A 126799-nucleotide genomic window follows, 5' to 3' on the forward strand; every position below is an offset into this window, starting at 1 on the left:
CATCAGCTCCTAGTAGCTGGGTGGAGGCTGGGCCCTGGAGGCTGGGCCCTGGAGGCTGGGTGCTCTCAGGGCCGGCACTATCTGTTGGCCGGGGAGGTTTGCAGGAAAGACAACTCAGGCTCAGAGAGAAGGTAGCTCTGGCTCTGGAGGGGTTTGAGTGGAAGCCCAGTCTGGATGGGGGACCCCATCTGTGGGGAGTTGCTGGCCTGGACGCCGGGGGCTGGACCCTCTGAGTCCCATCCCTGGCTCTTGTGTGGGCCTCCCATCCCCCCCCAGGAAGGAAGTGCTAACTGAGCTAGCTGGGCAGCGCAGGAAAGGGAACTTCCTGGCTTCCTCCCTCCCCCAGCGCTGGAGAACTAGCCCCCCCCCAAGCTGGTGTCCCCCCTGCCCGCCCACTTTCTCACAATGGGCTGTATCTCCTCCTCAGGTTCATTTTGCCCTTCCAGAAGGGGGCGGGGCTTCAGCTGCAGCCCCTCCCACAGAGCAGCTTAGCACCGCCACCACAGTTCCTGTAACTGGCAGCCACGTGATCGCGGATCAATCTGCCTGGCGGAGGATGTTTATCGCCGGCTTCCGCGGAGCCCAGTGGCCTCGGAAGAGGTGGGCAGGCAGGTGCGGTGCGGGGGGGGGGGGGGGGGCCCAAGCATCCGCAGCCTCTGCATGGCCGCCAGTCCTGCCGGGCGCCAGCGAGGCAGCTGTAGAGGGCACTGGGAGGGCGCGGGGCCTCCCCGGGGCCTGCCAACACCCCGGGGGGGGGTGGGCTGCCTGAGACTCGGGCAGAGGTGAATCCTCTTTTCCTCCGTGAAGGAGGCCCTTCCGCAGGCCCGCTCGGCTCGCCACACCGCCCGGTTTCTTCCCACAGCGATGTCTGGGCAGAGTCCACCGACCCACGGGGAAGGGCGTCCGGCCGGGGCATCGTGGCCCCGCCTGCAGTGGGTGTGGGCCCAGGGCTCCCTGCAGCCAGGAGGGTGTCCTCAATCAACCCTCTCACTCCTGGGCAGGGCAGCAAGAGATGACAAAGAACAGAAAGTATACGATACATGTGAAGATCAGCGGCAATAAATGGTCAGTGTGAATCCTACAACGCGGGGATGTATCTACACGTAAGAAAATTACTCAGGCAGGTGCATGACCAAGCCTGTCATCCTAGTGACTCAGGAGGCTGGGGCCAGGGATTGCTGGTGGTGGCCAGCCTAGACAGAAGAGCTCCAGACTCCACCTCGATCATTGGCTGGCATGGCGGCATCTGCCAGCCACCCGCTGCAGGAATAGCCCAAGCAGGACGACAGCAGCCAAGGCCAAAGGGGCCCGAGGGGCAACTCAAGCGGTAGCGCGTCTGCTCAGCAAGCACGAGGCCCTGAGTACTGACCAAAAAAATTATACCGTTGAGCCTGGTTGTACATGCCGGGGCTCCCAGCGACTTGAGGGGCTGCGGCAGAAGACCGCTCGAACCCAGTCATTCAAGCCAGCCTGGGCAACATACATCTCTACGTGCCCATCTGCATCGTATTGCAAATGCACACTTCACTGGATGTTATGTGTTTTATCTGGCAACTCTCCTTCTCCCAACTCAGACCTTCCTCGCGGGCCTTTTCATCCTCATCCCTGCCGCAGAGCCTGGCTGCCCGGGCCCCTCTGCCAGGAACAACTTCCCCGCCGGCCCCCTCTGGCCCTGACGGTGCCAGGGCAGGGCAGACCAGTGGGGAGCCCCCGGCGGGCACAGGCTCTGTGTGGTGACACGCTCCTTCCTTGTCCTCACTGCCGTTCTGCAGGAACTTGCTTTTATTTTTTACTGTAAAGAAGATGAGCAGAGTGGCTACAGTGACATCAATCAGGTAGTGAGTGCAGTCCTTTTGGAACAGTGACACCCCTCCCCCCTTCCCTCCCAGCCCCCCTCCCCCAAGTTACAGCGTCTGATGAGTATCGCTGTTGAGTGAGTTCACCCTGTGTCCCACTTTTTGTGCTTCCCCTTCCCCTCCCAAAAATCAGATACACTTACATACAAGACAAAAGGCACAGAAATAAAAAAAATTTTTTTTTTAAATCGCAAACAGGGGGCTGGGGATATGGCCTAGTGGCCAGAGTGCTTGCCTTGTATATATGAGGCCCTGGGTTCGATTCCCCCGCACCACATAAATAAAAAACGGACAGAAGTGGTGCTGTGGTTCAGGTGGCAGAGTGCTAGCCTTGAGCAAAAAGAAGCCAGGGACAGTGCTCAGGCCCTGAGTCCAAGGCCCAGGACTGACAAAAAAAAAAAAAAAAGAATGAAAAAATCGCAAACAGTACAATAAAAAAACCTCTTGTTTCCATTCCTGGGAGTTCATTTCAATAAACATCATTTTATATGATCATATGCAGCACATAGCTATTGAGCCTCTGTGATGCTCTCCTAAGAACGTTTAGAGTCCTGTTTAACATATCATGTTCAAATGTACGTGTTTGTCTTTTTCTATCCATTGTTTACTTGTAGATGTATAGGCACATTCTAATTAGTACAAATGAGGGAAAGCATGCAACTTATGTTGCTTTGGCTCTGGCTTACTCTGCTTAGTAGACGTTTCTCCAAGTCCTTCCCCTTCCGTATGCATGGGGCAAAGTCATTCCTTCTGGTGGAAGCGTGGAGTTCCGTGGTGTATCTGCGGTTGATTCCATGTCTTCCCTAGGTAAACAGTGCTGCGGTTGGCATGGTTGTGCTGGTGACTTCGGTGTGGCCTGGCTTACGGTCAGTTGGATAAATGTCCAGGGGTGGGATTGCTGGGCCAGGAACTTGTGTCCCACCCTGGCAGGACCCCCAGACCGCCCGGGACCTCGCCCGCCCCGCTGGCCCGGCACGGTGGCCCTGCTCGGGAGGCTGCCGTTGTGACCCGAGGACGGGCTGCCCTGCTCTCCTTGAACCTCGGGTCCCCCTTGAAGGTGAGGACGCTGCTGACTCCCGGGGACAGCAGCCGAAGCCGCCTCAGCCTGAGTTTCTTGGGGGACAGCCCCGAGTCCTGGGGAGGAACCTGCCACTTGAGGTTGTGCCGGACCCTCGCGCGGGCTGCCCGCCGGTGGCTTCCGTCGCCGGGCCTGGCTGCCGGGGAAGCCCGTGGCCCGGGCACTGGGCTCCTCCGGCAGCCGCCCCAGAGCCTGGCGGGTTTGCAGGTGTCTTCAAGGCCAGTAGGGTCCTAGGAATGGGGCCAGGCCGAGGAACCCCAACCTTGGGCTCAGAGAGGCTGAAGGCAGGCCCCAGGGAAGTGGGGGAACGGGTGGGACTCTGCCCAGAGGGCCGCGCAGAGACCCCATTCTTCCTACCTTCCTTGCTCTCTACACCCTCATCCCATGTCAGAGCCCCACTTCCACTGCCCTGGGCGCTGGAGTGGGAAGGGGGAGCAGAGCTGCAGAGCTGCAGAGCCGCTGGGGCACAGAGATGGGGGCGTCCTGCTGCTCCGCCCCTGGGGGCGGGGAACAGGACAGGAGGTGCAGCGGGGAAGCGTGAAGAAGGCTGCCTGTCCCAGAGAGAGAGAGAAGATGGTGGTGGGGCACCCCACCCTGGTGGGAGGAGGGCAGAGCAGGAATCTGCCGGTCCGGGGGCCGGAGCCCCCTCCCCGAGGAGGGGGGTCAGAGCCCAGGCTGGGCCCAGGGTGGGGTGGGCAGACACCGGTGCGGCCCGGGAGCGCCCCGCCTGCCTCCGCCTCCCCCCGCCTGCCGTGGCACGGCGCGCGCCTGTGTTTAGCCGGGGCGGCTTCGTGTGCGAAGCTGTCGGCGGCAGTCTGCAAACATCCCCCGCCGCCGCCTGCCAAGCGCCACCCGCCGCCAGCTTGCCTCGCAGGCGGCTCCCGCAAGCTGCCCGGCCTGGCACGGGGCTGCTCGCCGGCTCCCCCGGGAGCTGGCAGCCTCCCCTGGGCTCCCTCCCCGCCGTGTCCCCATTCTGTCAGGGACGCTAATCCACCAGCCCTCCCGGAGACCCCGGCCCCCCCACCTAGAATTGGGAGGAAATGGGGGCCCCAGGGACACCTTAGAAGCAATGCAAACCTTTGGAATCGTTGGGGACCCCGGGCGGGGCTGCGAGGGGACAGGCTTTGAGGAGGTGACCCCCAGGGGAGAGCCGGTTCCCATGGAGCGCTGCTGCCTCCTCAGCCTGTGCCGCTGCCTCCTGCACTCCCGGCCTGGCTGCCCCCTTGGGGTCACCCCCACTGGCCCCTGGGGGCCAATCAGAGCCACAAGTACCCGCGATTCCCCCCCTCCCCCAAGGTGTGTCTTTCCTCGCCTACCAGCTTCCACCGCCCGCCCCCCCCAGCCGGCCTCCCCACCCCGCCGGTTCGCCTGTGTGTAGACCACCACGGGTCTCAGTGGTGGCCCCAGAGATATGAGAGGCTGGCACCGTCATGCCCGCACTCAGCCCTGCAGCTACAGCCTCTGGGGGACCCCAGCCCCACCACAGTCAGGGCTTCACAACCCCCCCCTACCCCAGGCCTGTATGCCCACGTGGCCCCACGGCAGGGCTCCCCCACCCCCCAGACCGGGGCTACTGAGCCTCAGCTTTCCCAGCAAGCACCTGAGGGTTTTCCCATTGTATCTGGAGGCTGCCAGCAGGGGGCGCTGCAGACACCCCCCCCCCACCCCCACCCCCACCCCCGGACCTGGGGCTCACCGTCCAGCAGGCCTGTGGTGCTGCTTGGGAGTTGGAGACTCTGAGCGAGTGTGGGCAGCTCTGGGGGGCCGTGTTCTCACTTGTACCCCAAAACTCACACCACACACACACACACACACACCCCGATGGGACCTTGAGACACACTCAGACACAAAGCCGTCTCTCCAGGGCTAGAGTCTTGGGTCTAGTGTCGTCTCGGACCTGCCCACTTGTGCCTCAGTTTCTCCATCACCAGAAGAGGAGGGCTGATCCTAGGCCTTCCCCTACCCCTGAGGAGTGAGGCTCCACTGAAAGGTGGCGGGGCCTCGGGGCTGCTCATGCCCAGCAAGCCCAGGTCGGATGGCGCCTGTGGCGACCGCGGGTGGGGCGCTCGGGCCCGGCCGCCGCGGCCCCTGGCGTGGTCTCCCGGGACGCCCGGTTTGCGAGGTCCCAGGGCTCGGGCCCTGCCATGGCCTGTGCTCTAGCTGGCCGTGGAGACCAGGGGATGAGCTGCGAGCGTGGGCGGCCGCCGCCTCCGGTCCCGGGGCCAAGGGTGAAGGGCTGCCAGCCGCCAAGGTCACCTGGTAGCCACCGCCCCATTTCACAGGCACCCACCATCCTCCCCCCAGTGAACATCCCCACGGGGACGGAAACCAGGGCTGCCTGGCTGGGGCCCGCAGGGCGTCCGCTTGCGGGGGTCAGCGCTGGGACTCGCCGGGCCTGGAAAGCCTCCCCTCCCCAGGGTGGCCCAGGTGCCCCCCTCACCCCCCCCGCTCCCTGGAAAGCCTCCCCCCCCCCGCTCCCTGGAGAGCCTCCCCTCCCCAGGGTGGCCCAGGTGCCCCCCTCCCCCCACCCCTGCTCCCTGGAAAGCCTCCCCTCCCCAGGGTGGCCCAGGTGCCCCCTCCCCCCACCCCTGCTCCCTGGAAAGCCTCCCCTCCCCAGGGTGGCCCAGGTGCCCCCTCCCCCCCTCCACTCCCTGGAGAGCCTCCCCTCCCCAGGGTGGCCCAGGTGCCCCCCTCCCCCCCTCCACTCCCTGGAAAGCCTCCCCTCCCCAGGGTGGCCCAGGTGCCCCCCTCCCCTCCCCCCGCTCCCTGGAAAGCCTCCCCTCCCCAGGGTGGCCCAGGTGCCCCCCTCCCCACCGCTCCCTGGAAAGCCTCCCCTCCCCAGGGTGGCCCAGGTGCCCCCCTCCCCCCCTGGAAAGCCTCCCCTCCCCAGGGTGGCCCAGGTGCCCCCCTCCCCCCCCCGCTCCCTGGAAAGCCTCCCCTCCCCAGGGTGGCCCAGGTGCCCCCCTCCCCCCCCTCCCTGGAAAGCCTCCCCTCCCCAGGGTGGCCCAGGTGCCCCCCTCCCCCCCTGGAAAGCCTCCCCTCCCCAGGGTGGCCCAGGTGCCCCCCTCCCCCCACCCCGCTCCCTGGAAAGCCTCCCCTCCCCAGGGTGGCCCAGGTGCCCCCCTCCCCCCCCACTCCCTTGAGGAGTACTGCACGAGAAAAGACGAATTCGCTTTTTTTCGAATCAGGGCTGAAACCTACAGAATAATGACATTTTCTTTTTCCGAGGGAGGAGAAAATGAGGAATCATGGACTAACGAAAGGAATTTGGCCAAACATAACCTCCTAACAAGAATCAACGTTAAAATTATGGTTATTAGCCACATCTCCTTTCAGGAGTAGTTAAAGACGCTGCGGAAGGTGAGGCGATTAATTTTTAAGTTTATATTACACATTATAACACAGCGGGCCATTAGCGAGACGGTGACATTAACCGTAATGTGCTTGGCAGCGAGACCCGCGGCCACTCGCGAGACGGGCTTCTGGCTGCCCGGGCCTGGCCCGCCCGGGCCGGAGCGGAGGGCGGGGGGCGGGTGGAGGAGGAGGCTAGCGCCCGCCCCAGGCGAGAGGACAGCGGGCCACCACAGGGACGCGCTGCAGACCCCTTCCTGTGTCTACACGGCAACAACTGACCAGCCCCAGGACAGGGGGAGGCTGAGGATGGGTGGAGGTCAGAGGTCGGGGTTCTCTGGAGCCGGGGTCAGGTGCCTCTGCCAAGCCCGGGCTGCCCGGAGTTGGGAGCTGGACACGGGCAGCGAATCCTCCCGGCCCCGCTGCCAGACCTGCGCATTCCCTGACCTTCCGCCCCGTGCCTCACCGGGTGCTTCCTCCAGGAAGCTTGTAGGAGAGGTGCTGTGGACGCCCCCCTGCCCTCCCCCCGCCAGAAGACCAGGGGGCGCAGGGGGCGGGGCCTCTGTCTGTGTCCCCCCAGGCTGGCTGGCTCCCCGCGTCTGGCTGTACAGCTGTCTCAGGTCACAGAGCCTTCAAGGCCCGCCCTTCTCCATCCATCTCGACTCACCTCGGCCAATCGTGTCTCTCATGCTCCTAGTCCCAAACACGGCACAGGGGCGAGGACGGGGACCAGGATTTGGGGGACTGCCCCCACCTGGCTCCCACCCTGCACGGGCAGGTTGGAGACAGGCGCAGGAGAGATGTGCGTTGCCCCAAAGTTGACCCCTACCTGTTAAACCTCAAATTTGACCCCTTTAAAGCCTGTGAGACTCTCCTCTCCAACTAGCCAGCAAAAAGAAAAGCGAGAACCAGAAATGGAGCTGTGGCTCAAGGGGGAGGGAGCCAGCCTGAGCAGCGTAGCTAAACAGGAGGGTGAGGCCCTGAGTTCAAGCCCCAGTACCCGTGCGCACGCACGACCACCCTTGTAACGTCTGGGGGGACCGCCCAGCCCCCCGCCACTTCCCGCCATCTCCTTGCGTCCTGCGCCGACGCCCAGCGTTTTCCAGGCACGGGTGGGTGTTTGAGCTCCAAGACCCCGACTGCCACTCGCACCCAGCCTTCCCAGCCTTGTTCCGGGCACGTTCCTGGGAGGGGAGGGGAGTTCAAGGTCCCTCGGGTCACAGAGCAGAGCCCCCCCCCTTCCCCCGGGCCAGGACCTGTTCACAGAGGCCTCCAGGCCGTGCCTGTGTGTCTGGAGTGGTTAGGACCCAGCTCCAGTACTGAAGACTTCGCTTGGCGGTGTCTCCCGCCCGTCCGCCCCAGAGATGAGCGGCCCGGTGGTCCCTAAGCAGGAAGTGCGAGGGGGGGGCTGCCACGCCTTCCGGGGGGGGGGGCCCTGAGCGGCGCGGGCCTGTGTGCTCGCACCTGTAACTTCAAATTAAAACCCGGCGGCGGCTCCGGCGGCAGCTCCATAAAGATCATGTTATACGACAGCCATTACGCGCCGAGTTTACTGTATATACATTTCCAAACGGCCTGGCAAACAGCAGCCTACTTACGGGCGGAGAGGAACGGCTTCATTTGGGGTAACAAATGATCCTTGATTTGATTTTAAATGCAATGACAGCCAAATTTATTTCTTATTTAATCACTTGCCTGAGCCGTGGAGAGCAGGGGGTATTAAACGCCACAGCGCAGGGAAGGCTCCGGAGCCGGCGGCACGCGGCACGCCAATAGATTACGTTTATAGGGCAGGGCAGGAGCGCGGAGCGGCGCGCGGAGCCAGGACGGGTATTTGTGTCACATAGCTTAGATCATTATTTCTTCCCGCTTTCAATCTTTCAGTCATAAAAATAGAGGCGATGTGATTCTCTCTGCATTACAGACAAGCCACCTTGATTATTAAACAATCTTATTAATCTGAAGCACCCCAAAGCGTGTGAGCGGGTGAATCAGGCTGGGGGCGGCGGGCGGCTCAGAAAGTGGCTTCCGGCTCGAGGTCTCCGCACAGGGAGGGGGGCCGGGCGTCCGGGTGCCCCGGCCCCGTTGACGGCCATGTGTACTCGGCAGGAGTGGCGCTGGCGGGCTGTTTGCCCTTCGGAAGCAGTTGGTTCGGGTAATCGCTCCACAGTCTCCTGGTTTGTGCTCTGTTTAATTAGGAATTACTACGCCAGCACTGCTGTCTGCGCCAGCTGGGATCACGGTGGGTCCCTCCGGGCCAGGCTGCACAGAACCCCGGGAGGGGCCTGGGCGGCGCAGGGTGTATTAGGGGGTACACCATGGGCAGGCCTGCGAAAGGGGTGCCCTCAGAGGGGAGGGGGATCCCGCCACAGTCAGAGGAGGTGACCGTGGCAGCTCTGCCTAGCTTCTACTCCCTGGGGGTCAGGATGCGCTTGCTTGGAGGGCATGGGGGGGGGGGGTGATTGGCGGGTGCTGCGTCTCGCTGGGACTTCCTTTCAGTTCAACTAGAACTGCTTAGCGCTGGTCACGGTCGCTCGCCCTGCCTTTCCTCAGGCTCTAGGTGATGGGCTCTTTCCTTGGCCAGACGGCCCCCTCCCCCAGCACCCTGCCCTCCCCAGACTCTGAAGACCCAGGGGCTGCCTGGTGGACGGATCCTGTTTGAGGGTCCTGGGGGGGGGGTCTGCTCTTGGTTGGGGTACACCAGCTCTTGAGGGGTGGGAGGCTGCCCCCAGCACCAAGGCACAAGGCTGAGGGGCTGTGAGGGTCTCTCAGCGCTGAAGGGAGCTTGATGGCTCTGGGGGCTAAGCGGAGGGCTGACGCGAGTGCAGCCACTTGCCACCCCCCCCATGGCCATTGTGAGCCGTGGCCTCACGCCCATCCAGTCCCGACCTGCCCCCCACTGACGGGCCCCACCCCCCTGCAGTCTCTGGTCCCCCCTAGGGGTGGGGTTGTGACTCTGGCCAGCCACGCCTCCCTGGCTTTGCTGGAGGTGGGGTCTGGTTCTCTGAAGAAGGCAATCAGGGCGACTGGCCGGGTGGGGCAGGTGGAAGCATCTGGAACGCAGGCTGTTGTTGTCACCGCCCAGGGCTGGGGCCAGCTCTGTGCAGCTGTGCCGAGGCCTGCGGCTGGGGACACCGAGGACCCAGCGCCCAGCTCTGCCTGCATGTTCAGTGCCGCATCGGGGGCTTAGCACCCCCAGGACACCCTGGGTGGGGAGGCACAGCCCCGGTCCAAGTTCCCCTAACCAGGGCCAAGGGCCCCAGTGGGCTGCTCCGGGGAGCCCTCGGCTCACAGTCCCGGCCAGCTGGGCTTCGACTCCCCCTCCCCCTCAGCCCTGAGGCACTGTTACACAGGCCTGCTGGGCACCCACGGGCTCTGTGCTGGGCCCCTGTGTGCCGGTGAGGAGCAGGCAATGTCTGCAGTGTGACCGGGAGAGATGCGGTTCCTGGAAGCAGGCGGGAAGGGACGTGAAGGAATGGGAAGGGTAAGGACAGGAGAGGGAGGAGGGGCGGGGAGGAGGGGCGGGAGGGGGGGTGGGGACAGGACACGGTCTAGCTGAGCACGGGGGGGGGGGGGGGGGGGGAACACGGTGTTCCTGCCATCCCCAGCAGGGACCCGCTCTGAGCTCAGTCCGCATGCCCAGGCCCGCCCACCAAGCTGGAGGCCAGCAATGAGGGCCCGGCCACTGGGCTCTAGGCCACGGCCATCCTGAGCCTTCTGGGGCCCGGGGGGCGGGGGCTGGGTCAGCTGGCCGAGGGGGCCTCTGGCCCCGCGGAGGATGAGGTGGTCCGGGTGAGTGTCAGTCCCCCTGCTCTGCCCCAGGCCTCCCATCTCAGCGGGGGGCAGGGGGATCCAGGCTGGGGGGGGGGGTGACAGGGCCTGTAGACCTCAGGCAGCGACAGGGCCAGTGCAGACAGATGGCCTGCCCCCGCCCCGGTGGGACACCCAGGCACGCACTGCACCCCCACAGGAGCCCTCCTCCCCCCCCCCGCCCTGTGGGAGGGCTGAGGTGGCCCCCAGGGAGCCAGGCCAGGGCACCTCAGCACAAAGGATGCTGGGAAAGGAGGGGAGGGGGGACACCCTGCACCGCAGAGAGGCTTTGAGCCCAGGAGGAGGCAGGCTGAGCACCCGCGAGCTTAGGATGGGGCTTCACCAAGCGCTACCGACAGGCCCTGGAAAGCCACTCTAACGCCGTGTCCTGGGCAGCCAGACTTCCGCCAGCTCCTTCCACAGGCGGTGCCTCCACAGGCCCTCTGAAGGGGGGGGTACAGGGGGCCCTGCCGGGGACAGCATGGGGCCCTGGCAGCATCTGGCTGAGAAGAGGTGGCCTTCCTGGGGTTGCCCCAGGGGTAGGGACTCTGACCAGGGCCCCAGCTGGGTCTGGTGCTGCAGGTGCCCTGGCTCCCCGTTCCCTCTTTCTGGTGGCAGGCTCTGTGCCTCCCCCCCACCCCCCGCCACTCAGCCCTCCCCTCCAGGAGGCTCCCACGACGCGGCTGGCTGGCACCCCACAGGGCTGGCCTCTGGCCTGGGAAGGGGTTAGCCCCATGGCCTCCTCCCTAGTTCACCGCCAGCCTCACGTGAGAACCGCAGCAGACATGGCTTGCCAGGGGCGGTGGGCAAAGCCCTGGCCGCACCGCAGAGCCGTCGAGACCGGGGAGGGCCGGGCTGAGGCAGTGTCCCCGCCAAGAGGTGATGAAAGACACCGTGGTGTCCCGGGACGGAAAAGAACACGGGCGAAGTCCCAGCCAATCCGAATGAACATGGGCTTAAGTCCGTCTGCTGGGCACGGCGGTGGCATGTGCTCAAATCCAGCTGCGTGCCAGGCAGGGGTGGGAGGAGCTCAAGTTCGAGGCCAGCCTGGGCTACGTAGATGAGACCCTGTCTCAGCAAACACAAGCGCCGGGACCCAGCTCGGGAGGAGAGCACTGGCCCCGAGCTTGAAGGCCCTGAGTTCCGTCCGGGTCATTCAAAGGGCCCCAGGGGCGTGGCCGGGCCATACTCTTTGGACACGGCCTTGGGGAGCCACGCCCCTGTAGGCAGGACCTGGCCCAGGTCCCTGAAGCCCCAGTTCCCAGGCTGCTTTGCAGGCTGGTGAGCGGCGTCCCGCTGGGATCCTGGCGGACGCCGGGCACAGCCCCTGGGCGGTGGCCTGGCTTGTGCCTGAGCCCCGGCTGCAGGCAGGCACCTGCTACCGAAGCAGGGGACTAACACCCACCCGACACAGGGGGACTTGGGAGGGGGCTGAGCAAGGGAGAGGGGGAGGGAGGGGGGCCCACACCCAGGGCCGGGATCTCAGAGTAAGAATGGCCGGAAAAACCACATCTTAACCCATCATCGTGTGCATAGTTTTGTTATGAAAAACACCAGAAAGCCATTCGTGTAAATCATGAAATATTCAGCAAGGAAGTCGCTTAAATGCTTTGTCTTCCCAGAAGCCGCGCGGGCACTTCCTGCGCCTGGGCGCCGGGCGGCAGATCCGAACCCCTCACCGCTGCCCCGGCGGAACTGGACGCCTCGGCCCAGCGCCCCCGCCCCCCCTCCCCCCCGTGAGGGCCGCAGGCACAGCCGGGAGGCCGTGGCCGCCGCTCCCCTCCCGCTTCTACTGCCCATCACGGAAACTCCAGTGAGACAAGACGGAAAACTCTAGGTGGGGGAGTGAAGGGTACACCAAGGAGAAAGGGGCAGAGGAATCCTGGACGCGCCGAGGGCAGGGGTCTCGACCCCTGGACCACCCGCAGAACGGCTGTGAGCTGGCGGAGCCCCCTGTAGGAAACGGTACCGCTCTCGTGTGAGTCACTGGGGGATACTGGGTCGGGCACGGTCATGTACACCTGCCATCCCAGCTCTGTGGGAGGCAGAGGCAGAAGGATCACCACGGAAGTGTGGCCCCAGGCAAAACCGAGACCTATCAAAATACAAACTAAAGCAGAACCCGGCTGGGCTGGAGGCGTGCCTGCCGGGCGAGCCCGAGGCTCGGAGTTCAAACTCCGGTACTGCCGAAAAGGAAAGACGTTCACCCATGTGCGCGGCCCGCGTCTCCACCCGTGGGATGGGTGACGGGTGGCCTGTGGCCCCTGCCTCGCGTCTTCTGGAGGAGGAGAGGCCTGTGACGGGAGGAAAGAGCCCTGGGCGGGAGGGCTGGAGGGCGGGAGGGCGGGAGGGCAGGATTCCACTCACTGCGAGCCCGGCACCGGGAATCCTCGGAGGCTGCTGACGCGGGCGGGGGCGGGAGGCGGTGTGGATGGGCATGCAGCAATCGAGCTCTGCGGATGGACGGATGGGCAGATGGACAGATGGACGGTGGCACCGGCTGCGCGGTGTGACAGGGTGAGCTAGTGCAGCACTGTGTGTGTGGTAAGTTTCCCTGGACCTTGGACGCAGGGCCTGAGTACTGCCCCTGGCTCCTTTTCACTCTACCACTTGAGCCACAGCACCACATTTGGCTTTTTCTGTGTATGTGGTGAGGAGGAATCAAACCCAGGGCTTCATGCCCACATGCCCAGCCCCTAGAGTGGTAAGTTTTATGCTGTGCGTATGTTATTACCATAAAAAAGTTGAATCAGGCACTAGTAGCTCACGCCTGTATTCCTAGCTACTCAGGAGGCCTCGATCTGAGGATCACGGTTTGAAGCCAGCCCAGGCAGGAAAGGCTGTGAGATTTTTTTTTTCCACCCGGGGCTTGAACTCAGGGCCTGGGCAGTCTCTGCACCACTTTGTGCTCGTGGCTAACACTCTATCACTTGAACCACAGTACCACTTCCAGCTTTTTCGGAGTAGTTTATGGAAATAAATGTCTCATAGACTTTCCTGCCCAGGCCGGTTTGGAATTATAATCCTCAGATCTCAGTCTCCTAAGCAGATAGGATTACAGATGTGAACCCCTGGCACCTGGTTTATGAAACTCTTATCTCCAATAAACTACTCAGAAAAAGCCACTGTGGTTCAAGTGGTAGACAGCTAGCCTTGAGCAATAAATGAGTTCTGGGAGAGTGCCCAGGCCCTGAGTTCAAGCTCCTCATCTGACAAAAAAAGAGCTGGGTGCTGGGTGGCTCACACCTGGTAATCCTAGCTACTCAGGAGGCTGAGATCTGAGGATCCTGGTTCAAAGCCATCCCAGGAAAGTCCATGAGACTCTCATTTCCAAGTAACCACCAAAAAGTGGAGCTGTGGCTCAAAGTGCTAGAGCACTAGCCTCGAGCTGAAGAGCTTAGGGACAGCGCCCCAGTCCTGAGTACAGACTCCACAACCAAAAAAAAAAAAAAGTTGAGGGTGGTGAGACATTGGTGAGAGGTTTGCCCAGGTCTAGGAGTCCAGGGCGCCCTGGCAAGGAAGGCTGAGGCCAGGTAGGGTTCAGGTGAGGAGCATTTCAGCACCCTGGAGAGAGACGTGGCAGCCCCTGGGTTGCTGAGGATGGTCAGACCAGGTCCGGGAGCAGAGGCCCTGGTTTCCTGGGCTCCGCCTTGGGTGGGGGCCTGCTGTGATTTCCCGGGGCTCTGCTTCTCCAGCCAGACGCTTGCTTGTCCCTGGAGAGAGCGACAGGAGGGACCGCTCCTGCCAGCAGCAAGGGGAGCACGGGAAGGCCCTGCCGGCGAAGCCCGAGAGGCCTGGGTCCCAGCCTGGCCTGCACTCTGCACCCTGAGGAGACCTCTGCCCTTCTCCAGACCCTCTGGCCCCATCCACAGCCCGGAGCTTCCTGGGACCTGGGGAGGGAGGAGCCCAGGTGAGGTCAGCAAGGCAGCTCTGGTCCTCTGCTCTGTTCACCTGCCCGAGGCACTCGGAAGCCAGGTTCTCACTCAGGGCAGGGGACCTGCTCCCGAGCTTGTCGCCCACTTGTGACAGCACCACAGGTGTTTATGCCTGGCAACCAGGACGCTAAAGATCGTTCAAGTCTGTGACCACCTTGCCCCTAAGCCCTTCTCCCACAATGCCACTGTAACGGACTGCACAAATGCTATCTCAGTGTAGTGCAGAGAGCCTTTCAGAAACAAGCCTTAGGAGGCCTTGGCCATGCACATGGTGTGCTCTGTGATGCAATCCCAGGGAGGACTGAAGACTCCCCAGCACAGCAAAGCTTGGTCCTTATTCAGTTGCCACCCAGAGGCTACTGAAACCACACAAGTGTGTAGTTCAACGAGCTCAGCCCGGAGGTAGACCAGATGCCAGGACACTGAGGAGGCCGACTATATCCTGGCGGCAGGCAGGGAGCACCATGAGTCCCTGCAAGGGACTCATATGTGTCCACAAACTTTCCATATTGTTCTGTGAGGTGTGAGTATTCCTTAATGGCACACAACTGTGATCCCGGTGACTAACACAGCAAGAGGCAACGGCACACAACTCTGATCCCAGCTACTCACACATCCAGAGGAAACACACACAACTGTAATCCCAGCTATTCAAGAAGGAGAGATCGGGCGGATTGAGGTTCAAGTCCAACCCAGGCAAAAGATTAGTGAGACCTCTATCTCAATTACTGAGCCAGGCATGGTGGTTTGTACCTGCCATCTCAGCTACACAGCAGGTTATAGGCAGAGGTTCAGGGTCTAAGTCCAGCCTCAGGCGAAAGCACGAGACTCATGGCTGGGAATGTGGCTCAGTGGTAGAGTGCTTGCCTAGCATGCATGAAGCCCCGGGTTTGATTCCTCAGCACCACATACACAGAAAAAGCTGGAAGTGGCACTGTGGCTCAAGTGGTAGCATGTTAGCCTTGAGCAAAAGCAGCTTAGGGACAATGCCCAGGCCCTGTGTTCAAGCCCCAGGGAAGGAAGGAACGGAGGGAGGGAGGGAGGGAGGGAGGGAGGGAGGGGGATCTGCTTCTCACAATGACGGAAAGAGCGTGGTGAAATCGCTTTCCGCTTCAGTGTGTAGTCAGCGCGTTGCCATGCTTCACTGGGCACTGAGACCAGCCTGTGGTGGCCTCTGGGGACAGAAATGGCCCCAAGAAGCTGCCTCAGGAAAGTTGCCGAGGCTCTAGTCCCATGACCAGTTCTGGGAGCCATCCTTTCTGCCACATCAAAATAGACGTCTAAGCCTTTGGCCCGGGGTTCAGGTCCTCGGTGTTTTCAAGGCCAGGCACCAGGAGGGGCGCAGGAACACCGGCTCTGGCTCTGAGGGGCTGGCGTCCCGTCCTGGCTTGCTACTCCTACATTACCCCCAGAAATGGAGATCCAGAAAGCCCAAGTATTTTGCCAATCATCACACAGCAAGCCAAAGGCAGCATCGGGATTTGAACTCAGTGTCAGTCAGAGGCCACCCTCGCGGTTGGTGGACAGGGTGGTCACAGGGTAGACACGGGGACTGCGGAGGGCCTTGGAAGCCTTGGCCTCACGCCGAGGGGTGGGATGGTGGCCACTCCCTCTGCCAGCCGCTGCTCCCACCAGCGACAGCGGATGGGGACAGGGCTCGGGGTGACCGGCGTCCCCCACCCCTCCCGTGGCAGGGACCAGCCCGGCCGTGGGGTTCAGGGCCCGCGATCCTGGCTGACCAGAACGGCCATGGCCACCTCGTTATCTTAGAAGCTGGAAGATGACTATTCATGAGAGCAAAGTTAAAAATGCAATAATGAGTCTGTCCTTTTAAAAGGCAGATTGCGGCGCGGGAATATTCATGAGCTGTGACTTCACGGGAAGTGGCGGCAGGGAGATTACCATTCGGTTAAGTCAGCAGCGGCGGAATTTAGGGAAATGCGCTGTCAGTCTGAGGAAATGCGTGATTAATACTTTCCTGTTTGCGAGGCCCCTGAACGGGCGCATTTTTAATGTAATAATTAATTAACCTTGGGATCGCTCACTCTTCACAGCCTCCCAACTCGGAGGCTCCCGGAAGGCGGCGCGGCCTCTCCCTGCGGGCTCCCCTCGGTCCCCGGCCCCCCGACACTGGGCTCCCCCTGGGTGTGGAGGCCCAGACCTGCAGGGAGGCTTGCCTGGGGAGGGCGGGGAGGGCAGCGCTGGCCCTGGGCAGAGCTGGGGTGCCGGGGGGGCGGGGGGCGGGTCAGATGAGTCCGTTCCGGGGGGTTCTCCTAAAGTCCGTCCACCTGCAGCCTCCGGTGTGGACTCATTTGGAAGTTAGGTCTTAAGATGGGCACCCTGGGCTGAGTTAGGGTGGCCCTGAGTCCAACGTGGGGTGTCCTCGAAGAGGAGGGCCGTGTGATGGGGAGACCGAGCAGGAAGGGCAGCGTCCAGCTCCAGACGGGGGGAAAAGACAGTGCTGCTGTGTGGAGCCCGGGAGCTGCAGCAGCAACGCCAGCTTCCCGGGCCGTCTGTGTGGTCTGCGTGTCTGTCCCCCGTGGGAGGAGCCGGGGCTGTCTGTGTGTCTGTCCCCCGTGGGAGGAGCCGGGGCTGTGTGTCTGTCCACTGTGGGAGGAGCCAGGGCTGTCTGTGTGTCTGTCCACTGTGGGAGGAGCCAGGGCTGTCTGTGTGTCTGTCCCCCGTGGGAGGAGCCGGGGCTGTCTGTGTGTCTGTCCACTGTGGAAGGAGCCAGGGCTGTCTGTGTGTCTGTCCACTGTGGGAGGAGCCGGGCCGTCTGTGGTGTCCCGCGGAGGCAGCTGTGGGTGCCGGGGGGGTCACCCGAGGCCAGTTCCCTCCTTTCTCTAGGCCTTGGGTCCCCCCACCCCCGAGTTGGAGGGGGGACGGCTTCTCAGACTGGATTCCCAGCAGTCTCAGATGGGGGGGGGAGCTGCAGGGCCCCTCTCCCCTGCCCCGCTGCCTCCAGGCCTCTCTGGGGCAGTGTTGCTCTTCCATGCGCCCCACCTGCAGCCAGGCTGCTCCCAGCCCCCTCCAGCTCTGCGCCCATAGACTGTGGACTAGAAGTGCTTGTGCCAGGCCCCAAGGTCACACACTTGTGCCCACACACACACACTCAGACTCATCACACACACCCATGTGGACATGCATTCCCACCGACACACACACACACACGAGTGCACACATAGGCACCTGCACACACACACCCACCCCTGCAAGCACACACACGTGCACACACCCAACACAGCACCCTCCCATTGGCTCTGGGAAGGACAGCGGCTCACCTCCGCCCTCCAGTGTCTTCTTTGAGACACTGCAGCAACGTGAACCGTTTCCAGGTTGGTAGAGGCAGCTCTGGCAGGTCTCTGTGGGGGTCCGGGGTGGATTCCGCAGCCCTTCGCAGGATCAACACCCCAGCCACTCTGAGACGCAGTGAGGAGCTGGAGGGCTGGGGCGACCCACCGGACATGTCCTCTTCCTGAGGCCCCTGGGCCTGGGACATCCCACAGGGCTCTAGGGAGTGCCATGAACCGCCACTGCCTGCGTGGAGACGGGGCTGGGGCGTGAGGGTCACCCCAAGACCCACTGCATTGTGGTCTCAGGGCCCCGTCTGGCCCTCCTAGTGGCAGGGGCTTCCAAGAGCTGAAGGAGGCAGCAGCTTCTCAGCTTTCTTGGCTTCTGGCCTGGCTCCTGGCTCTGCCCAGGCCGCTCCCCGCAGTGGCTCCCAAAACCAAGTCCGGCTGTGGCTAAGCGCCTCCTGGCCTGGGTCTTCTTTGGCCCCTGACTTCTGGTTGCTGTTTGCCACCTTTAGGTTCCAGAGCTGGATTTTCTTCCCACCCATACTGATCTTTGCTCCCATCCCTCTCCTCCCCTCCTCCTGCATCCTGTCGACCAGGACCCCACCTCCTGTCCTGCTCCTTTCAGTACTCTAGTAGTTGACCCCTGTCCTCCCGTCTTTCCAGGCATCCATTTCCAGACTGTATCCTGGTCATAACCATGACCACATTGTCAGCAAGTAACAAGGGCTCTGGCTCCTGGGAGGCCATTAGTAAATACTAGGCTGGAAAAACAGAATGTAGACATGATTACGATCGTCATACTGGAAAGAACGAGGAAGTGTGTGCAGAGAAATACCGAGAGGAGAGGCTGGAGAGGCGAGACGCTGGGGAGCCTCTGCTGAGGGGGCCAGTCTCCCAGCACAGCCATGGTGACTCCTTCATCCTTACTCTGAAGGAATGAAGTGTGGAGTGCAAGTCAACCAAGGTCCCTGGGCTGATCCAAAGCACATCCTTCACCTTGGCCACCCCAGCTATCCAGGAGGCTGCAAATTGAAGTTTGAAGCCAGCCTAGGCAGGAAAGTCCATGAGCGTCTTATCTCCAATTAGCCTAGAGCAAAAACCCCAAGGGACAATATCTAGGTCCTGGTTCAAGGATTAGTACCAACATACATGCAGACAGACACAAGCACACACACTCCGATGATACTAAAGCACTAAGAGGAAGACTTTGTTCAGGCCCATGACACTGGATCAGGGACCGCTGTCATGAGATCTTGCTGTGGGGGAGAGATTAGGCTCAGACTAAGTGTAGATTGTAGCCAATGAGGAGGGGGGAACATAAGGGGGCGGCGGGGGGGGGGGAGTTCCGGCTAGGTCTAGTAGGATCAGGCCAGGTGTCCACATTTCACCTGGAGGCAGCAGAGGATGAATAACCTGACCAGACACGTAAGAGGTTCTTTGCCAAAACCAGATTTCATAAGGAAGTGCACAGACGGACCTAGGAGCAGGTCCAGAAGCCTGACTGAAGTTGTCTGCTGGATCCCCGTGGTTCACGCCTATAGTTCTAGCTACTTGAGAGGCAGAGATGGAGAGGATCACAGTTTAAGGCCAGCTATAGAAAACATTTGTGACAGACCATCTCAAACCAAGAGCCGGGCGTGATAATGCACATTTGTCATCCCAGCGTGGTGGGAAGTGTAACTAGGGGATAGAGGTCTAAGTTACCCTGGGGCCAAAAGCAAGACCCTGTCTCAGAATGGCAGAGCAGAGAGTTCTAAAAGCACAGCTCAAGTGGTAGAGTGTCAGTATAGCAAACCCAAAGCCCTAGCTTAAATTTCAGTATTAAGGAAAAAAAGTTTAGGGCTGGGAAAGTGGCCTAGTGGTAGAGTGCTTGCCTCATATACATGAAGCCCTGGGTTTGATTCTTCAACACCACATATATAAAAAGCCAGAAAGGGCTCAAGTGGTAGAGTGCTAGCCTTGAGCAAAAAGAAGCCATGGACACTGCTCAGGCCCTGAGTTCAAGTCCCAGGACTGGCAACAGACAAACAAATAACAGTTTAGCTGGGTGCCGGTAGCTCACGCCTGTACACCTAGCTACTCAGGAGGCTGAGATACAAAGATGGTGGTTCAAAGCCAGCCCGGGTAGGGAAGTCCATGAGACTCTTATTTCCAATTAACCACCAGGAAACCAGAAGTGGTGCTGTGGCTCAAGAGGTAGATCACTCGCCTTGAGCTGAAGAGCTCAAGGACAACGCCCAGGCGTTGGCCCCATGACGGACAACAAACAACAAAAAGTTCATCCAAGTGCAGTATCTTTGTTATACCCTACAGAAAATGTGTGGCTGGGTCCGTGCCATTGGGGCAGCTTTTCTTCCTTCCAGGAGCCCTTCAACCTGCAGCCCAGTGGCTCTCCTGAGGACAGGCCAGGGAGTCTTGCTGGAGCCAGACTGCACGTCTAACAAGTCCCCAGGTGCTGCAGGCTGCTGCCCTGAGGACCCCGCTTTGAGAACCCCTACTCTAGGGCTGCGCAGCCCCAGAGAAACATCATAGCAGCCACACACACCCACACCCCCCCCACACACACCCCTGGAGGTTTCACACACACACACACACACACACACACACACACACACACACACACACCCCTGGAGGTTTCCGAGCAGCCGGTGGTAACAGGACAGATGAACCGGGAAACTCGTCTGCATGTTTCACATAACGCAATCCGTCTAAAATCTTACTGCCACACGCGGGCTACGTTTCCCATCCTCTTAGGGGTGGGTGTGCGCTGCTCTGGGAGTCCATCTCGATTTGGGGCCGGGGACCAGCGGCCGCCGGAGCAGGGGGAGGCCTGAGAACTACAACTCCCGGCATGCTCCAGGCGCGCGCGTTAGGTAGCGAGTCCCACGGGAGCCGGCGGTCTGCCCGCGAACCACAGCTCCCGGCATGCCACGGCGCGCCCCGCGCACTTCCGGCGCGGCGGGGACCGCGCGCCCCCGGCTGCGGCGGCGGCGGTAGCGGCGGCGGCGGCGGCGGCGGCGGCGGCAGCCTAGCGGTCGCTGAGGCCGCGGCGAGTGACGGGCGGCCGGGCCGACGGGAGCCGGGGCGGGGCGGCGGCGGCGGCGGCCAGCCCAGGAGCGCGCGCCGGCCCGGCCCCGCCCCCGCCCCGCCCGCCCGCCCGCCCGCCCCGGTGACCTTCACGGGCTCGGCGGCCGGCGCAGGCCCCGGCGGCGGCGGCGGCGGCGGCGGCGGCGCGATGTTCGTGCAGGAGGAGAAGATCTTCGCGGGCCCCGTGCTGCGGCTGCGCGTGTGCGCGGCCGACGGCTCCGAGTGGCTGGAGGAGGCGACCGAGGACACCGCGGTGGAGGCGCTCAAGGAGCGCTGCCTCAAGCACGTAAGGGGCCGCGGCGACCCCGGGGCCCCACCCCGCGGCCCGCCGTCCCGCCCCGCCGCGGCTTCCCTCCGCCCGGGGCGCGGGCGGCGCCTCGCCCCCCTCTCTGGACGCCCGCCCGCCCGGTCCCGGGCCCCCGCACGCCTCGGGGACCCGGCGCCTGAGCCCGGCCGGTCGGCCTGCGCCGGCCACCGAGCCCCGCGCGGCCCCCTCCGCCCTCCCTTTTCATTTCTGCTGCTCCTTGGGAAAGGAGAGGCCGCGCCCGGCGTGCTCGCCTGCCGTCGGGGCGGGTGAGGCTTTTGTGTTGCAAGCCGAGGATTAAGGTCGGTGCCTTCACCGGGAGGCCTCTGGCCCCTTCCCTCCCCGCCAGCCAGCTGCTCCGACCCGTCTCCTGTGGCTGGAGTCACTTAAAATAGTGACGCTGTACCTGCGCCAAGCAAGCTCTTCTGGTCGGGGGAGGAGAAGGCTAATTTGTTGGGAAGCCCCAGGACCGGGGTGTCCGCGGAGAGTAACCCTTGAAGTGCGCTCAAGTGAAGTGCACCCTGTCCGCCCTTGTGTGTTCCTTAGATCGCTAACACTTAGAACTAGTTCTTGAGGCCATAGCCTCCCTACCTTGGACTCCACTTAGGTGAGACAGGCCTGCCTCTCTGGCCCTCATGGCCTAGGGAAGCACTGTACTTGCTTGACATGGTGAAGTGTTACTGTCCCATTGAGATAAAGGCAGTCACCACTTTTTAGTAGGGACTTGTGCAAAATGCAGTCTTATCTTCACATGTGTGCTAGGTAGTTTGTGTTAAAATTGTGTCTGTTATCTGAGGGTAAACTTCCAGTGATTGCTTGTAAAGTGTGTGTGTCTGTGTGTGTGTGCATCAGGGCTTAGTTTCAAGACCTTGAGCTTTTTGCTCAGCTCTCATGGTCTCGGGTCTCGGAAGCCTGGTGGGAGCTCTACCTCCAGTCTGGATTTTGCCAGTTAGTTGGAGATGGAGTCTTGAGGGCTTTAATATGCAGACTACTCGGGTTGTCTTTGAATCACGATTCCCCAGGAGCCAGCTCCTTGCATCATTAGCATTCCTGGTGTGAGTCCCCTACCTTCAAAGAGCATGTTCACACCCCTGGAGCAGAGGCTGTGGACTCAGTCTCTGTCAGAGGCAGACAGCATGACAAGACTGCAGTTCCAGTCCCCTTCTGCAACACACTGGGCAGGAGTAATTTCTAGGTCTTAGCCTTGGTGGTTCACTTCAAAGAGGTTCTTGTGCTCAGGGGCAGGAGGTGCATTTTGTGTGTGTGTGTGTGTGTGCGCGCGCGCGCGCGCACGCGTTTGTACACGCTGCTACTGAGCCTTGAACTCAACGCCTAGGCACTGTCCCTTTGCTTTATTCCCTCAAATCTAGTGCTCTACCTCTTGAGCCACACCACCTCTTTTTGAGTGGTTAATTGGAGATGAGTCTCACAGACTTTTCTGCCCAGGCTGGCTTTGAACCATGATTCTCTCAGCCTGCTGAGTAGCCAGGATGACAGGCGTGAGCCACTGGTGTTCTGCTCCTGTCAGGTGCATCTTGACCCTTGGCTTGTTTTTCTTTTGCATCCAGGACTGCTAGCATAAGTTAAAAGGCTGGGGGTGCTATGGGAGCTTGGTCAGAGTCAGGCATTTTTGCTCGTGTATGGTCATTTAAAAGATCTCTCCACCCAGGATGGGCTCCTCAGGCTCAGAGTGCCTCCCCAACAAGCTAGAACATTAATGAAGCAAGTGAAACTATGTCAACCCCAGGTGACAGAGGACGACATTCTGTGTTTTTGTGGTATTTAGTTTAGCTTGGTAGTGGCATGGATTTCTATAAGTGTTATGGTGGTGGTTTATGACGGAACAGGAAACAAGTCGGATGCTTACACATAATTTCAAGAGCTCTTGGGGTTATTTAAGTAGCCAATTTCAATATCCAATTTATCCACCACATGATTATTATTTCAGTTGGTATAGATAATGCTATTTGGATTTTTAGGGGGTCCTGTCTTCCTTTAAATTGTGATTTTATCCCACTGTATAGTCTTTTCAGATGTGAAGTATCTGAGCCATAGGGGAATTTCACACCATTGCGCCTAAAGGGAGACCCATCAGAACCTATCCCTCCTCTGTGTCCCATCCCTTGTTCTGCAGGCGCAGTCAGATGCATTCGCTGGCTCACACCTGTCATCCTAGCTACTCAGGAGGCTGAGATCTGAGATTGTGGTTCAAAGCCAGCCCAGGCAGGAAAGTCTATGAGACTCTTACCTCCAATCAACCACCTGAAAACTGGAAGCCGCTCTTTGGCTCAAAGTAGTAGATAGAGTGTTAGCCTTGAGCAAAAGAGCTCAAGGACGACACACAAGCCCCACAACGGACAAAAAAGAAAAATGAAAGAGTCCTTTCAGCTTGTGTACTTGACTGTCTCCCTGGAAAGCCAGTGTCCTGTGTGTCACATTGCTATGGGCAGCGAGGCCTCGTGCCTGTCTTAGCTTGAGTTCCTCTGTCCCAGCCTCCTGTGCATGCTGTGCTGGTGTTCCTCTGTTCCCCCCTCCGCCCTGGCGGGGTGCTGGTGTTCCTCTGTCCCCCCCTCCGCCCTGGCGGGGTGCTGGTGTTCCTCTGTCCCCCCCTCCGCCCTGGCGGGGTGCTGTCCTCCCCTCCGCCCTGGTGGGGTGCTGGTGTTCCTCTGTCCCCACCCCCCGCCCTGGCAGGGTGTTGGTGTTCCTCTGTCCCCCCCTCCGCCCTGGCGGGGTGCTGTCCTCCCCTCCGCCCTGGTGGGGTGCTGGTGTTCCTCTGTCCTCCCCTCTGCCCTGGCGGGGTGCTGGTGTTCCTCTGTTCCCCCTCCACCCTGGCGGGGTGCTGTGGATCGTTCCCCTCCCCCCCCCCCATTCCTGGGAACATACCAGCTGTGTTAAAGAGGAGTAGATTCTCATAACTCTTAGGACATGAGTTGATGGTTTTATGTGTTCCCCAAAGTGGTTCACACAGTGGTCCTGGCTCCCGCTGCTCAAGACTGGGGAAGGGGCACAGCAGCCTGTGTCTAATGGGGATTTGAGTTAGACTTGTATGAACCGAACCAGGCCTTCAGCCTTTTTTGCTTTTTGTTGTTTTTCAGGTAGGGTTTTGTGTTTTTTCCCATGCCTGGCCTCCGGTCATGATTCTCCTACCTGTGCTTCATGTAGCTGATATTACAAGTGTGTACCACCACTCCTGCCTTTTTTTTCTTTTTTCTTTTGGTCGTGGTGCTTGAACTCTGGCCCTGGGGCTCTGTCCCTGAGCTTTTTTGCTCAAGACTAGTACTGTACTACCACTTGGGCCACAGCTCCACTTCTGGCTTTTCTGGTGTTGATTAGAGACAAGAGTCTCAGACTTGCCTGCATGGGCTGGCTTCAAATCACCATCCTCATAGCTCAGACTCCTGAGTCGCTAGGATTGCAGGCATGAGGCGCCAGCCCACAGCGGTTATTATTTTTTGAAACGGTTTCACTGCCTAGCCGTGGCTGGCCTGCCTGGGCCCTCACCATGTAGTACAGGCTGGCCTGCAATTCCCGCTTCCCAAGTGCTGAGATTACAGCATGGCAAGATAGAGTTTCTCTGGGTGGGAGGTGCTAGAACAGAGCACAGAACTACACACATGTCTGCTGAAGTTTCGTAGGCCCTGTGGGAGCTTCAGATCCCATCGTCATCAAGTGACAGCGGCACCTGATGCGAGGAGAGCCTGCAGCTCCTCTGGACATGCAGGGACGTGGGACAACGGGGGACAGGGGACATGGGGGGGGGTGCCGGGAACTCCGCGCCTCAGTGCTGGCTGGCAGCTCCTCTGGGACATGGGGCACTGGGGGACAGGGGACAGGTGGGGGTGCTGGGAACTCCGCGCCTCAGTGCTGGCGGGCAGCTCCTCTGGGACATGGGGCACCGAGGGACAGGGGACATGGGGGGGGGTGCTGGGAACTCCGCGCCTCAGTGCTGGCGGGCAGCTCCTCTGGGACATGGGGCACCGAGGGACAGGGGACATGGGGGGGGGGGTGCCGGGACTCCGCGCCTCAGTGCTGGCCTGTACACCTCAGCCTGCCGCAGAGGCAGAATTGACGTCATGGAGCGTGGTGTAGAACCAGGGTTTGGGGAACCGAGGTGAGGATTGTTTTTGGAAAATGGCTTCATAGGTGGGATTCTGTTTGTCTGGAATTAGTCCCAGTGGGAAGAAGGTAACCAACTGTTGGCTGGATTCCCCCTGTGCACCCCTTGCTGGTTTTGTCTGTATGTTGACTCCTGAGGTGAATGGAAAACTCTGGTTACTCTCCAAGATGCTGGTGCTGAGAGGGAAGTGTGTGCTTTAGTTGTTTGTTTTTTCCTGGCTAGCACTTGTGCTTGCCGAGCTGTGTTAAGCCCCCACAGTGGAGCTTCGTGGGGGTCAGCACAGCTGCCTAGCAGTCTCAGGCCCCATGCCCCATGTCCTGGGTTGTACGTTCTGGCCTGGTGCCCAGCCTCCAGCCTGGCTGTGCCTGCCCCACCGCAGCGTGGAAGTGCCAGTTAGCTATCTGCCAGGCTTCTTGGGCTTCCCTTCGCCTTTCACACCCTCTGCCATCTACACCAGGGAGTCCCAGAGTAGATGTCGCCTGTGCCTCTGATCTAAATAGCCCTGGCTACGGAAGCATCTGTGAGCCCCCACACATCCCCACGCCTGGCTCCTGACTTGTGGGGAGAAGCCTCAGCTGGTTGGACAGCACTGTCGTCTGGAGTGATGTGTGGTTCATAGGGTGTGAGGGGCTGCGTGGTGCTGATAGACAGTGGTGAGGTGAGGTGAGCAGTTTTTGCGCCTGATCTCACAGGAGTAGGGGTGTGCCCGTCTTCACCATGCGGTGCCAGCACAGGTTGGATGGTGGTCTTGCTTGGTCTTCATGTAGTTGGTCATCAGAGAGGCGGTAGGCACCGTCTAAAGCAAGCAGGTCTTCTGTAGTCCAAAGACAGGCATCTGGACTCTGGGTGACGGTGCATCGTTTTGTTGATCCTGGCTGAAAGCATGAGCAGTGTGTGCCAGGACCTAGCAGTTTATTCTGAGATCACTGATGTTGATTCCTGGATCGGAAGGGATCTCACAGGTGTCTGCCCAGGGTCTCTCTTGAGTTTGAAGTCAGTATCGATTGAGGTGGCAGCTCAAGTCACCTGTAGTCTAGGGTGGCTGTGGGGTGCATGTGTGGCCGTTTTCTCCAAGGCTGCAGGTGGGCTGTTGATAGCTTTCCAGGGCTTTAGGGATTCACACAATTGTGTGTCCTTGGGTCTGTAGTGTGAGCATACAGACCTAGTGAGCGTGAGGCCAGTCACGGGCTCTTGTGCAGATGGTGGGGCTCAGTGGCAGGTTCCGGTCCCTCATCTCTTGAAATGATTACCACTTTTCTTGCTTTACTGTCCCTCACTCCCTTTCAAGTGTTTATGCAAGAAAGCAAAAGCATACAGTGTCTGCAAGAAAGAACAAGTGTACAATAAACTATATGCAAGAAAGAAAAAGTGCACAACAGTGTCTGCAAGAAAGAACAAGAAGGGCTGGGAATGTGGCCTAGTGGTAGAGTGCTCGCCTTGTATACATAAAAGCCCTAGGTTCGACTCCTCAGTACCACATATACAGAAAAAGCCAGAAGTGGCGCTGTGGCTTAAGTGGAAGAGTGCTAGCCTTGAGCAAAAAGAAGCCAGGGACAGTGTTCAGGCCCTGAGTCCAGGCGCCAGGACTGGCAAAGAAAGAGAGAGAGAGAGAGAGAATGAGAGCACAACAGTGTTAGTGCAGGAAAGAAGAGCACAACTGAGTATAAGAAAGAACAAGTGCACAACAAACTGCAAGAATGAACAAGAGCACAACAAAGTGTCTGTGCAAGAAAGAATAATTGCTTAATACAGATTTTTGAGTTTTCAGGAAGCAATGGGCCTATTTTCATCTCAAAATCACTTTTCAGTTTTTTCAGACTCAAGAAGTGGTTAGGGCTGCCATTACTTTGTCTGTGGGTCAGTTGTCCAGGCTCAGAGCTGCTTGTTTCAGAGTCAGCTGTGGCCTGTGGTGACTGTGAGGGCCTGGCGGCGGGGGGGGGGTGGTGGATGGGGGGGAATCGTGAGTTTATGTTTCACTCACCTCTGCCATCAATGGGGGATGGATCCTTTGAGTCCATCTATGATTGAACATCTTCCATAGTGAGGCAAATCAGTCATCTAATGTTGCTCGTGTTAGGGATTTTCTGGTGTTTTTTCCCCTTTGTGTTGGTACCTGGGATTAACCTATGAAGCTTGCTACGCACTTGAGTCATGTCCCTCAAGGCTTATTTTAATTATTTAGAAATGTGTTATTTGGATTTTTTTCCCCAGTGTGCTCATGGGAATTTAGAAGACCCCAAAAGTGTAACTCATCATAAATTAATACATGCTGCTTCAGAGAGGGTGCTGAACGACACCAAAACAATCCTGGAAGAAAATGTGCAAGACAAAGGTAAGGTGGCTTAAGGGGCCAGCCTGGGAGTTCTGACTGGCCCAGGGCTAGGTCTGAGGTGGATATGAACAAAAGTGCAGGTTGACTCCAGTTTTGTTTTTCCTTTATTAAAAAATGTACATACTATGGTATGTTTGTGAAAAATAGCAGGAACCAAAATTGAACAAGCAGAAACATCTGAGAAGTTCAAATACAAGCTTTATTTATTTTTCTTTTCTTTCTTTCTTGCCAGTCCTGGCCTTGGACTCAGGGCCTGAGCACTGTCCCTGGCTTCTTTTTGCTCTCTAGCACTCTGCCACTTGAGCCACAGCACCACTTCTGGCCGTTTTCTGTATATGTGGTGCTGGGGAATCGAACCCAGGGCTTCATGTATAGGAGGCAAGCACTCTTGCCACTAGGCCATATTCCCAGCCCACATGCTTTGTTTATTTTTTTTTTGCTAAAATTTACTTTATTGTTATTATAGAGGTGATACACAAAGGGGTTACATTTACATGAGTTAGGTAATAGGTACATTTCCTTTTGTACAATGTTATCTGTTCCCTCATTCCCTCACATGCTTTATTTTTAATTCTCTTTCAAAGCAAAATCACTTTCTACATCATCTGCAGGCTTCATTTTTGGGTTGGAGATGTGGTGGTGATTTCAGATATTAGAATCTTCTTTTCTTCCTTCTTTCTCCTCCCCCTGCCCCCTACTGGGCTTGTACTCAGGGCCTAGGCTCTGTTTCTGAGCTCTTTTTGTTCAGGGCTAGCGCTCTGCCACTTGAGTCACAACTCCACTTCTGGCTGTTTGGGTAAACTTAGTGGAGATAAGAGTCTCACTGACAGCTGCCTAGGCTGGCTTTGAACTGAAATCTTCAGATCTCAGCCTTCTGAAAAGCTAGGATTATAGGCATGAAACACTGTGCCCAGCTAGAGATTTTTTCCCCTGTAGTTGTGGGGCTTAAACTCAGGGCCTGGGCACTGTTTTTGTTCAAGGCTAGTGTTCTACCACTTTGAGCTACAGCACCATTTCCAGTTTTCTGGTGGTTACTTGGAGATAAGAGTCTCATGGACTTTCCTGCCCTGGCTGGCTTTGAACCACAATCTCAGCCTTCTGAGTAGCTATAATTACATGTGTGAGCCACTGGTATTCCATCTAGAGTTTTTTTTTTTTTTATTATAACATCTCCTTCATCATACACTTCTGTGTGTGTAGGCGCACAGCAAATACTTGGATTTTCTGTATGTCATCAGGTAATGACTTGAATCCTGGAACACACTGGTAGTACTTATTGCTCATAGGCATCAGACTCAAAACTAGATAGGAGGCGACCTGCTAGTGAATTATGAACTAACCACACTCAGGCTGTTAGCTTTGAGGATTAATACCAAACTTTCCTGTCTCAGGTTTTCAAGACTGAGCCCGTAGAAGTGAGAACAGTTTTACAAGATTTCCTGTAGTTCTTTGGTATCATCAGAGCTGAGCTGGGCCTGCCTCCTGGGTCGCTGTCCCCAGCCCTGGGCCTGTTGCCAGCCAAAGTTACATAGACATCTCAAGGCTACAGGGAGGCTACAGGGAGGATGAGTGTTCGGTTTAGGAGGGACTCAGAGGGAACCCCCTGCATTTGTATCCTTAGGTATCTAGTACCCTGTATGATTTTTTATTCTTTTTTTGGCCAGTCCTAGGCCGTGAACTCAGGGCCTGAGCACTGTCCCTGGCTACCTTTTTGCTCAAGGCTAGCACTCTGCCACTTGAGCGACATCGCCACTTCTGGCCATTTTCTGTATATGTGGTGCTGAGGAATCGAACCCAGGGCCTCATGTATATGAGGCAAGCTCTCTTGCCACTAGGCCATATTCCCAGTCCCTTTTTATTCTTTTTTTTTTTTTTTTTTTTTTGCTGGACTTGGGACTTAAACTCTGGGCCTAGGCGCTGTCCCTGAGCTTCTTTGGCTCAAGGCTAGTGCTCTGCCACTTGAGCCACAGCGCCACTTGCAGCTTTTTGTGAGTCGTTTATTGGAGATAAGAGTCTCGCAGACTTTTTTGCCTGGGCTGTCTTCCAGCCACAGTCCTCAGATCTCAGCCTCCTGAGTAGCTAGGATTACAGGTGTGAGCCACTGGTGCCTGGCTCCTGTATGCTATTTATGGCTATAAAATGGTAACTGGCTTGATAGACATAAATCCCATTTTTTTTCTAGATGTTCTATTGTTGATCAAAAGGCGTGCGCCATCTCTGCTTCCTAAGATGGCTGATGTCTCAGCAGAAGAAAAGGTACGTTTGGAAGTTTCTCACTGGAGGTGTTTCTTGGTAGAAGTTTCCTGTCCTTTAGACTACGCAGAGGCGTTCTGTGACTTAGAGGCTCGGTCGAGTGGCAGAATCCCCAGCCCCCGCTCCCTGCTGTAACGGTGCTCCCTCCGTAAGGGGCGCTCCATCGTGGCCAGCCGTGTTTCACTGCCCTCGCTCAGTGTCGATTGCTAACTAGCTCCGTGGTGTCAGACGCAGGTGAGGATGACGGCCTAACCCCTGTGCTGCTGTCCAGCTTATCCATACGTTCTCCATCCTTTCTGTCCTCTACCAGCCAAATCCATCCCAACAGAAGCATGCAGGAAGTTGCCCAAAGCCTGTACTCAGAATAAGGAGTGGCACGTAGAGAGAGGGCAGCCCACAGCTTCACACCACTCACAGGCTGGGTTGGCCTGTCCTGAGTGGGTTTTTTGCAGGGCAGAATTGGACATGCTGTAGTTTGTATTAATGAGGCCAATTTATGATCTGCTTCCCTTAGAAAGGAGGTGGCTTGGGAAGACAGAGTACTTGGCTTTTTGGTGGCTGGCCCCCAGTCTTGTTTCAGGTGCTCCCCTCAGGTGTCCTCAGGGAGGGGTGGGCCTTACGTCTGTGCCCTAGTACAGGCCGAGGCCCTGTTTGGTTGGGCAGCCATCTTTGTTGAACACTTTTTCCTTATTTCCTCCGTGTGCTGTGAAATGCCAGGGCAGTGCTCACCCCAGCAGAGGAGCCCCCACCTGGGCCTGCGCAGAGCGGCTGTGTGGCAGAGTCTTGTCTGGGGCCACAGATAGAGAAGTGCCCTGGGTCAGGCCCCCTTATCTCCACCACACCCGGCTCCATTAGGGACGCAGCCTACAGACAGATCTGGGTGACGTCCAGGCAGGCGTTTTTGAGGATTGCTGCAGGCTGGTCATGGTTCTTAAGTAACAGTTCTGACCCTGTGTATTCGTCTTGTACCTTACCTGGCACAAACGGCCTGGGTCTGACCGTAGCCCCGCAGCCTGGGTGGGTAGCCTGTGGGCTGCAGCAGAGCCACCGCTCTCCTCCTTTATTTCATACGAGGCAGCGAACCCAGGCGTACGCATGTGAGGCATGAGCCACAAAAACCCAGTCCTTTTTGTTTTAGCTTTTTTAAAAAATAGGGTCTCGGGGCTGGGGATATGGCCTAGTGGCAAGAGTGCTTGCCTTGTATACACGAGGCCCTGGGTTCGATTCCCCAGCACCACATATACAGAAAATGGCCAGAAGTGGCGCTGTGGCTCAAGTGGCAGAGTGCTAGCCTTGAGCAAGAAAAAGCCAGGGACAGTGCTCAGGCCCAGAGTCCAAGCCCCAGGACTGCCCCCCCACCCCCAAAAAAAGGGTCTCAAATTTGGGCCCAGGTTTGACTGGACAGTAAGCCTTCTCAACATGCTTCCCACAGAGCTGGGATGGCAGATAGGAACTACTGGGCTCAGCCTTTTTTTGGCGGATGCGAGGGTCTTTTGAACTTTATGTCTAGGCTTGGATGATCTGCCTCTTGAATAGCTAGGATTACAGGCATGAGCCACCGTGTCTGTCATGAATCATTTTGTCTAAATCAAGGTAACAAATATTAAAATTCAAATAGTACTGCAAATTGCTTTTTCTTCTTCTTGTTTCTTTTCTTTTCTTTTTTTATAGTACCAGGACATTCTTTTTTTTTTGCCAGTCCTGGGGCTTGGACTCAGGGCCTGAGCACTGTCTCTTTCTTCTTTTTGCTCAAGGATAGCACTCTGCCACTTGAGCCACAGCGCCACATCTGGCTTTTTCTGTGTATGTGGTGCTGAGGAATCGAACCTAGGGCATCATGCATGCTAGGCAAGCACTCTACCACTAGGCCATGTTCCCAGCCCCAGAGAATTCTTTTTGTTAGGCATTCTGCCACTTGAGCCAGGCCTCTAGCTCAATACTACAGATTTTTAAATGGAAATCAGTAGTTTTCTATCATACTTGCACCATACTTTGTAAAAGTGATCATTATAACTTTTTTGTGCTGGTCCTTGGGTTTGAACTCATAGTCTGTGTCCCTCTGCTTTTGTAAAAGCTCGAGGCTAGTGTTCTACCACTTGAGCCACAGCTCCACTTCCAGCCTTAAGTGTCTTATGGACTTTACTGCTCAGGTTGGCTTTGAGCTGCGATTCTCAGATCTTAGCCTCCTGAGTAGCTAGGATTATAGGCACCCACCCAAAAGATTGTCTTTTAATTCAACTGTATTGTTCCTGGAGTTAACCTTTCAGTTTTCTTAGGAGTTTATTACTCATTTTGTCAGCATCTTTGATAGAGTTGGTAAAGACTGAAAATGTGCTCATGTGTTTTAGGTTGTCTGCAAGTTGCCTTTCCTTTTTTTCTTTTGGGTGGTACTTGGTTTGAACTTAGGGCCTTGACTTTGCTAGGTAGGTGCTCTACTACTTGAATCGTGCTTCCAGTGCTTTTTGCTTTATTTATTTGTTTGTTTGTTTCTGTCAGTTGTATGGCTTGAAGTCTGGGCCCGGTCACTGTCCATGAGCTCTTTTTGCTCAGGGCTAGTACAACACCTCTTCTGGTTGCTGGTGTAATTGGAGATAAGGGTCTCACAAACTTTCCTGCTTTGAACCGCGATCTTCAGATCTCAGCCTCCTGAGTTGCTAGAATGACAGGCAGAAGCCACCAGCACCTGGCGCTTTAGTAATTTTTTTTTGTTTTATAACATCTCCAGCTTTTTGCTGGGGGCCTGCTTTGATCCTCTTTGTTTACTGTCTCCCACACAGCTGGAATTATAAGTGTGTATCACTTTGCTGGCCTGTTGGTAGAGACAGGTTCTTGTTAATAACTTTTTGCCTGGATTGGCCTTGAACTATGATTCCCCCATCCATGCCTCCCAGGTAGATGGGATTCTAGGCATGCATTGTCCTCCAGGCCCTCGTTTGCTTTTTCTTATTGGTATACCTACCTCCGGGCACCTTGGTCTCTGCATCTGTCTGCCTCCTGCCTCTGCAGTCAGGTCTTCGTGCCTTTCTTTCTGTTGAGTTAGAAGCATATGTAGGTTTCCTGTTGTCCTCTATCGGATTGCCACAAACTTAATCTCCTGAAAATAGCACTCATCAGAGCTGAGGGTGTACTTAACTGGTGTGCAACGTGAACCTGTCCTATAAGCAAAGAAAAACAACATAAAACAAAAATGACCAAAGTACTTCTCTCTTAGCTCACGGTTCGTTAGGTCAGTCAGCAGGATCAGCTAGGTCTTGGCCGAGGTCCTGGATTGCAGTCCGGGGGCTCTGGGAAAGGGTCCGTTTCCAAGCACCCTCAGGCCCCTGAGGCGGCTTCTCCAGCTTCACAGCAGCCGTGGAATCTCTCGGGGAGCCCCGTCCCGGCACGTGTGAGGACTTGAGTGATTAGATCGGGGCCGGCGTACATCGCGTGCTTTGCCGCAGTCAGCTGTGCCGTGTGATAACACCGAACCCCACTGTGGAACCTTCTCGTTCACACCCCGGCAGTGTGCAGGGGGACTGCCAGGATGGGGTGGATGAGGACACACGCAGTCTTAGCCCATCTATCTTCCCGCCTTGCTCCCTGGGTGTGTTGGACATATTTTTTGTTACTGTGACAAAATAGCTCAGAAATTCTTTTTTTTTGGCCAGTCCTGGGCCTTGGACTCAGGGCCTGAGCACTGTCCCTGGCTTCCTTTTGCTCAAGGCTAGCACTCTGCCACTTGAGCCACAGCGCCACTTCTGGCCGTTTTCTGTATATGTGGTGCTGAGGAATTGAACCCAGGGCCTCGTATACAAGGCAAGCACTCTTGCCACTAGGCCATATCCCCAGCCCTAGCTCAGAAATTCTAAGGGTAAAGGGTTTGTCTCATGGTTTCAGAAGAACCAGTCTCTGATTCGCTGGTTCTGTTGTTTCTGGTTCAATAATGGTGCAGAAACATCATAGGAGAATGACATGGCCGAGGCCATGCCTCACCGTATGGCAGCCAGGAAACAAAGAGGAGTAATGGGAAGGACTTGGGACCAAGATGTACCCTTCTGGGGTGCATCCCCAGCCGCCCACTCCCTCCAGCCAGGCCCCACTGCCCACAGTCTACCATCTCCTAGTCGTCTGGTGGAGTCCTCATGACCACCACAGACACACCAGTACTCTACTAGTCCCCTGAGACTAGTCAAGTGGACAGTCAGGATTAATTCCTGCGCTCGGTCTGGTGGAACCTGGTTTCCTTCAGTATGGGAGAGGTGTGGCTCTAGGCCTTCCATTCCACTTCCTGGCCATGTGTTGGTTGGCAGTGCCTCTGAGATTCCTCTCTTCCGTTTCCCTTCCTCCTGTGGACCTTACCTATGCGTGCACGTACCCCTGGTGCAGGTCTTTCCCTATTGCTGTGTCTGCTGGTGACTCTGGAGATTCAAATGTTTGAATTCTAGAAATCCTGGAGTTTAACCTCAGGACTTAGGGCTTACGAGGCTGATACTCCACCATTGAACCATGCATCTAGTTCAGGTTCCCACTGGTTATTTTTAGGATAGGTCCTTGCTTCCTGCCTGGGCACCTGCTTGAGTCATGATCCACCTACTTGTAGGATTCTTGTAGTTGCCAGGATAATGGGCGAGCCCCACTGCATCCAGCCTCCCTCTGTGGAAGCAGAATCTCAAAGACTTCTGCCAGGGCTGGCCTGGAACTGCCACCCTTCCAGTCCTAGCCTCCCAAGTGGTTTGGGACGATAGACATACACCACTGCTCCTGGGGTTCCAGGAGCTATTCTGCCTGGGCTGACCTCAAACCCTGATCCTCTTGATCTGAGCATTCCAAGAAGCTAGGATGATAGGCTCTGCCTTGTTTTTGATAGTTTCCATTCTTTTTCTGCAGCTGCTCCCCGCCCCAATTGGTTATAGGGCTTGAGCTCAGGGCCTGGGCACTGTTCCTCAGCTTTTTCACTCTGGGTTAGTGCTTTACCACTTTGAGTCACAGCGCCACTTGTGGTTTTTTGGTGATTAATTGGAGATAGGTGTCTCATGGACTTTGCTGTCTGGCTGGCTTTGATCCTCGGGTCTCAGCCTCCTGAGTAGCTAGGATGACAGGCGTGAGCCACTGGCACCCGGCTTCTACAGCTCTTCCTAGTTGGTTGGCTGGGTGCTTCTAGATTTCCTTGACCTTCCCAACCATGCGGTAGCCTTCTCACCTGGCTGCTTTGGCTCATGTTCAGGACCCTGTATACTCCTGGGTGCGGTTCCTACTGGTTCTGAGACTCCTCCCCTCACTAGATCTTCCTTTTGTGTGCTTTTATTTTTTCCTGTTCTTATTTTGTTCTTTGCCATTCGTCTTGGGAGCTTTCCTTATGCCCTCGTTGACGTTGGCTGTCCATCTCCATTGAGTGGCCTTGGAAGCTTGGTGCTTTGTACCTGGGTGGCAGTGCCCAGTGCTGAGCACACTGCAGGCTGGGGCCCAGTGTTTGCCATGTCTGTCCTGGCAGGGCTGCTGACGTGAGTAGCCCTGAGGCTGGGTCTCCAGACGTGCATTGGTATGCCCAGTGCTGGAGGAACACCACTCCTGGCTCCTAGAGTCATCTTTGGTGGCACTAATAATTTACTGGCTCTGGGAGTTGGTATGGCCTCTCAGCGGTTTCTGTTCCTGTCAGATGCTTGGCATCAGCCTGTGCCACTTCTGACCGCTCAGTGTGCCTTCCGTCCTCCCGGAGTTTCCTCTCTTCTCTGCATATGTCTTCCTCAGCCTTTGCTCTTGATCAGGGCGGCTCCAGAAGAAGCACAGGCAAGGGTGTATTCAGCCTCCAGACTTCACTGCAGGGCCCTGTGGGTCCTCCAAGGCCTCTTGTGCCCAGCCCCACCCTAGCCTTGCAGGATTGTTCTGCACTGCATTCTGTCTTCACCACCACACGGTTTGTAGCAGCTGGTTGGTGTGGTATTCGTCTTTTCTGGGCTTCGGCTGCTGAGGTTGTGCACAGGACCCTGGCGCCTGCCCCCAGCTCTTAGAGGCTTAGCTATAGTTCTAGAGCGGGAGGAGATGGGCTCCCTCCCCAGGTGGGCCTGTTTGTTCAGGTTTGTAGCTGTGTTCCTTATGTTCTTGTGTTCCTTTCTGTGCAGAAGAAACAAGAGCAGAAGGCTCCGGACAAAGACGCCATTCTCCGGGCAACAGCCAATCTGCCTGCCTGCAGCACAGACCGAGCTGCAGTCCAGACTACCATGAGAGACGTGAGTGTTGGCTGAGCGCCTGGGGCGACAGGCTTTTGAGAAGTGCTTGGCACCTTTGGCTGCTGCATACCTGTGGTCCCAGCACTCTGGGGAGTGCTTGAATCGTGGGAGTTGAGTCTAACCTGGACAGGACAGAGAGACCTTCCTCCAACAAACAAGGTGGTGGAAAAGCCAGGCAAGGTGTTCAGGAACTTACTACTACTCTTCCAACTGTTTCATAAATCTAGCATTGCTTAAAGCAAGCGCTATGCCGGAAGCCAGGTGCCAGTGACTCATGGCTGTGATCCAGCCTACCCGGCTGCCAGGAGGCTGAGACCTGGAGGATTGCTAGCCTGGGCAGAAACATCTGCAAGACTCCATCTCGGTCAAAAGCTAGGCTAGAAGGATGGCTCAAGCAAGAGAGCTTAGCAAGAGTGTGAGGCCCTATATGCAAGCCCCAGTATTGACACCCAAAAACCCAAATCCAGAACCTCAGCATGTCAGATACCTGAGGAAGACTGAAGGGGCCGACAGCGCCGGGTCAAGGGGAAGGCTTGGCCTGAGTTTGGCAAAGCTTTCCAGTCGAAGTTATTTTGGACCGGAGGAAGTGTGCCCATGCTCCTATGGGCAGTTGAGGATGAGGACGCTGAGGGGACTGGAGAGCGGTCCGGACTGATGTAGGCACTGCTATGAGCCTTGGTTTATTTTAGGAACAAAGCTTTGGAGGTCTTTTCTAGAGAGTTCCGTGATGATCGGGAATTATAAGTCTTCTGCGGTAGCTGGCATGGGCGTCCCTTCCCCCAGCCTCTGTCTCCAGCCTGAGGTGGGGTCTTAAAGGCACAGACTTGTGGTGTGAGGGCAGCCACTCCTCGAGCCCCCGCACCGCCCCACAGTGGAGAACCAGTGCGGGGAGGGTCTTAGATTGAGTGTCCACTCTGTCTTGGGTGATGCACTATTGCTGCCAGGTGGTGGACAAGTGGCCAGATGATGGAGCTGCCAGCTCTGTTCAGGGAAGCAGGGGCTTTTCTCATCGCTACATCTCTTTAGAATCACATAGCCCCAGCTCCTAAGCCTGCTCAGCTGGCCTTGAAGGACACCGCAGTGTCTCACCTCACAGACTAGGAGGGCTGGCTCTGGGTGCATTGGGGGGGTCTCCATAGGCTCATTGGACAGCCAGAGAAATGATCTTTCTTTGTTCCACTGCAGTTCCAGACTGAACTCCGGAAAATCTTGGTGTCTCTGATTGAGGTGGCACAGAAGTTGTTAGCACTCAACCCCGACGCAGTGGAATTGTTTAAGAAGGCTAATGGTATGAGCCAGGCCCTGACTGCTGGTATGCGTTGATTTGCCCACTGCCTCAAGGGGTGTCTTCCGCTCTTGCATCCAAACGGGGGATTGACAGGATTCCCTTTCTGCTGGCGGTTGATGTGCCATCCTCCCTGTGTGACGTTGGGGCGTGGGCTTGCTGAGGTTTTCAACAATGTGCCAGTGTGTGTGGCAGAGGAGGCTGTTGGCCTCGCAGGGGCTGGGGATTGGACCTGGGCGCCCCTTCATGCACCGTCTCCTCTCTGACCTGCAGCTATGTTGGATGAAGACGAGGAGGAGCGAGTGGACGAGGCTGCCCTTCGACAGCTCACGGAGATGGGCTTCCCCGAGAGCAGAGCCGCAAAGGCCCTCAGGCTGAACCAGTGCGTCAGGGCCCGCCTGCCTGTCCTCCCTTCCTTCCCCCCTTCTGGCATTCTTACTGACTCTGTGGGGTCACCTCTCGCCCTCCAAACCCTTTGATTGGGTCACTTCTAATATGATGTATTTCCAAAGAAGCACTTTATGCGCAGAGATCATGGTTTTAGTTCCTTGATCAAATCTGACATGAAGTTGCAGGAGAACAGGGGTGGTTCTTTGTGCTTCAAACCTAGACCCCTTGGCCTTAGTCTGTGCTTGGCCTGGGCCTTGGTGGTCAAAAGGCAGGGGCTGTATGGAGATTCCCACCTCCAAGCTCACCCACTGCTGAATGAACTGCTGAATAATGTCTCTTCTTAGTCCCCGGGTGGGCCGGCCCAGGCCTAGTCTTGTGGGGATGGGCAGAACTTCTATTTTTGTTCCAGCATGTCCGTACCTCAGGCCATGGAGTGGTTGATTGAACATGCAGAAGACCCGGGCATCGACACGCCGCTTCCCGGCCAGGCTTCCCCTGCCGGGGCGGGAACTGTGGCTGCTGCCCCCGAAGCTGCCACTGGGACGAGTGCAGTTGAGGAGGAGGCCCGGGATGAGCTCACAGAAATCTTTAAGAAGATTCGCAGGAAAAGGGAATTCCGGGCCGATGCTCGGGTGCGTTGTGGGGCCTGGCGGGGGACTGTGTGTGCAGGGAAGCTGGGGTGGAAGTTGATGGACAAGTGGGGCCAGGCTTCATTCCCGAGCTCATGTCCCCTCAAGTCTGCGTGGCTCCTTCTGCTCAGTGGAGAGGGCAGTGGGCAGCGTCCGCCCGCTCTCTGCATCTGTGGCTGCGGCCCGTGGGCCTGGGTAGGGAGTCCTGCCATCTGGAGGAGCCCTGCATGGGTGGCGGCTAGTAAGGGTGTGGGTCGGGCTGGCCACTGGGAAAGGAAGGACCTGTGGTCTAGGGACACAGTTGCCCTCTGCCAGCCAGCCACCACCCAGCGCCCCTGCGTGGCCCCTCCTCTCTGCCGCTTCCTGTTCTGTGTTCACACTCCTGTGCGTTGATTGGGGTTTTACCCTCCTGGACCTTACACTTGCCTTTAGTTGAAAGCTCTGTTGGCTTTGGGCTCCCTCCGGTTCTGCGTGCTCTCCAGCCCTAGCATGTGACGCCGTTGCGCAGGGTGCTGTCTGTGGGGTTTGTTTGTCCCGTGGGGATGGCAGTGTCCCTGTGCGGCGACTGGCCTGCCTCTGGAGGGAGAGGCTCCCAGCCAGGGCCAGCGTTCAGTCGGCTGCTCCGGTGTGCCGTAGCCCGCAAGCACCCGCAGCATCAGCTCTGCTGTGAGGCTCGGCCTCTGCAGGAGCCGCACGGACCAGGGCACCTGCTAGGCTTGGCCTAGCTCCAGGCATGGCTCTGAGTGGCCAAGGGCTGTCCGTTTTGTGTTTGTGTGGATCTTAGCTTCCACCCTCCCTTCCCAGGGCCGCCGCTGCCTCCTCCACATACGCACCAGGCAGCTTTCTGTTCCTTCTTTCTGTCACCTCCATTTTCCCCTTCCTTCTGAGTTCATTGATACAGTTGAAGGTTTTGGGTTTTTTTTGGCCAGATGCTGGTGGCTCACACCTATAATCTTAACTACTTAGGAGGCTGAAATCTGAGGTTTACTGTTGGAGGCCAGCCCGGCAGGAAAGTCCAGGAGCTGCTTCTATCCAGTTAATCATCAAAAAGCTAGATAGAAATGGAGCTTTGGCTCGAGTGGTAGAGCACTAGCCTTGAGCAAGAAAGGGCCAGGGACAGCACCCAGGCCCTGAGTCCAAGCTCCAATACTGAAAAAAAAAAAAAAAAAGTTTAAATTTCCCTTCCAGGCTAGGAATATGGCCTAGTGGTAGAGTGCTTGCCTCCGTATACTTGAAGCCCAGGGTTCGACTCCTCAGCACCACATATGTATACAAAAAAGCCAGAAGTGGCGCTGTGGCTCAAGTGGTAGAGTGCTAGCCTTGAGCAAAAAGAAGCCAGGGACAGTGCTCAGGCCCTGAGTCCAAGCCCCAGGACTGGCCAAAAAAACAACAACAAAAAATTTTTCCTCCCTTCCTTCCTTCCTCCCTTCCTTCCTTTCTCCCTTCTTTCCTCCCTCCCTCCCTCCCTTCCTTCCTTCCTTCCCTCCCTCCCTCCCTCCCTCCCTCCCTCCCTCCCTCCCTCCCTCCCTCCCTTCCTCCCTCCTTCCCTCCCTCCCTCCCTCCTTCCTTCCCTCCCTCCCTCCCTCCCTCCTTCCTTCCTATCCTGGGCTTGAACTCAGGGCCTAGGTGCTGTCTCTGGGCTCCTTTTGCTCAAGGCCAGCACTCTACCACTTGAGACACAACGCCATTTCTGGCCTTTTCTATATATGTGGTGCTGAGGAATCGAACCCAGGGCTTCATGTATACGAGGCAAGCACTCTACCACTAGGCCATTTCCCGAGCCCCTGGAATCTGTTTTGATAAACAGTATTTTAAATGTTCTAAGGAGCTACCTCCTCTAAGGGTGCTCTCCTCTAGGCTGACTGTGTGTGTGTGAATGCCTAGAGTCCTGTATAGGTCGTCACGTCCAGCAGTATTTTAGCTCTGGCTTTGGCATGTGGGGGAAAATGTGCTGTTTGTTTCTCTGAGCTTGGCTTACCTTATGTCCATCCATTTTCCTGCAAATGATATAATCTTATTCTTTCTAGTGGATTAGTGAAATTCCATTGTTGTACATATGCCACATTTGATTGCCCATCTATTGAAGGGCATCGAGCTCTTCCCATGGCTTGGCTGTTGTGGATAGCACAGCAATGAACATGGATGTGCAGCTGTCTTTACAGGATCCTGGCTTGTGAGGTTCTGGGTACATGCCTACGAGTGGTATGGCTGGGTCATAAGGAAGTTCTGTTAAATTAAGTTCTGTTAGGTTTTTTGAGGAATCTCTAAAGCTCCTTCCAGAGTAGTTGTCGTAGTTGACATTCCTCCCGACAGTGCCATAGGGCCCTTGTTTTAATGCTGTGGGGCGGGTTCGCGTGTGGCTGTTGAGGATGGTGTGGGCCACAGCTGCTCATGGGGACAAACCTGGGGCATCTGAGGCTGGCTGGTCCGCGTGTGTCCCTGACTGAGCGTGCTGCCTGGTGGCTTGAGGGTCCTCCTCCTGCCCATCTGACAGGGCTTCCTTGATGGATGGGCTCTGGGCCAGGAGGGCTTAAGGTGCTTGATGTGCGAGAAAACCTTGAGGTAGAGAATTCCACTCTCCCCTCCGCACGCCCGCCAAGGTGCTGCTGCTCAAGTGGCTCCCTGAGGGCCGCCGGCCCCGTGCTGTGGCGCTAACAGGCTGTCTGCTTCCCTTCCAGGCCGTCATTTCCCTGATGGAGATGGGCTTCGATGAGAAGGAGGTGATGGACGCCCTCAGAGTGAACAATAACCAGCAGAATGCTGCTGTGAGTACCGGGCGTCTGCGCGCGTGGCCTGGGGTCGGACGCGTGGGCTCCCACGCGCAGTCCGTGGTGCTCTTGTGAAGGGCACAGCCGTGGCAGATGCTTCAAAGGAGGCACACTTGGAAAACACTCCGCATCCCAGACCAGGGTCCTGTGTGTGAGCACGCGCGTGTGGTCCGTTCGTTCACTAAGCGGGCTGGGTCTCGAGTGCTGGGCGAGGCGCTCTGCCCAGGAAAGGCCGCGCCGCCTCCACCTGCGGAGAGGGGCGCCCAGCTGAGAGAGAGCACGGTTCTGGCCCGGCTTTCCAGGCTCACTGGCTGTGGAGGAATTCATGCAGGAAGGATTCCCAGAACAAATCTGGGTGCTGGGACCCTGTCAGCCTTGTGACCAGGGATGGGGCAGCGACTAGTGAACTGCTTGTCAGCTTAGGTCTGCCGAGAAAGCCAGGATGGTTCTTTTCCTTCCGGCCTGATGCGCGTGGTGCGGCCTTCTGCTCAGCAGCCCTCAGGAAGGGGCAGGTCCCTCGCCCCAGTGTGTCTCAGAGGAGCTCACAGCCACCCTACTGTTCTTGGGTTTGCAGTGCGAGTGGCTGCTGGGGGACCGGAAGCCATCGCCTGAGGAGCTGGACCAGGGCATCGACCCCGACAGCCCACTTTTCCAGGCCATCCTGGACAACCCTGTGGTGCAGCTGGGACTGACCAACCCTAAGACCCTGCTGGGTATGTGTGCTACTCTAGGCCGATGCAGGTGAGACACAACATAGAGGCCTCGGAGCCAGGCCCAGGGGCCGGGCCGTGGGTGTCGGCTCCTGTGGACACTCCTGCCTAAGCCACCCAGGCTGGGCCCGTGCGGTAGGTTCCTGCCATGGCCCAGATGCCACTGAGCTGTCTCTGTGCACGTGGGCTCCCCCAGGGCACCCCTGCCTTACACCACCGAGGGTCTGGGAGTCAGGCCCCACCCATGGTGGGATAGGCTCCCGAGGGAACTGAGGACTAGCAGGGTGAGGAGAGGGCAGTGTTTTCGACTTTCATTTATTGTATGTAAGGGACTTTTTGGTAATTGTTCATTATAATCTATAGTAATATACAAAAATATTTAATGAACTTATAACTAAAAGAATGATAGCCATGCCTGTACCATTCAGCTTTAAAAAAAATGATGCAGTCATCCCAGTATCCATGGGGTTTGGTCGCGGGCTCTCTGTGGGTACCAGAATCCAGGCGCTCAAGTGTCTTCTACAAATAGCTTAGCATTTGCATATGGCCCACCTACATCCTCCCATGTGCTTTCAATGATTTCTGGGCTACTTAGGACCCCAGTATAATGCAGAATGCCACATAAGCAGTTATTAACTAGTTAGAGACTGATGACAAGAAAAAAATTCTATCTATGTGTGTGAGGGTATGGTTTAAAAAAATTATTGTAAAGGCGATGTACAGAGAGAGGGGTTACAGTTACTTAAGTTAGGTAATGAATGCATTTCACTTTGAACGATGTCACCCTCCTCCCCTATTTTCTCTCAGTTTTTTCCCTCCCCCCCAAGTTGTACAATTCATTTCCAGCATAGTGTCTAGTGAGTATCACTGCTGTATTAGTTCACCCTTTGTCCTACTGTTTCTGTGCTTCCCCCATGTGTGTTACGCATCTGTACATTTATATATACATATATAGATATTTTTTCCCCCTTGAAGCCTATTTTATAGATGGGGCTTTGTTATGTTAGCCTAGCCTGGCTCAAATGTTCTTCTTTTTCTGGTTTTTGTTTTGTTTTCTTATTTTTTGGTGGTTCTGGGGCTTGAACTCAGGGCCTGGCACTGTCCCTGAGCTTTTTTGCTCAAGGCTACAGTTCTATTACTTGAGTAACAGCTCCTTCCAGCTTTTTAGTGGTTAAGTGGAGATAAGAGTCTCATGGAAGCCAGCAGTAGCTCACGCCTGTAATTCCAGCTACTCAGGAGGCTGAGAACTGAGGATCATAGTTCAAAGCCAGCCCAGGCAGAAAAATACCCGTGACTCTCTTACCTCTAATAAACCACTCAAAAACTGGAAATGGCGGTGTGGTAGAGAGCTAGCCTTGAGCACAAAGAGGCTTAGGAATCGCACTCAGGCCCTCAGTTCTAGCCCCCAACCAGGAATAAAAAAGAGTCTTGTGGACTTCTCCTGCCCAGACAGACTTCAAGCTGTGATCCTCACATTCCAGCCTCCTAAGCAGCTGGGATTGTAAGGCTTGTGGCTCACACTTGAAACCCTGGTACCTCAGTCTCTGGGTGCTTGGCATAGGCATTTATCGCCACAGCTGGTCTTTCCTGAGAATTCTCAGTCTTCTGTTGTGTGAATCGATGGAGGTTGAGCCCACGGGTGAACGGAGAAGGCCACTGCTGCCGTCCCTCTGAGAACCCTTGCACTGCATATCCTGGCCCATCAGGTTCAAGGTACCAGAGTGGCAACCCTCCTGAAGGCCTGTCATGCCTTTGTTTCCCTATAGCGTTGTGCCACATTATGCACTCGCCAATCGGTCTCTTGTTCTTCCTTACACAGAATCATTTCCAGCACTTTCTGTGGTGGGCTGTAAGGCATCAGCCTAGTGGCTGTGCCGCGGCTGGTTCTCAGTCCCTCTGCCTGGCGGTGCTACTCGGAGCCTTGTCACCCCATCCCTCCGCCGGGGCTCCCGCAGGCGGCAGGCCAAGGCTAGGCCAGGAGAGATGCCTCTGACGACTGGCACTGTTCCCTGGCCCTCGGCAGGGCTTCTCAGGAGTGGGGCTTCAGCTGGCAGGGCTTTCTGCTCCTCTTTTGTTCAGAAAGTTGTTTCTTTGTTATTTATTTGCTTACTTAGTTTTGGTTTTCTGCTGGTAGTGGGCTTGAATTCAGGGCCTGAATGCCGGTCCTTGGTTTTTTGCTCTAGGCTGGTGCTCTTCCACGTGAGCCACAGCTCCCCTTTCAGCTTTTTGGTGGTTGGTTAGCAGTAAGAGTCTCAAGGATTTTCCTGCCCAGGCTGGCTTTGAGTTGTGACCCTGTGATTGCAGGGATCCTGCAATCCTGCTGGATGGCAGGAGCGAGACAGAGGGGCCTGGTGGAGCGGGGTTTTCCAGTCCTGCTTTGGCTGCCATGTGGCTTTGCAGAGTGGAGGGTTGGTGAGCCCGCAGGCAGGCCACCGCCTGCCAGGCGGAGCCGGCGCTCTGCTTGGGCTGAAAGCTGGCCTCAGCAGCGGTTCCGGGTACTGTGGGGCCTGTCAGAGGAAGGGCACCCGTGATGCCGGTGCCTCGGGGTGCCGGCGCTCAGCCCCACTGTCTCCCCACAGCATTTGAAGACATGTTGGAGAACCCACTTAACAGCACCCAGTGGATGAATGACCCAGAGACGGGCCCGGTCATGCTGCAGATCTCCAGAATCTTCCAGACGCTAAACCGCACGTAGGCGTGCCCACCGGGGCTCATGGCTGTGCAGCCTCAGCGGCCTCCCGGGCAGGGCAGAGGGCCAGAGGGGACCTTGTCTAGCAGCCGCTTCAGCACCTGCGCCCGGATCAGAGCCGCGGCTTCCTCCCCGGCCCCATGCTCGCCGACTTCCGCGCTGGTGGCCCGTGAGGCCACGTCCTGGCTTGTGTCGTGTTTACAGAAGGTGGCTGTTGCTCTGGGAGGGTGGGCAGCCGCTCCCTCCCGGTGCTCGAGTGGCTCTTGAAATGCTACTTGAACTGACCCTTAGGTGTTTGCTTGTGGAGCCTACCTGTTATTTGAAAGAAGGCATGTTCCGATCCAAAGTGTTATGTCAAGTGTGCTAATTTAACCAGAGTGATTCACAGATGACTTCTTTAATAAATAAACCCTTTTCCTACTGCCTGTCTTTGTGTGACTGAGTGCCAGCAAGGGTGGCCTCGCCTCTTGCTGGACGCTTGCGGTCTCCCGGGCGGCCCGGCGCAGGTGTCGCCGCTTCAGCAGCATGGACGTCTTACGCGCATCGGCTGCGGGCAGATCTCCTAATGGGTTTTGGGGACTGTGACCTCTTGGGGACGACATCTCCGTTCCTGAGTCCCAGCCAGCGGGATGGACACCGCGGCCATCCTCTGCCTCTGGCTGCCTCTCCTTTTCCACACCTCCTGATAAAACGAGTTGTCCATTCTGTGAACCCTGCTCATAATTATGTGTTTGTTTTTAAATTTTTGCCAGTCTTGGGACTTGAACTCAGGACCTAAATGCTGTCCCTGGCTTCGTTTTGCTCAAAGCTAAGCACTCTGCCACTTTAGTCACAGCACCACTTCAGGCTTTTCCTGTTTATGTGGTGCTGGGGAATCGAACCCAGGGCTTCATGTATACGAGGCAAGCACTCTTGCCACTAGGCCATATCCCCAGCCCCTCATAACTACTTCTTAAAGTATCAAGTTCTGAGAGTTCAGCCATGGCCAAGAATGGGTGCCAGGCTAGAGCCCATCTCGGAACCTGTTCTAGCCAAGTCATATTTTATAAACATTTTACCCATGGGTCTGGAGTCGGCTGTTCTCTATACTCAGACAGCAGACTTCAGTTGGAAGAGAGTGTTCCCAGTGAATTAGAGTTGTGGAGGAGGAACTCTGAGGCACTAGTGTAGGGTTCTTAAGTCCTCTGAGAGAGCGGGAGCCATTCCTGTGCCCAGGGATGCCCTTCGTGCGACGGGTGTGTGCTTTTTCCTCCCTGATGTGTGCCCACCAGCTATCCGAGCGGCCAAGTGGGTGCCCACCTGGGTGGTGGCTTGCCCTGAGAAGTGAGCATGAGCTGGCCTTGGAAATGGGATCCTTGGGGAGAATGGATTTCCTGCTCACCTTGGCTGGGCCTTCAAATGTGGCTTCTCCCCATCTGCCCCCACATGGCAGGACACCAAGCCCCACCCCAATGCTGACCTCTGGTAACCTGGGAAGAGCCACAGCGGTGAGCCAGCATCTGCCTGCCCACGGGTGCTATGCCAGTGGTGCCAGCTGTGCTGGGCTTGCACTTGGCCACTGGGGACACTGCTGCAAGGCCTGGCACTTGGGCACGCAGCCAGTGTAGAGCATCTCAGTGGACACATTGTCAGGCAGGTGTTTCGCACCCAGGTTGCATCTTGGGTTGAATGAAATGGCCGGCTCACTCTGCAGCTCATCGTTCTGGATGTGGACTCGAGTCGGGAGTTGTGCTCCGGGGCCACTAATACTGCTAGTTAATTTGCCTTGCACTTGTCACGTGACCTGTGGAGAGGCATGTACATGTGCAGAAGCACACCTATGGCTAGGTCCTCACTGCATCCGCCCTGGGCCCCTGCCTGCAGGCCTCCCCCGAGCCTGGCCTGGTGTTGCAGCTCGTCTGGGGAGGCCTGCCTCCTTGGCTGTGCACATGTGCTTCTCTGGTCTGGGAGGTGCAGAGTTGCTTGGGTGGATGAAGGGGTACCAGGGGGCAGGAAGGGCAGAGTGCAAGATGGAAGGGGTGGGCAGGGAGGATGGAATGGAATAATGGGATGGGGATGGGAGGGTGGACAGGCAGCAGCAAGGGACTGGGGTCACATGACCAAAACGGTGGGCTGTTGGGGTCAGCTGTGCCTTTAAAGGGGCCCTTGGCAGGAAGAGAAGGCCCTGCTCCTGGGGCAGCACGTGTGTAATGGAGGACACCTCAGAAACCCATCCTTAGGGGGCTGGGCCCCTGCCCCCGAGGGAGGTCCCCTGATATCACTTGATGGACAGTCCTCTGTGACCAATCGGCAATCCCTCTTGTGCCCGCCCTCGGGGGTCTATCTGGGGGGCTCCTCATTTGAATAAAGTAGAACGTCCCAGAGACGTCTCTGAGATCTCACGCGCTCGTGTCTTCCTTGGGCTGGCGAGCATGCAGGTCTCGCACCCACTCGTGACCCCAGGCTAAACCCGGGACCCCACTCCTGCGTCCGTCACCCTACCGGCCGGAGGGGGCGTGAGAGAGAGGTATGGATCCCCGGCCGAATAGATAGATAAGCCTAGGATTCTTCCCCACCTGTGGGGGAGGAATAAAGCTAAGCCCGGCAATTTACAACCCCAACAGTGGGCCCTGAGGACATCCAACAGCAGGTGTAGGCCCCGGACGGCGGGAGTCTTGAGGACAGCGGTAAGCGCCCTCTCTCCATGGGCAGGCCTAACGGGCAGCTCCCCTCCCTCTGCCCCTAGCCGGCACGTGTTTCCTGGCACAGCTGTGTTAGGGTGCAGTTCATAAAAACACTAGGCCTAGGTTTCACGAGACTCAGCAGTCTCATTCCTGGGTAGACGCAGAAAAGATGTTTGCACACCCAGTATCGGGTGGTAAGCAAGTAACAGAGGCTTGGCCCACACCGAGCGCATGGCAGCCGTAGCGGGAAGGGTGCTGCCGCCTGCCGCGGCCGCCCCGCCTGCAGCGCGTCCTGCCGGAGGAAGGGCTGCCTCCGCGAGGCCTGCAGGTGCTCACGGGACACCGTGGGTGGGACGGAGGCCGTGGGAGGCGGAGGGGCTGGGGAGCCGGTGTGGAAGGGCGGCAGTTTCCGTTGGGAAGAAGGAAAGTAGTGGGGATCGCTGTGCACCGAGGTGGCTAGAACCACGCATTTTATGTAAATTTCATGTAGCATTTAACACACGAGAAAAGAGCGCCTCTTTCACCCAGAACACTGCGGGGCTTCGGGTGGCGGGGGAGGCATCTCTGCGTGTCTAAGTAACACTTGGCAGGGAGGAGCAGAGCAGGCCTAGCCTAGGGTGGGTGCAGGAGGCTCCCCCCCCACAGGTGGGCACTGGGGAGGGCGCCCACTGGCAGCCGGCCTGCCGCTGTGGCTGGTGTCCTTCTGGTCGTGCTGGGTGACCTAGCAGCCGGCAGTGCTGGTGAAGGGCAGGGGCGCCAATCCAGCTCGGCCTGCCAGGTCTCCTGTCCAGGGATGGCATTTCACTGGCCACCGTGACATGCCTGGACACAGCCTGCCCACCCCTGACAGATACTTGTGGGAAAGGCTCATGGCCGGCTGGTGGCTGAGTAAATGAAGCTCCGGAGGGGGCAGCTGGGCCCCTCGAGGGCATGCATGCCACTTGCTCACCTGCTCTTGCCTGTCATCCTCTCACCCATCCTGGCCGGGTCTTGTGCTGACCCAGAGGCCTTAAGGTGGGGGTGGGGAGGTATCCCTTAGCCCCTAGGGATGTTATACCACAACCGATCCCTCTCCCCAAAAGCCCCTCCCGGCAGAGAGGCTGACCCCAGGTGCTGCCTCCTTGAGGCTCGCCGGGGCCCTTCCCATGCTGTCCTTGGTGGCCAGTCTCTGGCTGGGTCTGCAGATGGAGGCCAAGGCCATGGAAGCCTAGGCCAGGGGGCTGTGCATGGCCAGGCTAGGCTGGCTGTAGGTCTGGAGTGGAGTCAATTATTGTGATATTTTTGCTTTCAGGCCATCCTGCTTTGTTCTGTGTGGGACTGCAGCATACAAGCCCTCCTTCCACGGGGCATGGGGTGACAACAGTGTCTGTCCAGGTCAGCAGCACCCCCCCCCCCCCACACACAGAGTAAAGGAGCTTACAAAAATGTGGAACTTTGCCAGGGTCATTTGAGTTCAGTCACTTAGGCTGTTCTGACTCGAGGTGGCGCTGGAGCTTTGCCGCTGCTGTCCCAGGAGAAGTAGACGGGGGACCGGCCGGGCCACTGCTCAATGAGTAGGCCCCATTAAACTCACTTTCTCATCTAGGCTGCACTTGAGCCCTTCTTCGGGTTGTTGTGTCATCCTAGTTTGGCGGCACACAGCTTTGTAATCCTCCTGAGGAAATCCAGGCACAGCGTGGCCAGAACCAGTGTCCCAGAAGCCCATATCCAGCGGGGCTCTACGTAGCAATACTGATTTCTTTTTTTAAGTTTGTGTTGAAGAACTGATTTCCTTAACATTTAAGAATATGGAATGCTTGGTTCCTCTTTTTCTTTCTTAAGTAAAACTTAAACACACCTGAGGTGGCTAAGTTTTAGGCAAACAGGTGCATGGATTGTGTGTGCCCTTGTCCCCTGACATGCCATTTTCTGCTGAGAAATGACGTTCTTGTGGATTTCACTCCGGGCAGAGGGAAGGCAAATGGAGCTGTGAGCTAGACAGACTGCCTCTCCTAAATCGTGACTGTATGTGAAATTTGTGTCATGATAATGAAAGCCAAATACTTCAGGGACTACTCTTGTTTGGGGAGTCAAGATGGAGGGCCAGCAAAGAAAACGAAAGCCTTAAACTCGTCTGTGCTACAATGAAAACAGCCGGGTCAGCAGCATGCCGCGGGGACCCCCTGCGCCAGACCATCTACCCAGGAGCTGCGGGGAGCTGCTCCTGTCAGGCCCAGCTGCCTCAGTGGTGCCCGCTGCGCAGAGGGACCAAGAGGAGCCTCAGCCCTCAGGCATCTTGCAGGGTGTGAGCGCGGCAGCCAGGGGGGAGGTGGGAGGGGCGCAGAGCGGAGCAGCCCTCCCTGCCTGCAGGGGTCCCCTCCACAGCCCGGCTGCTACTGAGCCACCCGCGTCACGTCGCGCCACGTCACCCAAGGCTCCGGCACCACACCCACGGGGATGCCATTGCTGCAAAGGGAAAGGCCAGCCCCAGGGCTCCGGCGTGGCTGCCCTCGTCGCGGGGTCGCGGAGGCCCGCTTCGCCGGAGCCACGGTTGGCGCGGGTCTCCTGGAAGCTGACTGCAGGCTGCTTCGTCGTACTGGGTCACCACGAGTAAGTGCGCGTGGCCCAGCGGTGCCTTCGCGCTGACGGCTCCTCTTTTCCGGGCCTCGTGGGCAAACTGTCCCCGCGTGGGCGGGTAGAAGTGGCTTCCTTATGGATGGACGCCAGTGAGAGGCACCAGGCCAGACACGCACCATGGTGTGTCTTAACCTAAACGCGGTCGCTAAGCATGCCAGACAGGCCGAAAACCCCTCCAGACGAGCGTGTGCACGCACACAGCTGTGAGCACGCACATTCATACCCGCACACTCAGACAGGATTCCTGCCCCGGGCAAGCGCCGCCCCAGCCCCTGGCTCTCACAGGCAGGTGGGAGCATCTCGGGCACACAGAGCCTCTGGTCACTCCAGGGCAGCAGAGACTTCCTGTCCCTCTGCTTCTCTACCACGCAGCCAACCAAAGTCAAGGTCATTTCCTCCCCTTCTGGACCTTTTCTCTTTTTTTTTTTTTAAATTAATGAAAACATGAAAGATCTTTTTTGCCTTGTTTTGGTCAGCCATGGGGCTTGAACTCATAGCTGGGTATTGTTCCTGAGCGTTTTGCTCAAGGCTCACGCTCTACCCCTTGGAGCCACAGCTCACGTCTGGTTTTCTGGTGGTTGACTGGAGATAAGAAGCCTCGTGAACTTTCTGCTCAGGCTTACTTGGAACCACGCTCCTCAGCTCTCAGCCTCCTGAGGAGCGAGGATGACAGGTGTGAGCCACTGGTGCCCAGCTAAGAGATCTTTTGATGAAAACATCCGACACCCAGAGGTGAGCCTGCTACCCGGCCCCCCTGATCTCACACCCAGGTGTTCTTACCTCCTAGAAGCCAGTCACACTGTCCTTTGTACCTTTACAGGTGAAGTTCTTTAGGTGGAAGTGTCCCACACCCCAACACAAGCATCCTACCGAAAACAGTTGCCTTTGGGTTCCCCAGCAACAAGCAGCAATGCCAGTTCCACTGTGTCTGCCAGGGGGTGAGTGGCTCTGCCCCGGGCCCTTCCCTCAGGCATGGCTGAGGAAGGAGACGGCCCGGCCGGAGCGACCATGATGAAGACAGAGGTTACGAGCAAACCTCCATTTTCACCCAGGACTTAAAGGCAGACTTGCCTGCTTAGAGGACCAAAGCACATAGTTTGAACTTTATGGAATCAGAATTTAAAAAGACTTCTGTGAAGAAGAAACGGCTGCCAATGAAAATGTTCATTTTGCTTTGTCTGCCAAATGGGGTTGGGACTGTGACTCCAGCACTGGTCCTGGAAGTGCTGGGTTTTTTTTTTTTCTTTTTTTTTCCAGTCCTGGGACTTGAGCTTGGGGCCTGAGCACTGTCCCTGGCTTCCTTTTTACTCAGGGCTAGCACTTTACCACTTGAGCCACAGCACCAGTTTCAGCTTTCTCTGTGTATGTGGTGCTGAGGAATGAAACCCAGGGCTTTATGCATGCTAGGCAAGCACTCTACCACTAAGCCACATTCCCAGCCCCTCAACTCTCTATTTTCTTTACCACTTAACTTGTGGCCGCACAGAATATGTTCATTGCCACAGGTGTGGTCATTGGATGTGCACGTGCAAGTGGGTTTCATAGAACAAAACCCTTCTATGAGGAGGTGTTTTGCTTTGTAGGAGAAAGAAGTTTCAGAATGAAGAGGAAATATCAAGGCAGCAATGCAAATAAATCTGACACATGACAAGGTGAAAATCATTTTATCAAGACTGAATGGAGATGAGAGAAGAAAGACAGCTCTGGACATAGTGTCCTTTTTTTTTTGTTAGTGGTGGGGCTCGAACTCTGGGCCTGGGCACTGTCCCTGAGCTCTTCAGCTCAAGGCTAGCACTTTACCCCTTGAGCCACAGCGCCACTTTTGATTTTCTGGTAGTTAACTGGAGGTAAGAGTCTCACAGACTTTCCTTCCCGGCTGACTTTGAACTTTGATCCCCAGATCTCAGCCTCCTGAGTAGCTAGGATTACAGGTGGGAGCCACCGGTGCCTGGCCAGTGTCTTTTTGCCTCTCTCTTCAGCTGCTTCCGTTCAGCTGGGGAGCCTCCTCTATTAGTCTGTTGGTGAGGAACTTGACGGGTCTAAGACTGGTTGCCCATCAGAGATAAGACATCTGCAGAATTTCAGGTGCCTCACTTATTTCTCCACAGGAGGCTTAGAACAATGTGACCTGACATATGCAAACACAATGGGTTACAGTAGCTCCTGGGAGGATTGCAGACATTAATGTGCCACCTTCCAGAACTTAAAACTGTACAGTGACTCCTGGTGCTTTTTCCATGCAGATCGTCATGCCCAATGTGCAGCCTGCAGTTGCATCTTCAGCGTAGGATTTAAAGAACCCGCACGGGACAATGCAGGAAAGGGAGCCCACAGCCAAGTTGGTCAGTCAGCCCCAGAGATGGTCTGAAGCAACACTAGGAACTGTGAGTACCCCACCCAGGTCATCTCAACCCCCGTCCCCCACTGGAGAACAGTATCTTGCTGGGAACCCCTTCCCCTGAAATATGGATACGGGGTCTAAGAGGAGCCATCTTGTCCTCACCTCCATCCTGGCATCTCAGTCGATGACCAGCAGTCCTGTTTTGCCCTCTCTGCTGCCTGGTTCCATTTGCCCTGCCTCCAGGCTCAGGTCCCACCAGGCTGTGTGAAGGCTGGGGTCAAGTGGGCACTGGAATCCTGTGAATCAGGGGAGGCAGGGAGCCTGCACTGGCCAGAGCCCAAGGGAGGACTGGGCAGGCCACAGGTGCCACGCACCAGCACCTGAACCGGGCTGACAGCTTTGATTCCACCCTGATGGGGTGGGACTTCAAGGGTGGCCAGAGTAGGGCACAACGTCTCTGCTCCTCTGACAAGCAGTTCCTCTTGCTGCAGATAATCAAAACTCATCTTAGGGCTGGGAAGGTGGCTTTGTGGTAGAGTGCTTGTCTAGCATGTATGAAGCCTTGGGTTCCTCAGTACCACATACACAGGAAAAGCTGAGTCCTGGTCCTGCTGTGGCTTTTCCTTCTTGATTAAGGACAATGTGGTTCTTAGCATGGCTTAGGACTCAGATAAACTCAACAAATTCCTGGAATGACACAAACCACTAAACCTGACTTAGGAAGGAATAGACAATCCAAATAGAAGTGAAGAGATGTTATTAGTGAGCAGAAGTTCCCTCTAAGCCCAGATGCATTGGCCTCACTACTGTGTTCTTCCAAACATTTAAAGGAGCTAATGCCAATCACTGCAAATTCTCACATTTTCACCTCTTTCCATGATGCCAGTAGCAACTTGATGCCAAAACCACACACAAATGTCACGGGCCAATCTCTATTATGAACATGGCACAAAAGTCTTCAACAAAATAGTAAACTGAATCCAGGCTGATGCAAAAAGAATTATACACCATGACCAAGTGGAGTTCACTCCGTGGGAGATCAGTATCTAAACACCAGTTAGTGTCACATACCACATTCACAGAATGAAAAAAAAAAAAGCCCACGTGATCAGCAGACGCTGAAGAAGTACTGGACAACATCTAACGGTGTTCAGCCTGATAAAGAGCTTCTGAGAGAAACCCCCAGCCACCACCCCTCGGTAACGAACTGGATACTTCGTCCTCAGGGACGACGATATCTGATCTCCAGCCCCTCCGCGCATCCTGGAGAAAGGCCAGGGCAGAAAGCAATGAAAAGCACCCACGTTGGAAAGGAAGGCGCAAGGCCCCCTCTCTCTCTATGTACAGGCGGCAGGACCTCGTATTAGGAAAGCTCTCAGGAATCCACTTAGAACCTACTGGAACGAATGAGTGGGTTCCAGAGAGCAGAGGAACGTGTCCTCCTATGTGACCCATCGCCTGCCTTGCCCTTCCTCCCTCGGATGGACGGGAGCTGTGGCTCCCGCCTGTAGACCATGAAGATCCAGACAACCAGTCAGACCCCACCTCAACCAGCAGGCCAGGGTGGGGCAGGCCCGAGGGCCTAAGGACCAGGACCGAGGCCAGTGGGCCCGACCGGGAGCTCCTACCTGAAAAGCAAAACGAAAACAGCCGGGGTGTAAGGCTCAGGCGGAGCAAGGTGCGGCTAGAGAAAAAGACAAAGGTTCCCCGACGAGGACGGCGGGGCCACCGGCTGGCTACCGCCCCCGGGCAGGCGGCGCACACCAGGCCCTCCCGGCCGGCCCCAGCCCCCCGGGCGATCCCGGCGCGCCCGTCCCGTCCCGCCGCTGCCCCGCGGGCTGCGCGCGGGTCCGCGCTCCGGAGGTGCCCGGCCGGCGCGGCCCGCGCGGTGCTCGCTCCCGGCCCGCCCGCAAGATCGGGCTCCGCGGGGCTCCGCGTCCGTCCCCACCCGGGAGTGGGGGGCCGGGGAGGCGGCGCCCCGCCCAGCGGGGGCCTCACCCGGCGAGCTCGGGGTCGCTCGGGCTCGAGAGCCCGCCGGGCGGCCTGAACTCGGCGAGCTGCGCCTGGGCCGGGCGGTCCGGTCGGGGCGCGGGCCCGGGCACCCGGGGAAGGGCGGGCGAACTGCGCCCCCGACGGTCCAGTCCTGGGAAACTAGAGACGGAGGCGCGGCCCCGCCCCGCCCGGCGGGGGCGTGGCCAGGACGCCGGCCCACCCACTGCGCCTGCGGGAGGACCGGAAGCCGCGTCCCGCGGAGGCGGGCCCGGGGCGAGGCCCGTGGTGAGCCTACTGCGCCTGCGGGAGAGGGCGGGGAAAGAGCCCGCGGGGGTCACCGCTGCGCCGGCAGCAGCGGGACGTCACCCCCGCGCCCGCGGAGGGGGCGGGGCGAGGGCCGGGGCGGGGCACTTAGCACCGGCCCGTGGGCCGGGGGTGGGGCCGCGGACGGTAGTTACTGCGCCTGCGGGGAGGGGCGGGGCTGCGGGAGGCGTTAGCTGCGCCTGCGTGCCGCGGCTGCCGTGCGCTCGCTCCGCCCGTTGGCCGCCGCCTCAGCCGCCGCCTCCCGGGAGCCGCGCACGCGCCGCCGCCGCCGCCGCCGCCGCTGCCGCCGCCGCCGCCGCCCCCGGCCCGCGCCCGCCCCGGCCCGCGCCCGCCCGCCGCCGCCTCCCTGGCCCGCTCGGCGCCTCCTCGGCCTCGGCTCGGCGCCCGCAGCATGCAGCAGCAGCCCGGGCGGCGGCGGCGGCCGTGAGGCGAGGGCCGTGCGCCCCGGCGGGCCCGGCACGGGAGGGCGGCGGCGCCTTTGTTGAGGCCCGGCCGCCGCGGCCTTTGTCTGCAGATGGTGGACGCCGGCGCCTGCGCCGCCGCGGACGGCTGGAGGAGGATGGAAGCCCCGCCGGACGGCACCGACCTGGTACCGCTGGACCGCTACGACGCGGCGCGGGCCAAGATCGCCGCCAACCTGCAGTGGATCTGCGCGAAGGCCTACGGCCTAGGTGGGCGGGGGCCGGGGGCCGGGGCCGACCGGGACGGGGGCCGGGGGCCTGGCGGGGGCCGGGGCCGGGTGGGACGGGGGCCCGGGGCCTGGCGGGGGCCGGGGCCGGGTGGGACGGGGGCTGGGGGCCGACCGGGGGCCAGGGCCGGGTGGGACGGGGACGGGTGGGACGGGGGCTGCGGGCTGACCGGGGCCGGGCCGGGGCCGGGTGGGACGGGGCCGGGTGGGACGGGGGCTGCGGGCTGACCGGGGCCGGGGCCGGGTGGGACGGGGCCGGGTGGGACGGGGGCTGCGGGCTGACCGGGGCCGGGGCCGGGTGGGTCGGGGCCTGGGAGCTGTGCAGGGGCCGGGGGCAGCGGGACGGGACCGGGGCTGTGCGGGGACCGTGCGGAGACGCGGGCGAGGGGGCCTAGGAGGCCGGGGATCGGGCGGTGGGCGGGCGGGGGCCGGGACGGGGACGGGACTGGGTCGGACCGGGGCCCGGGCTGGGGACGAGCCCGGGGACGGGAGGCGAGGAGCGGCCCGGGGCCGGGGCCGGCCGACGCCCCGCGGTCCTGGCGGCCCCGGCCAGCTGGGCGCTGCGGCCCCTGGCAGTGGGTCCGGGCGTGGAACTGCGCTCGCGTGTCGTCCCCGCTCCAGGCCCCCCTCGGGGGCGGAGATGGCCGCGTGGTCCGAGTGGGGTGGGCTGCCCGCCCTAAGCTTTCTCGCTCGTCCCCGGTCCCCGTCACCTGGGTAGCCACAGCCCAGAACCCTGGCTCGGAGCCTTGTAATGGAGCCTTGGGTGGTTTGAGGTTGCGTTCAAGGGGACAACCCCTGATTCTTAGCTGTTCTATATTTTGAATTTTGGTACTTAAAAAGCCAGAGCTGTTGAACCCTGCAGCTAGTAGGCTGTTACACTTCTTACACAAACCACAATTCCAGTCGGGACAAACTGGGTAACCTTGGGACGCTTTCCCATTTGCAAGACCTAATATGCTTAGTGGATTAAGATGCTCGGGTTTCGTGCTCTCAGAACGTTGCAGGCTAGGTGATGTTGGTAGTGGGTTGACTCCTTTGTGTTCTGTAGTCATTTCAAGTGCTTTGTTAAAATACTCATGACTCCCCTTAATTTGCATTTATTCTGGTGGCCTTGTCTCCAGTAGACCTTGGTTCAGAAAAGGGGAGTTGAGAGTGACTGAAAGCGATGACTGATTAAGGTACCTTGAGAGCTTACATGGTCATGTCAAAACGCAGCCCGCTTGACTAACTGATTGATTCCAATAGAAAGCTGGAGGGGGAGGAGGAGGGGGAGTTGATCAGTTCTAAAAACTCGCTGGGCAAGCATTCTTGTGTGACAGTGGCGTATGCCTTAGCAGGCCTCCAGTTAGTCATAAGGACAAACATGTTTTGCTAGTCTCGGGGATTAAATACACTGCTTTGTTTTAAACTCGTTTTAGCAGCATGCAAGTTAGAAAATAGTTGTTGTACAATTTTAAGTCTTGCAGTTCTCACTCACTGGATCTGTTGAACTTCAGTCAGATGATGTATTGGAGGATGCTATCAGGTGCCTTAGTTTAAGAGTAGAACTAATAAAATGGGTGTAGAACACCTTAGAAGTCATGCCTGAGGGGACCCTGGGTGCCAGGCTCTCAGTCGCTGCCCACCTTTGAGGGCTCCGTACCCCCCTCCTCACCCTGCCCTCCCCAGCCACATGGTTTTGCTTTTCTCTGTATTTCACATTTGTTAAGTCACCAAGTTGTACTGTTGAGTTTTATGTGATTCTCATACTTTGTTTTAAGGCTTGCTCTCTTTATCGTACATTATATTGTTAGGTTTCTCCTACCTCGTCCTGCTTCCCTACATGTTTTGTCACTGTTGGGCAGTATTTCACTGAGGCCTATCATTGTGTACCATTCCACTGTTCCTGGGCACTGACTCGGTTCTGGTTTATATTTTTCCTGTTAAAAGTGGTATATTCTTAGGCTTAAGTACAAGGTTTCATTCCTGTGGTGGTGTTTTGTTTTTGGTGATTGTGGCTTGTGCATAGTAGTTACCCCTGAGCTACACCCATAGCCCTTTGTGTATGTAGAAAATTGTCCACTTAGAAATGGCTTAGATTCTACCAGTGAGTGGCAGGCTCCGAAACTTGTAAACACTGCCACTATTCTTTAGTGTCTTTAGCAAGTGAGTGTGTATTTTGTTGTGCTTCTTAGCCTTGGCATATACTTGGGATATGCCAGTACTGTAGGGTCTGGATCTGACTAACCTACCTTTATTTCCCAGGACCAGATTGCTCTTAATTACTTGTTGCGTTATCAATAGTGAGGCAAAAATCTTATAACTAATATAGGCTTTGAAAATGTGAAATTACTGAAAAGTTGGGCCTTTAAAGATTACAAATGAGAGCAGGAACTGAAGAGCAGGTAGCATTCTGGGACAGGAGTCTGAGGTAGCCTTGATTTGGGATGGGCTCTCTGCTAAAAGAAGGCCCATTATGCCAGTTTTAGGAGTCTGATTTCCATTCAGTTTTGTTAAATGAAGACATTTTTATTCTATATGTAGTCCTAGAAAGGAAGCAGGTGTTATTACTGTTTTTTTTTTTTTGTGTGTGTGTGTGTGTTTTTATTTTGTCAGTCATAGGGCTTAAACTCAGGGCCTGAGCACTGTTCCTGAGCTCTTTCGCTAAGGCTTGTGCTCTACCGCTTTGAGCTACAGAGCCACTAGAGATAAGAGTCTCACCGACTTCCCTGCCTAGTCTGGCTTTTAACCACAATCCTCAGATCTCAGCCTCAAAAGTAGCTAGGATTACTTACACATGCGAGCCACCAGCACCACCCTCCCCCCGTGTTTGTTTTTTTTTTAATTGGGAGTATTTAACTTTACCAATTTGGGAGCTCCCAAAAAGACTTGCCTTAGCTCAGCTGAAGAGATTTCATTTATTTGTGTTGTGGATCAGAACTTGTTGCTGTCTAGGATGGGGTGTGACATGCAGGAAAGTGGGGAGGGGAGAGCAGATGGCAGGATGGGTAATTTCCCCTCTTAAAACTCTTCACCTCAGTGGGGGGAATCTTTGTTTCTTGTTTGGAACGCCCCACGCTCCCATGCTCTTGAGTTTAGGTTACTGTTCACCAGACATGGCGCTTTCCTTTTTTTTTTAATTTAAATTTTTAGTTTTTAGCCAGTCCTGGGCCTTGGACTCAGGGCCTGAGCACTGTCCCTGGCTTCTTTTTGCTCAAGGCTAGCACTCTGCCACTTGAGCCACAGCGCCACTTCGGGCTTTTTTTTCTATATATATGGTGCTAAGGAATCCAACCCAGGGCTTCATGTATACGAGGCGAGCGCTCTACCATGGGGCCACATTCCCAGCCCCAAGACATGGCGCTTTTGGTGTAGACACTTACATGGTAAATCAGCTTTAGGTGGGCCTGCTGGGAAAGTGGCTTGGGTGTTCCGTGTGTCACATAGTTGTTCATCGGGTCCTGAAGTGTAGAGCTGGCTGCTGGGGCTGGTGCTTTCTCCCCTTGTCTCAGGGACTGTCCCTCTGTAGAAGGTGGCAGGCCCCGGGAGCTCACCCAAGTGACCTGGGGCCTGTGGCTATGTACAAACAATTGTGCATGTCTGCAGAGGGCTGAGTGCTGAGTGCCTGCCTGGTAAGTGCCTTGAGCTCAAGCCAGTGCCACCAAACAACAACAAAAATAAGGGGGGGGGGGCAAGGATTTGTTTAGGCTTCAAGAACAAGTGGTAACACTTTGGATGGGACTTGCAGTAAATTGATGGAAAAAGGAAGGAGTACTGGAAATGCCATTCATTTTGTAGACTAGTGTGCTGGGCCCAGGCAGTCTTGGTTTTTCCCTCTAGTGTGGTGTGTCTTTCACCTGTGTCTTTAGCAAACTTAGGCATCTGGCCTGGGTTTCAGGGAAATACAAGCGTTCCCCTCTCAAGGCCAGTGAAAAGGCCCAGGGGAAGTATGAGAAGGCTCCCAGCTTTTTGAGGCTGTTGTTGTGTGCTCAGTGGAAGCTGACTTGTCCCTCTGCCCTGGGCTGCCCTGAACCGTGGGCTCTCGGTGAGCCATTCGGCCTTCTCACTCCCGGCCTGCTTGGGCTGAAGAGGGGCTGCAGCTGCCTGATTCTGGTGTTAGCGCTGCTGCCATGGGGAATGCTTTACCCTTCTTCCCTCCGGCTCTATTCTCCCTCTCTCTACACCCATTCATCCTGCTGATTGGAAAGGCATGTGGCTGAGTAAGAAGCCCCGGGAGGACCTGTGAAGCTGGGTTCAATAACTTGTCGCTGACAAGCATGGGCTCATTTGCTTACTTGGGATTAGAGGTAGACCCCTTAGTTATTAAAGACAGGGGTCTCTGGCTTGTTTTGCTATAGTAATATTTGGTCAAAAAATTTCTTGGGGGGGGCTGGGAATGTGGTGTAGCGGTAGAGTGCTTGCCTAGCATGCATGAAGCCCTGGGTTCGGTTCCTCAGCACCACATAAACAAAATAGCTGGAAATGGCTCTGTGGCTAGCCTTGAGCAAAAGGAAGCCAGGGACAGTGCTCAAGGCCTGCAGTTCAAGCCCCAGGACTGGAGAAAAAAGAAAAAAGAGAATTTCTTGTTGGAATCTTTTGGGCTCCCCATCCCTCTCCCTGCTTGGGGCTACTTCCTAGGGACAAGCCCGCCTCTGGCAGCCGTGTGCCTCCCTGCCCAGAGCAGAGCCAGGTGGCCAGGTTGTTGTGGGTTTGGTCAGATCATTGGTTTATGAGTTTGGATTATGTTTTAAATAGCTGTGTTGTTGGTGGCAAGGTGTTTCTGGGATGAAGGGTGTATCAACACTGGAACCGATGCTATAGGCTGCTGCCTGGTCAGCAGGGTGGCCTTCCTTCCACTGGGGAATCTTGGGACAGGCCATCTTCTGACTGGTTGAACTTGCAGTGTGTGTGTGTGTGTGTGTGTGTGTGTGTGTATGGGGGGTGGTCGGTCCTGGTTGTCACATTTAGTGTTGTTTCCCCTGTGCAGAGTGCCCAAGTACTAGCTGAACAGAAGTGGTTTATAGTTCAGTCCTGATGGCCAGAAGTGAGTGGGGGAATTCATATTTCTAGAGTCTATCAGCTTGTTCTTTCTGCCCTGATGCCATGAGTAAAAAATTAACAAAGAACACTTTAATATTAGTAGTAATATATAAATCCATCTTTAAGTTCGATCTGTAAACCAGTTTTTCACGACTGACTCTCGAAAGGGTCAGCTACTATTGTTCTTAGGCTACTTAACTTTGGGCAAATAATCTTCAAATGGTCTTTAATGTTTTCTTGCTATTGTATTCATCCTTGAGAAGCTACTGGCCTTCTTGTAGCGTGTCTGTGTCCTGTGCACTGCAGTACTGTGTGCACACTGCCCTTTCCACACTTCCTGGCTGCACTGTGGAAAAACTGCTTGCTGCCAATTTTCATCTTGCCCAAGGGTGCCCTGGATAAAGCCAGTATTGCATTTGTGACTGACGATAATTAAATGGGACCATATACATGTATATATGTGTATATATGTCTATACCTATATGTATATACGTGTGTGTATATGTATATGAGTGGTACCATACACATACATGTGCGTGTGCGCGCGCGCACACACACACACACACACACACACACACACACACACACACACGGCGATTAGAGTCTTACGGATTTTCCTGCCTAGGCTGGCTTTGAATTGCAGTCCTCAGATCTCAGCCTCTTAAGTAGCTAGGATGACAGAATTGAGTCACCAGTGGCTGGCCATAGTTTTGTTTTGTAGGCAGTACAAAGGGGTGATTACCTATTATATGATGCCTTCCCCTTCTGTTGATGAAAACCCAGGGGACACGGGACTGGTGCATGAGGTGGTGTGGCGGCGCCGCCCTGCTGGGGCTACAGAGGGGAGCCTCTGCACAGGAGGTGCTGGGTGAGATGGATGGATGGAGAAGGCTTGGGTCACCCCCAAAGTAGCAGGGAGGACATCTCCCTGTACCACTGTGTAGCAGTGGAATGTTTTCAGGCACTGAGTAGATTAGCCTTTTGAGGCAAATACACAGTGGATTGAAATAGTAGGTGATTAATTTGGAAATAGTTTGGGCCCAAATTGTTAAGAGTGTTCCTGCTCTCTGGGGGTTTCTTTGATGGCATGTGCCTGGTAAGGCTTTTCAGTAGGGGTGGCATGCTAAGATAGCAAGCCTGGGAAGATGTATTTAGCAGGAAGGAGTGGGTGGAGGCATAGATGAGTAGAACATCTGGAGTTGATGTGGCTGGAGCTGGACCTGCCAACCTGTCTTGTTGGCAGTGGAAATAAGAAGGGAAGATGGAACTCAGAGACATTCTAAAAGCAAAATCCAGGAGACTATATCGATTGACAGCAGTGGGGGAGATAGACTGACAGCAGTGGGGGAGATGGGTTTATTGACAGCAGTGGGGGAGGTGGATTGATTGACAGCAGTGGGGGAGGTGGATTGATTGACAGCAGTGAGGGAGATGGGCTGATTGACAGCAGTGGGGGAGATGGGCTGATTGACAGCAGTGGGGGAGATGGGCTGATCCGACTGACAGCAGTGGGGGAGATGAATTGATCCGACAGCAGTGGGGGAGATGGGCAGATCCGACAGCAGTGGGGGAGATGGGCAGATCCGACAGCAGTGGGGGAGATGGGCTCATCCGACAGCAGTGGGGGAGATGGTGATCCGACAGCAGTGGGGGAGATGGGCAGGTCCAACAGCAGTGGGGGAGATGGGTTTATTGACAGCAGTGGGGGAGATGGATTGATCCGGACAGCAGTGGGGGAGATGTTATTGACAGCAGTGGGGGAGATGGATTGACAAATTTTTTGACAAGGTGTTGTGCAAAAAGGGTACAGTTACATAGTAGGGCAGTGTGTACATTTCTTGTGATATCTTAGGCCCTGTTTTTCTTTCCCTTCCCTAGGTCAGGTAGACATATATACAATATACAATGTACCAAGAACATATACACTAGCCACGTGGCCAAGCCCAAGAAAATTCGCCTAGGTCTTTAAATGTAATATCGACATTAGATAATATGTCGACAGTAGTCTTATATGAGTGTACATACATAGCTTTTGAGCTATTGTATTCCACTGAGAGGTCAATTTTTGACCTTTATATGTTGAGTAGTTGTTTGGTTTTAGTTACATACTGTTGGGTCAGCTGATCCAATCCTGTGGGAAATACCATTTGACAAGCAGTTTCTGGTTTCACAGACCTGGTCTCTACTGTCTCTCCGTCACCCCATCTTAACAGTCATATATCAGGGAGATCATGCCCCTTTGTTTTCTGTGTTCTAGGCTTGTCTCGCTCAACATTATTTGTTCAAGTTCTGACCATTTCCCTGCGAATAACAATATTTCACCATTCCTTATCGCTATGTAGTATTCCATTGTGTATAGGTACCATATTTTTTGGATCCATTCATCTGTGGAGGGGCATCTGGGTTGTTTCCATATTTTGGCTATTGTGAATTGTGCAGCGATAAGCATGGAAGTGCAAATGTCTTTTTGATATCTTGGGGCCTGCTGTTCCAGGTAGATGCCTAAGGAGTGGAATGGCTGGGTCATAGGGTAGGTCTATATTGAGCTTTTTTTTTTTTGGTACTGGGGATCCACAGGACATTGCAGTTGCTAGGCAAGCACTTTGCCATTGAGCCACATCCCAGCCCTATATTGAGCTTTTTGAGAAACCTCCATACTGATCTCCAAAGCGGTTGTACTAATTTGCACTCCCACCAACAATGGAGAAGGGTTCCTCTTTCCCCACAGCCCCTCCAGCATTTGTTGTTGCCTGAATTCAGAGTATAGGCCATTCTAACTGGAGTGAGGTGGTATCTCAGGGTTGTTTTTATTTGTATTTCCTTTACTACCAGGGATGTTGAACATTTCCTCATGGAGATGGGTTTATTGACAGCAGTGGGGGAGATGGGTTTATTGACAGCAGTGGGGGAGATGGATTGATTGACAGCAGTGGGGGAGATGGGCTGATCCGACAGCAGTGAGGGAGATGGGCTGATCCGACAGCAGTGGGGGAGATAGATTGATTGACAGCAGTGGGGGAGATGGGCTCATCCCACAGCAGTGGGCGAGATGGACCTGCAGTGTTGACTTGGTATCCTCAACAGGGCAGGAACAGCCTTTGTTGTTTCATAGTTTTTCTACTTTTATGGCTCTGTTTTCACATATAGAAAGATGATTTTTGAGTTTTAGTTCTATTTCTGATTTCTTTCCTGAGCTGCCTAGCCATCTTTTTCTCCTCTCTGCGACTGAACTCAAGGTCTTGCACAAGGGAAGCTGCTTTTTCTCATTGGTAGCCCTTGGCCGTTGATGAGGCTTATGTTCAAAGTCCCGCATAAACAAAATATTGTCATCAAAAACACAGCTCTGCTTGTTGCCAGTAGGTCACATCTGTTATTCTGGTTATTCAGGAGACTGAGATCAAATGATCATGGTCCAAGGCCACCTTGGGCAGAAAAGTCCAGGATACTCTTATCTCCTGCTAGGCAGCAAAATGCTAGACTGTGGGCATGGCTCAGGTGGTAGAGTGCCAGTGGTGGGCAAGAAAGATGAGTAAGAGCCCAAGGCCCTGAGTTTAAGTCCTGATACCAACACACACACGCACACACACACTAGCTTCCTGTAGCCCCTTGTTTGTTTTACTCCTGCTATCCCAGCATTGGCACACTGTTAGCCTGGGCAGAGCTCAAAACTCAAAGTTTGACTTCTTTTGAGTGCATACTAGTTTATTTTTGTTGTATTTAATTATCTGCTTCTGTATTTAGAGTCCTAAAGCATACTAGTAGCTCAGTCTGGCTGTGAACTCCTCCTGCCTGAGCCTCTGTGTGTATATTGCTTTTGTACTGCGGGAAAGTTGAAAAGTCTTACATTGGTGATAGTGCTGCTGATTTGTTTATCCTTCATCACTGCAAACTCAGCCAGTCAAGACTAAACCAGTACCAGTCTCTCTGAGCTTCTCATGGTCAAGGCTGCGTGAGTAGAGTCGCGGTACCACCAGCAGGGCAGGTGAGAGGAGGGAGCGGTGCTCCCCGCATGGGAATGAGAATGTTCCCTTGAGCCAGAGGAGACAGTGTGGAGCCTAGGTGGGTGAAAACTGGTGGGGGACGTGGGGGAGACAAAGGCCACTGTGATGGCACTGGGCAGAACAATGTAGACTTGTATTAGACCTTGGAGGAAAACCATCTTTTTCTAAAGTATTGCTTATTTACAATAAAATACACCTAAGTGCATAGTTGGGTAAGTTTAACTGGAGGTCTACACTGCTAGACTGGCCACAATCAAGAGAAAGGGTGTTTTGTTCCCTCCGAGTCCCTGTGTGTTCCATCCGGGGCTTCCCTGACCTGCTTCCTGTTGCTGCAAACTAGACCTGTCTTTCTGGTGTTTCCTGTGACCTGAGCACGCGCTCAGCAGGGCTGCATCTGGTTTCCTGCACGCAGCACAGTTTCTGAGTGTAGTGACACGACCCCATTGTGTGTCTCGCCACATATACTTACCCATTTGCCTATTGATGATTATTTGGGTGATTTCCAGCTTTAGGCTATTACCAATAAAGTGACTACAAAATTTTATTTGTGTGGATAGATGCTTTCTTTTGTTTTCAGTACCTGTGTGGAAGTTTCTGGGTCATGATATAGATACATAATAATCTAAAATAAAAGCCAAAATTAACTGAATAAAAAATGTTTAGGTCTTTTTTATTGTGACAGAAAATACATAAAGTTTACCATATTGATGTGTGCAATTAAGTGGCACCTTTCCTAGTTTCTTGAGCTGAGATCTGCGGGTATGGGTGGGGACTATTTGTTTCTTTTCTTTTTGTCAGTAGTGGGGCTTGAACTCTGGGCCTGGGTGCTGTCCCAGAGTTCTATAGCTCAAGTGGTAGAGCACTAGCCTTGATCTAGTTGATCTAGCCACTTCTAGTTTTCTGGTGGTTAACCGGAGAGTCTCATAGATTTTTTAGCCCCAGGCTGGCTTTGCACCTCCACCCTCAGATCTCCACCTCCTGAGTAGGTAGGATTATAGGTGCAAGCCACTGGCACTCGGCCCATCCCTCTTTTCTGTGCCATCAGATCTACAGCTGTATCCAGCATGTAGCCATAGGTTACATTTTCATTTTCTTCTGGTTCAGTGTATTTACAAACATTTATTTTGATGCTTCCTGTTTAACATAATGTCGTATTTAATTTGTGTTGCTTTTAGAGAAATACCTTTGAGATTTATTGCTTACAGTTCTGATGGCTGAGAAGTCCAAGTATTGGCAGATGGAGCGGCTGTGAGGCCTGTTTCTTGGTTCATCGACGGTGCCTTCTATGTGTTTTCATGTGGTAGAAGGGGCTTTAAAGGAACTCTCAGGCCTCTTTATAAGCGCACTAATGTCTTTCCTGAGGCAGCACCCTCAGTACCTAACAATGGGAATACAAATATTCAGAATGTAGCAGCTATGAGCATTGTAATTCCAAGTTTTTAGGGAGATTTTCTTGTATTTTTGTTGGTATTTTTAGCATGATTTCATTATGGTAAGATAATGTTGTGATTTTTTAGTAAAGTGTTCTTTCGGGCCTAGAGTTTGGTCTGTTTTGGTGACGGGCCCTGGGTGTGTAAGAGGTTTCTTTGGAGACTACCTCTTGTTCCCCTTTTCCTCTGCCCTTTCCTAATCCTTTTCTGCTGAGGAGATGCCTGCCCTGCCCTTCAGGCCTGCTGAAGAGAGGTGTCAGCACAGAGCTTCGGGAAGCTACCCTGCCGCAGTCAGTCATTGTGTCAGGTTAAAACCTCCCACCCCCTACCAGGAGCTTGGCACCCACCTCATGTGGAAAGTAACAGGTGGATACCATGTTTATGCTGTAAACGGGGGAGGGGGAGGTGTCGCCCAAGTCGTAGGTAGAGTACCTACAGGCCCTGCGTTAAACCCAACTTTACCACCCCCCAAAAAAGCAAATGTGCGGGCTGGGGATATAGCCTAGTGGCAAGAGTGCCTGCCTCGGATACACGAGGCCCTAGGTTCGATTCCCCAGCACCACATATGCAGAAAACGGCCAGAAGCGGCGCTGTGGCTCAAGTGGCAGAGTGCTAGCCTTGAGCGGGAAGAAGCCAGGGACAGTGCTCAGGCCCTGAGTCCAAGGCCCAGGACTGGCCAAAAAAAAAAAAAAAAAAAAGCAAATGTGCAGAACAACAAACTTACATTAGAGAAGAATGGGGTTGTTGAGGACTTTAGTTTTTGCCACCTCTCCCAGTCTTTCCTAATCTTTTTTTTTTTTTTTTTTTTTTTTGGTTTTGGGGCTTAAACTTTGGGCATTGTCCCTGAGCTTCATTTGCTCAAGGCTAGCTAGCTCTCTAGCCACAGCATGACTTCCAGCTTTTTCTGTGTATGTGGTACTGAGGAATTGACTCCAGGGCTTCATGCATGCTAGGCAAGCACTGTATACTCAGCCACATTCCCAGCCCATCATGGACTTTCTTACTCAGGCTAGCTTTGAACCACGTTACCTGAGTAGCTAAGATTACAGGCCTGAACCAACATTCCTAATCTTTTAATGATCTCATCTTTTCACAATATTCTTTATAATCTCTTCTTTATGCTTGCTCGTATGCATTGGCTTGTCTGAGAAGAAAATGCAGACTGGCCAGAGGAGAATCTAATCACAGGAGGTCTGACTGGACTTGGAAGAAGAGAGGACTTGCTGGAGAGAGAGATCCTGCAGTGGGCTTCATGCCCATTGTCTTTGTCTTGGGAGCAACTAGAGGGGAGCAGGGCAGGAGTTTAGCCTTGATACTTTAGTGATAAGCCTTTTGTTGTAAGCACCCCCTTTAATGTGTATTGCTCCTTTAAATACACTCCCTAATAGATAGCTTTATGGCACTTCTGTGGCTGTCTTGGCCAAGGACTGCCAGCTAAGCAGCCAGCCTGCCTGCCCTTGGGCAGTGGCTGCTTTTGGCTTGAACTCAGGACTTGGGTGCTGTCCCTGAGCTTTGGTGCTCAAGGCTAATGCTCTACCACTTGAGCCACAGCGCCACTTCTGGCTTTCTGCAGTTAAGTGGAGAGAAGTCTCGTGGACTTTCTGCTGGGTCTGGCTTGGAACTATGATCCTCAGATCTCAGCCTCTGGGTAGCTAGGATTATAGGTGTGAGCCACTGGTGTCTGGTGCAGCGGCTACTTTGAACATTCCAGCAACACCATGAAAAAGCTACAGGAGAACCCCAGCTGCTTGCTGCCCCAGCATGACTTCAGTTCCAGAAGGAGCTGTCCCTGTATGTGCTTCTTTCCATCACAAACCTCTGTGCACTCTGTTTTCACCCTGGCCAGAGGGGAGTGCACCGCCTGGTGGCCAGCAGAAGGCTCGTGACTGGTACAAGCACTGTCCTTCATGACCTGGGGCTCTGTGATCTGTACACATGCAGGACACGTAAGATCTGTGTGGATTGCTGCCAGAAGCAGGCTGTTTGGCTCACTGTGAAAGTCCGCTGCGAGGCACCTTCCTGCCTTGCTCTCAGAGTAGCAGCATTTTGCCCGACGGAAGGCCTCTTTGGTCTTCTCCTGCCTGCCCCGCTTCTCATCGTCTTCATGAGAGAGCAGTGGAAGTGGTAGCTGAGCTATACGCTGATGGAAGGCAGGCAGTGGCCGCTTCCTCAGCAGTGCCAGTGCATTGGTGATGAGGGCAGCTGAGGCATTTCAGAGTGGCCAGGGCAGGGGTGACGGAGCAGACAGTATCGGAGGGTAGAAGTCAAGAGAAGGTGGTAGGTAGTGTGTATACCTACAGAGAGGAAGAAAGACCAAAAACCTTCCAGAGGCAGAGAAGAGAAAACTTGGGCTTTGGTCTCTGGAAGACTTCCAGAGAGCTGTCAAGCTTAAGGACAAGCCTAAGTCCCAGCCACTCGGGCTCCAGAGCTAGAATATGGGCGATTGTCAAGGGGGGATCCTGACACCTGGGCCTGAGGCTTGTGCAAGAGCCATGGACACCGGAAGGTGCTGCCTGCTGTTGTCTAATACCACCATTTAGTGCCTTCAGGAACCCAGGGTTACAAAAGCTGCCAAGTGCTGAGGTTGCTGGTCGTTAAAGCCTAGAGCAGTAAGCCTCAACCCGAGTGCCAGAGCCCCAAGCCTCTCGCTTCCAAGGTGAGAGCAACTGGCCTCTAGCTCTTAGAGCTAGAGCTGTAAGTCCAGCCCTGTGGCCTTGGGAACTTGAGGGATCAGGATTGCTAGCACTGGAAGAGCCTCTCACCCTTGTATGGTTCCTGTCTGGGTAGAGAAAAGTACCCTAGCCAGCTGATGGGTAATGGTACATTGATGTGACTTTCATCATGTTGTTGTGCTGTTGTTTCATGGTACGGTCCCTGAACTTTTTTTTTTTTTTTTTCCTCTCAAGGCTAGTGCACTACAACTGGAGCCATAGCTCCACTTCCAACTTTTAGGTGGTTAATTGGAGGTAAGTGTCTCACAGACTTTCTGCCTTGGCCGGCTTCGAACTTAGATCCTCAGATCTCAGCCTCCTGAGTAGCTAGGGTGGTAGATGTGAGCCACTGGCCTTTCGCCGCTTCATGGACTTTTCTCTCACCTGGCTTCACATCTTAGCCTTCTGAGTAGCTGGGATCACATGCGTGAGCTACTAGCGCCCAGCTTCTATCGTCCTACTTCTAAATGCCATTGTTGTAAATCCCTAATGGTATTAGAGGTTTCGTTTCTCATCATATACCACTTTAGAAACTAAAAAAGGACAGTCTGCAGAATTTATCACATTGTCTCTTTCCATTATTTTTTCTTGGTGGTGCAGCATTCTTTTATCATTTTTCCCCTTTGGAGAGAAAACTCCTTTGGCCATCTTCTAGGTATGTTGGGGGCAGATTCTTTAATTTTTTCCAGTGAGAATATCTTCATTTCCCTTTTATTGCTTAAGGGTAGTTTTGCTGCATGTGGGATTTGTATCAGACAGTGCTGTTTCCTGAGTATTTGGAAATGGGTACTACTTCCCAGTGTCTGCAGTGGTGCTCCCTGTGGAGATGGGCTGTACTTTGTGGTGGCTGGCTGGCAATGGTTTTTCCCTGTGGAAATGGGTGCTCCTTCCTGGAGATGACCCCAGTTGCCCATGAGGGGACTCACTGTGGTTGGCCTAGGCATGGCGCCTTTCCTCTGGTACTGCCTCAGGGCCTTTTGACCTTTGAAAATGATGTGCTTTGGCATACATTTCTTTGCCTCCCTGCCATTGGGTGTTTACTCAGTGTTCGGTGTGGATTTGTGTCTTTGGCTGTAAATGGCTCCGTCATTACTTAACCAAGTGCTCTCTCAGCTGCCCCTCTTCTCCTGAGGTGGCAGTGTGCAGTATTAGGTCTTTTGTAACCTCCCCACAGCTTCCACACGCTCTGTCCTTCCTTCCCCGCAGTTCTGGTTCCATTCCACTGCCGGTTCAGATTGTTCAGATTTTTACTGGTTCTGTCCTCTGTCATTGCCGGTTAGTTTTTAAATAACTTACTATATTTTTTATTGCTATATTTGGTTCTAAAAAAAAAAAAAAAACCTCATTAGCTGGGTGCTGGTGACTCATACTTACAATCCTTGCTACTCAGGAGGTTGAGCTCTGGAGGATCACAGTTGGGAGCTAGCTTGGATGGAAAAATAGCCACTAAAAAGCAGAGGTATGGCTGGGTGCCAGTGACTCACACCTGTAATCCTAGCTACTCAGGAGGCTGAGATCTGAGGATCACAATTCCAAGCCTGGGCAGAAAAGTCCCCTTGAGACTCCAATTAACCACTCAAAAATCGGAAGTGGCGCTGTGGCTCAAAGTGGTAGAGCACTAGCCCGAGCACAAAGAGGCTCAGGGACAGCACCCAGGCCCTGAGTTCAAGCCCTACAACTGGCAAAAGAAAAAAAAAAAGGGAAAGAAAAAAAGCAGGGGTATGGCTCAAATGGTAGAGTACTAGCTGAGCAAGCACACTGTGCAAGTAAGCAGCCTGGCCCTGAGTTCAAACCTCAGTGCCAGTACATACACACGTGCAAACATACACCTTTCTTTTCTGAAGTTTTCCAGTTTTGTTTTTATAATTTGTAATTGCTTTAGAATCATTTTATGAATGCCACTTTAAAATCCTTGCCAGATAATTTCAACATTTAATTCATCTTGGAAATTGTGTTAGTTGCTCATCTTTTCTCTCTCTTTCTTTCTTTGTGGTGTGTGTGTGTGTGTGTGTGTGTGTGTGTGTGTGTGTGTGTGTGTGTGTGTGTGTGTTGGTCAAGGAGCCTCTTTGTGCTTGGGCTTTTGTGCTCAAGGCTAATAATGCTCTACCAGTTTGAGCCACAGAGCCACTTTGGGTTTTCTGGTGGTTAATTGGAGATAAGAACCTCATAGACTTTCTGGCCGGGCTGGCTTTTAGCTGCAATCCTCAGATCTCAGTCTCCTGAGTAGATAGGATCACAGGTGTGAGCCCAGCAATGCCCAGCTTCATATTTTCTTATTAAAGAGAAGGTTTTCGATCATTTCTTAACCACTTGGACCAATATGTTAGGACAGTGGACATTTGGATGTTTGTTTTTTTTTTTAGGTCTGAGAGTGGGACTTGAACTTGGTACCTTTGCTTCTGCTCATTGGCTAGCCCTCTACCCAACTGAGCCACTACTCCAACCACTTGGATTTAAAAAATTTCAACCAACAGTCAGTCCCATTGACGCTTACTTGTCTTGGCTTCCATTGTGAGCTGTGACTCCAGGGTAGTCCTCTATGTCCCAGCCTTGTAGTGCTGTGTTGTCTGATCTCTGCGATGTCTGTTGGTGATGGCTGAGGGCAGGACAAGCTTCCCATGCTGGGCAGCTGGGCTCTGGCACTGGTAGGGATCTGGCTACAGGTCAGAAAGCCTCCCGGGCAGCATGATGAAGTGGTGGTTGTAGTTGGACACCCTTCCTCCAACAGATGAAGCATGGGTCCCAGCTGGTGTTTTGGGTTGATGCCCTTGGCTGGAGCCTCCAGCTGTGTGGGGAGAGGAACCTCATAACTAGCAGCAAAGGGAGAGTGTCTCCATGTCTGTGCTCCATGTCTCTGTGTCTCCATGTCAGTGCTCCTGCTGGGTCCTCGGTACCAGGTGGCTCTGATTTCAGGGAGGCCTAGTAGGGAAGGAAGGAGAGTGTGTTTGGGCTGGTGTTGTGTTGCATGGTCCCTAGCTGTTGTCTCTGTCCAGGGCAGGGATGAGCTGCCTGCGTTGCTTCATTTGCTGTACTGGGAGTCAGCCAGCACCAGGCCTTACCTGGGGCGCAGGGCTGGGGAGGCGCAGTGTGGGGTGGGGGTGGGGGGAGATGCGTTCTGCCGCTCTGCCGTTCCATCTTCCTTTTCTTGTCCTCGAGGTGTCCAGGGTTGGTAGTTGAAGCCTAGAGGAACAGCGGAGACACAGCTGCCAGCCTGGCCTGCCCAGGAGCCTCCTGTAGCCACTTTAAAGCGTGGGTCTCCTCAGTGTTACCATGACGCTCCTCAGCGTGGGGTTCCTTCCCCAGTCCTGCCAGCATTTGTAGTGCCGCTGCTCTTGCTGCTTTGACTGGTAAAGGAATGGTGTAATTTTCTGACAAAGGTTAAAAAAAGATAAGTAGAAAGTATCAGCACCTATGTGTCCCTTAAACCAGTACTGTCACAAATACAATGTAAGCCATACAGTAATTTAAAATTTTCTATTAGTCACATCAAAAAGGTAAACCAAATGAAACTAAGTTTAATGATATACTTCAACCCAATAAATCTAAACAACCCAATAAATTATTAACGTTTAACTTTTTCTCTTAGGTCTGTGAAATCCATCATGCATTTACAGTGTGTAGCACTTTGAACATGCCTTGATTTTGTCATAGCCACGCTGGGCTTGTGGCTCCCATATCTCTAAGTGTGACACACATTTCTACGTTTTCTTCCGTTTTCTCAGATTTTACCAGAATTTCTTTTCTAGAAAAAAATATAAAGAGAATATACTCTTAAAAATTTGTGTGCTTGCTTATGTATTTGTGTATATGGAGACACCCATCTGTCTCTTGTCCATCAATCCGCCCATCTACTTGGTATATCTCAGAGAGAAGACTTCTTGCAAAAGACAATTGTAGATACTGCTCACACCATTTTGTCATTTGCCTGCCCACATGTTTCCAAGGTTTGGAGAATATTCAGGAGGTCCAAGATAGTATCTTTCCTTAAAAAAAAAAAGCACCTCTATATTATTATTATTAATAATACTATTTGAGATAGGTATTGTTTCAGTATGTTGTCCAGGCCAGTCTTGAACTCCTGTGCTTGAGGGGAGGGTGGATAACTGCTTCCAGCAGCCACCCCAGGCCGCAGTCCTGCAGCTCGCCTACCCCACGTCACATAGAGGGCTCGAGCCAGTGTGGGACGTCCCAGCTCGCATGCCCTGGAGTTGAGTGTGTGTTCTTAGACGCCGGTGAGGCCCCAGACGGCACCTGATCAGGAGAGGGGTGACGGCTCCAGGGGACATGTCCCCCGTGGGCTCTTCCAGCTGCATGCAGGGACTGTCTCTGTACTGCCCTCGTGATACCAGGCCCGTTTCTGAAAGCAGACCGCGTCCCCTAGTTGTAGGTCGCCTTCCTTGTGTACTCCCTGCTGGTTCTTCCTTTCCCAGGCTGGGACTGGTTTTCGGTCTGTGGCTGGTTGTGGGCTGGCCCCTCGGGTATCTTGCTGTTTTCTGTGTGCTAGCATTGGTAACTGTGGGAACTCATGTTTTCCTGATGAAGTGTGATTTGTGACCCTTGCCTTGACTAGAGGAGGCATGACATTGTACACACTACTTCCGTGTGTCACTCTGTTCTTGTAAGGTCTCCTTTTATTTTTTTTTTCATTTTTTTCTTTATTGTCAAAGTGAAGTACAGAGGGTTACAGTTTCATATGTAAGGCAGTGAGTACATTTCTTACCCAATTTGTTACCTCCTCCCTCATTTTTCCCCCTCCTCCCCCCAGGTCTCTCCTTTTAAAAGAGCTGTCTTTCCAGTTTGACCTTGCAAGTGAGCGGGTGGGGGGGTGGGGGGGGAGGGGGGCACTGTGGAAGGTGGCAGATCATGACATCCCCAGGGTGGGTTCCCCTGTATTGAGGTGGTCCCAGTCTCTGTCTGGGACCCCTAGCCCAGGTCTTTGAAGGTAAAGCTGGAGCAGTGCTAGCTAGGGAAGGTAGGAGGGTGTAGTTTTGGTTTTCCTAGAGTTTTGTTGTAGTTTTTTCATTCATTTCAAGTGTTTGCTCTTATTTCTGGTAGCATGGTTGTAAGAACTCCTCCATGCTGTTTGCTGGCCCATTCCAACATTTGTTGTATGTCTTGTCTCTTTTCGGGGTGGGGGGGGGTGGGGGGGTGGGTTAGAGGTTTTCCAGTCTTGGCTTTTGTTGTATAGTTCGGAGTGGTATATTGGACCTTTGAACTATTATAGTTTGCTACTTGGTAGCCTGTTAGGAATCTAGGAGCTGCTAACGTTGTTTGTTCAGCAGCGGGTCCACCCGCTGGTTGAGCTGGAGATGGCAAGTCCTGGCCTGCTCCCAGGAGGCTGCAGTTGACTGTGGGCTGAGTCCTCACAGCCCTTGTGGTCGGTGTGAGGGCCAGCATGGAACTAGGCCGTGGTGAAATGCCAGGGCGTGGCCCTCACAGGGCTGTCCTGCTGGCTGAGGTGGTTTCCACCTATGGGCCACCTGGGTCTCCAGGATATCACCCAGAGACCCTGGGGTCTCCATGTCTCTCCTCTTCTCTGGGATCCCTTTCCCTCTGTCTGATTAGAAGGCCGGTCTGGCCACCTTGACAGCTGAGCCTGCGCAGCCCAGGAGAGCAGAGCAGGGCACCTCTGCCGAGTGCACTTGTCTGCCTGCTGCCGTGGCATGGTGTTGGTGAGAGCGCCCTCTGGTGGGTGGCGGTAGGACAAGTGTGGCCTTCCGCTTACCCACCTCTGTTGCCTCTCCACTCCTTCCCTTGGCTTCTCTTTCCCTGCCTGGCACTTGGTGAGTTGCCGGTCTGCCTTGCCTACCCTTGGTTTTCACTGTGCCCTCTTACTGTTTGACTTGGCTCACATGGGTGTTGATTTTCCTATTTCATTTATCAGATGCTAAGCGTTGTCCCTTTCTCTTGTGCTTCTGGTCTCCCCGTGCTGGACCTCTGTTGGGACGCCCCCATGGCACCTCCCGGGACTTAGAGCACGTGTCCTGAGCGGCGCTCCCTCCCTCTGCGGCCGGGCTTCACAGCCACGCTCCTGTGTTAGTCACGCGCCCTGTCCTGTGCCTGAGCGGCCTCGTCAGGAGGTGGGCATCTCTGCCCGTCACAGCCGCAGTTCTCTAGAAGCCTCCTGCCGTCCCGCTGTGCGGGAGCACCGGCAGCCAGCACCTCCTGGCCTAGTCCGTTCCCTTGTCTTATGTCCCCAGGGGCTCCCCCAACTGCCCCAGGGCAAGGGCAGGCATGTAATAGGTGCTCAGTCAAGGTCGGGTTGAACGAGTTAGTGAAAGGTCCTATTTGTCTCTCCTGTATAGTTACAATCTGTGTGGCTTAGTAAAATTGTTCAAGGGTCAGCTTTATGTTTTTATCTTGTCTGGAAGCCCAGGCCCCATACGGCACCTCGCTCCAAGTTCTGGGTTGTCTCCTGCACCCAGAGTTCCCTGTGCGCCTCCCACACATTCCGGGTCATGTCGAAGTGGCCTGCTGGCTTTCCTCTCCCCGTGAGAGCCTCAGCCAGGGCAGTGCCACTCCCCTCCCCCCGGTCGCCCACGTTCCCGGCCTCAGTTGTTGAGTGAATGCATGATTTCTAAATAACGGTCTTCATGGGTTGTAGAAGAAATGAAAGATGTCACCAGAAGTAGGTCTGGGTGTTTATGAAGTTACGTTTTAACTGGAATAGAAGCCTAGTTGAGGATACACAGAGCTCTGCCTATAGACAGTGCTGCCTAGGTGGTCAGAGGAGCAAGGCTGTGCTAGACACAGGCTGGACACAGCAGACTGGGGCTGGAGTGAAGGAGCCTGCCGGTGTGGCTGTTCTAGCGCATGTGGTCTCTTCCCTCCTCCACTGTGAAGCTGGAGTGTAACAATTGCTCCTCTTCCTCCTCTCCTCCCTTCCTTCCTCCTCCTTTCTCCTTCCTTCCTTCCTTCCTTCCTTCTTTCCTTCCTCCTCCTTCCTTCCTTCCTTCCTTCCTTCCTTCCTTCCTTCCTTCCTTCCTTCCTTCCTTCCTGCCTTCCTCCCCCTCCCCCCCCTCCTTTTGGTTGGTTGGTTGTGGGGGTTGGTTGTGGCGCTCTCCCTTAGCTCTTCAGCTCAAGGCTAGCACTCTACCACTTGAGCCACAGCATCATTTCTGGGTTTCTGGCAGTTAATTGGAGGTAAGAGTCTCATGGACTTTCCTGCCCAGGCTGGCTTTGAACTACAATCCTCAGATCTCAGCCTTCTGAGTAGCTAGGATGACAGGTGTGAGCCACTGGTGCCCAGCCACAATTGCTTCTATGACTCTTGTTCATACACGATTCCAAGAGCTGATGGTATGAACCACTTTATGCCGACTGCTTGGAAGTTGACCTGGGAAACATTGTCACCCCACTGGTGTATCCTCCAGGAGAGACACAGCTTGTTTCCTGGCCATTTTCTTCAGTCTTGCAAGCTTGTATGTTCAGTTCAGAGGTGTGTTTGTATCATGGCACGAGGATACTGTGGGCTTCAGTGTCCTCCCTGCGACCTCCCTGCTCCTGTCACAGGCCAGCACTGGGGTTACATCTCTTTCCCCCACCCCCACCCCACCCCAGCCTGGGTCCTGTGGGGTCTCCCCTGGGCTTTGCCAGCTCCTGCCTTCCCACAGACATCCAGAGCTGCCACATAGTCGGTTTAGCCCAGTGGCTGGGGATAGTCTGCATCAAGCATCTGTCAAGCACCAAGGCCCAGCGGTCGCCTGAAGGTTGAAGGCGCCCCTCGCAGTCTTTTGGACAAGCAAGCTAGAAGTGGAGAAAGGGTGGAGGGTGGGTGAAGTGTCCAGGAAATGAGGAGAAGGGTGGTTCCTGCTCAAAGTCCTGACTCTTCTGGTGCTGCTCTTCTGGTGGTCACTTGAGTAAGGTAAAAGCTAGGAGGTCATTACATCCTTTTTGCTGACGGTGATGTGAGTGTCTAAAGCATCACTGGATCATGAGCCTCCAGCTCAGCCCCTTCTGCAGCATGCACCTGTTCAGAACCGGGTCTTTCTTGCAGCCTCTGAGAGGACACTCTTGCCAGCGCTGGCCACTGCGCCAAGGTTTCTTGGGTTCTCAGCCAGTGTGGGGTTGGAGCCTGTGAGATCTAAGCCTGGGCGGAGCCCCAACCTGCCAGAGCCGGAGCTGATGCCTTGCAGGTTTGTTGTGGCAACGGTGACCAAGTTGTGTGTGCTCAACTGTGCTTCAAAACGCCGCGGTGCTATGTCATTACTTCCCATGCTGTTGAGAGGAAAGAGGCTGGGAATGAGGTGTTAAGATTGCAGGGCAGTTTTTATTTATAAGCCATAGTAAAGATGAAAAAGGCAGTGATCCACTTAGTTGAGTAGAATCCTCTCTCAGATCCTAATTACAAAGTTTCTGTTGCTGTATGAATTTACCTATCACAGAAGTTGTATGTCATCTGGTGGAGATACGTTAGACTCAGGTAAGAGTTCAGGGTATGGACCCCTCTTGTATGAAGTTGCAGTCCATCAGGTAAGGCTACAGAGCCCACATCAGCTTTCTGGTTTCCAAAGACTACACACTTGACTGTACCTTTCCACTTTTCATACCTAATTACATAAAAAAAAACCCTACAGAAAGATTGTCATTTACTGAGTGGCAGTCAAAAGCCCAAGAGAAATGTAGTCCACTCCTCTCTTCCAATCCCTCCTCTGAGCTAAAGTGGCAACAGAGATATTAGCACAAAGTTCATAGTGCTTGGAAACAGCTCATGAGGAAATACAGGACAGAGAGGCTCTCATACAGGTTCATATTACATTTTGGTTACATGCCCACCACTAATATAAACCTAACACTTAAGAGTTTCATCCATCAGATCAGTCTGTTCTCCAGGAAAAGCTATCAGTGCTTTGATTTGTATCTTTGCTGAACAGTTGGAGTTAAAAATATTCACAAAACATTTTTCATAATAACTAAATGCCTAGAACTTCTTCAGCTGAAAACTAGATAAGATGGTGGTGTGTTCTCATTGCCAGGCAACCTTGCTTCTATTCAAGGATAAAAGTGACCCTGGTAAACTGCATCTGGAGTAGAAATAATGTCCAGATACATAATAGGGATCTCTAATTAGGATTTCCTCTGAGTGAGAAAACTTACAACTGCCTGGCCCTTATAAAGACCCTGAGCTTGAGGAGATGATGGTTGTTTAGAGCACAATATGGATACTGTTTACAATGCCGGTAAGAGGGCTTCTGAAAGAAAGCCCAAGGTTAGCCTGCTGGCCAGTTATGTTCCTGCCCTACCACTTTCTAAGTAAATTTATGTCAAATTGTAGGTTGAGTCCTAATGTTTGATTAAACCTAAAACAATCCAATGAATATTGCAGAGGCAAGACAGAAATCTCGTTGAATTTTGTGAATGAGAAAATAAAATTTTTTTTGTAACATAAAAAAAAAATAGATTGCAGGGCATGGACTGGGAATGTGGCTTAGTAGTAGAGTGCTTGCCTTGCGTGCATGAGCCCTCAGTACCACATAAACAGAAAAAAAAACAGAAGTGGCACGCTGTGGCTCAACTGGTAGAGTGCTACCCTTGACCTAAAAGAAGCAAGGGACAGTGCTCAGGCCCTGAGTTCAAGCCCTAGGACTGGCAAAAAAAAAAGAAGAAAAAAAAAGATTTCAGGGTAATCAGTGATCAGGATTCACAGACCTGCCTAGACCCAGTTTGCAGGAAGTCCTAGCTCTAAGAAACAAGGGAGGGGGCGTCTGGCTCCCGCTCTCCCAGCCATTGCAGTACATTGAGCTCCACAGAGACAGCGCAGGGGGCAAGTGAGAGCCGGACGGACACCGAGCGACTCTGTGCCTCGCGGAGGAAAAACTGAACATGGGCAAAGGAGATCCTAAGAAGCCGAGAGGCACAACGTCATCGTATGCATTCTTTGTGCAAACTTGCCGGGAGGAGCACAAGAAGCAGCACCCGATGCCTCCGTCAGCTTCTCAGAGTTTTCTACGAAGTGCTCAGAGAGGTGGAAGACCATGTCTGCTAAAGAGACAGGGAAACTTGAAGACATGGCCAAGGCGGACAAGGCTCGTTATGAAAGAGAAATGAAAACCTACATCCCCCCTAAAGGGGAACCAAAAAAGAAGTTCAAGGATCCCAGTGCGCCCAAGACGCCTCCTTCGGCTTCTTCTTGTTCTGTTCTGAGTATCGCCCCAAAATCAAAGGGGAGCACCCCGGCCTGTCTACTGGTGATGTTGGGAAAAAACGGAGAGATGAGGAACAACCCTGCTGCAGATGACAAGCAGCCTTATGAAAAGAAGGCTGCTAAGCTGAAGGAAAAATATGAAAAGGATGTCGCTGCCTGCCGAGCTAAAGGAAAACCCGAGGCGGCCAAAAGGGGGGTTGTGAAGGCTGAAAAGAGCAAGAAAAACAAGGAAGAGGAGGAAGACGAAGAGGATGAGGAAGAAGAGGAAGACGAAGAGGGTGAGGATGAAGATGAAGAGGATGAGGAAGAAGAGGATGAGGATGAAGAGGAAGGGGATGAGGATGAATAAGTTGGTTCTAGCGCAGTTCTTTTCTTGTCTGTAAAGCGTTTAACCCCCCTGTACACCACTCACTCCTTTCAAAGAAAAAAATTGAAATGTAAGGCTGTGTAAGATTTGTTTTTAAACTGTACAGTGTCTTTTTTTGTATAGTTAACACACTACCGAATGTGTCTTTAGATAGCCCTGTCCTGGTGGTATTTTCAATAGCCGCTAACCTTGCCTGGTACAGGATGAGGGTTGTAAATTGGCATGGAAATTGAAAGCAGGCTCTTGTTGGTGCACAGCACAAATTAGTTATATATGGGGACGGTAGTTTTTCATCCTCAGTTGTCTGATGCAGCTTCTACGAAATAATTGTTGTTCTGTTAACTGAATACTACTCTGTAATTGCAAAAAAAAAAGTTGCAGCTGTTTTGTTGACATTCTGAATGCTTCTAAGTAAATACAATTTTTTTATTAAAAGAAAAAAGAAGGGAGGGGCTGGGGATGTGGCCTAGTGGTAGAGTGCTTACCTAGCATGGATGAAGCCCTGGGTTTGGTTCCTCAGCACCACATACACAGAAAAGGCTGGAAGTAGCACTGTGGCTCAAGTGGTAGAGTGCTAGCCTTGAACAAAAGAAGCTCAAGAACAGTGCCCAGGCCCTGAGTTCAAGCCCCAGGACTGGCAAAAGAAAGAAACAAGGGAGCTACAGCAGTGCTATTGGCGGTTTCTGAAGAGTTAGCTTCTCCCTCAAGGTTGGCATCAGAAAACACCCACCCTGGCGCAGAGAGATTTGGGTGTCCATTGCTGGCAGCGACTCTTTCCTGTGTTTCCATGTGTTCCATGCTACGTGTTGATAGGATTTCCTTTCTGTCTTTTTTTTTTTTATGGTACTAGGATTTGAACTCAGGGGTTTACATTTGGCAGATGTTTTTCCACTTGACTTGCACTCCCAGCACTTTTTGCCAAACTGTGTTGCGATGCTTGCCATGAGGTGGGTGCCTTTGTCCCTGCGGCTGTGCCCGGGACCTTCGTGTGCCCGTGGCTGCCCAGTTGACCTCTGCTGGGATTGTGTGTCTTGTCCTGTATTGGTGGGGCATGGAGAGTCTAGAACATAGGTTGCACTCACGCTGCTTTCTTCCTGTCCCAGACAACATCCCTGAGGATCTCAGAGACCCTTTCTACATCGACCAGTATGAGCAAGAGCACATTAAGCCGCCTGTTATCAAGCTTCTCCTGTCGAGTGAGCTGTACTGCCGGGTCTGCAGCCTCATCCTGAAAGGGGACCAGGCGGCCACCTTACAAGGACACCAGTCAGTCATCCAGGCCCTGTCTCGAAAGGGCATCTACGTGATAGAGAGTGATGACACCCCTGTGACAGATGTTGACCTGGGCCATGCGCCAATAAAGATGGTGAGTGTCTGACCGGGGGCCCGCTGTCCCCTTTGGCTTGGCTGTGCAGTGCCCTGCTACCAGGTGACAGGCATGTCGGCAGGCAGGAGAGGGGACAGGGTGTGCAGTGCCTGGCTACCAGGGAACAGGCAGGAGGGGGGCAAGGGTGTGGGGTGCCTGGCTACCAGGGGACAGGCAGGAGGGGGGCAAGGGTGTGGGGTGCCTGGCTACCAGGGGACAGGCAGGAGGGGGGCAAGGGTGAGGGAGATGTGAGACAGAGTGGTCAGCACATGCGTACTGCTGATCCCGAGTCACCTCTCTTTTTAAATGTGTAAATTGTTCTAGAGAGTGAGGAAGGAGCAACTTGTTTTCTTCTGCTCTCATTATGGACAGCTGAGATCACAGAGAGGCTCATTCATGCCGGAAATGGTAACATGAGTTATGGAGCCCGTCCTACTGGACAGCTGTGCTTATGCTGTGGTCTTTTTGTGTTGGAGTCAGTTGGCACGCCCTTCTCCAGGCAGGTCTTTGCCCATCCAGAGCTGTGCTGTTCGTTGCCACACCTCTGGGCCGCCCTGGTGCTGAACCTGTTGGTACCCTGTGCCTCTTTCATTAGGCTGCTCACTGGTATTTTGCAGCCTGTGGATTTTCCACAGAAATGCAGACTGTGGGTTGTGGATGAGAGAAAGTTCCTTGCGCTCTGAGGAGAGCTACGCAAGGCACGGGTAAGGCCCTGGCTGGCAGATGTCTGGCAACTTCTTTCTACAGCTGTGAGCATCAGTGCCTCATCTGTGGTGGAGGCTCACAGGCTGCTGGGCACCAGGAACCTGGACAGCCACGCCTAACCGCCCTGGGGCTCAGGAGCGGGAACTCCAGGCTCAGGCCGGCCTAGGTGTTAGTGTCTCTTTGTGCTGGGGGAGAGGAAGGGGAGGGGGAGGGAAGGAGAAAAGTGAGAAAGAGAAAGAGGCAGGTTGTGTGTGTTGGGACCTGGTGGGTTTGAAGTTCTCAGGTTGCTCTCTGCTTGCTGCCTCTGCTCTCAGAGCGCCCACATGGCGATGGTGGATGCCCTGATGATGGCCTACACCGTGGAGATGATCAGCATCGAGAAGGTCGTGGCCAGTGTCAAACGCTTCTCTACGTTCAGCGCCTCGAAAGAGCTTCCCTATGACCTTGAGGATGCCATGGTGTTCTGGATCAACAAGGTGAGTGCCTCCTCCCCGCCCACCCCCCCCCACCCCCGTCCCCACTCCCACCCCCCGCAGCACGCTTCACGACTTTGGGGCCGGACCTGGCTACTGGGTCCTGTCATTTATACTCTTGTGTCCATCAAGGGGGAGGGGCCTCAGTTATTAGACACAAAGCAGACAGACCAAGAGAGGAGCAAGATGAATTTATATTTGGAAATGCAGTCCCTGTGTGTGGTTTGGACGGGTGAATCTTTAGCACCTGCGTGTACAGTAAAGGCACGCACAGTATGTCTCAAAAGTCATGCTGTCCTCTCTTTACATTTAAAAGCTTAGTGTAGTTTATAAGTGTGTTTGTGTTAGTGAAGCATATGGGCGTGTTTGTGTGTCTTTGTGCCTTCTGTAGGCTTATGGAGTATTTGAGGATTGAGCCTCCTTACTAGTGTTCAAATGGGAATCCAGCTCCATAAACAGAGAGGGCATGATTGTGCAGCCCCTGGTGGAGGCGACCAGAGTGAGTGGAGAAGAGACGTGCGGGGAAGCATTGTGAACTATTGGTCATGCGGTGTGCATCCGTAAAGCCAGACCAGCAGCTTCCCCTTGAAGGGCGTAACAACCACTGGGACTGACAGTCCGGAGCTAGGAAAGGCCTGTGCCATGCTTCTGCTCATGTAGCCGTCCTGCTCTCCAGTTGCTTTCCACCCTGAAAGTGGGTTTGGAGATGTGATGTGGAGAATGAGCAAACCCCTTAGGCCTGCAATCCACAGTGGCTACTGAGCAAGAAGCTTCTGTTGGGGCTGGGATGTAGCTCAGTGGCAAAGCGCTTGCCTAGCAAGTGCAACGTCCTGGGTTGGATCCCCAGTACCAAAAAAGAAAAGACAAAAAAAAATAAATACAGTTAAAGAAGCTTCTGTTTCTACTGGGTTTCACTGAGGACCTTAGGCCTGCTTTGTACGTGGACGCTGGCCAGTGCCTTACCTACTCCACTGCCCCTAAGGATACTTGTGGCTATGAGCACAGTATCTCACATGACCACTCTGCGGGAGTCTCGGAACTTGGCTAGAAATGGTGTTCAGGACTGGTGCACGTTTCTATGGAGACTGAGCCTCTGGCTGACACTCTGAAACCCCGGCAGGGGCTTCAGATTTTAACTTCAACAGGTCCTACTGATTTCTCCCTTAATACAAGATAGATGACTTGCTTGTTATAGAAAATTTAGTGCAGATGGGTAAAAATGTGAATAATTATAATGAAAATGGCTAACATTTTGATTTGGATAGTCCTTACAGTTTTGTTTTTTTTTTGACAATCCTGGGCTTGAACTCAGGGCCTGGGCTCTGTCCCTGAGCCTCTCTGTGCTCAAAGCTAGAACTCTACCACTTGAGCCCACAACACTAGTCCAGCCTTTTCTGTGTATTTGGTACCGAGGAATCGAACCCAGGGCTTTATGCGTGCTAGGCAAACGCTCTACCACCAGGCCAAACTCTCAGCCCCCAGTCGTTACAGTTTTAAAACAATTAATTTACTTCCTTGTTATTATACAAGTGATATACAGAGGGATTACAATTTTTTATTTTGTTGATAGAACTAGGGTTTGAAGTGAAGGCCTACAGTTTTTATCTGCTTGCATGTTATAGACAGATTTAGAAACTTAGTTGGAGCTTAAATAAATCTGTGTGCGCTGAGATTGGGTCAGCAGGGTGCAGCCCTGTGCTCTGTGCAGGCCTGGCTGTGGCCCAGCCTCCCTAGGGGCTGTCTGCCCTCTGCTCTGTGCAGTGCCTGCCCGCTTGCTCGCCCTGCCCTCCACAGACCCAGGTTCTGCCCAAGGAATGGTGCAGGTAAAGGCCGTTATGTTAAAAGTCACTGGCTTACCACTTGGTTCGCCTGTTAGCCTGCATGGGTGTCTTTTTTCCCCATGTCTTTCCATGTGTTGGATATTATTTTTTAAAAATTTGAAAGGTGAAAAGCAGCGTCTTCTTTCTTCATTTATGGGTGCAGTTGAAATTAATGCTTGGCTGTTTAATTTCTCTTCTGTGGTAAAGTGCTTGTTCTCCTTACCTGTATTTTTTCAAGGAAGGATATGTTCCTGTTTTTAGCTTTTGTTGTTGTTCTTGGTGGTGGTGGTCGTTGTTGTTGTCATCGTCATTGGGCTTGAACTCAGGGCCTGGGTGCTGTCTCTGAGCTTTTCTGCTCAAGGCTAGCACTCTACCACCTGAGCCACAGCGCTACTTCTGGTTTTTTCTGTGTCTGTGGTGCTGAGGAATGGAACCCAGGGCTTCATGCATGCAGGCAAGCACTCTACTGCTAAGCCACATTCCCAGCCCCGTTTCTATTTTTAAGTTAAAGTTTCTTATTAGTATACATTAGTAACACAGGGTTCAGGTTTCACTGTGACATTTCAACACATGTATACAGTGTATTACAACAAATGTCACCCTCTCTATCCCTTTCCTTTCCTAAAACCATCTCAGCAGGTTTCACTGTTCTCCTTTTACACATCTTAACAGTCTGTTTAACCACATTCATTCCCATACAGCCGCCTTATTAGCTTAACCCCTTGCTGTTAGTACTCATTTCCTCCAAGGGTCTTCTCTTCCCCTGCCTCCTCCCATCTCTCTTTGATGAACAACTTTCATTGAGATTCCTTTTTTAAAATAAAATTTTAAGTATACTTACAATTTTTATTGTTATTAAGGTATTGTACAGTAGGGTTACCATTTCATAAATCAGATAATGAGTACAATATCGCCCTTTCCTTTGCTTTTCCCACTGTCTCCTTCCTATCCCTATCCACAGGTTGCATAGTTGATTTTCTACATAGCGTGTACTGAATACCATGACTGTACTTGTTTACCCTTCTTCTCTCCATTTCTGTGCCCCTCCTTTGCCCCTCCCCCCTTAAAAGACACACAAAAAATCCAAAGGTAAAATAGCAACAACAACACACAAACAAACCGAGGCTTCCATTTACTGGGATTTGTTTTAATAAACAATATTTTAAATGTTCAGAGGAATTACATCTTTGGGTTCCTCCCCAGCTGTTATTTTGTCTTAAGGCTGGCACTTTACCACTTGAGCCCCAGCTCCAATTCTGGCTTTGGTGGTTAAGAGTAATTGAAGATAGTCTCACAGATTTTCCTGTCTGTGCTGGCCTCAAACCATGATTCAGATACCAGCTTCCTGAGTAGCAGGATTATAGGCGTGAACCACTGGCACCCAGCTTCATTGAGATTCTTTATGCTGTTTTCATATCTAGTTGTGATGTATTTCAAAACTATTCACCTTGGGCTGGGAATGTGGCTCAGTGGTAGAGTGCTTGCCTGCATGCATGAAGCCCTGGGTTCCATTCCTCAGCACCACAGACACAGAAAAAGCCGGAAGTGGCGCTGTGGCTCAAGTGGCAGAGTGCTAGCCTTGAGCAAAAGAAGCCAGGGACAGTGCTTACGCCCTGAGTCCAAGCCCCAGGACTGGCAAAAAAAAAAAAAAAAAAAAAAAACCACCCCAAAAAACTATTCACTTTCTATCTTTTTTTCATTTCCTCTTCTCCTCCTAAGTAGCCCCATAGTTAGATAGACAGACAGATATAGAATATAAACCTATCAATCAAAGAATGTATGTGTATGTTTATGTCCATGAATATGTGTTTTAGGTCTAGTTTCTGCATATGGGTGAGAACATAATTTCTGACTTTTTGAATATAGCTGGTCTTATTCAATATTATGTCTTCCAGTTTCATCCAGTTTCCTGCAGATGACTAGATTTCATTTTCCTTTATGGCTGTGTAACACAGGCCACATCTTTATCTTTATCTGTTGTTGAGCGCCTTGCTTATTCCCCAGTAAGACTGTTGTGACCAGTGTTGTATCTTCATGGCGTGTTGATTTTCACCCTTTGAGTCTGGGGGCATGTTCCCCTCTTACTTGGTCAGGTTTCTTGTGTCTTTCCGTGCGTTTGTGAATCATCTTCCCATGTTCCGGTTTGCCTGTGGACTTGATGATGATCTTCATGTATATCTCAGGCCTCCCTTCCAAATGCCTAATTTGCTCCCATCCCCATATATAGTTATTTTATTTTTAATACTTCAAATGAGACCACGCTATGTTATCCATGCAGTCCTTGGAACTCCTGGGTCAAACCATCTTCTGCCTCCGCCTCCCAAATAGCTGGGTCTATAGACATGCACCATCATCCCAGTACCTCTGTGTTTTAAATAAACAGAACATAATCTGGGCTCTGAACTTGTCTGTGGCCGGCATATACTGACGTAGGCCACAGCTCATGTGACCCTCCATCCCTGTTCCTGATTCTTCTTGGGTCATACGAGGACTTGACTCTCCACAGTCAGACTCAGTGTTACCCCGCTAAGGCCACCTGTTTTCATAGCACCTGTAGCTTTTTTTGCCAGTCCTGGGGGCTTGGACTCGGGGCCTGAGCGCTGTCCCTGGCCTCTTGTGCTCAAGGCTAGCACTCTGCCACTGGAGCCACAGCGCCACTTCCGGCTTTTTTTGTGTATGTGGTGCTGAGGAATCAAACCCAGGGCTTGATGCATGCTAGGCAAGCACTCTACCGCTAGGCCACATTCCCAGCCTCCCTGTGGCTCTTCCATGCTTCAGTTTTCATAATCTTTTCTTTCTCCTCACTCAACTCTTCAGTGTAGATTTCATGTTTTGCTCTGTCCTTAGCATTTCCATAGAAGCTAGTTTTCTCTAAGGCGTCTGGCTTGGTAGTGGTGGAATGGGCTTTCTTCTGGGCCAAGTCCTTGGGTGCAGTCTGCTCTGCTTCCCCAGTGTCCTGCAGGTTGTGCTCCGTGCAGCTCCCCCCGCCCCCCCCCCCCCCCCTGTGTTCACAGGCTCCTCCCCCACATCCCTGTGTTCTTAGGTTCCCAGGTGGAATTGCAGGAGCCTCTCTGCAGCACCCAAGCTGTCAGTTTGCTGAGTTTCTTTCTCAGTTGGTGTCACCCTGGGATCGTGCTCTGCCCCACTCTAGACTGTAGATTGTAGCAGCCAAGGCTGCCTGCCTGCCTGCCTGCCCTCCTGAACCCCTTCGCCTCCTCTTGGCCTGAGCCTTCCTCCTTTGTACGTAGAGACACAGTTTCTGCAGAGCTTCCCTCTTCTCTGTGGTTGTGCAGCTTAGACTCACCTGGTGATTGCGGGCGCTGCCCGGCCTCCTGCTTGCAGGGCCGCAGCATGCCGATTCCCGCCCTCTGTGCCCTCGGCTGGCCCGTGGTTCCGTGATGAGCTGCCTTCCTGGGGCTCTGTGAAGGTTTTTACTGACTCCTAGCCAATTGCTTGCCTTTAACCCTTCTTCTTTTCCAATTTTTGTTCTTTTTAGAGCATACTTAGTTGTATAAGAGATGGTTCCAGTGTGACATGTGTACACACACACTGTGTCCCGGCCAACCTCATTCACTCTGTTGCTCTCCTGTCTGCCACCCGTGGCACCTGCACTGTGCTCCTGGAATAGCGCTGCAGCCCCAGGTCTGCCGTACGGCTGCTCTTTGGGAATTTGTTTTGCCTCTCCTAAGTTTTGGTAAATGTGGAATTACATGCTTTGTCCTTGTATTCCTCCTCCTCTTCCATTTCCTCTTCCTCTTTTTCTTCTTTTTCCTCTTGCTTTGTTCTGTGCCTGCACTCTCCCAGATTTGTCTGCCTCCATTGGCTTTGAACCGCAATCCTTAGATCTCAGTTTCTTCAGTCATGTTGGGCCTGACCTTGTAAAGGAATGTTCGGCTTAAGTTTTATGATTGAATTTCATTTGCTGTGGCCAGAGTGTGGGGTTGGGCAGGTTAGTTCTTGGATGGGGTGTCTCAGCCAGACTCTCTGGTGAGCACCTTTGCTAGTAGTGCTGGTGAGCAGGTCCTGTGCACCCGGTGGCTGTCTGGCCAGGGACTCTTGCTGGACTTGGTGATTCTGTGTGTGATGTGGGGCTGACCTCTTGCTGCATTTGGGAAGCTCGCTCAGCCCCTGGCAGAGGCAGCTGGCCTTGGCACTCAAGTCTCAGCCACAGGGAACCCATTGTTTCCGTCTGTGACTAGCCAAGGCTGCCTGTGACCCAGCTGAGACACTGCAGGTCAAGTGCGGTCTGGTGGTAAAGTAGAGGCTTGGGTACTGATGTGGAGTGCATTCGTGTTCATAATGCATTTTCTTCTACTTTAGGTAAATCTTAAAATGAGAGAAATAACAGAGAAAGAAGTTAAATTGAAACAGCAGCTACTGGAAAGTCCAGCTCATCAAAAGGTAAAGAATAAATGTAATTTTTCTGGATTGCACTAAGTTAATGTTCATAGTTTTAGAGTTTCGTGTGTAAATACTATGTGGTTGACTTGTATTCTTGGAGTCTCTGGGTGGGCTGAGTTTGCTGCGAGTGAGGAGTGGTCACGGGTAGTCTCTTGTGTCTTCCCGGGGCAGGGGTTGTGGTTGGTCACCTGGAGGAGGGCGTGGCTGCTGGGAGGAATTGAGCAGCTTGTGAGGGAGGGCGGTCGGCTGTGGGCAGTGAGCCGGCAGGAGAGCTTGCCTGCTGCTCATGACGAGTGCCCTTGTGGATCCCTGGAGTGGCCCCTGGGGCGCAGCGGCTGTGGGTGTCAGGTACAGATTGCCTGGGGCTGGGAAGGATGCACACGGTACGTTCCCTGTTCTGGGCAGTGGTCTCTTCCCTGGCACCATTTTTCCTTTGCCTTGGGACTTGGTTTCCCTCAGTGAAATGGACACAGTTGAGTGCAGATAGGATGCAGCAGGACTGTCTACACAGATTCGCCGCTGGAAAATGAGGCGCGTGCTTCCTCTCTGTCCGCCAGCACCGCGCACTGGCCACGTGCACAGCACACACGGGCACACACCAAACTCCTGAGTCAGAGTAGATGTCTTTGTTGGTCCCCAGCCTTGCTCTTGGTACTGGGCAGGAGAGAGCGCGGAGGGGCTGGGCCACCTGCAGCGCAGGGACAGGAGGGCATGTACTCCGGAAAGCCTGCGCTTCCCAGAGGCTGGCCCTGCCTCTGCTGTGAGAGCACGTGGGCCCCGGCGTCCCTTGACCTGCTCTGCTGACCTTCCTCTCCCTTCCTTCCCGCCTCCCGAGCAGTCTCCCTCCAAGTGGTATTGGAAGTTAGTGCCCGTAAGTGACCCCAGCCACCAGCCGCCATCTGCAGAGACATCCTGTTGCCATCATTTGCTTCCATTAAAATTGCTCGCACCCAAACTAGTTTTTATTTACTTATTTTGTTGTTTTGTTTGTTTGCTTTTGTTTAAATGTCACTTTCTCTGGTGTGAGCCAAGACCTGGCTGGGCTGAGTGGGCTTTGTAATGTGGCACGTTAGAATTGTTGGTTGCCTTTCGCTCAGGTTCTTACTGACGTCTCTTAAGTTACTAGTGTAGTGTAATGACAGGGCATTCTCTTTTTCTGGAAGACACTGGAAGGACAATTACGCTTTGTTCTTTTAAGAATGGTATTTAGTATGACCTTCCCTAGTCCTCAGGTGCCAGGCTGTTGGGTTGGGAAGATGGGTCCCCTGATGTGGGTTCAGGTGGATTGTGGAGAGAGCTTTTGCTGGCTTTTCCAGTTGCCTTGTCCTCCTCCTGTGGCCTCCCTCTCTGGACTTGTCCGAAGTGGGGAAGAGTGTGTGTCTGGGTTGGATCTGAGGTTTTCAGTACAAATGCAGGGTTCTGGAATTAAGGGCAAATTTTCACCTAAATAGAAAGTTAAAAGTGGATTTAGTCCAACTGTTTCCCCCTATGCGCCACCTAGTGACCAGTTCGGGAAGTGGCGCAGTTGTACTGCACTATAGATGTCTTTTCGCAGGAATTTGGACACAGTCTTTTTCCGACTGTGTTGATGTGCCCCTTTGCTTGCCTGGAGATTGGTTGATCTCCATGACTTGGCTCTGGTAGATTTTACTTTGGGTTCTGTGGCCCCGACTGCCCATCGCGGCCATCTGCACCTACTATGCTTCCTGCTGACAGGCCACCTTGCTTCTCTTTGAGCACTTTAGTCAGAACCAAGAGGAAAGCATGTTTAATGAGTAATCTGTTAACATCTTGAGCCCTGAATATGATTGGGGTAGAGGCTCCCAGTAAACTTGGCTGTCTTACAGGAAGTATGGTTTTAGATGACTTTCATGAAAATAGAAAAATGTGACCAAACCATAGTGTTCCCCCCCCCCCCTTTTTTTTTTTTTAAATGAGAGTGACTGTCCTTCCGTGTTTGGTGTTTGGTAAATAGGCCACCGAGACAGAGCGGGGCAAGGTTGACAGGTTGTACCTGAACGCTTTATAGCTAGAGTTTTGGAAACACAGACGAGCAAGGCAGTCACACGAGACCCTCGGGTCCCGCAGCTCAGTGTCAGCCTGATTTTACCCCCACACCATCCATCCTTACTCAAGAAACCATTTGCTTTGCTGCATGACTGCTTGCTCCCGTGTCTGCCATCTCTGTGGAAGCCTGGCCTGGCGCACGCCGTGGCGCACTGCATGCTGGAGCCCGTGGACTTTGCACGTGTGGTACAGTATGAGGCGGCTTCTCTGGGGTAGTGCCTGCCGTGGAGTCTGAGAAACAAGTTAAAGTGTGTGCTAGAACTTTTTTTTTTTTTTTTTAACATAAAACAAGCCTTACCACCAAATTTGAAAGAATTTTTGGGCTGGTGTGTAGCTCAGTGGTAGATTACTTGCCTAGCCATGTGTCAGACTCTGGGTTTGATCCCAGCACTACAAAACAACAACAACAAAAGATTTATGATTTTTTTGTTAAGCATCACTGGTTACTGTACACTACATACTTGGTAGCAACTTGAAGTTATAGATTGTTAAGATAATTCTTCAAGTTACTCTCACCTACGGAATGCTCAGAAACTCGTAGTTATTGTACGTGGCTGGTTTTCCTCCTGTGTGTACCGCGTGCCCTCCCCTTGGAGGAAGTGCCGATGCAGAAACAGCAGTGTGCTGCGGCCTGCGCGCCTGCCTCTGCTGAGCTTCGTTGGGCTGCGGGAGCAGAGCTGAAGGGCTGGTGCAGCTCACTGTCCAGACACATGGCTTCCTCCAAGCGCAGAACTCTGGAGACCTTGAACAAAGGTTGGTGTATACACGCCTCGGTGGCTTCCCTTTCCAGACGCTTTGTTGCAGTTCTCAGAGCTGCTTGTGGCTATGGTAGGAAAATTTTTATCTAACCTAGCTTCTGAAATTTCTCAAACTCCATACTGATGCTATTGTGCAGTTTTCTTACTGGCCAAGGTTAACACTCATGGTACTTACTAGCCTGGTATCCCAGGCACTGGGTTTTCACCACTTAACTTGTTTCTCATTAGTTTTTAGTGTGTTGGCTTTTGGTAGTGTAGACGTGCGTCTGTCTCCTCCTGTGTTTGCCCGCCACCAGTGCCAGTGTGGCACCAGCCTGGCTCTGGTGTGCTAGCGTTGAATGGCTGCCGTGCAGTGCAGTGGAGGCTCACACAGGAAGCCCCCTGGACCTGACCGTCCTCTGTGTTCTTGGCCACGGATGTCACTCAGGCACGCTGAACTTTGCCAGGTGATGGTAACTGTTTGTGTGTCTCTAGGCTCTGTGTGAATTCTTGCTCCAGCAGTGTGCTGTAACGTACATGGGGTGAAGCGACCTCACACGCAGAGACCGTTTTCCTTTTATCAACTGCAGGTCCGCTATCGGCGAGAGCACCCTTCTGCTAGGCAGTCACCCTACTTCCCGTTGTTGGAGGACTTGATGAGAGACGGCAGTGATGGCGCTGCTCTCTTAGCGGTGGTTCACTATTACTGCCCAGAGCAGATGAAACTGGATGGTGAGTGGAGAACACACCCCTCAACAGCCCTGGAAGGCTAATGGAAAGCCACAGTGTCCGTTTAATGTCCAGATGTGGAAGGGAACGAGGAAGCCACCCCGAGTGCTGTGTCAGTTGGAGCACTAGCATAGATGCAGCTATTGAGGGACTCAGTGTATGTACATAATTCATGGTTTTCTAATGCACACATTGCCCCTGAAAGTATTTGGGTAATGTGGCAAAGTATTTGCGACTTTCCCTGTGTCGCCTCATGAGTGGCCTGAAAATGCCCCTTACTGATTTCAGACACCTCGGAGTTAGTTTGTGGATGTGAAAGTCAGTGCTGAGTTCAGTCTGTGTGCAGAGCATTTCTGAGCTCCGGCCACGCGACTGCTCAGTGCCACTCCTGTACCAGCCTCCCTGTCTTAGGTGCTCCTGGGTGAAGTGTGGGGCCACACTGGCGCAGGCTGGAGGCTCCCAGAAGGCTGGGGAGTTTGATGATGTAGTTAGCTCCATCTGGAGTGGACATTTAGAAGGTCAGCCGTGTGCCCCTGCCTAGTGTTCACATTGGAGCGTGGTCTCACACTTCCACCCTGGTGGCTGGGCCTAGAGTTCCCACTTCAGGAACAGGAGTGCCAGTACGGCAGGTGGTTCCAACAAAATAGTCTCATAGATACAGAGCTGCTCTTGAAAGACGGGGCGGGGGGGGGGGGGGGGCTCAGGCTCCAGGAGGGGTACCCACAGTGCACAGATGGGCACCTGGGTCCATGGGCTTGAGTCTTTCTGTTCATCTGGCCTTGGGGATGTGGGTGTCAGAGGCTATCCCTAGGGCCTTTGGGGGAAAGGGTTCCATCCAGGAAAGCTCCTGAGATGCAATGTCTAGGAGTCCGGAGGGAGCTGGTGGAGGGGAGGCTGAGAGGGGCCTCCCCACATGGCACAGGAAGGCCAGGGGAGAAGGGTCATGTCTACATTTGTCACCTAGGGGCGCAGAAGCAGAATTTACTGACAGAACACTTGCCCAGCATGCACGAAGCCCTGGGTTTGATCTTCTGAAAGGGAAGGTCTAGGACTAATGGCACCGTGGCCCTGTAGGGATTCTCTCGCAGCATTGTTGGTGGGAACGCTCTAGAAACCATGCTTTCTAAGGCAGCAGTCCTCCACTGTGTGGCAGGTGCCCTGGCAGCTCTCACACCAAGACCTAGATGGACGAGAACACAGTATGTGCCGTGCTGGAGGCCCTGGAGGGGAAGAGAGGCTGTGAGGAAGAAGGCTCCTCCTCCTCCTCCTCCTCCTCCTCCTCCCCTCCCCCTCCTCCTCCTCCTCCTCCTCCTCCTCCTCCTCCCCCCCTCTCCTCCTCCCCCCCCCCCCCCCCGACGGAGGAGCAGCGTTCAGGAGAACCATAAAAGACCTGAACACAAAATGAAGACTTACCAGTGTACCTGCCACTGAGCACCATGGAATGTGCCTTCTTATAAGAGACGCGCGCTAGGCTCCGCTGGCTCACGCCTGCCACTGTGCACCGTGGGATGTGCCTTCTTATAAGAGACGCGCGCTAGGCTCCGCTGGCTCACGCCTGTAACTTAGCCGTTCAGGAGGGTGAGATCCCCGTGGGGCAGCAAAGTCCACGAGACGCTTAGCTCCAGTTAACCACCAAAAAGAACTAAAATGGGAGCTATGGCTCAAGTGGTAAAGGACTAGCTTTTGGTGGGAATAGCGCCCAGGTCCTGAGTTCAGCCCCAGGACTGGCACAAAAAAGAAAAATAAATAAGTCCCTGTGAAAGAATTTATAAAAAGTGAACTTAATCAAGGCTGCTAAGGACAGCATGACAGACCCCAAAGCATCGGCCCACCCCCACTGCAGATGAGACGTCCATGATGGAGGTGCAGCCCCTGTCCACACTCCCCCGAGACGGGCAGTCCTAACTGTGTTCCGGGTGCGGCTGCTCCTCGGGTGCTGCAGGGCAGCCGCCTTCATCTGTGCGGCCCCTGGCAGACCCCAGCCATCAGGAGTAACGTCAGGTGTGACAAATGCTAGCTTCCCGGAACGGGTAGGACGGTGGAAGGGGAGGTAGCGAGGGTGTGTTGCCTCAAGTCTGCACTGCGGAATTAGCGAATTGTGTTTATTGTAGTGCATTCAAAAAGCAATGTAGAAGTATTCTCAAAGAAAGCTGAAGGGATGGTTGGGCATGGTGCTTCCTGAGCTGCTTGAGAGAGGGAGGAAGATCTTGAATTTAAGGCCAGCTGGGGCAAAGTTAGACACAGAAATTTGAAAGGAAAATGTGATTGTGTCTCTAGTAAAAATCAGTTCAAAACAAAGCTTGTAGGCAGCTGTGTTACAAATTCCATGTTGGATAAAACTTAGATGCGTCTGGACTCTGAACAGCAGATAATTGATCAAGAAGTAAAATGGAAGGGCAAGATGGTTCACTGCTAAAACCCTGGTGCTGCAAAGTAAAAACTGGGGCAAACTGGTGCCTGGAAGTTGATCTGAGGAGCAGGGAGAATCCAGGTCCCCCTTTTCCTAGTTAGTGGGGGAGGTGGGGACACGGGGGCAGGCGGGAGGAGTGATGCTGGCTCACCTGCACTGTCAGCCTTCCTCCCTATCTTCATGGGGCCAGCCCGCCCCGTGTGCTCAACAGGAAAGGATTTTCCTCTGCAGAACAGGCCCAGCCAGCCTCCTGACCAGTCACCTGTGGCAAAACCCACTTCCTGGGGCTTCTAAACTGCAGATGTGCAGGCACCCACAGATCCTGCCATCTGAGGAAAGCCCCTGACCAGAATCAGCACCCCAACCACACAGACAGTGTCAGAGAAGATACAGTGATGAGAGGGTGACCTAGAGCTGGGCGCTGGCGGCGCACGCCTGTAATCTCACCCACTCAGGAGGCTGAGATCTGAGGACTGCGGGTCAAAGCCAGCCAGGTCAGGAATGTCTGAGACCCTTATCCCGAATTAGCCACCACAAAACCGGAAATGGCACCGTGACACAAGCGGTAGAGTGCTAGCCTTGAGCTGAAGAGCTCAGGGATAGCACCCAGGCCCAAAGTTCAAGCCCCACGACTGACCAAAAAAAAAAAAAAATGCCTAGAAGACAGTTGCACAGCTGTGTCTAGAATTAGTTCTTAAAGAGGCCCAGAGAATGGTATGTTTGATTGCCAAAGTGTAGAACTTACTAAAGAGCTAGATGACTGAGTTAAAGAAATCACCCAGAAAGCAGAACCAAAAACAGGCATGGGAAGGGGTAGAAAATCCAGAGGTCAGTGATGGGAAGATAGAACAGTTAAAGCAGGAAGATGTAGTCAAGGAAAAAAAAAATAGAGAAGGATGTCCTAGAGAAGCAAGTGGTCGAGTCTAGATATTGCCACCTGCCCCTGTGGCCAGTGTGATTATTAAAGGAGACAAAGCAGGTCACATAGGACAGGAATCCGTATTGCATTAGACACCTCAAACATAGTCCTGAAAGTAGGACAGTTGGCAGAGCCCCCATCACCTGTGAGGGACTGAGCAGACAGTGCTTGATCATCACCAGTGCTTGATCACCAGCAGGCTCTGTATTAAGTCTTCTCAGACGTACACCAGTACACGAGGAACGAAGGTCCGGGTCGTGAAGCAGCACCTCTGAGTTCAGCTCAGGGTGGACAGAGGCAGCTCTTGGATCCAGGACACACAACGCTTTCTGAAGGGGAGTACAGAGGGAGATTTTGTGCACCTCTGCTATGGAAACAGTCACGTGGTTACTGCAGTGTGGTTGTAGGAAAGAAGAACAATAGGGTTTGCGTTAGCATAAGAGGTGTATATGTAATCAATTCCTCAGTGCAGGTGGAGGTGGGTGGAATATTCTCAGTGAGGAGAGTCTGGGGCCTCAGGAGAGGGCAGGGTGGGCAGAAGACTTCATTATACTGAAAAAAAATCTTATGTGGCATTTAAAAAAATTTAGTGTGTAAAATTGTCATTATAAAGATTATATACAAAGAGGGTATAGTTACATAAGTGAGGTAAAGAGAACATTTCTTGTTAGACAATGTTGCCCTTCCCTTGTTCTCTCCCAATTGTTTTCCTCTTATGTGGCATTTTAATGACTTTGTATACCTTGTTAAGATAAAAATTAAAGCTTTAGGTTAAGGAAGAATAAAAATTTTGCATGTTTTAAAAAGAATGTGTAAAACTAAAAACGGGCTCTTTTCAAGGATTAATAGACAATCTTCTGCAAAGATTGATCCTAAAAGGGAAAAAGCTGAAGAATGTAACAAGTAGAATGTAAGCACTAATCCACTAGATCACTGGAGGCAGATGACTGGAATTGTTAGGGTGTCCTAAACACGTGAACAGCTGGGTGACACACATAGTCTGCTCTGTTGGACCAGAGCCTATGGGAACCCTAACCACAAAGTAAATGGACTCGGGAGTCAGCACTGTCCTGGTGGGCTCAGGTGTCATGAGCTCTTTACCTTTCTTTGAAGGGATTGACACTTTCTGTTAGGTAAACTCTCCCAGAGAATAAGAAACGAGGTAAGAGAGGGCCAGGCCCTGGCTGTCTGAGTAGATCGCAAGAGGGCAGTGACAGGCTGGCTTTCAAAAATACTGTGTGAAGTATTAGAAGACAAGATAAAAATTGAACGTACTCTAATGGTTATCTCAACATGTATGGGTGACTTGATTTAACATGACAGTGGTATGGACCCCAGGCTGCTGCAGATATGCTTCTAAGAGACCAGGAGCAGTGCCACCATCTTGACAGGTAGAGTGGTGTAGGTCAGACAGAGGAGCCCCCGGCCCCAGTGCTGCTGAGTCCCCTGCTCCTTGTACAGCATCATCAGCTCAGCGCACATGTCCACTGCAAGGCTGGAGAGAGCCTGGCAATGAGTGACATCATCAGCTCAGCAATCATGACATCATCAGCTCAGCGCACATGTCCACTGCAACGCTGGAGAGAGCCTGGCAATGAGTGACATCATCAGCTCAGCGCACATGTCCACTGCGTGGCTGGAGAGAGCCTGGCAATGAGTGACATCATCAGCTCAGCGCACATGTCCACTGCAAGGCTGGAGAGAGCCTGGCAATGAGTGACATCATCAGCTCAGCGCACATGTCCACTGCGTGGCTGGAGAGAGCCTGGGAATGAGTGACATCATCAGCTCAGCGCACATGTCCACTGCAAGGCTGGAGAGAGCCTGAGAATGAGTGACATCATCAGCTCAGCCCACATGTCCGCTGCGTGGCTGGAGAGAGCTTGGGAATGAGTGACATCATCAGCTCAGCAATCATGATATCATCAGCTCAGCGCACATGTCCACTGCAAGGCTGGAGAGAGCCTGGCAATGAGTGACATCATCAGCTCAGCGCACATGTCCACTGCGTGGCTGGAGAGAGCCTGGCAATGAATGACATCATCAGCTCAGCAATCATGTCATCATCAGCTCAGCGCACATGTCCGCTGCGTGGCTGGAGAGAGCCTGGCAATGAGTGACATCATCAGCTCAGCGCACATGTCCACTGCAAGGCTGGAGAGAGCCTGAGAATGAATGACATCATCAGCTGAGCGCACATGTCCACTGCGTGGCTGGAGAGAGCCTGAGAATGAGTGACATCATCAGCTCAGCAATCATGACATCATCAGCTCAGCGCACATGTCCACTGCAAGGCTGGAGAGAGCCTGAGAATGAATGACATCATCAGCTGAGCGCACATGTCCACTGCAAGGCTGGAGAGAGCCTGAGAATGAGTGACATCATCAGCTGAGCGCACATGTCCGCTGCGTGGCTGGAGAGAGCCTGGGAATGAATGACATCATCAGCTCAGCGCACATGTCCACTGCAAGGCTGGAGAGAGCCTGAGAATGAATGACATCATCAGCTCAGCGCACATGTCCACTGCGTGGCTGGAGAGAGCCTGGGAATGAGTGACATCATCAGCTCAGCGCACATGTCCACTGCAAGGCTGGAGAGAGCCTGGGAATGAATGACATCATCAGCTCAGCGCACATGTCCACTGCAAGGCTGGAGAGAGCCTGAGAATGAATGACATCATCAGCTCAGCGCACATGTCCACTGCGTGGCTGGAGAGAGCCTGGCAATGAGTGACATCATCAGCTCAGCGCACATGTCCACTGCAAGGCTGGAGAGAGCCTGGGAATGAATGACATCATCAGCTCAGCGCACATGTCCACTGCAAGGCTGGAGAGAGCCTGGCAATGAGTGACATCATCAGCTCAGCGCACATGTCCACTGCAAGGCTGGAGAGAGCCTGAGAATGAGTGACATCATCAGCTCAGCCCACATGTCCGCTGCGTGGTTGGAGAGAGCCTGAGAATGAGTGACATCATCAGCTCAGCGCACATGTCCACTGCAAGGCTGGAGAGAGCCTGGCAATGACATCATCAGCTCAGCGCACATGTCCACTGCAAGGCTGGAGAGAGCCTGAGAATGAGTGACATCATCAGCTCAGCGCACATGTCCGCTGCGTGGCTGGAGAGAGCCTGGCAATGAGTGACATCATCAGCTCAGCGCACATGTCCACTGCAAGGCTGGAGAGAGCCTGGCAATGAATGACATCATCAGCTGAGCACACATGTCCACTGCAAGGCTGGAGAGAGCCTGGCAATGAGTGACATCATCAGCTCAGCGCACATGTCCACTGCAAGGCTGGAGAGAGCCTGGCAGTGAGTGACATCATCAGCTCAGCGCACATGTCCACTGCGAGGCTGGAGAGAGCCTGGCAATGACATCAGCAAAAGTGATGCAAGAAAAGAAGATGAAAATATGTTAACAGCTGTAAGAGCAGCTCTGGTGACTCATGCCTGTAACCCCAGCTCTGTGGGAAGCAGAGGTTGGCAGGGTCGCAGTTTGAGGCCAGACTGAGCAGAGGGCCCCAGGATTCTGCCCTCAGCGGCGCCGCTGACGTGGTGTGCACACCGGTGAGCCTGGCGACGCGGGAGGTGTAAGTGGAGGGTCCTGTTCAGAGGGAGGCCAGCCTGGTCTGAGGACACACCAGGGTGTGGCCCAGGTGGCAGAGCCTCTGCTCGGCAGCACGAGGCCCTGGGCTCGAACTCAAAGCACCTGTCAGGGGAAAACACAAAAGGAAAACTTCTGATAGTGCTTGGGAGGGAGAGACTTAAACATTCTGTCCCATGGAGAATCAGAATCCTAAAAATGGTAATTTCTCCAGAATGTTCTGTAAATTTACTGCCCGTCCAGTAAACACTTCTGTTTTCACAGAAATTGACAAGTCCACACAAAACTCCTGTGGAGTAGTAGGAGCCAAGGAGCAAAGTAGAACATTTATTGTGATGGAGGTTCAGTGCCCACCGCGTCCTCGCCAGACTCCCCCCGGGGCCTGCCGTCTTGCGCCCGAGGGGGGCAGAGGCTTGTCCTGGAGCCACCCGCCCATCGGGAGCCATCACTCCCATCGGCCTTCCTAAGCACAGTTCTGGCCTCATTTCTCCTTCAGGAGAAGGCCCAGCAGCATCCCAGCCCCGGCCCTGACATGCCACGTGTCCTGGGGCGCCCTTAGCGTCGGCTCTCACGGGTTCTGGGCGTCCGCGTCACCTCCCGGCTGTGGCCTGTGTTGGCGTTGCGACGGTCTGGTGTCGCAGGAGGTCCGTGGTGCCTGCCGTGCGCTGGGCGGCGGTGCTGAGCCCTGTGGAGAGGCATGCAGTGCGCTCTCCGGAGGACGTTCACTTGCTGCTTTGTGGGACTTCTCCGGTTCCCCCTCTCCAGACTTGCGACCCACAATTGTCACATGCTCCTCTTTCCATCCTCTTTCTCCTCTTGTTTCCTCCTCATTTGTTGGTTTTGTTCATGGGTGGAATTGTGGTGTTGCAACCTCATAGACTCTTATTCAGTGAGTTATAATCCTTTTCTTTCATCATTTGTTGTGTTGCTTATGTTATTCCAGATTTTGGCCACGTTGATTTTGGAGAATAGGAACTGGGAGAATTTGCTCTAAACTTGACACTTGGTAAAATAGTGGGCTTTGTTGTGGGGAGAGTCACATAGCAACAGAGTCGCTGCCCAGGTTACTGGTGAGGGTCCTTGGGGCCTCAGGGCCTGAGGCTGAGTGGTGACAAAGCAGAGTGTGACCTCCACACCCCCAGATGAGGCGGAACCACCCTGGCCTCCCCCGAAGACCTAGACCTGAGAAGCACAAGACTTCTGCGCCCTTGAGCAAAAATCCAGCCACTTCCCTTTGGCTGTGCTAGGGATGGAAGCCCGGGCCTCGTCCAGACTGGGCAAACATCGTCCTACACGGAGCCTGGCGCTCGCTGTTCAGAGGGAGGGAACGCAAGCCTGAGTCCTCAGTGCACTTGCCTTAGTGGTGGGAGCCGTCCTCGCCGAAGCCGGCGTGCAGGAGGCCCAGGGGCTGTGGCGTTGTGTGTGTGCTCCGAAGGCCTAGCTTACCCCATCCCACCGTGTGGCGCGGCCCTCACCTGCTGCAGAGGAGGCCCAGCCGTTCCGAGCCTCTGCCCTTGGTGATCGCATCTTTTTCCCTGCCCCCATCCTTTGCAGACACAGAAATGACCTCAGGCAGAGTTTTCTTTTGCCAAGGGCCACAGCCGCTCGGCTCTTGCACACCTGAACTCACACCTGAACCCAGTCGTACATCTCAAGTGATTTCTGTTAGTGATGTTTAGTGTTAAGTATTAAAATTCTCAACTTAGAGTTTTGTTTTTTACTTTTTCCTTGAATGTTTTCCTTCAGTACTTAGTATCCCTTGTAAAGTTTCCTGTATTTTTAAAAATCGAATATCATATTCTTCAATGCCACCACCCCCTCCATATACAGCGGTTCCATTCGGAATTCTGTACCCACACACGGCGTCGTGGAGTGGAGTGTGCAGGGCACTAAGCTCTCACTGTCTGCATCCGCTAGATATCTGCCTGAAGGAGGCGCCCTCGATGGCCGACAGCCTGTATAACATCCGGCTTCTGCGCGAGTTCTCCAACGAGCATCTGAACAAGTGCTTCTATCTCACCCTGGAGGACATGCTGTATGCGCCCCCCGTGCTGAAGGTAGGGCGCCCGCCAGCCTCGACGCAGGGCTTCAGGCAGCCGAGGAAGGCCCATTTACCATGGCCTTTGGCTTTTGTTTTTCTGTTTTAGCCGAACGTCATGGTTTTTATTGCCGAGCTCTTCTGGTGGTTTGAGAATGTCAAGCCAGATTTCGTTCAGCCCAGGGATGTCCAGGAGCTGAAGGATGGTGAGTGGTCCCCTTGGGGCCTCTGCGGTGGGGTCCAGGCAGGGGCACCCGGCCACGCCCGGGGCCTCCGAAGAGCTGCGTGCTGGTGCCCAAGGCTCATCACCAGCTGGGTTTGCAGTTTTGTCTGCTCTTGTAGTCTGGGATTTGGTTTTTAATTTGGCCCAGTACAGGATACATTTGTTTAACTTGAAACTCATTCTGGAGAAAGTTTGTAAAAGCTGACTTGTTCTGTGCTCGTTGGTGCTGCAGGGTTTGTGTCTTGGAGTTAGGGGTAACTGTCAGCATTGCAAGTGAGTGTAAAACTGCTGTTTCTGCAGCTAAAACAGTGTTACAGCAGAAGTGCAGCCGGCCTCCCGTCCCCATCTCCAATGCGACCAAACGCAGCTTCCTGGGCAGCCCCGCTGCCGTGAGCCCCGCTGACCTGCCGGCACCCAGCCAGCCTCCGGTGGAAGGGGGACACCGGTACCTCCTCCACCCCGAAGAACCCGAGTACCTGTGAGTCTTGGTTTCTTTTTCTTTCAGAATTAATGTACTATCCTATTTCCCGTTTCTTGTAACTTGGAGTTGTAATGAAACGTATCATTATATCAGCAGCACAGACAGCAGGAAAGAGTGACGTAGGTCATTACCTGCCCTCTTCCTCTGGCCCCCTGGCCCCTTCCAGAGGCTGGGCTGCTGCGTCAGTACTTAAAACATGATCTAAAGGGTAGAGCTGCTCTCTGAAATGCAGCCTGGTGAAGAACGAAGTACTCTTGTATTTGAAGTACTCTGCATTGCTTGCTCACATAGATTATCCATAACTTCAAGCCATTCGATTTTGTTCTGGTGAGAAATACATAGTGTTGCTCAAGTTTTTTCTTTTTTTGGCCAGTCCTGGGCCTTGGACCCCGGGCCTGAGCACTGTCCCTGGCTTCCATTTGCTCAAGGCAAAAAGCGCTCTGCCACTTGAGCCACAGCGCCCCTTCTGGCTGTTTTCTGTGTATGTGGTGCTGGGGAATCGAACCCAGGGCTTCATGTATAAGAAGCAAGCACTCTTGCCACTAGGCCATATTCCCAGGCCCTGATCAAGTTTTTTCTGTGTGTGTATATGCATACACGCGTGCATGCACCAGTTCTGGGGCTTGAACTCAGGGTCTGGGTGTTGTCTCTGCCCTTTTTTGCACAAGGTTAGTGCTGTCCTACTTGAATCACAGCTTCGCTTCTGGCTTTTTTGGTGCTTAAGAGTTTCGTGGACTTTGCTGCCTTCAAATCGTGATCGTTAGATCTCAGCTTGCTGAGTAGCTAGGATTACAGGGGTGAGCTGTAAGCGGTGCTGATGAGCACCCAGCTTCAAGGTGTTTTTTGAAAAGTGGTTTTCATCATTAAGACCCAGTATGTACTGACCATATCTGGTCTAGATTGGTGCTCCCAGATGAGTGGGAGCTGGGGATGAAGATCAGGGAGTCTCCCTTGGCATGAACGTGGGGGCTTGTCTGTGACTCAGTCTGGAGTAGACTAACACACCCACTCACATGGTAGTTACACACACACACACACACACACACACACATTTATGAGATGTTACTGTGCCGAGGATAGAACCAGGGCCTTGGACATACATGCCAGGCATGCGCCCTACCACGGGGCCATATCCCCAGCCTGGAGTGTGTTTTTTAGATGTGAAATTGGGTTGGAATGGAAGGTGAGAATGGGACTCAAAGGCGATTTTAGGCAGCGCCTGCAACTAAATGACAGCATGAGACCCTAGGCCAAGGAACCTTAGATGTCTTAGGTTGGCACTGATGGTGTTGGTGGGTTGGCCAGGAGGAAGGACTAGGCAGAGGCATGAGAAGCTGCTGAGGCAGTGCCGTGGAGGGGCGTGGTGTCTTCTGTGTGGGCAAGAACCAGTGGCACGTCCCTAGAACCAGCCCTGGGCCAGGGCGGGTTGTTGGGCCGCGCTGGCGTTTGAGGGCAGAGCTGCAGGCTGAGCTGGTGCAGGCGGCTCCATGCTCATACCGGCGCTTGCAGTGCGCATGGGGGAGCAGAGGTTGACTGCAAGCACAATCGGTGTGACCGGGCTGACCTCGGCGACTAACTGGGCTGAGCTCTGTGACCGGGCTGACCTCTGTGATTGGCTTTTCATGTCACTGAGTTGTGAGGATTCCCCATTGGTCCATTTCTCTTCTACTCTGGTTTTAGTGACTGTGGAGTGTGCCACTTTGACACCATGCTTTTGCCTTTTAGACTTTTGCCTTTAGACCAGCCTGTGGGGTGTTTCTGTGCTCTGCCCTGCCCCTGGGGCCTGGGCTCTCCGCAGCTCCCCCTTCTCTGCCCTCTTGGTCTCTGGATGGCTTTACCTCCTTAGACAAGTGTGTTCGCTGTGGCTCAGGATGCTGAGTGTCTGTGAGCCCCTCTGTCCTGCCCTCACCTTGTCCCTGTGCGCGGGCTTCCCATTGGGCGCCCTGGGACTCGCACACTGTGGTCGTGATGGCTGATCAGTGCCTCCTCCGCACCCGGTGCCCCTCCCTGCGGCGCCTGGCTGCAGCTCTGCAGCGGCGCGTGTGCCTCTAGCCATTCTTCTTCCTAAGCTGTGATCCAAGAAGTAGACTGGCTGGGCATACGATCGGAGCTCGTCGCGGAGCCTGCCGCATTGCTCTAAAACATGCACAGAGCTGCACTCCTGCTAGCAGTGTGGGAGAGACAGGTCACGTTCAGACCACTACTCTGCATTTGCTGAGACACAGTGGTATCATCTTTGTGGTCTTTTTTTAGGTTGTCATGAGATAAGGTCTCACTGTGGTAACCCAGGCTGACCTTGACCTCTCCCGTGCTGGGATTACAGATGTGCACTACCACACTGCTTGTGGCCTTCTTTGTTACTAAAGTACTCTTGTTTTTCCTTGAACTAGTAATACACAGTCTTGAAAACTTTAAGAACAGTTGGTTTTCCTACTTTTGCTTTTACTTGCCCAGAAGATACTCATTGTTGTAGTCTTGAATTTTGTTGTGGAGATTGGAAACTGGTTTGTGTCCCACACTATCACCAGAAGCCAGTATGTTCCCTGCTTGCAGCTTTTGTGGGTTTTATCAATTTTATAGTCATAAGGTTTTTTAGAGGACAGAGAGTTGTCCACAGCTCAGGTGGAGTTCATGATGGTCTCTGTTGTCTCTTGTGCCTTTGCTTTGGAACGTGACATTTGATAAACTCACGCTTTTCTTTCCACTTCTCTCTCCATATGCAGTGGGAAAGGAGCTTCTGCCTTCAGCCCATCCCACCCCTTACTGCCACTGAGGCAGAGACAGCAAAAAGCGGCACAGGCAGAGGACACCCCGGGTGAGTGTGGCACCCCCTCGCTTCCCCTTTGGTTACGCCCTTCTTCCCAGGGTATGCTAAAATATCACTCCCCCTGATGGAAATTTTATTCTGACATAGTATTTTTAGTCAACAATAGCAGAATCCATTTTAATGTCCATTGTTGTAGCTCCGAATGTGAGAATGTCACTAAAATCTAATAAACCTTGCGTAGCCCACACAGAAATGCCGGGCTGTGCCCGAGTGGGAACTTAGGGAAATGCTGACAGGAAGTTCTGGACTGTTAGTACAAATGATTCTTGTTATGCCACTCACTACTTTCCACTTGAGCCACTCAGAGCTGTGTCGTCTGGATGCTCTGCAGTTTCATGGACCGAGTCAGGATTCATCTGCTGGGGAAACGGTTTCTCCAGAGAGGATTTCAGGTTTCCTCTTGGCTACTTAACCCTGAGTGTTCTTATTTCTTCTGCAGATCAGCGGCATCGATCTAACTCTTTAACCCGAGTCGATGGTCAGCCTCGAGGTACAGCAATAGCATGGCCAGACAAGAAAAACAGGTGATTCTCTAGAGGGGGACCCGAAGCGTCAGAGACCCTCTCCCTGCCCCCACGGGCGGTTATTTTATTGTTGTGCTGGCACACGATGCCCTTTCCATCTTGGTTCTCTCATGGGGACACGCTGGGTTTTCCCAGAGACCATGACTTGTGTGGCAGTAGAGGAGGAGTCAAATGTTGCATTTATCATAGGAACAATGGCTCACGTGTCCTCAGCCATATTAAACGTGCTTAAAGAGGTCCTGGAACCAGAATGCTTCATGCATGATAGGCAAACACTCTACTGCCAAGCCCCATTCCCAGTCCCTAGCATGGCCATTTTCATGATATTGATTCTACCTATCCATGAGCACGGAGGGTCTTTCCATTTCCTGGGTGTCCACTTTGATTTCTCTCTTTAGATTTGGATAGTTTTCACTAAATAGATCCTTTACATCTTTGGTTAGGTTAATTCCTAGATATTTTATTCTTTTTTTAACAATTGTGAATGGGGTTGTTTTTAATGAGTTCCTTTCCTTCTTGTACATTATTGATGTACAGAAAGGCTACTGATTTTGTATCCTGCTACTTTGCCAAAATGGCTTATTAATTCTAGGAGTTTGAGAGTGGGATTTTTGGGGTTTTTCAGGCATAGGATCATGTTATCTGCAAATAGGGATAGTTCAATTTCTTCTTTCCCTATGTGGATCCCTTTAATGTCCCTTTCTTGCCTCATTGCTCTGGCTAAGGATTCCAGAACTATCTTGAATAGGAGTGGAAAACATAGACATCCTTGTCTTGTTCCTGACTTTACAGGAAATGGTTTTAGATTTTCCCCATTTAGTGTGATACTAGCTGTTGGTCTATAATATACGGATTTTATTGTTTTAAAGAATGTTCCTTCTATTCCTAGTTTCTCCAGAGCTTTTAACATGAATGGGTGTCTTTTGGGGCATTGACTGAGATAATGATGTGATTCTTGACCCCATTGGCTCTGTTATTGTGGTGAATTACATTTATTGATTTACATAAGTTAAACCAGCCTTGCATCTGTAGAATGAAGCCTAGTTGGTCATAATGTATGATTTAAAAAATTTGTTTCTGTATTCTGTTGGCTAATATTTTATTGAGGAGCTTTGCATCTGTGTTCATAAGGGAGATTGATCTGTAATTCTCTTCGTTGGGTCTTTGCCTGGTTTTGGGATGAGTATGATATTAGTGTCATAGAATGAGTTTGGGATATCTCCCTCAGCTTCTGTTTCATGGAAGAGCTTGAGGAGTATTGGTATTAGCTCCTCTTTAAAAGTTTTATAGAGGGGGCTGGGGATATGGCCTAGTGGCAAGAGTGCCTGCCTCGGATACACGAGGCCCTAGGTTCGATTCCCCAGCACCACATATACAGAAAACGGCCAGAAGGGGCGCTGTGGCTCAAGCGGCAGAGTGCTAGCCTTGAGCGGGAAGAAGCCAGGGACAGTGCTCGGGCCCTGAGTCCAAGGCCCAGGAATGGCAAAAAAAAAAAAAGTTTTATAGAATTCTTTGGTGACTCCGTCTGGGCCTGGGTTTTTCCTTATTGGAAGACTTTTGATTGCTTCCTCTATCTCATTGTATGTTATTGGCTTATTTAATTGATTTATATCTTCTTGGTTCCGTTTGGGCAGTTTATATTTCTCTAGAAGTTCATCTATTTCTTTTCAGTTTTCCTCCTTTATTGAGTATAGGTTTTGGAAATAGTTCTTTGTGACTGTTTGGGTGTCCTATCCTTTGTTTCCTGCTACTTTGCCAAAATGGTTTATTCTAGGAGTTTGGGAGTGGAGTTTTGGGGGTTCTTCAGGTATAATATCTTGTTATCTGCAAGTATAGGGGTAGTTTAATTTCTTCTTCCCTATGTGGGTCCCTTTAATGTGTCCTTTTCTGTGGAATCCCTGATCTTACACATTTGAGTCTCCTTTTTTTTTGTTAGTCTTGCAAGAGGTCTGTCAATTTTATTAATTTTCTCAAAAACACAGCCTTTTGTTTTATTTGTTGTATAGTTTTTAGTTTCGCTCTCATTAATTTCTGCCCTAATTTTTGTTGACCTCCTTCTAGTAGCTTTAGTTTTTTCTTGCTTCTCTAGCAATTTTAATAGCATAATGAGGTTGTTTACTTGAGCTGCTTCTGTTTTCTTGATGAATGAGCTAAGGGCAATGAACTTGCCCTCACCTCAGCACTGCTTTTGCTGTGCCCCAGAGGTTCCTTTGTGATCTGCTTTCATTTTCATTGAATTATGGGAACTCTCTAATTTCTTCAGTTTGTTCTGTGATCCAGGTGTTATTCAGTAATGTGCTGTTCATCCTCCATGTATTTGAGTAATTTCTGCAGTATCCTTTGCTATTAAGGACGAGTTTGACTCCTCTGTGGTCAGAATACAAGGGATAATGTCAATACTCTTGTTTTTACTAAGGCTCTTTGTTTAAACTATGATATGATCTATTTTGGAGTATGTTTCGTGGGCTGCTGAGAACGTGTATTGGGTTGTTGTTGGGTAGAATACTCTGTGTTTGTCTGTTAGTTCCATTTGGGATATGGTGTCATTTAGTTCTGAGGCTTCTTTGCTTATCCTCTGTGTGGTTGGCCTGTCCCTTGGTGAGAGTGGAGTATTAAAGTCTCTCACTACTATTGTATTTGGGTCTATCTTGTTCTGTAGTTCTGAGTATTTGTTTGATGTATTTATGCACTCCGTTATTTGGTGATTATAAGCAGATGATTGTTATATCTTCATGGATTGTTCCCTCTACTAATATGTAATGACCTTTGTCTTTTTGAACTGATTTTAATGAGAAGTCCAGCTTGTCAGAAACCAGAGTGGCTACCCCTGCCTTCTTGCTGGGTACATTTGCTTGGAAGATCTTTTTCCATCCCTTCACTCAAAGTTTGTTTTTGTCCTTAGCTGTGAGATGGGTCTCTTGGAGACAACAAATAGATGGATCTTGTCTTTGGATCCATTTTGAAGTTCTTTTTCTTTTGATAGGAACATCGAGTCCACTAATGTTTATAGTTATTATAGAGAGATGTGTTCTTTTTCCTGCCATTTTCCTGCTTGCCTGTATTTTGCTTCTTTCCTTCCTTATGTTTATTAAATCACCTATTGATATTTAAATTTAATTTTTAAATTTATTTTCACCAATATACAAAAAAACCCCATCAAAACTGTACACATTAATGACCTGCCAAATAATGCTGGATACATTTATACATTGAGTAATGCTTCACTCAGGTTACACATTTGTCTCATCAAATAAGTGTCACTTTTTAATGATGAATACTTTCAAAATCATTTTTTCTAGCTTTTTAAAAATATGGAACGCTTCACGAATTTGCGTGTTGCGCTTGTGCAGGGGCCATGCTAATCTTTTCTGTATTGTTCCACTTTTAGTATATGTGCTGGTGAAGCAAGCACTCCTATTGATTTTCTATCTGTTCTAGCAGTTCCCAGGTCTTGACTGTTTTCTTCTGATTGAACTCCTCTTAATATTTTTTGTAGAGTTGGCTTTTTATTCTTATAGTCCTTTCATTTTTCTTTATTATGGTTTCTCCATCGAACACTAACTCTAACTTCGCTGGGTATATCAGTCTGGGTTGGCAGTTATTGGCCTTGAGGGCTTGGCTAGTACTCTTCCAGGCTCTTCTTGCATTGAGGGTTTGTGTGGAGAGGTCCGCTGTGATTCTGATTGTCTTTCCATTGTAACATAGCACCTTCTTTGATTTTGCCACATTCAATATAAGCTCAGTGCTACTCAGGCCTGATGTTTTTACTATGACGTGTCTGGAGTTGTTTCTTGTAGGTGTTCTGTATGCTTCTGTTATGTGGGTAAGATTTTCTCTTTTAAAGCTGGAGAAATTTTCTGTAATGATTTTACTGAGTAACTGTTGCATACCTCTGTTCTGGTATTCCTCTCCCTCTTCAATTTCAGTTGTACACAGATTATATCTCTTGGCTTTGTCTTCCATCTCTTGGACTTCCCTTTGGTGAATTCTGAGTGTTTTTTTCCACTTCTATGAGTTTTTTTTCCAGTTCCTTTGCTTTATCTTCAACTCCTGATAATCTATTTTCCATCTCACATATTTTATTACCTCTGGCCTCCATTGTAGTTTGCGTTGTGAAGTGGAAATTGAACCGTTTATGGTTCCTAGATTGGTTCTCAAGGTGTTAATTTCATTTTTAAAGGAGGTATTTGCTATGTCTATCTTTATTTGCATATCATTTTTTTTTTTTTTTTTTTTTGCCAGTCCTGGGCCTTGGACTCAGGGCCTGAGCACTGTCCCTGGCTTCTTTTTGCTCAAGGCTAGCACTCTGCCGCTTGAGCCACAGCACCACTTCTGGCCGTTTTCTGTATATGTGGTGCTGGGGAATAGGGCCTCATGTATATGAGGCAGGCACTCTTGCCACTAGGTCATATCCCCAGCCCCTTGCATATCATTTTTGACTTCCTGAAGTTCCTGTGAGATTTCTTCTTTATGCTCTTGGAACTGATTTTGAAAGTCTGTTTTCATGTCTTTGGCCAATTCTCTCGTCATATCCTTCATTGTTCTTTGATTCACCATCTCTTCTTTGCTCTCACTGGAATTGTTTCCTGGATTGCTGTGGGCTTTTGGAGATGGTGTGCTTAGTTGGCCGTTGTGATGTGTGCACCTGGGAGCAGAGGTTGTGGGGGCCGAGTCGCAGCCTTCGCTCGGCCCTGGGCTGACAGCGGGGCTGATGTGATGGAAACACTGAACGGGTTGTGTTCGCTCAGGCTTCCGGGTTAGGCGAGGCTCAGAAGGCCTCGGTTTCCAGCCAGTGCGCTGGGGTTTTTTTGCCTGGGCCCCGGGCCCTGCACATGGCTGGCACTCCATCGCTTGGACAGCCTGTTATGTGTGCATGCATGTGCGTGTGTGCGCGTGTGCATGCGTGTGTGTGTGTGACTGCTGCCAGGGCGCTCACATACTCAGTACTTTTGGATGAGCAGTAGATTCAGCCGCTTGCTCTGTGGGCCAGTGCCTTGCCACCGCGGGGTGTGGTCCCTTGTAAGCCCCCTGATGGGCTAGAAAGCTGCCTATTTGGCTCATGCTGCTGGCGTAGTGTGTGTCCCCGAGCGCACTCTGCCAGCGGCTGGCCCCTGTGTGCTCCCCACAGCCAGTGCTCTGGGAGATCCAGGGTCCTAATGCCCACCACGTAGGGGGACCCCTTGCTCCCCCCTGCTGGGAGCCAGTGGGGGGATGGCGGTCAGGGGGTCTGGTCTCTTTGCCCCCTTAAAATGAGGCATTCCTTCCTGGGCGGGGAAGGAAGAGGCCCAGGTCAAGTTCTGTGGGTCTCTGCCAGAGCAGGTCTCCTGTTTGGGGGTCCCTGGTAGGGTGCTCACTGGTCCTGGGTGCTGCCGTGTCCTGCGGTGCTGAGAGCCCTCCAGTCTGGGTGTGGGGCCTCGCCTCTGCTCTCTGCACTCCGGCTCCTGCGCCCGCCATGGGAGTTTGCTGCCCAGGAGTCTGCAGCCCTGGAGCCCTGGGGTCCCGGTGGCCGGGGTCTCTGACATGGCTTGGCTGCGCTCCGGTGAGGGGCAGAGGAGGCGGGGTCGTCACAATTGTCCAACTTTGTGCAGTTGGTGGGCTTTTTTCTTCTTCTTTTTTTTTTCTGGTTTCAAATTTTCTTTGTTTCTGCTCTCTTGGTGGGGCCAGGGCGCTGGGTGTTGGGACTGAAGCGAGCTGGGGGGATTCCCTGCTGTTTGGGTGCCATCTTCCTTCCGCCTCTGGTGTTACATCTCGCATGTCAGGCGTTTGTGTTCCACCTTCCTGACTGGAATCCCCTCCCCCCTCAGGCTGCGTCGAGGCTGGTTCGCGGACACGTACCATGGCCCATGTTCTTTTCCTTCCCGTTTCAGGCCTGTGTCCCAGCCAACACCTTTTGCTCTCCACCATGCTGTAAGCTGTGACGTGGACCCCAGCTCCGGTGACAGCATCAGCTTGGCCCGTTCCATCAGCAAAGACAGTCTGGCCTCCAACGTCATCCACCTGACCCCGCACAACCAGCCTGACCCCGCTGCTGGGAAGACTGATGGCAGAAGCCTCCTGAGCAACGTCAACATGGACGACGAGGAAGAGGAGCTTGTGGCCATCATCAGGACCGATGTGTCTCCCCCCGGTGGGGACCCGGAGGCCCCACGGGCCTCTCCTCGGGCACTGGGCCCGATGGCCAGGGCCAGGTCTCCCCAGAGGCCGGCAGACACCCTGGAGAGTAAGCCCAACAGTTTTTTCCTGGAGCCTCTGATGCCGGCAGTGCTTAGGCCCGCCAAAGAGAAGCAGGTGACCACTAAAGAGGACGAGCGTGGCGAAGGGCGGCCTCGGGGCGTCGCGTCTAAGAGGTCTGTCGAGAGCTCCCAGCCTCCGGTACGGAAGAAAGCGGCCAGCGGTCACAGCGGTCGTGACTTGAACAGGACTTTCACCCCGATTCCTTGTTCAGAACTTACTGTGAGTGCCGACCCAGCTGAGGAGGGGCCCCAGTTACCAGAAGCCACGGGAGAAGCGTGGGGGGGGCCTGTGGCCGCTGCCGTATCTGATCCACTCCCCCAGAGACTGCGTGACGGCTTCTTCCTTCATGTAGGCAGGACTGACGAGGACACAGAGGGGCGGCTGTACGTGAGTTCCCAGAGCCCCAGTTCCCACGACTCGGAGCCGTGGACAATCTTGAGGCAGGATTCTGACTCTGACGTCGTGGATGTCGACGATACAGAGCAGGATTTCCTGGGCGAGGACCATGCTGTGCTGCTTCCCAGATACACTGGCGAAGAGGAATCGGCCAAGCTTCAAGAGGACATGAAGGTGAAGGAACACGAGGACAAGGACGATGCCAGCGGCCGCTCGAGCCCGTGTCTGAGCACGACCTCTCAGCTCAGCAGCATGTCTGTGGCGAGCGGCAGCGTGAAGATGACCAGCTTTGCGGAACGTAAGTTCCAGCGCCTCAACAGCAGCGAGACCAAGTCCAGCACCAGCAGCTCCCAGAAGACCACGCCGGATGCATCGGAGAGCTGTCCGGCCCCTCTGACGACCTGGAGGCAGAAGAGGGAGCAGAGCCCCAACCGGCACGGCAAGGACCCCGCCAGCCTGCTGGCGTCCGAGCTGGTGCAGCTGCACATGCAGCTGGAGGAGAAGCGCAGAGCCATAGAAACCCAGAAGAAGAAGATGGAGGCGCTGTCCGCCCGGCAGCGCCTGAAGCTGGGCAAGGCCGCCTTTCTGCATGTGGTGAAGAAGGGCAGGGCCGACGGCACCCTGCAGCCACTGAGGCCCGAGCACTTTACAAAGGAGCACGCGCAGTACAACGGGGAGGACCTGGATGAGGCTGTGGCGAACGCGGAAGGCTTCCTCAAGGAAGAGCAGAGAGAGGTCGGTGAGTGTCCAGATGTGGACAGGGAAAGCGTGGCTTTTGCCCAGCTGCATAAACCCAAAGACCCCTCGGCCCTGCCTGACGTGGAGACGCACAGGGTGCTCTCGGCGGCTCTCCTGGAGGACGGCGTCGGGGAGGTGGTGGACGTGAGCGAGAGCGACCTGTCCATCGAGAAGCTGAACGAGACCATCAGCACGCTGCAGCAGGCCATCCTGAAGATCTCCCAGCAGCAGCAGCAGCTTCTCCTCCAGTCCCCAGCAGTGCCCACGCCGGCCTCCAGAAACCACTCCCAGGACCAAAAAGTAAAGGCCCCTGTCCACTTTGTCGAGCCCCTCTCTCCCACCGGGGTGACTGGCCACCGCAAACCGCCCCGGCTTGGCCAGGGCCGGAACTCGCGTTCAGGAAGGCCAGCGGAGCTGAAGGTTCCCAAAGACAGGCAGCTGGGCCCCTCCCGGAGCAAAACCCCGACCCCCAGCGTGGAGACGCTCCCACACCTGCGCTCTTTTCCCCCAAGCAGCCACCCACGGACGCCCTCCGACCCCAGTGCGGACAGCGTGGCGGACTCTGGTGGCACCCCCTCTGAGAAGCATCTCTTTGACAGTTACAGGCTCCATGATGAAAGCAACCAGCGGGCGTTGGTTCTGCCCTCTTGCAGAGATGCTAATGTTCTCGCGGAGCAGGTAAGCTGCCAGGAGGGCTTGGACGCGAGTGTGAAAGAGGCGGAGCTGAGCGCCTCGACCATCTCGGGCAAGGAGAAGGGCCTGGCGGAAGAGCCGCTGCGGAGCAAGGCCAGCCTCATTGAAGTGGACCTCTCCGACCTGAAGGCCCCCGATGAAGACGGCGAGCCGGAGGGCCACGAGAGCTCCCTGGTGCTCATTGGAGACAGCGACCAGAAGCCTGTGGTTGGCTTCTTCTTCAAGGTAAGCAGGTCTGGCACAGCTGGGCACAGCGGGGCACCTGTCAGCACAGGCTAAGACTGGGAGGGTCGAGTGCCAGGCCAGCCCGCCGCGAAACTCGGAGACTCCACTTCTGCCCGAGGAGGCTGGAGGCGGCCCTTGCGCCCGTGGTGTGGAGACGACAGGGCGCCCGAGCCCCTCCTCTCACAGAACCGGGGCTGGCGTGGTGTTGTGGTGGTGTGCCAGTGCCGTACTCTCCCCCTGCCTCTCCGTAACATCCTTTCATTCTGGGGCAGAGACGCCACCCCACGGCCCCACCTTGCCACAAGCACAGCATGGCGGGGGGATGGCGCGGTGTGACTGGCCGACACGGCTTGTCTCCGAGACCTGAAATTGGAATTTCATGGAATCTTCTTGTTCTGTCTGTGGCCCGTACGGTGGAAAGAGGCATAGTGTTTCAGGCAACTCGGACAACTCAGTGCCTTTGGGTAGCATGGCTTCTCTTCCTATTGCTTTGTATTTAAGAAAGAGACTCGGCCTTTATGATTTAAAAAGAAGACAAGGCCAGCCTCTGGTGGCTCCCGCCTGTCAGTCACCCCAGCTACTCTGGAGGCCGATGGCTGAGAATCATGGTGTGAAGCCAGCATGGGCAGGAAAAGTCCATGAGACTCGTAGCTCCAATTAACCATCCCCAAACCAGAAGTGGCCCTGTGGCTCAAAGTGGTAGAGCACAAGCCTTGAGCAACAAAGAGCTCAGGAAGAGCACCCAAGCCCTGAGTTCAAGCCCCACGACCAACAGCAGCAGCAAATCAGGAGGAAAGCATGAGGACGTTGTGAGTGCATGCTGACACCTGTGCTGGCTGGAATGCTTAGGGTGTCATGCCATTGCTTCTCGCTCATTGTGAGATGACCTTGCTTTGTAGGACGAGCAGAAAGCAGAGGATGAGCTGGCCAAGAAGCGGGCGGCCTTCCTCCTGAAACAGCAGCGGAAGGCCGAGGAGGCTCGTGTTCGCAAGCAGCAGCTGGAGGCGGAAGTGGAGCTCAAGCGCGATGAGGCCCGGTACGTAGCCTGTCGGCCTTGTCCAGGGAGGCGGGCTGGCACGTCCCCGCCACAGCAGTCTCTCCTGGCCGTCTCCTGTTCTCAGGCCTGCTGTCTCCTTTCGCCACCTGCTAACCCAAGAATTAAGTCTGTGAGGCTCTCCCTTGGACTTCTCCCCCTTCGTGGGTTCTAGTTCCCGGCCGTGCTTTGCCCCCACCGTAATGCTGAGGACACAGTCAGTGACCGTGGTCACACCTGCCCACCCTGGGTCTGCAGGGAGGCCTAGGAACTGTGCTAGGGCTGGGGCTGGGGCATTGCAGCCGTGGGACCGGGGCGGGCCGCTTCTTCTGGAAGGGCCCCCTCGAGCGCTGGCTCTTGTGAACCCGTTTTGCTCTCAGGCGTAAGGCAGAAGAAGACCGAATACGGAAGGAGGAGGAGAAGGCCCGGCGGGAGCTCATCAAGCAGGAGTACCTGAGGAGGAAGCAGCAGCAGATCTTAGAGGAACAAGGACTTGGCAAGCCGAAATCCAAGCCCAAAAAGCCAAGGCCGAAGTCTGTGCATCGAGAAGAGTCCTGCAGCGACTCAGGAACCAAGTGCCCGTCCACCCGTAAGCGGCGCGGGGCACTCCCTTGCCTGCGTGGGGCGGGAGGGGCCGCTGGGGTGCGGCCGGGGTGCAGGGAGGGGCCGAGCGGGATCTGCTGAAAGCTCTCCCTGTCTCTCGTCCCTGCAGCTGACAACTTGAGCCAGACTCATTCCGGCTCCAGCCTGTCCCTGGCCTCGGCGGCAACCACGGAACCCGAGAGCGTCCACTCGGGGGGCGCCCCTTCCCACCGGTGAGTGCGGGCAGCCGCCGCTCAAGGGCGGGCCCGCTCGTGGCCCTGCGAGCCGCTGCCGTCTGTCGGAAAAGCTATGGAGTTCTGACTGGAGGCAGAAGAGAACCTTGCTGCAGTTCCCAAAGTAGTATCATCTCTAGATAGTTTATTATTTTTTAGGCTGTCAGTTTTTTTCCCTGATTTCTTCCGCAGCCTACTCGTTGTTGGTATAGGGAAAGGGTACTCATTTTCTTTGAAGAAAAACAAGACTGCGCCTGGGGTGGGCTTGTTTAACCCCGGGCTGGCTGCTGCCCCTGCGCTTTTTGCTCGAGGCGAGTGCTCTACTGCTACTTGAGCCACAGTTCCACTTCCAGCTCTTCGGTGATTAATTGGAGATGAGTGTTTCATGGACTTTCCTGCTTGGGCTGGCTTTGAACTGAGATCCTCAGATCTCAGGCTCTTGAGTAGTTAGGATGACAGGCGTGAGCCACCGATTCCTGCAGTGAACCTGTTTACTCAGGGCTTTAGAAGGGCCCTGCCAACCCCTAAGGCCTTGCTGTCTCCTGCGTGTTGTTGGCCTTTTGTTGTAACGGGGCCTTGGCCCTGCCCTCTTGTTCTTCTTAGGTAAGGGCATCCTGTGGTCACTGTGTTTCTTGCCTCTTGTCTCCTGGCTTCTTGTCCTCTGGGCTTTTCAAGGACTCCTGAGGGGGCCTGGGGCTGTCCGGTCAGTCACCCACCCATTCCTGTCTGCTTTGAAAGAGGGGCAGCTCAGTGTGAGCGATTACGTCCAGGCTTTTAGCCTTGGCGTCCATGTGTGTCCCTGTGAGGACAGCCTGGTCAGGACAGGCGCCAGAGAGCGTCCGAAGTGTGGCTTTTAGGTTGGGCCGCAGTGGCCCCCCATCCTCTGGCCTTGTCCCTGGCTAGACACCCAGTGGCTGTGGAGCGTACAGCGCCGCACACTGCTCCCTGGGTGGCGGCTGCGAGGCAGGCGCCCTCTGAAAGCATGAACCCCCTCCTGTGCTCTGGGTACTTTGCCAGAGCACCCGCCCAAGCCGCCAACCCAAGTGCTCTGCCTTCCCTGGAGGGCGCCGGGGCAGCGGCTGTCTGCCGGCACCGGGGAAGCGTGACTGGTATCGGTGTCCTTTTCTGCTCACAGAGTGGAGTCGTTGGAGGCCCTGCCCATCCTGAGCCGCAACCCGAGCAGGAGCACCGACCGAGACTGGGAGACGGCGTCGGCAGCTTCCTCCCTGGCCTCTGTGGCCGAGTACACAGGTGAAGCGTCGCGCCCCTTCCTCGCCGCACACGCGTGCTCCTTACACGGGGGACGGCACACACGCTCCCAGAGGATGTTATGTGCAGCAGCAGCCTGCGTGCCTTGGCGTTTAGATGTTGTTAAGGGCTGGGAAGGTGGCTGGACGGTAGAGTGCTAACTGCTGGAGCTAAAGGTGTCCAGAGTTCCTGAGTAGTGGAGAGCTGTGTGTGGCTGTTAGGTGGCCACGGGGGGGGGGGGGAGGGGGGTTGCTGGAGAGTGCCTCTCCCAGCTGCTGCCCGCACCCCCCCCCCCCCCCCCCCCCCGGCGCCTCAGAGCCACACTGAGGTCAGGACAGCGGTATGTCCTTAGGCTTTTAGAAGCTTTTCCTGGTTTTGTCATTTTTATAGTTATAAAACTAGAAAGTGGACACATCCGATGACTTTAGTCCTTTATTGTTTAACATTTATACCTGGGAATTCTCCGGACTAGCTTTGAAGTGGTTTGTGTTGCTCATTTCAAGAAAGCATGACAATCTGTGATTGAGCCTTTCCATTTCTTGGTTCTGAGAAACCTTTGCTTTTGTGTATGTTTATGTTTTATAACTAATCTTACAAATCCTGGCCTGGTTTCTTTAGGTCCTAAACTCTTTAAGGAACCCAGCAGCAAATCAAACAAGCCCATCATTCATAATGCTATATCCCACTGCTGTCTGGCCGGAAAAGTGAATGAGCCGCACAAGAACTCGATACTGGAGGCAAGTACCCCATCTCCTCATTACGTTTCTATGCAGGGTGAAGGCATGGCTCTGGGTTCTGCGGAGTGCTCTTCTCGTATTTTAAGTGGTCCTATTCAGTAGCTACCAGATCTTCTTCTCTTGAGTCAATGTGGAGGAAAAGAGGACCGTGTTCTAAGTGGGGGCAGTGTTCGCGGGCATGGGGGCCGGAGGGCCCGGAGAGGAGCGGTGCTTCTCAGGAAGGTGGGCATGGCCGCATTGCTGCTCAGGGGTCTCCGCACTCGGGGCCCTCCTGCCCGGGGTGTGGGCCCACGTGGGCAAAGGTGACAGGAGGGCCCACCCCCAGCTGAGGCGGAGGCGAATCCCGGCCTGTGGCACCATGTGGGTATTGCGCGGCTCCGTCTGCATAAGTGGAGGACGCCATGGAGGTACCTTGACAATCCATGCGGCGTGGCTGGAGATGGAGGCGGGAGGGAAAAGCTGAGCCAGCCCAGGGCCCCGTGGCCAGCGGCGCTCGGCCCAGCTCCAGGTTCGAATGCTGGTTGTCTTCATTGTATTCTGTCACCTTCCCCGGGCAGCACGGACTCACCTGCTGCTAGAGTGCTGTCTGGCGTTTGTCCCTTTGGTGGTTTTTGGGGTTTGTTTCATGCTAGTACTAGGGCCTGACCTTGTCCTCTCTCAGCTTTTTTACTTAGGGCTGGCACTCTACCATTGGAGCATGCCTCTAGTCTAGCTTTTACGCTGGCTAATTGAAGATGGAGTCATGGATATAATCTTCTTATGTAATATATATATATATATATACACACACACACACACACATACATACATACATACACACACACTATTTTTTTTTTTTTTTTGCCAGTCCTGGGCCTTGGACTCAGGGCCTGAGCACTGTCCCTGGCTTGTTTTTGCTCAAGGCTAGCACTCTGCCACTTGAGCCACAGAGCCACTTCCTGCTTTTTCTGTGTCTGTGGTGCTGAGGAATTGAACCCAGGGCTTCATGCTTGCTAGGCCAGCCCTCTACCGCTAAGCCACATTCCCAGCCCTATATATAATCTTACATAATATAAATCTTAGAACCACCAGTGCTTGGCTTGCTGTTGTCACCATAAGGGGAAGAAGGTGGACTTCCCAAATGGGAAGCTCTGGGAGGTGGTCAGAGTAGAGGGGCAGAGTCAGGATTTGATGGGCTTTTCACAGTTGGAAGCCTTAAGTCTCTGGGGGAAGAGAAAGGAGGCCTTGAAATTCATCTAGTGGGTGCTGTCCTCCCAGGGACAGCCCCCGGAGTGTGCGTGCACGGGGCCGTGGGCCTCGGCTGACCCCGGGGTGTGCGTGCACGGGGCCGTGGGCCTCGGCTGACCCCGGAGTGTGCGTGCACGGGGCCGTGGGCCTCGGCTGACCCCGGAGTGTGCGTACACGGGGCCGTGGGCCTCGGCTGACCCCGGGGTGTGCGTGCACGGGGCCGTGGGCCTCGGCTGACCCCGGAGTGTGCGTGCACCTCCTCCCTCGCCTGCCAAACCTCAGGTTCCCCTAGGGGCCTCGGCACTGTCTCCTGAATAGAAGCAGGGGCTGCCTGCCTCTGGCATCTGCCTCCGCAGGAGCACCCCAAGCTCAGGCTCCTGGACCTGGGTGCTGAGTGGAAAGAGCTAGGCAGTGTCTCTGCCTCGGAGCAGGCGCTGTGCCCTGCCCTCCCAAGGGCATCCGAACACCCCACCCCCGGCACAAGGGCGGCACCTGGGGTGAGTCACGAGGCACCCACTGCCGTGCAGACTCTGGAAAGATGGCAGGCAGGATCTGTGGAAGGCCAGGTGCTGGGAGCCCGCCTGCCAGCCCGGGGCAGGGCCTCCGCGGAGCGAGTTCACGTGTGGGCTGAGGGCGGGGCCTCTAGTTTCCATCACAAGCTTCCATGTCTGGTGACCTCTGGAAATGTCCAGGGCAGCTCCCGGGCACAGCAGAGGGCAGGCGTGTCCCGGTACTGCTAGGGAAAGGGAGTGAGTGTGCTTTGAGAACTGGTAGTGTGGAGGTTGTGGGTTCAAAGCACCATCCAGCTCTGCTGCGAGCATCACCAGTTTTATTCACTCAAGGTTCTTTGTGTTGGTAACAGCTTTATTGAGGCACCGTTCACCAACCAAAAATCAACTTGGTGTCTGTGGCGGGGGGCACTGGGGTGTGAACCCAGGGTTTCAGTCTTACTGGACTAATGCTCTCCCCCTTGAACCATGCCCCCAGCCAAAACTGACCACTGTAAGCTGTCCAGTCGAGGGGCTTTTGGTGTTGTCATGGGCTGTGCAGCCCGGGTTCCTGTAGAGATGGGGTCGTGGCGTGTGTGACACTGCGGCTTTGCTTTCAGTTCTTGAGGTTTATGGCGTGGCCACGGGCATCAGAACACTTTTTACAAAAAATGTGAATACTCCATTATGTAGGCCTGCTATCCATGGTGTGTTCGTTTATGTATAAGCCGATGGGTGTTTGGGTGCTTTCTGCTTCCTGGCTTTTCATTCAGTGGACGGCTTTATGCCACCGTGTGTTTCCCTCCTCCTGGACCGGGGGGAAGAGCGGTAGCTCTGAGTTTAAGCACGTGTAGGATGGCTGCCTCTGGACACACCTCCGCTGCTTAGCCCTCTTTCATTCTAGCCACCCCGTGGGCCTGGGCTGGCACCGCGTGGTTTTATTTCCCTGACCACTCACTTTCTATTAGAAGTGCTTTTTTACTGAGTCTTCTGAACTCAGGTAAAGTCTCCATCAAGTGGATAAGCTGTAGTTGCCCAACACAGGAGACCCTCGTTGGTGTGTTAGCAGCTTTGCCGGCAGGGGGTGCTTGCCCCGCTCTCCTGACTTGGTCCCGCGTGTCTCTGTCTCTTCTGAACACAGGAGCTGGAGAAGTGTGACGCCAACCACTACATCATTCTGTTTCGTGACGCTGGGTGCCAGTTCAGGGCGCTTTATTGCTACTACCCCGACACCGAAGACATCTACAAGCTCACCGGCACGGGGCCGAAGAGCATCACCAAAAAGATGATTGACAAACTGTACAAATACAGCTCGGACCGGAAACAGTTTAACCTGATCCCAGCCAAGACCATGTCTGTCAGCGTGGACGCGCTCACGATCCACAACCACTTGTGGCAGCCCAAGCGGCCCTCGGTGCCAAAGAAGACCCAGACGCGGAAGTGACGGGCGGCACCGTGGGGACCTGCCGGCGGCGCCCGTGCGCTGTCCTCGCCCTCGGGTACGAAGCGTGCCGTCCCAGACCCGCGTGACGGAAGGGCCTTCCCCTCCCCGCGCCCCGTCGCGGGGCCGCCCGGCGGGGAGAGGGGCCGCCCGCCCTGCCGCCCCCCGGGCCCTCGGCGGAGGCTGCGCGGCAGCGAGGGCTGGACGGCGCCCCCTACTTGAAATGCTTCAGGATAAGATAATGTGATCTGCTCTCTGGCCCCCCGCCCCCCGCGCACCCCATTTGCACATTGCCTGGCGCCCCACCTTGGCCCACGCCGGCCGGTTGGATCATTGGTGACGATAGGGCCGAGGCTCGCTCTTGGGTCAGAGTGTCTGAATGTCTTCATAAAAGGAGTTGCTATAGAAAATCTTTTTCATTTGAAATTGTATGATATTTATTGACTGTGTCTACTGCCAACCTTTATATTCACTTCTAAGATTTCTGAAAAAAATCGTTGTTCCTTGCTGCTCAGAAAACGTTTACTGAAAATACGAGTTCACTAAAGGCACTGAAACCTGCGGAGCGTGTCTTGTGTCACAGTGACGTTTACAGATGTGGGGTGGTTTCTGTGACGCGGCCGCGGGGGGCGGGTCCCGCGGGGGGCGGCTTCCTTCGGTGCAGGCGGCCGGCGGCCGCCCCGTGGCTGTGGCGAAGGCGGACGCGGGCGCGCGCCGGGCTTGTCTCTCGAGAGCGCGGTCTCTGCGCGGCCTCCAGGCAGCGGGCGCGAACCCTGAGCCCGCAGCTGCGGGGAGCTCGCTCGCGGTTCTGCTGCCGCGTTAAGAACACTCGTGCCCTGAACCTGCACGCCAGGTCTTTCCACGGGGGTTCCGACAGTGGCCGACACCTCCAGCGCAGACGTTCCCGGGGAGCAGGACGCCCCCGCCGCGCTGTAAAGAAGGAGCGCGGTACAGCACACGCCCGCGAGCCACTGCCTCCTCCCGCTCCTCCGGAGCCCGTGGAGACCTTGTGTGTCTCCCGTGGGGAGTGGCGCTGGGCTGTCGCCTTCTCCCGGGCTGAGATTAAAGCCAGTGACGCGTCATCCTCACCGTGTGCTTGATGTACTGCACCTATTTATTTTGACAAAGCACTGAACTGTAATAAAGTAACGACCTGGCTTGCTTCACGTCATTCGTGTGAGGTTGTCATGATTCACTCTGCTCGGAGGCGAGGTCTCTGTCGCCGGGCTCCCCGGCTCGGCGTCCGCTTCCCCAGTGTCGGGGTGACAGGCGAGTGCCACCAGCCTGGCCCCGCCCCGGCTCTAACCTCACCCCACCCTGCCCAAGTCCACAAGTGACTGTTTCTCGTGAATAGCTAGAGCGCCTTCTGGCCCGGAGCTAGGAGATGGCGTTCCCTGCGCGGAGCTGGCACGCGGGGCTTGGAGCTGCGCCCCGGGGCCTGGCCGAGGGGCTGCGGTCCAGGCTCCCTGCCTTCGGCGTGAGCAGAACGGCCGAGTGGGTGGGTGGTCAGCAGGTCGCGGGCTTGCCTCGTCTCTGCGGCGGCGGTCGTAGGCCTCTCCAGCTGGCGGCGGGGAGGCTGCCGTCTTGGCCTGCCGCCGAGGCTTGCCTTGGGTTCGAGTCGTGGTGCTCTCCCGGCTCCCTGGCGTGGTGCGGGTTGCACATTTCCTGTGCTGGGAAGGTGGGAACTACCCTTCCCACTGCCCGTCAGGTTCTGAGCAGGCTGCTGCTCGTTTGGCCTCTCCTCGGGGTCTCCCACGTGGTGGGCAGCCCCTCTGCCCCTTGAGCCATGTTCCTAGCCCTCCTGCTCTGCTCTTCCCGTCTGGCCTGGGTGGAGACCGTCCCCCATAGCTGGGGCCTCGGGGTCTCCCACGTGGTGGGCAGCCCCTCTGCCCCTTGAGCCATGTTCCTAGCCCTCCTGCTTTCCTCTTCCCGTCTGGCCTGGGTGGAGACCGTCCCCCATAGCTGGGGCACACATGGGCACCACCATGCCCAAATTATTGCTCGAGATGGAATCCCACCTAATTTCTTTCCTGGGCATGCCTCGAACCCCAGGTCTCCTAATCTCATGAATAGCTGGTTTTGTAGGGATGAGCCCTACAGTGTTAAGACCAGCGGTACTGCCCATTTTTTAAATCAAATTTTGTTGGCAAGGTGAGGTACAGGGGGGTACAGTTACGTAATAAGGCAGCGAGTACTTTTCCCGTCATGTTTGTTACACCCTCCCTCATTGTTCTTTCCCTTCCCTAGTTCAGATAAGCATGTATACAATATCCCGTGTACCCAGATCATATACAGTGACCACAGGGGTACGCCGCAGGAAATGCACCTAGAACATTAAACATAACGACCACAATCAAATCCTCCTGTTTCCATCTCTTGGATTCATTTTGCTTGGCCCCATCTTACGGTGCTCCCCATTTTGGACGTGACTTCATGCAGGAAGCACCAGCCAAATGGTTTAGGATGCGGTGGGACCCACATGCAGTGAGGAGCGGGGCGTGGGGCCTCGGGGGAGGCAGCCTGGGCTCGGGGGGTTGGAGGTCCAGGCTGGGGTGCCGGGCGCCTCCGAGCAGCCCCGCCGGGGACGGGGCCGTGCCTTGGCCCGTCGGTGGACCTCTGGGTGTGGCCGGGACGCCCCGCGTGCGCAGGGCCGGGCAGAGCCGGAAGGTAAGCGCTGGCGGTTCCAGGTGACAGCCCTGCCCGAGGCCGTGCACACGTCCCGTGCCCCCCGCAGACGGCCAGGACGAGTGCAGCCTGCGGGCCTGCGTCTGTGCGCGCCACACTGGGCGCCACGGGGCCCTGGTGACTGACAGGGCTCCTGCACCAATGAGCTCTGGCTTTGAGCCCCCAGACGCTGCCCCGCTCACGTACTGTGGGTCTCGCCGGGCAGAGGCCGAGGGGGCACAGACCCCACCGGAGCCAGGCCCCGGTCTGCAGAGGCCACCCTGCTCCAGGGGGCGACGACAGCTGGGCCCACTGGACAGAGAGCAGGTGCTGTGCGGGGAGAGGAGCAGGAAGCCGTCCACGCGGCCCGGGCCATCCCCACGTCCGCACGCGGGCCACCCGAGTCCCGCCGTCGGCACCAGGCACGTAGCCGGGGTGCCGGGCCGAGGAAATGCCGCTGGAACGCCATGCTGGCTACGAAGGGAGGAGCAGCCCTCGGGGCGGGCCCCGGAAGCCCTGGGGGCTAGAGGAACCGTCACCCCGCCGGTAGCCCCCGGTGTTGGGGACTGTGCATGCTCCCTGTGGAGAGGGGCGGGTGTCCAGATCCCCAGGCGTGTCAGGCACATCTGCTGCTCCAGCCGGTCTCCTGGCCCAGGCGGCCGGGCGCCGGGCGCCGTGGGCTCCCTCAGAAAGCCCGTGGGCTTGGCTTGCCCGATCGGGTGGTGGGACCTGGGTGGTTGGTGGATGGTTGTTCTTGTTTCCTAAGTCAGGAAGGAGGGAGGGCTGCTCGTCTGAGCTGGGCTTCCGCTCCTGGAGATGCCTGTCCTTTCCCTTGCTGCGCTCCTGACTCAGTTCCTTACATAACCCACGCGGCCCCCAGCGCCGGCCGCGGGCTCGCTGAGCTGTGCCTTGGAGAGATGGCCGCCGGTGCTGGGAAGACAACCCACGTCTCTCAGCACTGTAACCGGCGATTCCCGGGTGACAAAGGAGCTCAGCCTCTCTCTGCTGGTCCTTCGTATTTTCTCATTCTGTGACATTTCTTCTGTTTTGTCGCCCAGTTTTGTGCTTTTTTTTGTGAAATTGTATAGGAAACGTTTATTACACACATAGACATCTTAGTACTAATCAAATTGTTTGGCATACTTGTACTTATCCCCTCGTTTTTTCCGAGATATTTTAAAGCAAATCTCAAGTATATCATTTCCAGTGGACACTTATGGACATAGTCTGATATTCAACATACTTTTCACTTTTTTGTGCTATCTTTTTCTAACTAATTGAGCTTTTCTTTCTCTTTATGTGGTCTTATGGCAAACATTCTTAGGATTTATAGGCCCCCTCGCCAGTGCTTCTGTTTCTGGTGTCACCGTGGGCTCCGGTCCAGGCCCGCCTGCGTGGGGCGGAGAAGCCGTCCCTGTCCTGCTGGCTGCATTTGTTCCCTCATCTCCGGTGGGCAGGGCAGGGGCAGGGCTGCAGCAGAGGGGCCTGGGGTGCACGGAGCCGAGGGTCCTCACGCTGGAGGCGGCCCGAGGCGGTGTGCTGCCTCGCTGGACTTGCTGGCCGCTTTCTAGTGCGGTGGATGATGTCTTCTCTTCCGTAGCGTCTTCTGGTGGTGGGCAGGTGGGCTTGGAGGAGACTTCCATTTTGTGTTCTCGGTGGTACCAGGGCTTGCGTTCAGGCCCTTGTCCTTGCGGGGCAGGTTGTCAGATGGGGTTTCGCGGCCAGAGCCACCGCTACCATCCAAGTGGCTGGGATTGCAGGCGTGCGCGCCACCCCGGAAGCCGGCCGCTTCTGACAGTTGGTACGTTCATTTGAATTCTCGCGTTAGGGAGACGTGAGACGGTCCTGACGCGCCTGTTCCCCAGTGAACCGCCATGCTTGCTGAGGCCCCAGGCCGCCCCGAAGGCCACGCGGCAGCCATGGTGGGGTGTCTGCTCCCCCCACCCTGCCCCAGAAGCCTCCTCTCCCCCACCCCGCCCCCAGCAGCCTCCTCTCCCCCACCCCGACCTCCCAGCAGCCTCCTCTCCCCCACCCCGCCCCCAGCAGCCTCCTCTCCCCCACCCCGCCCCCAGCAGCCTCCTCTCCCCCACCCCGCCCCCAGCAGCCTCCTCTCCCCCACCCCGCCCCCAGCAGCCTCCTCTCCCCCACCCCGACCTCCCAGCAGCCTCCTCTCCCCCACCCCGCCCCCAGCAGCCTCCTCTCCCCCACCCCGACCTCCCAGCAGCCTCCTCTCCCCCACCCCGACCTCCCAGCAGCCTCCTCTCCCCCACCCCGCCCCCAGCAGCCTCCTCTCCCCCACCCCGCCCCCAGCAGCCTCCTCTCCCCCACCCCGCCCCCAGCAGCCTCCTCTCCCCCACCCCGCCCCCAGCAGCCTCCTCTCCCCCACTCCAACCTCCCAGCAGCCTCCTCTCCCCCACCCCGCCCCCAGCAGCCTCCTCTCCCCCACTCCAACCTCCCAGCAGCCTCCTCTGTCCCTGGGACACGCTTCTTCCTCAGCGCGTGGAAATTAGGTTGGGTTTGATCAGCTGTTTTTCTGGGTTGGACGGCATTTTCTTTATTCCGTTAAGGAACTTAATTATTGACCGTTGTCCCAGGAGGCAGGCGGCTCTGTGTTCTACGATGCCCGGCGTGGCCTGCAGGGTTCTGCCGGGGTTCAAGGTCAGGCCGGGCCAGCGGCCCGGTGCTGGGCGCGCCCGGCTCTTCTCCGCGGCCGGCTCCCTGCCGCGGCGCGGTGCTCCCGGGCTCCGGCTGCGAGGACGGCAGGGGCGCGCGCTCCACGCAGCCCTGAAGGCCGAGGCCGGGCCTGCGGGCGCCATCTCCTCCCGTGTCCCGTGCTCCCTCCGTGTCTGCGTCCTGGTCCTTTCTAAGAAGGCACGAGTCTGTGTTCTGGAGACTGGGGTCAGGACCTGGCTGAGTTTGGGGGCGCCGCAGCCATCGCGTGCCCCCCCCCAGCAGGATGCCCACTGTCTGGACGTCAGGGGTTTCCGGGCAGGCCGCCGTCTTCCGTGTTGGCACCGCGGGCGCTGTGGCCTGGCGGCCGGGCCTCGCTCCTGAGCACCGCTGTGCACAGGGCGCCCTCAGCACCCGGGGCGCGTGGTTGGTCTGGAAGTTTCCAGAGGGGCCCAGGCGTCTTCCCACTTGCTGTCTGGCCTGCTGGGAGACTGGAGCCTGCCCCAGGAGCTTAGTTTGGAAGTGAAGGCATAGGCCTGAACGGGCCCAGTACACAGTGCCTCAGTTTCCCTGATGAGTCCTCCCAGAGGCCCCCATGTGGGCTCCTGGGAGGGAGACGTCGCCGGCCATGTTGCGCGTTGTGTGCGGGTTAGGGACAGGTGGGTGGATAAACGTGCTTGAGCCGAGACCCAGGAGGAGCAGCCGCGTCCCAGCCTGGCTTCCCAGCCCCCACTGCTGGCCAGGAGCCCAGGAGGTGCCAGGCTGGGGAAGGGTCCAAAGAGGGTGGGAGGCTTGCTTAGTATTTCCTAGCTGCTGGGGGGGGGGCAGGGAACTGTGCAAACTGCCCCCCCACCCCGCACCTCTGGCTATCTGCGGGCCCCTGGGTGTGGATAAAGCCCCTGGAGGGCCCTGGACCGGGGCTCAGGGAGGAGCATGGTGGCCCCAGTGTCAGGAGCTGTGGTGGGAAGAGGGGGGGCTGCTCTGGCCCCCACTGCAGGAGCCCCAGGCTGGGAAGAGGGGGGCTTCCCTGGCCCCCACTGCAGGAGCCCCAGGCTGGGAAGAGGGGGGCTGCTCTGGCCCCCACTGCAGGAGCCCCAGGCTGGGAAGAGGGGGGCTTCCCTGGCCCCCACTGCAGGAGCCCCAGGCTGGGAAGAGGGGGGCTGCTCTGGCCCCCACTGCAGGAGCCCCAGGCTGGGAAGAGGGGGGCTGCTCTGGCCCCTCTGCACGAGCCCCAGGCTGGGAAGAGGGGGGCTGCCCTGGCCCCCACTGCACGAGCCCCAGGCTGGGAAGAGGGGGGCTGCCCTGGCCCCCACTGCAGGAGCCCCAGGCTGGGAAGAGGGGGGCTGCCCTGGCCCCCACTGCAGGAGCCCCAGGCTGGGAAGAGGGGGGCTGCCCTGGCCCCCACTGCACGAGCCCCAGGCTGGGAAGAGGGGGGCTGCTCTGGCCCCCTCTGCAGGAGCCCCAGGCTGGAGGCTCTCCTCTGGCCACGCCTGAGCCTCGACCTCCCCCTCCCCCTGCAGCCCCTGGTTCCCACTGTTGTCCCAGGATGAGGTTCCAGCATAGAAGGCAAGGGGATTGGGTTCAAGTCTAGGATGCCACTGCTCCCCGAATCCTGGCCCCCAGGGTCTCCAGTCCCCAGCCCCGAGGCCCCGTGTGGCAGGGTGGGTGGAGCTGTGGCCGTGGATGTGGGCGGTTTAGGACCGAGACTGTATCTCAGCATGGCGTCCAGCCTGCACCGATTCCCAGGGCGCTGCCCAAGACCCTCCCTGCCCCCCATCTCCTGGCTGGGGGTTTGCACCACTATTTGTGTTCGTTGAGACAGGGTCTGCACCAGGCTAGCCCCCCGCCTCCGCTTACAGCATGCTGCTACGCCAACTCCGCTCGCTAACTCTCTAAGAAGCTGCCGAGTCTGCGTGGGAGGGTCCTGACTCCACCTCGAGCTGGGAGAGCAAAGTGCTCCTGTGCTCATCCTGACTGCCCCAGCCTGGGTTAGGAGGGCGACCGAGGATGGAAAGGTGGGGAACTGGCGGGGGGGGGGGCAGGGGATGGGGGATGGCAGAGACCTGCTCCTGCGCGGCCCCTCCTCCCACACAACGCGCCCCTCCTACGTAACTAACTATTCCGCCTGCAGCGAGGAGCGCGGAGCCCGCGCGGGGTGTGGTGGCGTGAGCCGCGGCGCCCGAGGCTCGGCGGCGGTACTTGGAGGTAGTTTCCTCCTAGGTCAGTGAGGAGGAAGAGCCATAGATTTCCACCGGTTTTGTGTGTTTTGGAATCTGGCAGTGTGTGGAATGCCCGGGCCCATCCGGGCGGCCCCGAGCGCCCCGGTCTCCACGGCTCGGGGAGGCTCCGGGGCAGCGCTCGGCCTGGCAGGCGGAGAGCCACGAGGGCTGGCCGGGGCGTCTCAGGACAACCAGAGAGACCCAAGTGCCCCCGATCCCCCGGCCTCCGCAGCAGGCCGCGGCCTCCGCAGCCACC

The 126799-nt window shown here is 54.6% G+C and overlaps 2 protein-coding genes and 1 non-coding gene across 7 annotated transcripts; 2 read left to right on the forward strand and 1 right to left on the reverse strand.

The window, feature by feature from the left end:
* The first annotated feature begins 20506 nt into the window (after positions 1 to 20506).
* Positions 20507 to 44516, forward strand: Ubac1 (UBA domain containing 1). The gene is made up of 10 exons (XM_048346067.1): positions 20507 to 20699; positions 27046 to 27166; positions 29349 to 29422; positions 35518 to 35625; positions 36811 to 36913; positions 37184 to 37292; positions 37710 to 37932; positions 40608 to 40694; positions 41272 to 41410; positions 43987 to 44516. The coding sequence occupies exons 1-10, from the start codon at positions 20562 to 20564 to the stop codon at positions 44100 to 44102; spliced, it is 1218 nt and encodes a 405-aa protein (XP_048202024.1). The 5' UTR covers positions 20507 to 20561; the 3' UTR covers positions 44103 to 44516.
* A 9881-nt stretch (positions 44517 to 54397) lies between these two features.
* Positions 54398 to 120161, forward strand: Camsap1 (calmodulin regulated spectrin associated protein 1). Of its 5 annotated transcripts, none has more exons than XM_048346088.1 (18): positions 54399 to 54703; positions 79496 to 79758; positions 80778 to 80939; positions 87077 to 87157; positions 87996 to 88028; positions 90552 to 90693; positions 99540 to 99679; positions 99770 to 99866; positions 100184 to 100361; positions 103088 to 103179; positions 103631 to 103715; positions 109583 to 112001; positions 112901 to 113037; positions 113415 to 113623; positions 113747 to 113849; positions 114985 to 115100; positions 115716 to 115834; positions 118691 to 120161. In XM_048346088.1, the coding sequence occupies exons 1-18, from the start codon at positions 54547 to 54549 to the stop codon at positions 118991 to 118993; spliced, it is 4836 nt and encodes a 1611-aa protein (XP_048202045.1). In that variant the 5' UTR covers positions 54399 to 54546; the 3' UTR covers positions 118994 to 120161. The 5 variants fall into 5 exon arrangements, with proteins under 5 accessions (XP_048202062.1, XP_048202045.1, XP_048202038.1 ...); XM_048346081.1 differs by lacking the exon at positions 87996 to 88028 and adding an exon at positions 89351 to 89410; XM_048346097.1 differs by lacking the exon at positions 87996 to 88028.
* LOC125341119 lies at positions 107021 to 107127 on the reverse strand. Its single transcript, XR_007208880.1, has one exon. It is a non-coding gene; the product is annotated as a U6 spliceosomal RNA (small nuclear RNA).
* Positions 120162 to 126799: the final 6638 nt, after the last annotated feature.

Source organism: Perognathus longimembris, chromosome 1 (genome assembly GCF_023159225.1).
Source record: "Perognathus longimembris pacificus isolate PPM17 chromosome 1, ASM2315922v1, whole genome shotgun sequence".
Lineage (NCBI taxonomy): Eukaryota > Metazoa > Chordata > Mammalia > Rodentia > Heteromyidae > Perognathus > Perognathus longimembris.

Coding starts and splice junctions, on each gene's coding strand:
- Ubac1 (XM_048346067.1), top strand. CDS start 20,562: ATGTTCGTGCAGGAGGAGAAGATCTTCGCGGGCCCCGTGCTGCGGCTG. Junction 29,423..35,517: donor ATGTCTCAGCAGAAGAAAAG/GTACGTTTGGAA, acceptor CTTTCTGTGCAG/AAGAAACAAGAGCAGAAGGC. Junction 37,933..40,607: donor AATTCCGGGCCGATGCTCGG/GTGCGTTGTGGG, acceptor CTTCCCTTCCAG/GCCGTCATTTCCCTGATGGA.
- Camsap1 (XM_048346081.1), top strand. CDS start 54,547: ATGGTGGACGCCGGCGCCTGCGCCGCCGCGGACGGCTGGAGGAGGATG. Junction 90,694..99,539: donor AGAGCAGATGAAACTGGATG/GTGAGTGGAGAA, acceptor TGCATCCGCTAG/ATATCTGCCTGAAGGAGGCG. Junction 112,002..112,900: donor TGGTTGGCTTCTTCTTCAAG/GTAAGCAGGTCT, acceptor CTTGCTTTGTAG/GACGAGCAGAAAGCAGAGGA.